The 142161-nt window shown below is 48.5% G+C and overlaps 3 protein-coding genes, 1 long non-coding RNA gene and 1 pseudogene across 15 annotated transcripts in view; 3 read left to right on the top strand and 2 right to left on the bottom strand.

Moving 5' to 3' along the window:
* The first annotated feature begins 11360 nt into the window (after positions 1–11360).
* Positions 11361–72257, top strand: RAI2 (retinoic acid induced 2). Of its 9 annotated transcripts, none has more exons than XM_060182974.1 (4): positions 11361–11531; positions 19324–19452; positions 68168–68244; positions 70196–72257. In XM_060182974.1, exon 4 carries the CDS (start codon positions 70220–70222, stop codon positions 71816–71818), a length of 1599 nt encoding a protein of 532 aa, XP_060038957.1. In that variant the 5' UTR covers positions 11361–11531; positions 19324–19452; positions 68168–68244; positions 70196–70219; the 3' UTR covers positions 71819–72257. The 9 variants fall into 9 exon arrangements, with proteins under 9 accessions (XP_060038957.1, XP_060038956.1, XP_060038958.1 ...); XM_060182970.1 differs by lacking the exon at positions 11361–11531 and adding an exon at positions 11728–12013; XM_060182973.1 differs by lacking the exon at positions 19324–19452 and having other exon boundaries at positions 68165–68244.
* A 22079-nt stretch (positions 72258–94336) lies between these two features.
* SCML1 (Scm polycomb group protein like 1) lies at positions 94337–97490 on the bottom strand. The gene is made up of 3 exons (XM_060182976.1): positions 97256–97490; positions 95463–95614; positions 94337–94554 (listed from the first exon to the last, which is right to left on the bottom strand). Exons 1-3 carry the CDS (start codon positions 97425–97427, stop codon positions 94423–94425), a joined length of 456 nt encoding a protein of 151 aa, XP_060038959.1. The 5' UTR covers positions 97428–97490; the 3' UTR covers positions 94337–94422.
* Positions 97491–107916: 10426 nt separating this feature from the next.
* Positions 107917–142161, top strand: part of LOC132535795 (uncharacterized) — a 96197-nt gene continuing 61952 nt past the window's right edge. The window contains exons 1-3 of one of the 2 annotated variants that reach the window (XR_009547504.1): positions 107950–108014; positions 111081–111134; positions 116856–116985. This is a non-coding gene — a long non-coding RNA (uncharacterized LOC132535795). Of the gene's footprint in view, positions 108015–111080; positions 111135–116855; positions 116986–142161 lie in introns of both variants that reach the window. The other variant, XR_009547505.1, reaches the window with a different exon arrangement.
* Positions 108726–142161, bottom strand: part of NHS (NHS actin remodeling regulator) — a 284885-nt gene continuing 251449 nt past the window's right edge. For 2 of the 3 annotated variants that reach the window (XM_007539121.3, XM_060182978.1), the window contains exons 3-9: positions 142145–142161; positions 125859–125921; positions 123306–123498; positions 120517–120648; positions 116256–119243; positions 115872–115998; positions 108726–112887 (exon numbers count right to left, since the gene is read on the bottom strand). The exon at positions 142145–142161 is cut by the window's right edge and continues 117 nt beyond it. In XM_007539121.3, coding sequence (XP_007539183.2) covers positions 112275–112887; positions 115872–115998; positions 116256–119243; positions 120517–120648; positions 123306–123498; positions 125859–125921; positions 142145–142161 — 4133 coding nt within the window. In that variant the 3' untranslated portion in view covers positions 108726–112274. The remainder of the gene's footprint in view (positions 112888–115871; positions 115999–116255; positions 119244–120516; positions 120649–123305; positions 123499–125858; positions 125922–142144) is intronic. The other variant, XM_060182977.1, reaches the window with a different exon arrangement.
* On the top strand, positions 127735–133280 carry LOC103128138 (calcineurin B homologous protein 1-like; annotated as a pseudogene).

A 142161-nucleotide genomic window follows, 5' to 3' on the forward strand; every position in this document is an offset into this window, starting at 1 on the left:
CCCCACGTAGAATTCTATAAAGCCAAATAGTTTCACTGGTGAATTCTACCAAACATGTAAAGAATAATACCTTTTCTGTAGGATGATGAAGAGGAGAAAAAAAAAAAAAACACCTCAATTTAACTTATGTTATCCTGATACCAAAAGAAGACACATGGTACAAAAAAGAAAACTATACCCTATACCAATATTATTTTTCATGTACTTAGATGCAAAAGTCCTCGTTAAAATAAGACAAATCTAACAATATGTAACATGCTGTGACCAAGAGGATTTTATTCCAGGTATGCAAGACTGGTTCAACATTAAAAATTGCATCAATGCTGATCTTTGACAAAGGACTAAAGACTATACAGTGGAGAGGAGCTTATCTCTTCAACAAATGGTGCTGGAAAGCCTGAATATTCTTATGGATTCTTATGGAGAGATAGAGATAGGGAGATAGAGATAGAGATAGAGATAGAGAGAGAGAGAGAGAGAGAACAGAATGTGGACACAGAGCTTACACCATTCACAAAAACCAACATACTGTGGGTCAAAGACCTAAATGTAAGATGCAAAACTATAACACTCCCAGACGATAACACAGGAGAAACCCTAGATAACTTTGGGTTTGACCTTGGAGATGGCAATGATTTGTTTTAGATACAACATCAAAGGCACAATTCCTGAAAGCAATTCTTGATAAGCTGGACTTAATTAAAACTTAAGTTCTGCTTAGCAAAAAGCAATGCCAAGAGAACTAGAAGACAAACCAGACTGGGAGAAAAGATTTGCAGGAGACATATCTGATAAAAGGCTAATACTCACCTCCCCAACACACACAGAACAATTAAAACTCAACCACAAGAAAACAAAGAAGTCAATTAAAAAATGAATCAAAGACCACAGCAGGTACTTTGCCAACGAGGTATGTAGATGACAAAGAAGCATTATATGAAAAGATGCTCCACATCATAAGTTATGAGGGAAATGCAGTCAGAACAACAGGGAGGGGGCTGGCCGGTTGAGTGCACACATTACAGTGCATAAGGCCATGGGCTCAAACCCCCAGTCCTCACCTGCATGGGGGAAGCTTCAGAACTGGTGAAACAGTGATGCAAGTCTCTCTCTCTTTCTCTCTCTCTCTCTCTCTTTCTCTTCCTCCCTCCCTCCCTCTCTCCCTCTCTCCCCCTCCCTCCTCACCCTGCCTTCTCTCTCAACTTCTATCTTTCTCCAAAATATATTTATAAATATTAAACAATAACAACAATGAGATGCCAATACATTAGGATAGCTAAAATCTGGAACACTGACAACACCAAACGCTGGTGAAGACATGCAACAGCAGAAATCTTTAATGGGAGAGTGTGCTAGCATAATGGTAATACAAAATGACTCTTGTGCCTGAGGCTCTGAGGTTCCAGGTTCAATCCCCCACACCACCTCAAGCCAGAGCTGAGCAGTGCTCTGGTAAACCACACACACATACACACACACACACACACACACACACACACACACACACACACACAACCTTCATACATCGGTGCCAGGAATCCAACATGGTACAGCTATTCTGGAAGAAAGTTTGGTGATTTCTTTTACAAGGCTATGCATTTTTACCATATAACCCAGAAAGTATACTCCTTGGAATATACTCCATGTCCATGAAAAAATACGTACAGCAGTGTTTATAGCAGCTTGACTTATAATTGCCAAAGCTTAGAAGCAACCATGAAGCCATTCAGTAGGTGAGCAGATAATCAGTAAGTCATCCAGACAATGTAATATTTTTCAGCACTAAAATGAAGTGACTCATACAGCCATGGGGAGACACGGAGAAACGTTTAGTACATATTACTCAGCAAAAGAAGCCAATATGAAAAGAGTGCATCTATAATATCCTGAGAAAAAGGGGCAAAGCTGGAGATGTCACACTTCTGATTTCAAAGTATATGACTAAGCTGTAGTAACCAAAAAGTGAATACTACTGACAAAAAAATAGATACAGATATCTAACAGAATAGAGCAATTAGAAATAAGCCTGCACATACCATCAGTTCATCTTTGATAAGGGGGTCAAAATGACGCAATGAGGAGAGAATATGCTTCAATACATGATGCTAGCAAATTGAATATTCACATGCAGAGGAATGAAATGGAATCCTTGTCTTATACTATACCTTCCAATTCAAATTAACTCAAAGATTTACATGCAAGATCTGATACCATAAAACCCCTAGGAGAAAACAGAGAAAAAATATGCCAGGTCACTGATCTTGGAAATGACTTTTTGATATGATGCAAAAAACAAACAAACAAACAAAAACCAGAAGCAATAAAAGTAAAACTAAACAGGAAAAGGAATGAAGCTGCCACTATCTGTAGGTGGTTTGTCTACATAGGAAGTTCCATGAAAATTAAAAAAACAGTTCTAGAACTAATAAGTGTAATAACTGAATTCAAGAACATTGCAGACTATGTATTGAGCATAAATCATCAGTCTTATTTCTTTACATTAACAATGGATATATGGCTAGGGAGGCAGCATAGGAGCTATGCAGCAGTGGACATATGAAAATGAAAATTTCAAGCATGAGACCATTTACAAGGAGTCCAAAGAAGTACCCAGGATTTGCATATATACACAGGATTTGTATGCTAAAACTTGTAAAATGTTAATGCAAGAAATAAAAGACTTTTGTGAATGGAGACGCCCATCATGTTTGCAGATTAATTAGAAGACTCAACACACCACAGGTGTTTTTGTTCCCCCAAATTCTTCTACAAAATTAAAGCAATTTCCACCAAAATCCCAGCATATTTTTGTACACACAGGTACAATTACAATTTATATAAAAAGTTAAAGAAATTAGACTAGGTAAAGTAATCTTGAAAAATAAGAGTACAGGGTGGGGGGTAGATAGCATAATGGTTATGCAAAGAGATTCTCATGCCTGAGGCTCCTGAGCCCCATCTTCACTCCCCGCACCACCATAAGCCAGAACTGAGCAGTGCTCTGATTAAAAAAAAATAAGAATAGGAAAAAGGGAAGTAAGAGTACAGTGGGATAAAATCACTCTACCTCATACTAGTGCATTCTTTACAGCTATAATAGTCAAAATAATGCATTTGGGCAGAAGGATAGACACATAGATCAAGGAAATAGAGTAAAGGACATAGAAATAGACACCCAGGAACATGCCCAGCTGATTTTTAGCAAGGTGCAAAAGCCACTTAGAAGAGGAAGAATAATATCCAGAGCAACTGGGCACCCAAAGTCAAGAAAAGCAAATCAAGTTAAATCACCTGCTCTACTTAAGACCTCTTAGGAGATTGAAAAGACTGAGAGAAAATATCAGCAAAACACTATCTACAAAAAGATTTAGTAGCTGATCCAGCAATTAAAAAAGAAAAAAAAGCCTAAACAACCCAACAAGAAAGCAAACAAAAGATACAAATAGGCATTTAAGGTAAGATGATACCCAGACATCAGGTAAGCATGTGAGAAGATTGCCAACATCATTAGCCATTAGCAAGATGATACGTGAGCCACCCCGAGTGAGAAACTACTGGGTGCATCACCCAGTCCCTTGGTTCTATTTTCTGCAGCTGTTAGAAGGTTGAAAATACAAATATGGCTAACATCCAATACTAGTAAGGAGGTGGAGAAACAGTTTCACTCAACCATTTCTGGCGGGGTTGTAAAAATGTTACAGCGACTCTAAGAATAGCTTGGCAACTTCTTTAAAGACAAGACCTGCAATTACCGTACAACCCAGTAACTGAACTTCAGGGCATTTAAATCTAGAGAAATGAAAATTGATGTTTACAAAACTCAGACACGAATGTTCTGTAATAGCTCCAAATTGAAGACAGCCCAGATGCACTTCAACAGGTGAGTTGTTAAATAAGTCATAGGAGGTACGTCCCATGGAATATTTTCCTCAGCAATGAAAGAGTGTACAATACACACACACACACACACACACACACACACACACACACACACACACACACATATATGGGGGGAGAAATCTGAATAAAACAGGTGGGTTGTATTGATGTCCATGTTCTGCTTATAATCTTGCAAGATGTTACACTGGAGATGCTGAATAGAGGATTCTTAAGAACTTGGTTGTTCTCTATCTATCTATCTATCTATCTCTCTATCTCTCTCTCTTTCTTTCTCCCTCTCTCTCTCCCTCCCTCTCTCTCTCTCTCCCCAACCAGGAGCTACTTGCACAGCTCCATCATTCACAGCAGCCATTTTTTAAAGAGAGTGAGAGACAGAAAGAGATAAAGACACCTGCAGCATGGCTCCACTGCTTGTGAAGCTTCTCCCCTGTATGTAGAGATGGGGGCTTGAACCCAGATCCTTGAGTTTGATAACATGTGTGCTCTACAGGGTGAGCCATCACCCAGTCCCTTGGTTTTATTTCTTTTTTTATTTCTTTATTGGGGAATTAATCTTTTACATTAGACAGTAAATACAACAGTTTGTACATGCATAACATTCCCCAGTTTTCCATATAACAATACAATCCCCACTAGGTCCTCTGTCATCCTTTTTGGACCTGTATTCTCCCCCTACCCACCCACCCTAGAGTCTTTTACTTTGGTTCAATATGCCAATTCCAATTCAGGTTCTACTTGTATTTTCTCTTCTGATCTTATTCTTCAACTTCTGCCTGAGAGTGAGATCATCCCATATTCATCCTTCTGTTTCTAACTTATTTCAATTAACATGAATTTTCCAAGGTTCATCCAAGATCGGATGAAAACGGTGAAGTCACCATTTTTTACAGCTGAGTAGTATTCCATTGTGCCTATAGACCACAACTTGCTCAGCCACTCATCTGTTGTTGGACACCTGGGTTGCTTCCAGGTTTTGGCTATTACAAATTGTGCTTCTAAGAACATGTGTGTACACAGATCTTTTTGAATGGGTGTGTTGGGTTCCTTAGGATATATCCCCAGGAAAGGAACTGCAAGGTCATAGGGTAGGTCCATTTCTAGCCTTCTGAGAGTTCTCTAGACTGTTCTCCACAGAGGTTTGCCCTTGGTTTTATTTCTATGGCTGTTTGTGAATATATAATTCTCTTAAATCAAAAATTTTCGTTAGAAAATAGAGTCAAAGTCACAACACAGAAAACTAAGAGCCCAGAAATAAAAACCAATTAAATATCAGCTTATTATTTGCTTCAAGAGAATTGGTCAGCTACTGTGTGTGTGTGTGTGGGGGGGGGGTGAGCGGTGGTGGGGGCCGTGACTCAGTCAGAGTCTTATAACAAATACCAAAAACACTTCCATTGAAAAAAAGACAAGGAATTGGGGTCAGGTGGTGGTGCACAAGGTTAAGCGTACACATTACAGTGTGCAAAGACCTAGACTCAATCCCCTGCTCCTCACCTGTAGGGGGCAAGCTTCATGAGTGGTGAAGCAGAGCTGAAGGCATTTCTCTGTCTTTCTGTCTCTCCCCTCCCCTCTTAGTTTATCTGTTTCTAGCCAATAAATAAATAAATAAATAAATAAACAAGAGACTTTTAATAAATAAAGAGAAAAAAACTTTAAAAGGAATCCTTTGGGGGAAATTAGTTATTACTCAAAATAGGAAAACATCACAAAAGGGAACATGGATAGATTCCACTTTACAAATAAGTAAAACTTATCTATATAAAACAGTAGCCCAAACTCACAGAACAAATGGGGGGGGTTGTTATTGTCCTGACAAAAATTCATTTTGTATTAGCTAAGGGCATGTTCACTCTAATTGGAAGAAACACTGTCATTTAATAAGTGAGTAAAAGCGATAACCAGCCAGTGGCTTTCTGTGTACAAGGAGAAAGAATGCAAGAAAAAATGGCTCGTTGTTGTCCTAGTGACCACTCAACTACAGCTCAGAGTCAAATGAGATAGATGCCTCAAGCTACGTTGCTATGTGCTCTCAGGCCTCTGATTCCAAGATGTCAGTGGAATATCCTTTTAAAAACTAGGTTGGCAGCATATACATGTTTCTGTGTCTGCCCCCAGAAATATTACAGCTGTGTATTTATTCTGTGAAGGAATTATTAATGGGGCACATTGAAATACACAAGGGTACTAATTGTAGTGTTCTGTACAAGAGTGAAATTTGGAAGTAGCGCACACTTGCAACAGCCTGGAGAGAGCTAACTACGTGGTGATAAATCCAGTTAATAAAATTGTTTATTGAACCATTGAAGATATTAATTGTGATTATGTAGCATTATTAGAGTGGTGTGGAAAATACTTATTAGTTGAAGATATTCACATATCACATGTAGTATTCATTCAGTTGGATAGCTGCAAGGAGAAAGACTTGAAGGGCATGTATAAATCATCAAGAGTGGTTATGATTGGATTTGTATACTGAGCAGAGAGGGGCCTCTTACATGTAGGTTTAATTTTTAATGAGCATCATAATGAAAAACCATTTTTAAAGAACAAATTATGTGTATGCTGCAGTGTATCTACAAGAACTCTGAATAGTTGTGAAAACAATAATGTATTTTTCAAAAGGCTACCTTGATTTGCAAGTAAAATGGTCAGTTTTCAGGAGGAAACTCAACCAGCCACTGTCAGTCTCTAAGGAGGGCCCATCTCATAGAAGAGAGTGATAGAGTTAATCCTGGGGTGTGTACAGAGGGGTGAGGGGGTGGACTGTGTATAGGAGGAGTTTCCACTGGAGAAAGCAGCTTCCTCTCAGCCCCAGCACTGTCCATCTGGCTCAGGAACCCAGCAGGGCAAACTGGGGTGGGGTGAGGTAGGGCAGGGGGATGTGGATGTGGATGGCATCCTAGAATTCAGCTAATGGGCTGGAGTTGGCAGGGATTCCTATAAGGAGCAGGAGAACTCAGGTTCGAGCCCCTGCTACCACATGGGAACACCATACATAGGGGAAGCTTCACGAGCATTAGGCTGGTGCTATGGTCTCTCCCTCTCCCTCTCCCTCTCCCTCTCCCTCTCCCTCTCCCTCTCCCTCTCCCTCTCCCTCTCCCTCTCCCTCTCCCTCTCCCTCTCCCTCTCCCTCTCCCTCTCCCTCTCCCTCTCCCTCTCCGTGTGTGTGTGTGTGTGTGTGTGTGTGTGTGTGTGTGTGTGTGTGTGTGTGTGACTGTCTCTTATTCTTTCCAGAAAAAGATAGAAACTAAATTGCCAGGGGGCAGGAAGTGCTGTACCCCAGTACACTGCACACATTACCTTGTGCAAGGACCAGGGTTCAAGCCCCCCCAGGGGGTGGCAGGGGAAGCTTCATGAATGGTAAAGCAGGCCTGCAGGCATCTCTCTTTTTTACTCTCTGTCTTCCCTTCTCCTCTCAATATCTCTCTGCCCTGTCAAATAAAATAATAAATAAACAAATATTTAAAAGAAAGGGAGAATCTGCTAGAAGTGGTGGAATCATGCAGTTGTGAAGACCCAGGGGAAAAAAATGGAAGCGGGATGGATTCTTGGATATCATTAGGGGTGTCCTTTAAGTCAGTCTTTCATTTGTTTGTTTATTCTTACTTTACTGGGAAGTTAAATGACAGTTGTTGACACATGAGGACAATTTCTTGTGTCCCCATGAAAAGTGTCTGCAAGACAGTCTCATCATCAACTTAGTTCCTTTTCTGCCAGCATGCACCAGGACCCCAAAGCCCCCTCCCCCAAACCCCCTCCCTATCCCCCTTCCTCAGAATTCTTTGCTTTGGTACAAAACACAAAACCCAGTCCAAATTTTATTTTGCATTTTCCCTTTCTGTCCTTTTTTCTTAAGCTCATCTTTTGCTCAAAACATTAATTTTTAAGAGAAGAGTAGCATGAGCACTGAGACTCAGCTTGAGCTGCGGCATGTAGGATGAACCAGGGACTGGACCTGGGTCTCTGGCATGCCAGATCTGCTCCACTACTAAGCCATCTGTCTCCCAGGGCCAAAGACAGGCATCTGTTAGGCAAAAGGATGCCAATGCAGGACGGGCATAAGCTGGGGAGCTGCCCCCCCTCCCCTGGCCTGTCTCGGAGGCCTGACCTCGAGGCCAGGCACTGCAGCCCAGGCCCAGAGCAGGCAGAACAGGCTGGGCCAGCACCAGCAGGGCCCTATGGCTGATGGCTTGACAGAAGGACCAGCCCTGTGACCCACTGGCTGCTATAGTCAGTGAGGGCTTCCTCTGGACTCCAGCGGGCTCTTCAGTTCAGACCAGGGCACAAGCTGCTCACAGGAAGCTTACAACTGAAAACACAGAAACCCAGTATTGACCATGAAGTCTCTCCTCAGTTCAGATCTCCACATCTATGCCCTCACCCTGCCTTACCAGACTGGTGGGCACTGTCCCAGTCAGCATCCTACCTTCCAACCCTTGTCTCAGGAGCTGCTTGTGGGGTCCCTAGTCTCAGGGCATCATACCCACCCAGCCACCCCAAGCCAGAAAGCTGTAGGCACTGGTGATGCCCACTTCCTCCACCCCCAGGTTGAGGACCACCTGCCTCAGCTTCCTGCTCTCATCCATGAAGGTATCACTTTCACCCTGACCTTGACCCTGACCATGGCCCACCTCTACCAAGCTCACCACCCTCTGTCCAGCCACTGTGATGGCTCCCTGGTGATTCAGCAGAGTTGCCTTACAGGACAGGTGAAAGGTCTCAGGTGACACCTCTACTTCACCTCCCCTCCCACGGCTGCTGTTCTTCACAGCCTTACAAAAGCTGTCTGCTGTTCCCTAAGTCCTCAAAGCTCCCACTTAGCTCTGTGCTCAGTACTCTCTGCATGGGCTCTTCTGCCCCCTCCCCATGCCATTCCAGACCCCTTCTTAGCACAGGGCTGGCCCCCTGTGTGTCCTCATGTCACCCAGAGTGTCACCTTTATGCTCTGGCCTGTGAGTTCCCAAGGGACAGCCACCCCTTGCTGAGCATCTCTCTGGTCACAGTCCTGGGCCCAGTGATTGGCATCCAGTGGGTGCTGCTAAGACTGGGAGAAGGTGTGAGTCACTCACCCACTCACTGGCCAAGACACACAAAGAAGATGCCAACGAGGTAACGTGTCCAAGAGATAGGCTGTGGGCTATGGGAACCAGGGTCCCATCTGTGATGGCAGGATGGCTTGAGTCCTGAGTTTTTCTTTCAAACCACACCACATTAGACTTTCAACACCCCCCACACACACACACACACACATACACCATGACCTTGGGGGACAGTTTTGTTCTTCCACGCTGTTTGGTCAGATCCTTTGTCCCTCACCCACCCCATCATTGTCTTAGGCCTCCCTTGAACTCTACGAACACAGAGCTTCCATATCGATGATCAATATACTATTCCTGCCCCGCCCCCAGCCTCACTTGCTCCTGCATGCAGAAGTTCTCTGTATGCGTGTTTCTCTTTGCATAGGTAACCAGGATGGGCAGCGGAGCACCCCTGCACAGTAACAGGGGCCAGGATGTCTGTTTATTAGGCATTAATCTGGATCAATCCAACCCTTCCTGAAAAACAGAAGCACCTCAAAGGGCTGCAAATATGAATCACAACTGCCAGCGAGAATCAAACATTAACCCAGGGCTGCAAGGAGGCCAACAAAAGAAATAGGCTCATAATTGCCTTCCCAGGTCTTTATCCCTACCTTACACACACACACTCACACATACACACACACACACACACACACACACACACACACACACACACACTTTGCGGAGCTTTCATCCATGAACCTGCCCAATTAGAATCACCCAGCTGTGTCTGGAGCTGTATTCAGATGGGTCCTGGCAACCAAGACCTCACATACCTGACCCGGGGACTCCGAGTAGGCAGACGACCTGAGGAAGTCTTTGGTTACTGGCCGGGTTGAAGACACATTCATGGGCCTCACTAATTACTCAGAGCTGATTTAAAATCCCCAGAACCTGACTGGAACAAGGCAGGATGTGAGATGTTATGCTTGCACTCCTTAGCAATTCTCAAACAGGTATTGGGTATGCCCTGCTACCTGGGCTCTGTCAAATACTCTCTTAGCTTCCGGCCTCTTCTTTGCATTGCTCAGGGGCCTGTGATAATTTAGGGGAGCCCCTGGAAATGCTTTGGTTCCATGGAACAGCAGAAGTTAAAGGAAAGCAATCTCTCAGGTGGAAATGTCAGCTTTGCATATCTACATGAATAGGGGTTAGTAATACACTCTCCTTTGCACCCACGTGATTGGAAAAGGCAACTTCTGCTGCTTCTTAGTGTTATTGTGAGTCTCTCAATGCAGGCAGGAAGACACAATGGCCAAAGTGGCCACCAATGTCACCAATGGGAGGCCCTGGACTCCACCACAGTCTGCTCGCCCCACACAGTTAGAATAGAATCTTTCACACACAAGTTGAGGTTCCCATAGTAATTAGACGCCTGCCAGACTGTGCTCTCTGTACTCCGCGCTCTGTGCCGCCACTCCAGAATTTGTAAGAGGGAAGTCATGGTTACTTCTCACAGAGCCGCCACTCGAGGCATGAGACTGCAAAGGACAAGGACCATCAGCCGGCTCTGTGCTCTGCTCTGAATGGACTCATTGCTGCTCCACCATTCTCTCTCAAGTAGTTCTGTCCTGTTTAGATCAAGGATGTGTGTGTGGGGGAGGCGGTCTGTACACCTTTGGGGATTAATTAAACCAGTGGAGCTGCTTCCATCGCTCTCTTAAAACATTTATGGGGTTAAGGTTTTATTTTATTTTATTTTATTTCTAAATGATTGATAGCAGCCATCGCTGATACCCACCGTGCACTGACTGCTTAACAACCCCAAGCGTTCACTGTCTCTGTAACTCAGTTCTCTGTCTCTGGCAAACACTGGGCACATCATAAATGTTAGATTCACCTCTCGGGCTAGCATGTGGGAAAGAGATTCTGTCCCTGAGTGAATTTTGTCTTTAATCAACTCACATTTTGTGAGAAACCTCTTCGACAACGATGTCTACCACAACTGTCTTTCCTCCCCCTGCCCCCTTCTCTTTAGGGTGATCAGATCACTGGGGCCTTCCTGCCGCTCAGGCTTCCATCCCGCCATCCCTTAGGGTCTGCTCTGTCCTGTCTCCATCGCGGGGTCTGCAGGGGTTCCCCCAGCCTTCCGGGAGGCCCCCGCGCCCCCGCCCGCAGCCCCACAGCAGCCCCTCAGCCCCGCGCCCCATCCTCTGGCCGCCCCGCGCCGCCTACTGCCACGCCCTCCCCGTGGGCGAGATCACCTGTCCCTCCTCCTCCGCCGCCTCCTCGGGTACCCTTTCGCCCCCCTTCTGCTCCCCCTCCTCTGCCGCCTCCCCAAGCCCTCCCCTTCCCCGCCTCCTCCCACCCCTCGGTGTATATAGTAAAGGCCAGCGCGCACGCAGACACACACTCGCCCGGACACAGGCGCACACACACGCACGACCGGCGGCGGCGGCGGCGGCGGCAACAGCGGCTCCGTGACAGCGGCGACGGCGGCTCCCCGCGCTGCGCACCCCCTTCAGGCGGCCGGCTGCGAGACCAGACCGCAGAGTCCCCGCACCCGCGCCCTCCCCGCGGCTTCCTGGAGGCGGCGGCAGCAATTGCGAGGTAGTGGCCGCTGCGCCCCCGTGCGGGGCAGGGCGCCCCCAGCCCGCACCCTCCCCGCGCCGACCTGCCACCGGGGCGCAGGGGGCGCGGCGGGTGGGGAGGGGCGGCTCCGGGGGCAGGACAGGCCGAGGCCAGGCCGGCTGGAGGCGGGGGGCGGGGACGCGGGCCGAGGGGACTCGCTCCGCGTCAGGCGCCGCGCACTTGGCCGGCGGGGGCAGGGGACAGGCGGGAGGCGGCGCCGTGCGGCGGGGAGGGACCTCGAAGTGGCTCTCGGGCCGCCCAGGGCGCTGGCAGCGGGCACAGAGGGCGGCGCGGGGACTGTGCGGCCGAGCCCCGCACCGGCCGCTTGGCTGGGCGCTCCAGCCTCCCCGGCAGCTGCTGTCCTTGGCGGCCCCGGCGAGCGGGGTGCAAAGTTGCCTCCGTCTAGATCGCGGGGGGCTGCTCTTTGTGCGGCTGGGCCAGCCCCGCAACGCGGGAGCCGGGTGAGTGTGCGGCGCTCAGCCCGGGGGCACCGGAGCCCCTCTGCCAGGGCAGGCGCGGGCGGCGGCGCGGCGTTGGGGTGCGCGGGGCGCTGCCTCTGGCCGCGGGCGGCCGGGGCTCCAGTGCGGGAGCTGCTGGCGGGGCGCTGGCAGCCCCACCATTGTTCGGGTGGGCTCCGCCCGGGTGGGAAACGGCACCCCACCCCAGTTGCCGGCGAGGCTCGAAATGTTGCCAAACAGCTGCTGCTTTGTGCTTCCCGGTCGGGTCGCCGATGCCCGCTGTGGGCTTGGGGCCCGCGGGCGGAGGACGCGGGGCAGCGGGGGCTCCCCCGGAGCCGCAGACACCCGCCGGGCCGCACTGCGCCTCCCTAGCCGCCTGCCAAACTTTTATGAATATTCCTTTTGTGGCAGCGCAGAGCTGGGCGAAGCCAGCCCGGCTCGGGGCAGAGCAGCAGGGCGGTAACAATGGTGTAAGAACTTAATCAATGACAGGGCGGGGAGAAGGAGGACGAGCGGGAGGAGGGGGAGCAGGAGGAGGCGCCCCGCCAGGTAGGGGCGAGGTGGGCTGGGCAGAGCGCTGGGCGCGGGGTGGCCGCCTGCCTGCGGGGACCTGGGGTGCTCCCACCTGAGCCCGCCACCACCGCTGGGAGACCCCCTCCCCGCCTCCCCAGAACTCGGTCTCAGACCGAGCGGAGCCCAGCCGTGTTTTTGAAGGATGTGTAAATATTTTGCCTAGGATAAGTGACATCAACAGAATGATATTCCGCAGGGCCCGGGTGTGCAGCCATGACACAGATCACTGGCCAAAGTTTGGGTGACCGCAGATGCGCCAGGATGCGGGCTCGCGTGCGGGGGCTATTGTTTTTCTGGGTAGCTGTGAGCCCCATACTTAGCGGGGGACTCTGGGACGCCTCCCTTCTGCACAGAAAGAATGGCAGCCAGCAGAGAGGAAATCTTCTGGAGCCTGGGCTGCATCAAGCAGGGGGTTCTGTCCCTCCCGGGAGCCCTCCTCCCACTTTCTAGAGCTTTCACTCTGGCTCTCACCTTTGGGGTCCTCACAGTCGTTTGTGTATTGACCAGGAGACTTCTGGTAACTTTGCTAATGTGGACTGTTGTGTTTTTGTTAGTGAGGTGTGTGTAGGTGTGTGTGTGTGTGTGTGTGTGTGTGTGTGTTTTCCTGGCTCCCCAGGGTGGCATGAGTCTCCCATCCTGAGGTTTTGTCCTTTGTTTTCTTCTTCTCAAAGGGGAAAGGGGGGGGTCCATTTCCAGAAGTGAGGGGTCAGGAGGCTGGAACGCAAAGAATCACAAGCCCAGCAGCATCCTGCTTTCTCTGCCCCTTAAAAACCCAGAAAAGCCGTGTGCCCACCCCCACGATGTACATGCACGCGCGCACACACACACACACACACACAGAGCACTACTGCCAGCGGCCTGATGCTTCTCATCCTGGCAGATGCCCGCTGCAGGCATCCCCAAAGCAACTCTCAAACCAGGTCACAGTGGAACTTGGGGTCCAGGATGCTCAGGCACCAGCTCGGGGAACCATGACCACCCAAGGCTCCTTCATAGGCAAAGAAGCCCCAGGCCTCCAGTGCTGTGCTTTGTCTCCTGGAAATGCCACCCCTGTCGGGAAAGACCCGTAGTTTTCCAGCTGATGCCAGCTGGAGGGGGTGTGGTTGGTGGGCACAGGGTGAGGACTGCGCAGCCAGAGAATGGGGTCACTGAGCCAAGTCCTCCGAAAAGCCAGAAAGAATCGGGACAGGAGAGAATGAGTGTGGGTCCTGGGAGTGCTGTCGCATCGGGAGTGGAGTGGCACTGTGTACATGTAGGCTCCATGCACAGTAGTGCTGGTACCTGATCCAGGAATAAGCCAGGTTCTTCCTGACTCCAGAGAGGAGGGGAGTCAGGGCAATTAGTGGGGAAATGTTAGTGTTCCTCCTGGCCCCCTGCTTGCCAGACCTAGCATGAGGGGCAACTGCGATGTGAAGGAGGCGTTATTTCACAGATAAGGCACCTGAGACTCTGAGAAATATCCAGTCGCCTATCTCATCACAGACGTTGGTGGTGGTGATTTCGAGAGAGGGTTAGTACAAATTCTTCCACCCTCAACAAGCCCCCCCCAATCTCTTAGGCTTCTCCTGTGGGCCAAGCCCACAGTCTCCACCCACTCATGGAAGCTAACTGGGGGAGCCCTCCAGAGAGGCAGCCTAGTCCCTGGGCTACCTGCTTATGTGCTCAGTAGGGATACCCTCTACCCCCAAAATATTTGGTCCCTGGCTACTTCTGGTGCAAAGAGCTTATCCTTTCATCCTGGAATCCCAACACCCAACTGTTGCTTATCGGCTGAGAGCTGAATGATGAGATGACATTGGTTGCAGGTGGAGGTTGTGAACGGTGGCAGTTGGTGGACAAGGCATCTGTCAGTTACCAGCAAGGAAGGTCCAGGAGGAAGGAATCCAGAGACTTGGGTGCTGGATTGGGGACTCAAAAGTTCCTAGTGTCCCACTCAAGTCCTGCCTCTGATGAGTTCCAAGTGACAAGCCCATGAGGCACGAGTCCTCCATATCATTCTCAGCTTGTAGATGCTGGACGGAGACAGAGGCAGCTTGAGTCACTGATGGTAGGTAGGAGCAAAGGGTGGGGAAGGCATTTCAATTGCTTGGTCATCTCCAACAAATAAACTCTAGCTACAAATGGTGGGTGTGGAGTCTGGGGTCTAGCTGGACAGACACACCATCCAAGAAAGCTGTGTAGCTCCCTTCCAACCTTTGAACTTCATGAAATTCTGGAGCTACTGGGACATCCAGGGTCAGGATCCATATATAGGTTGTTTCTGATTCTGCAGCCTCACCAGTCAGAATTTGAGGGGGTGTGGCCCTTGCATAGCAAAAGACTCTCAGGAAGGGGTAGGGTGGCTAATTGCACCTTCCCCAGTACAAAAGCCTGCGAGAGACTCTGAATGGAGCTTGATTTGGGGATCAGAGTCTCATCTACTCCATGGAGTCCAAGGCTCTTGTCTTTGGAGAATGCTTCTGATTACCACTCCTCCCTTCCACCTGATTGCCTGCCCGTGGCCCATCAGCTCCTTTGCAGGCTTCAGGTGTCCTTTTGTGATGACTTGGGTGACCACCTTAGCACTCCTGGGGGTGTACATGAATCCTCCCACCCACCTCCAGCCAACACCCAGGCACTTGCAGACCCAGGCCCACATAATTTGATAATGTCTGGATCTGCTTTGCCAAATTAGATTGCAAGCCCAGAACTGTTATTGAAGAAACGTCCATGACTTTGGTTATCTGGTGGTTCCAGCCTCAATAGATTAGAAGAGCGAAAATGGAGCAGGGTACCAGAATCCCTTCGGAAGAGATGCCATATATCTATCTCAGTGCGATGGGGCAGGCCCCTTAAAATAGGCATAGACCCTGGGTCTTACATAAACACCCACTTTAAAGTGGCGTCAAGCTATGGCTGGACTTTCTGGAACATTCCAGTCTCCCATTTCCTTATTCCTTTTTCATGTGATTGTTAAAAGTCATTTGTATTGATTTCCCATACTACTGTCACATTGCAGAAGTACAACTTCACACCCCAGTGTGTGTGGAAGACTCATGCGCCATAGTTCTTGTGTCTTCTCAATATCTTCTCATTTCTTCTACTCCTCTTCACCATTTCTTCAGAAAACCACCATAGTTTTCACTGAGTCTGGGTTCTGTTGTGTTCTGCCAGTTCATTTGCTGTGGTTCTTTATGCTCCACATGTGAGTGAGACCACCCGGCCATCGTTGTCTTTCACTTCCTTACTTAATTCACTTGGTGTCATCACTTCCAGTTCCATCCATTTTGTTCTAAAGGGCATGATGTCATCTTTTGTTTTTATCATGGCGTAGTATCCCATTGAGAACCCCACAGCATATTTACTCAGTCATCTATCTGTTGATGGACATTTTAGGTTGAATCCACCTTTTGATTATTATGAAAGATGCTTTGGGCATTACCATTTCTGCAGCAGTAATTCTTCCTTGATCTCACCTATTACTCCTTTTCTTTTCTTTTTTTTTTCCTCCTTCAACATAGACATATTTAACAGAACTTTCTGTGATGATGGAAGTCCCCCACACATGTTTTCTGTGTGCATGCATCTTCTTTATATGTTTTCTGTATGCCTGCTTAGCACATGAGAGGTGGCCAGTCCAAATAAGGTTGGTCATGCTAAAAAAGATAACTGTTGTACCGGGATTCTAAGACCAAAATAGCTCATTGATAATTCTTATACTTATTACAGGGTGAAGTGAGAATATGCTGAATATCTTGGTTAATAAGCTAGACTATAAAAATTAACATCATCACTTTCGGTTATTCCTTTGAATGTGCCTTCTCGAAACTTTAGACTCCCATAATATGTCTCTCTCTCAGACAGCACTGTTCTAGCGCACTCTGACCACCAGCCTTTGGCTTCAGCCTTATAGCACCCCTATATGTTTGGGGGAGGCCAAGGCCTCCATGGCAGTCGAGAGATGGGGGGGGCTGATTCAGTCACCTCAATAACCCAGCATGAGGTGACTTTGAATTTCAGCAGGGAAGGTGCCATTTGGTGGGGATCTCTGAACTCGAACTTGCTCAGTCAAATCCTTGGTCTCTGCAGTGTACTTGGGGTGAGAATGCCAGGTAGGCTGGGCTGGGGCCTGGGCAGGGCCCCCTGCTTTCTTTCCCCCGTGCTGTGCCCAGCAGTGACCTTCTCTACACTTGTTCTCATACTTGAACTTGTTCTAGCCTCCCCAACCTGGGTTCGCTGAGTAGGCCCCAAGCAGACACCCCCAAGACTAGTGCTGAGAGTGGACTGTTTGCGACTTGGGCCCAGCTGAGCAAAGAAAATGAAAACCAGAGTGCACATGCTCAGCTCTTATCGGTTTGGTGGGAACGAGAGCAAGGGAACCAGTACTGTTTCTGCAGGAGAAACAGAAGGAACTGATTCCCCCACCTACCCAGCCTGTGGCAGAGCAGGAAGCCTGGCCAGGGCACAGAGCAGGGACTCTGAGGGAGGGCTCACCACTGTCCCTGCAGGCCGCCCGGGCCCTTGACTCCACATGGGGCACGGCCTGCCCAAATCATGACAAGCAGCGCCGCAGCCCTGAACTTGGGGCCTCAGCGATTTATAGGGCCTGTAGCTCAGCTCTGGCTCCAGCTCCCCAAGGGGCAGCCCCCACGGGGACCCTTGGCTGACCTCATGCAGCTCCTCGGAAGAAGCTGGTTTTGTTTCCCAGGGCAGAGGCAGACTGTTTACTGGAGCACAGGAAGACTCCGACATGCTGGCGAGAAAGGATTCATTAGCAGCCAGGGTCTTCCCAGTTCCCTGGAAAAGCTTCTCCAGCTGCACTGGAGCAACTGTTCTTTCTCAGCAGCCAACACGGGTGGGTGTGCTGTCGTCCTGTCTTTGTGTGTCTGACCACTTGGGCCTCAGAATTCAGAGCCAGGAATGGTGGCCTGGAAGGGTCAAAACAGTGTGGCTGCCAGCTCTTCCTTCCTTCCTGGGGGAAGCCTGGCAAATCCAGGAACACCCGCTTTCTTGACTGACGCTTGCCCCCCAAGCTGGGAAGCATCACAGAGCCATGCAGAATAGTCTAGAACTAAAGGAATTTTAGAGACTCTCACCACCTGCTCCTGGGTCCCTTCTGGAAACAACTGGCTGTGAGCCCACTCTCCCCTCAGCACAGAAAGTCCTGCTGGACAGTACGGGGTGGAATGCTTTGCTCACTATTAACTGGCACGAAGGGACTGAGGTGAGTAATTCATCATCTGCCTGGTGTGAGGGCAGTGCAAGAGCCAGGCAAGCTTAACCCAGAGAATGGACAGTGTTTTGCTCGTGGAAGAATGAGTGCATCCACAGTGACTCAAATGAAATGGCACAGGAAGCTTCTCATGCTCTGGGAAAAACGTCTGCTCTCAAAAATAGAAAGGAAGGAAGGAAGGAAGGAAAAAAAGAAGGAAAAGAAAAAAGTATTGTGCCTTGTTTTGCTGTATTTCATGCTCAGTACATTCCTAGTGAGCAAGAATGGCTTTGCCTTGTTGTAGTTCTCTCTCTCTCTCTCTCTGTCTCTCTCTCTCTCTTATTCTTTCTTCCTTTTACGAAAGCTCCAATTGCAGGTTAAATAAGCTAGAACGCACTGATGTTGGTTTTGCATGGGGCATGCCCAGATCATCCCTTTTTATTAATTTCCACCCATTTAACTGATGAGATGTGCTCACTCCCCTCCCCTATGTGGGCTGAGGTGGTATTTCTCTGATGCTCCTAGATTTCCATGGCGAAGTCAGTGTATTTCTTTGGAAGGGAGCAAGTATGTCCTTAGTGCAGTAGAAAGGTCATATACTCTCAGGCTTTGAAGACAATGGGGTCTGTGCCCTCAGATGGCTGTCACCAAAAAAGAGAAGGTGTTCAAGATCCATGGCATTTGGCTAGATCCGAGCCTGGTTTTTTCACCTCAGCCCCACTGACACTAGAGGCCAACTTGCTCTGGGAGGGTGGGGACTGTCCCGGGCCTGAAAGAGCAGAGCCCCTATCTTCCACCAACTAGCTGCCAATAACTTTCAACCCCCACCCTAGCTGGAACAACCCAAAGTGTCTCCAGACCTTGCCAAGTGGCCCCTCTGGGACCAGATCACTCCCCCACTGAGAACCACTGGTCTAGACCATGAGTGAATCAGTAATTTGTGGTTTGGGGAAAATTCAATTTGAAATAATAAAAGACACCCCCCCGACTTTCGTACATGCAGTGCTCAGGGGATGATTAATTAACAGCTGGAAGCAGGTCACGTGTCCCCTTTTAATTCTATGCTTGGTAGAGGGGCCTGCACCATCATGGGATAGGCTCAGAAGACTCTTGAAGGCTGGCAACCCAGGGAATCATAGGTAATGGGATGGGGGCCCAGGGCTCTAACTTGAAGCTACTCTGCTTCCTACAAAGATACCAGGTTGATGCCTCCTCTTTGATTTCTTTCACACGTGCACCTGACTCCAGGCCTGCAAAGTCACCAGACTCCTCCTCTCTGTCAGCTCTCCCATAGCCTCTTCAGCCTGAGCGGATTAATTTAGCCCTTTAGTGTGCTTGGGAGAGAGCTCTGCACATAGTGCCTGTAATCGACTTGTCTCAGATCCTGGCGGCCCTTTTCCTCACTACTAATTTCTGCACCTTCCAGTTGGGGGGGGGGTGCCAGTGGTGGGTGGACAGAGAAATTTTCAAAATGACTAGATATTGAAATGCAGGTGGTCCCCACCATCCCTCCTGCCCCCCTCTACATACCCTAATTTGTTTCCTCCAGGCTGCTGGAACTATCTTCACCTGTATGCCCTAGCTCCCAAAGAAGCACCTCCACTGTGACATCCCCCTTCACCTTGTTCCTTCTGGTGAACCCTGGGAAAGGCCAGAAGGAGGCTGGGACATTCACAGAGTGGGTGTCATGGGGTGAATCACAGAAAGGGGATGGGGTGGCTTTCTGCACAGAGAAGCTTCCTGGGGTGCACGCTCACCTCCCCCACATGGGGGTGCTTCATTTCACAGCCAGCTGAGCTTTTCCTGAGAGCACCAGAAGTGGTTCAGAGTGGCGTGTGTTTTGGGTGGACAGACGGGGGCCCTCCTCAGCAGACTCTGGGTAGAAAGGAGATGAACATTTGGGGGTTGGTCACACCAGTTCTCCATGTCCCTGGCATATAGTGACCTGGCTGGAACAGGGGGTTTGTCTCTAGCTTTTGGGGGTGGGGAGGATGAAGAGGGGCATGCTGGGTCCAGGCAGACACAGAATTGATTGACGGCATGTGACTCGGGACACAAGGGCCACTGTCAGGAGCTGCTGGAGCAAGCAGGCAGGTCCTCCGAGCGTTCTGTTGGTCCTTACGACGGGGGCAGTGAGAATGGCTGCGAAAAACATTTAGACCCTTGTCATAAAAAATGCAAACACCCCCCCAACTATACGGAGAAGCTAAATAAACTTTGTTGCAGCTGTATTAAGTAGAAACAGATTGGAAAATCGGGTGGGCTTTCTCTTTCCCTGAGACACTTATTTATAGCCGGCCGGGTAGAGTGCTGTCACTATCTTTCGTGACTCCGGAAGCATGTTTTCCAGATGGTCCTCACTGGTTTTCTCCTCATTAAGCTGAGCTGAGCACGGCTTCACTCAAAGGGGTTCAGAAAAACCTGTGTGTGTGTGTGTGTGTGTGTGTGTGTGTGTGTGTGCGCGCGCGCGCGCACGCGCGCGTGAGATTACAATGGTCATTGATGGCTAACAGATCAATGCATGGGGCCGGCTTGAACCTGTGTTTGTGAATTTGCCTGGTGCATCGTAGAAATAAGAAAGATGCCCAGGGAAGCTTTGAATCTGGGGGCTCTGTCACCTGTGTGCAGCAGAGCTGAGAAAACCCAGCGGGACTGTAGCTTAGGGTCTAAAACAATGGCAATTTCACCCTTTCTTCTCTGCTATCCAGATACCTTTTGGCTCTGGCTGCAGCTTCCTCTGATGAAAAGAAAAAGAAATCACGACCTTCTAGAGGGAATGTGAAATGATGGGTTATGAGCATGCAGATATGGGACCGTGTGTGCCCCAAGCCCTTGCCTACATGTCCACCTGCGCCAGGAGTCTCCAGCTTTGTTTCTGTACCTGGGCGGCTGGATATGGGGGCTCTGGGGGTGAACCAACAGCCGAAAGCACAAAGGAAATGATTTCCGACTGGCCTGTAAACCCATGGTCCCTCCCCCCAGGAGCCAGGCTTACTGGGGATGGAACAGCCACCAATTCGTGCAGTAACAGCAGAAAAAGCAAGAATATAGCAAGGCTGAGTTCCAAAAGCCAGACCGGTTTCATTGTCAATGTACAGAAAGGTGGCCTTTCTCATTTTGCTCAGCGTTCAGGGCTCTTCTGTGAATGATTGAGGTGTTGACATTTGGAGTGAGGTTTGAGGATTTTTTTTTTTAATTTTCTTTTTCAGAGTCAGGATCGCAGGACCCTCTTATTTATGTCAGGTTCTTCTTCTTCTTCTTCTGCTTCTTCTTCTTCTTCTTCTTCTTCTTCTTCTTTTTGTTTTTTAAAGATGTGACTCATCCAGAACATTAGAAAGTCTGGGATTCCCCCAGGAGCCCCCAGTAGATGGAGAGGGGGGTGTGTGTTCCAGCCTCCCCAAAAACCAACCAGGGTGAGGGGTGCGGGGCTACAGGTCTGGCCTTGCCCAGAGTCATGGTGGGCATGCAGGAGGGAGGGAGAGCTGGCCACCTGGACACTAGTGTTCGAGCAGGTGGCCTCGGTGCTGGGAGCCTTGACCCTTTCATCTCTAGGTCCTGATGCCAGTCTCAGCCTGGCTCATGGAGATGGGGGAACAATCTCTTCTCTGTGCTGCCTGACTCCTGTCTTTGCTCCCCTAGCTGCTGTTCCCTGCACGTGCATTAACATCCAGTGGCTCCCTGATGCCTTACTAGTTAGACACTGTCAGTAACTCCACATAGGAAGCTGTCTGCCCATGTTCACACCTCTCCTCCCCCCAAGATCGCTGTTCCACATGAAGAGCACCTGCAGCTCATACAACTGTGCTGTGCCACACTGGGATCCCCTTATTTTCTTAGATGGGAGAAGCATCCTTGTGAGAAGGGGCTCTTGGGAATTCTTCTAGATGAAGAAAATGGAAACCTTGGGGGCCAGGTGGTTAAGAGCACATAGTACTATGCTCAAGGACCCTCTCAAGGACCAAGGTTCGAGTCCCCTCTCCCCACCAGCGTAGGGGACGCTTCACAAGCAGTGAAGCAGGTCTGCAGGTGTCTATCTTTCTCCCTCTCTATCCAACCCCCCTCAATATCTCTGTCTTATTGAATAAAAAAAAATTTAAAAAGGAAAAAAGATGACTGCCAGAGCAGTGGATCTGTAGTGCTGGCACCAAGCCCCAGCGATAACCCTGGAGGCAATAAAAGAAAAAGAAGTAAGAAAAGGGACTGTGACAGCGGTGAGGAAGGAAGGAAGGAAGGAGGGCGGGGGAGTTCCCACACAAAAGAAGACTCTGACTTTTAAGAATTCTAATCTTGGCAGTTTGGGGGGTTGCGCAGTGGATAAAACATTGGACTCCCCAGCAAGAAACCCTGGGTTCAATCCCCAGCAGCACATGTGCCAAAGTGATGTTCTTGGTTCTTTCTCTCTTTCCTCTTATCACTCTTATTGATAAATAAATAAATACAATTGAAAAAAAAAGAACTCTTGTCTTACTTACTCCAAGTTTCTTAAGCCCTGCTCCTGGAAGTGAATGCTACCTTTCTGGGTTGCCAGCAAATGGGCCTTGTGTTGGGTGGGCACTGCTATTTGCCCTGCTGAATCCGGAGCTGTTTGTGCATGCTCTGTCCTAGCATCCATCCTAGGAAGGTCAGACTGTCCATCCACTTAAGAAACCCTGAGATGCTGCCTAGAGCGTTGAAATAGCAGCATCCTGGCTACTGCTTCTCAGGTTCCTGCTGCAGAGAGGACAGGGGAGCAGGGGTCTTACTGATATTCTTTTATTTTTGGCTCCACTTCCTAAAGGAAGAACCGGGAGCACAAAGAGGCTTAGTTATCCTCTCATGGTCACCCAGCTCTAGAAGGTGGTTTTCGTAAAGCCTGCTTCAGTAGAACTTTGTGGCAATGGAAATGTCCCTGTTGCCCAGTAAGGAAGCCAGCAACTATTGAACACTAGGCATGTGACCAGCGTGGCTGAGGTCAAAAGCTTGCATTCTGGGGGCCCGTGGTAAGTTGCACGTGCAGTGATTTCTGTCAACTGTGGACTCTGGTGGCATTAAGTGCGCCCATGTTGCAGTTCTGCCCCCAATACTGTTTACCTATGAATCTCATCTCAGCCTCACCTGGAATCTTTGCACCCCTACACTGGTCACTACCATCTCCACCCCCTCCGGAATGACCCAAGCACTGTCCTGCTTTCTCTTCCTTGTCTGTTGGCTCCTCCTTGTTCTCCATGCCCCAACCTCTACACCATGCCACTGTTCTCTGCTACTCCACAGACAGAGAATCATGGGGGTTGTTGTTGTTTTTTTTAAGTTTCATTTGTTTATTTGGTTGCTTCCTTCCTTTCTTTTTTTAAATGTTTTGTCTTTATTGATTTATTTACTGAATAGAGACAGCCAGAAATTGAGGGGGTACGGAGAGATAGAGGAGGAGGGAGACAGAGAGACACCTGAAACACTGCCTCACCACTGACAAAGAACTTCCCCCTGTAGGTGGGGATGTGGGGCTTGAACTGATGTTTTAAGCAGGCACATTATCCAGGTGAGCTGTTTTGCTGGCCCAATATTTATTTATTTATTTTGGGGGAGAGAGGGAAGGAGGGAGAGAGGGAAGGGGGAGAGAGAGACAGAGAGACAGAGAGACAGAGACAGACAGGCACACCTCTAGCTCCTGGTGCAGCCAGAGATTGAATATGGCATCTCTTGGGTCCCAGGCTTGCAAGACTTCCTGGCAGGTGGAAGTGGTGGCCTCAAGTTTGGACATTCCCTTGGCAACTGTTCTAGAAGGCGTTCCTTTGAATTTGCAGCTCCTGAGGGGATGGGAGGTGCTGGAGAAAGAAGAGGTGTGGCCCAGAAGTTGCTTGGCCTTGCTGGTGGGGAGGGCTGGTGCTGTCTTTTCTGTCCCATTCAGTCATGGCAGGAAAGGCAAGTAGGAAAGAAAAACAGTGTCACAAGTAAGGCACAGCTTGATATGGGGTCTTCAGCACCTCTTCTCTCATTTTACCCTAATTGAAGTCTTTGTCTCTTGTGGAGGGCAAAGGGCAGAGCCAGGCAGTATGGTGCTGGGGGGGGGGTGAGGGTGCTGGACTAGCTCCTGGGGCTTGTCATGTTGTCTGTGTTGATGTTTAACCTGGTGTCCATCAGTGTTTTTTTTTTTCTTGTCTAAAAATGTATATATATACACAGGTGGGGCAGAGGAGTAGCTGAGTTGTAGAACACCTGTCATGCATGTGTGAAGGCCCTGAGCTCAAACCCTGGCACCATGTGGGTGCAACTAAGACAAAACTAGGGGAAGTCCATAGACAGTGGAGAGGTGCTTTGATCTCTCCCTCTCTCACACCATGTCTCATAAAAACAAAGTAAATATTGTGCTGGGTGGGGCTGGGTGGTGATGCATCTAGTTTAGTACATAGGTTACCATAGCCAAGGACCTGAGTTCAAGGCTCCGCCCCCTTCTGCATGGGGGAAGCTTCATAAGTAGCAGTGCAGGTATCTGTCTCTCCTTCTCTGTTGTTCTCTCTCTGACTATATATAAAAAAGAAATAATTGTTGCCAGGAACAGCAGGGCCATGTAGGCACTGAGCCCCAGTGATAACGCTGGCGGCAGGAAGGGAGGGTGGGAGGGAGGGGAGGAAGTTGCACCAGGAGGGAGGCTCTGTGATAAGGCACAAACATGAGGCCCTGAGTTCGATCCCTGGCACCCATAAAAATGACAGGTGCAATAGAAGTAGCTTGGGTTATGCAGGAAAGCCTCTAGCAGGCTGCTTATCTTATGAATATTTGTCAAAGCAGAGTGATGTGCATCTTTTTTCTCTGAAGGGTGTGCAAATCTATGCTTTCTCCTGCAGAGACTGCATTGTTTTTCTTTCCTTTCTCTGTTACTCCTCCTTTGGGTTTGTTTGAGAGCAGGGATTGTGTGTGCGTGCGTGCGTGCGTGCGTGCGTGCATGCGTGCGTGCGTGTGTGTGTGTGTGTGTGTCTTAGTCTTGAACCAGAGTCTGTTCTCTTGAGGTGGGCAACACTTCCTAGAGTTGGTGTTCACTACACCCACAGGGGTACAGCGCTCTGGTTTTTGGTGGTGCTTTAGAACACTTAAGTGCTGATACCGCATTTCATGAAAAAGTGCAAGCACAAGCTCCTTCCCCAATTTGTCTGCTTCCAAAAACAAATCTGTAAAAAACATGAACTCAGTGCTTCACTTATGAAAGAAAGAAAAAATGAAAGAAAGAGAAAGGTATTTACTTATTTGTGTGTGTGTCTGTGTATGTGTGTGTGTGTGTGTGTGAGAGAGAGAGAGAGAGAGAGAGAGAGAGAAGAGAGAGAGAGAAGAGGACTGATCCATCATAACAGTTGCTAGGGATTGAACCCAGGGATGGACACACACACACACACACACACACACACACACACACACACACGTCTTGTGCTTTACCAGTGAGCCACCACCCTGACCACATTTCTGTTATCACAAGGATCTGTCTCCATTAGTCAGTAGGGAAATGTCACATTCTGGTGCTTTGAAAAGTCCCATCATCCCACTCAATTTTGTGCCATCTCCTCAGCAGATACTTAACCAATCTGAGCACACAGTGGATGCCACCTCTTCCCCATCCCTCTTGTCTCTACTGCCACCACTCATCAGGGAATGATACCCACCAGACCCCTACCTGCCATGACATGTGCTTCCACTCTCCAGCCAGTGAAGTCTGGAACACCAGGATGCTTACCCACCACCCATGTGATGTGCCTCTTCCTTCCTTGGAGTCTGTTGCAGGACACCTCACTCTGTGATGGCCAGTGTCAAGTGTCCCATCCTTCTTGACCATGCCCATGGATGGGAGTGAAGAACTCCTATTCCTCCCCCGCCCATCCCCCAGTGATGTTTAAACACAGTGACTCTGATTTGCAGACAAGGAAACTTGAAGAGACAGAAAGGCAGCTTCAGGACAAGGAGGAGAAAAGGTGGGCAGGGCCCTGATAAGGAACTTGGACTTGACCCTGAGCAGTTTCAAGGAGACTAATACATGACCCATTTTATGTACCATCCCTACTACCACCACCACCACTGAAAGTGAATGAATGGAGAGCAAGGAGAGTAGGAGAAGATGCCAACACAGACTGTTGCACTAATACAGGATGACTTAGAATGGAAGCAGAGTTCTGGCCAAGTAGTTAGATTCTAGAAGAATCCAAAGGCCAGCTCCATGGGGCTTGGGAGTCAGGTATGGCAACAGCCTGAGTTCTGTCTCTCAGGCTCCTTGAAAGCCAGGAAATCCAGGAACAGGGAGGAAGAAACATCAGACCGGAATGATGGACAGAAAATCTGAATGCAGGCCCATGGAGCCCCCCCAAGCCCCCAAATCTGAAAAGAGCATGAAGAGAAAAATGAATGGGCCAGAAAATGGGGAGAAAATAAAACTTAACAGGCACCAATTGACAAAACCTTCTATTTGATGGTATTGAACATGCTTTGCAAAAATTATTGTACTTTTAAAAATATTTATTTATTGGATAGAGACACACAGAAAGAAATCAATAGGAAGGGGGGTATCAGTAGAGAGGAAGAAAGAGAGACAAGTGCAGCACTGCTTCACCGCACAGGAAGCTTCACTCCACTGCAGGTGGAAACCTGGGGCTCAGACTTGGGCTCCTGTGCCTGGTAACTGACATATGTGCTCTACTGGGTGTGTTACACACAATCCAGGCCCCTAAATTCATGTACTTTTACAAACACAGTGTTTCCTAAAGATTCATCTTTATAAGAGATAGTTTCACAGGAGTTCTAGAGACAGGCCAGAGGGTCCCTTCACCGATGTGGTACCTGGGAGTAAACCGGGAGCTGCAAATATGCAAGACCTGCACTCTGCCAGTTGAGAGCTATTTTCCCAGCTGGGGTGACTTCATCTACTTGTAGTAGCTTGCCAGCAGTGGGGGCTAGGGGCCAGTCCTGCTAGCTCAGGCCTTGTCAGAAGCCAGCGGGTGGGGAAGCTTTGGCTGGTGGCCTGTCACTAGGGTAATCAGATGTCTCTTTTGCCAGGAACCGAGGGGGCTTCTGGGACCTTTAGCCTTGCATCCCAGGCAAACTAGGAAGCGCTGGTCGCCCCACCTGCCAGGGAGCTGTTGCAACACAGACAGCTGCACTTTGGGGCCTGAGCCATGGTGACTCAGTTCAACCGGGGACTCGGAACTGTGATGCCACCAGAGTGGAGAGGGACCCTGGGAGTGGAGAAGTCTAGGACATCTCCTAAACCCTTTCAAAGTCTTGGGATTCCCAGTGAATTGCCTCACTCCAAACCCAAGCATAGGAAGGGAAGCCCATTGTGCTTTGCTGGGAACCAGCCTACGTCCTGTCTTCCTCACAGACCTGACACGCACCTCATTCAGGCATATCAGGGCAGTGGGTGAAGTCTCTGGTCCTTCCAGCATCTGGAACCTGCGAGCTCTGAATGCAGCGTGGGAACCATGTGAAGTGGGGCTAGGGGAGTAGATATGCTCCTTCACACATTGTACTCCTGCTCCCCTACTTCCTGGAGATGGTGCTTAGAAAAAGACGCTTTTTTTCCCAGAACAGCAAAAAGCAGAATAATTTGCAGCAATGGCCTACGAGCCTCGGCACAGCGACCATAGCTCGCCCTTATTCATTGCTCCCTTGGAAGCAAATGACATTGTTTGTGGTTCCCCAAAGCTTCCCTCCCCCATCCCACTCCTCACCATGCCTCTTGCAAAATAAACCTTAAGAAATCAGCAGTAGGAGGCTAAGGAAACAAAGCCTCCCCTGGTGAGGGGCAAGGTGTCACACTCCTGGGACACCAGAGACAAAGGATGACGTCAGAGCCCCTGGTGGGTGGTGGCAGCAGGACCATAGAGGGGATAAAAAAGAAAGGGTTGCCTTAGGAGTTGGTGCAGTGGGTAAAGCTTTGGACTCCCAAGCCTGAGGTCCCAAGTTCAACTTCAACCCTTGGCATTGCATATGCCAGAGTGATGCTCTAGTTCTCTCTCTCTCTCTCTCTCTCTCTCTCTCTCTTCCTTGATCTCCCTCATAAATAAATCCTTTAAGAAGTAGTATGACTAGAATAGGGGACAACTGAAGCCCAGGAATGAGAGGGGCATGAGAAGGGTGTTCCACTTCTGACCACTTGACTATCCAAGTCAGCCTATGGCTGAGGAAGGTCACAAAGGGAATCAGGTTCTTGGAAAGAGACTCCAACAAGCCCATGAGTCCTCAAGGGGACAGGAGGCTGCCCATCTCTGCGCCTTGGCAAATCACTTGGGGAGGAGCGGGCATTAGATTAGAGCAAACATGTTTTTCCCAAGTAGATTCTCTATTGAGCAGAAAGCTTAACTGAGAACCCTATGCGTTTTTAGAAGGGTAGACTTCAAATAGGCCAGAATTGATTGTGTGTGTGTGTGTGTGTGTGTGTGTGTGTGTGTGTGTGTGTGTGTAAAGGGGGTGGGGGATCTGGATTATCCAAGCCAGCACCCTGAATGGGAGAGGTCATGTCTCATGGGTTCTGAGGTTCAGCTTCTGGTCTGAAAGCCCAACATTACCACTACATGCCCATGTCACCAGGACCCAGAGAGAGACAAGAAACCATACTAGTCCCCAGGAAGTTCCCTTCAATAGGAGACACTATCGCCCATCCACAGTGGAGACAGGTTGTAGTGGCTTTAGGTGTGACATCCCCCTCCCATCTTCTTGTCGTTTTTTTTTAAGGGAGTAGGACTGAAGTCCTGTCGTGGTGGCCTTTCTCTGGCTGTCCTGAGTTTGGCCCTCCAAAAGGAAGTTTCTGAGTTGGGCCCCTGTTGGGCTACTTGGGTCTTTGGGTATGCTACCTTCATCCCCTCCTCTTCCTCCTTCACCTCCTCATCCTCCTCCTTCACCTTCACCTCCTCCTCCTTTACCTCCTCTTCCTCCTCCTCTTTCTTTTTTTGCCAATAGGGTTATCACTGGGGCTCAGTGCCTCATGGCAAATGCACTGCTCCCAGTGACCACTTTACCCTTTATTATTTTTTATTTTGATAGGATAGAGAGAAGTTGAGAGGGAAGAAGAAAATAGAGAAGTAGAGATACAGAGAGACACCTGCAGCACTGCTTCACCACCCATGAAGCCTCCTCCCTGCAGGTGGGGAGCAGGGGTTTGAACCTGGGTCCTTGTGCCACCTGGCCCCCATTTCTCTGAGAGTCTGCGTGGGGGAGAGCTGTGCTACTTCCTCCACAGTGCACCTGGAGCTGTATCAGAAAAGGGCTTCCTCACTGGTTCCCCTGGGCAGTGCTGGGCTGAGTGACTGAACACTCGACAAGCCCACAGTTTGGCGCAACAGATTCTCTAACTCCCTCTACCCGGAGCTTTGCTTAGGCTGCTGGGGAAAAAGAAAGAACTTTTAATAGAAAACTCAATGCAAAAACCCAAGATAAGATTTCAGAGTCATTGCTCTCCTCAAACTGGAAGGAAGTAGTGAAGAAAGCAGGGCATGAGGGGCTGGGGGGGTGAACTCTTGAGGAGTGTCATATCTCAGCTCTGGGTTGACCAACTATGGTAATAAAAATATTTAGACCTCCAAGATGCAGAATGCATTTCGATTCCTAGCAAGCTGGCCTGTTTGTATACACAGATGTTTCCTGCACTCCCGCGATCACTGCTTCAGCATTTTCTGAAACAATATTTCTTGCAGGAAACAGAATCTTAAGGACCTAAGCTCCTGGCAGCCCCTGGTAGTCCAAGGGAGGGTCTTTTCATTCCTAGACTTACTACTTGGTGGGGGCAGGGACAGTCATTTTATTATTATTCACAGACACAGAAAATGCTCCCAGTTAAAAAAGTGTGGGGTTGACAGAACAGCTCACTTGAGTAATGTACTGCTTTGCCATGTGCGCAACCCAGGTTTGAGCCCGGCTCCCACCACAGTGAAGGAAAAAGCATCCTCTCTCTCTCTCTCTCTCTCTCTCTTTCTCTCTCTTTTTTTCTGTCTGTCTTTCTCAAACAAAGGGGAGATAGACAGACACACAGACAGAAAGCAGCAGATCTTCTCCAGCAAGACAGTCACTAGACAAGCCTTTCCTTGGCATCTCAGTTTGACCTGGTTGCTCCAGCCAGGCACAAACATCGCTGAAATAATGGAGGGCTTCTCCTTGAAAGCCCTTCTCCTTGTCAGCACTGCCAGGGGTGGGTGGGGGTGGGTGGGGTGGGGAGTGTATGCTCATTCTGTCTCAGGAAGCTTTTGTGCATCCACGGGGTCTTACAGATTCTCCTAAGTGTTGCTCTCAACACCAGAGAAGCATAGCTCCCCAGCCCAGTTCCTGTCCCTGTGAGGGGCATATGGAAACCAATAACAAAGTACCATCTGTGGTCAGTGGGTGATACACTGGGTAGAGTGCACATGTTACCATGCCCAAACACCTGGGTTCAAGCCCCAGTCCCCACCTGCAAGGCTGCAGGAGTGGGGAAAGCAGGACTATAAGCCTCTCCCCCCTCTTTCCCCTCCCTCTCCCTCTCTCTCTCCCCCTTCCCCACTCTCTCCTTCTCCCTCTCCTCTGTCTCTCCATTCTCTCTCAGTTTCTGTCTCTATCCTTACATCAGACAAAGGCTAATAACAAAATACATAAAGAGCTCATCAAACTCAGCAACAACAACAAATGGCCTCATTCTAAAATGGAAAGAGGATATGAACAGAATATTCACCAAAGAAGAGATCTAAAAGGCCAACAGGCATATGAAGAAAAATTCTCCAAGTTATTGATTTTCAGCTAAATGTAAATAAAGACAATAATGAAACACCACTTATCCCCTGTGAGAATGTCACACATAAGAAAGGATAACAACAACAAATGTTGGAGAGGTTGTGGGGACAAAGGGGCCCTCCTGCTCTGCTGGTGGGAATGTAAACTGGTCCAACCCCCATGGAGAGCAGTCTGGAGAACTCTCAGAAGGCTGGACATGGACCTACCCTATGACCCTGCAATTCCTCTCCTGGGGATATATCCTAAGGAACCAAACACAACAATCAGAAAAGATGTATGTACACCTATGTTCACAGTAGCACAATTTGTAAAAGCCCAAACCTGGAAGCAACCCAAATGTCCAACAACAGATGAATAGCTTAGAAAACTGTGGTATACATACACAGTGGAATACTACTCAGCTATTTAAAATGGTGATTTCACTTTCTTCATTTCCTCTTGGATGGAGCTTGAAAAAATCATGTTAAGTGAGATCAGCCAGAAAGAGAAGGATGAAAATGGTATGATCCTACTCACAGGCAGAAGTTGAGAAATAAAAACAAAGGTAAACACAAAGCGGAACTTGGCCTGGGTTTTGGTGTATTGCACCAAAGTAAAAGACTCTGGGGAAGAGGGTGCTTTCAGGTCCTGGTGCACAATGGTGTAGAAAAGCCTGGGCTGAGGGAGAAAGTGTTCTGTAGAAATCAGAAATTTTACACATGCATCAACAATTGCATTTACAGTAAACCATTAGTCCCCAAACAAAAATAAATTTTAAAAATGATGAATTCACTTTTATCACCTCCTCTTGGATGGAGCTTGAAGGAATCATGTTGAGATCATCCAGGAAGAGAAGGATGACTATGGGGTGATCTCATTCATAGAGAGAAGTTGAGAAATCAGAACAGAAGAAGAAACGCAAAACAGAACTTGGACTGGAGCTGGCGTATTACACCAAAGTAAAGGACTCTGGGAGGGGAGGGGGGCTTCAGGTCCTGGTACATGATGGTGCAGGAAGACCTAGGTAGGGAGTTAGAGGGTTTTGCAGAAAACTGGGAAATTTAAATATACATGTACCGACAGCTGTAGTCACTGTTGATTCTAAACCATGAATCCCTCCAGTAAAAAAGAGAGAGCAGGAAAGAAAGGAAGGAAGGGAGAGAGATGGCATGATAACCTCATGAAAACAGAAGCTTCAGGATTCCATCCTTGTTATCTGAGTGTTGAGCATCTGTTTCCTCTGGTGATCACCTGAGGGCGGACTACCAGGTGAGGGTACACTGCCAGGAAAGGAAGCTTGTGGTTCTTGGGGTGGGGGGTTAATCTGGAATGTCTTAGTAAATTTTTCTTTCGCTCTGATTTCTGTAGTGATTCCAGACAGTTCCCAAGTGTAGAAAGGCAAGGAGAGAATAAATGCCACGGCGATCCCGTTTCCCCTTACCCGCACTCCCAGATCTTCACTTTGGGTTCACGTTCTCTCCTCCTTAATTTAATTTATTTAATGAGGGGGGGATTGAGATTGAGATTTCAGAGAGAAAGCCCAAAGCACTGCTCAGCTCTGGCTGATGGTGGCACTGGGAATTGAACTTGGGAACATAAAGCCACAGGCAACATCAAGAATGAGAAAATAACTAATGTGTGTAACGACAACCAAAAAAAGTTTTTCATACGTTCTTCCACCCCCCCCCCCCCCACACACGCACGCACTCCCAGATCTTGTTGCTATCACAACCCCAGAGCCTAGAATACTGCCTGGCACATAGCCATTGCCTAGTAATACCTTTGAGCTGGCGAATGGGTGGCAATGATTTATCCTGAGGTTACTTGCAGGAGGTGAGCTCAGATTTAACCCCAAGGCCAATCTCTTTCACCATCCTTCAACCCAGTGATGCTGCTGTAGTCCCCCTGTTGTCAGGGTCTTCACCCTGAAAAGCCAGCTCAGTTCTTGTTCACATATTGGGCAAAGATTTTTAGGGTGCAAACTCCATCAATGAAACAAGCCAGGTGTATGGTGTTGAAACAATTGGGCAGACAGCTGAGAGTGAGTGTGAGTGACTGTGCGGCCAACTCGGAAACAGAGGCCCTGCATCCAAGTCTGGAGGTCCCGGCTTTTGTGGGCCTCCTCCTCCCCCTTGGTGTAAGTGACCCCCTCACATATGTGCAGGCTGAGCTTCTGTGCTTCCTTGGCTCAGCTCTGATGGGACTGGAGCTGAGGAGGTGGACTCTTGTGTCCGCTGGACACGCTCTGTCTTCCTGGTGAAGACGAAGTGGCCTTTCTTGTCCCCATACTGGCGCTGCTTTCCTTGCACAGTGGGTCCCTCATGCAGCATTGAGGTTTTGTGTCCAAACAGCTGCCCAACCCCTGGATGGTGCCACGCCAGGCATCATGGTGTTCTCAACCTGGGCCCACAGCATTGTAATGGAGGTGCTGGAATTTCTATGGCGAGGGATGCACTGCCCTGTTTGGTCTGTGTGGTGGGAGAGGAAGCTTCTGGTTCTTCGGGGGAGAAGGTAACGGTTCTTGAATGTGTTTAGTAAATTCTGTTTCTTTCTGATTGGAAAAGTAGTCAACAATTATTCTAGAAAATTCACAAACACAAAAAGGGGACAAGAAGAGATACCATTTGTTATCCTGTCACACCCAGAGCATTGCTTGGAATTCATATTCTTAAGCCTTTGTTCTGATTCAATAAATATATTTTGACTGGTTAAATGAATGAATGAATGTATGTCATGTTGTATACATCTTGCTCTTTCTAATATCATAGATAGCTTTCTGGAATCACCTGGATGAAAAAGCTTGTAAACAAAACTAAAATTAAATTTTAATTAATTAATTAATTTTTAGTTAATTTTAATTTTGGAATTAAATCTTTAGCCCCCTGGATCTAGTAAGCATCTAGCCAACTGATGTCTAAGTATTGGCTCTGTGAAGTATTAGTTTAAGGGGAAAATTATCTTTCTTCTTTGTGGCCACCGTTAAGTGACTGCCATGTAAGGCTCCTGGAGAGGAGGGGTGACAGTGTGAGCACAGAAAAGCTCTTGTCTGCAGCTTTAGCATGAGTTATATGTGTGTTGGCATCTCTTTCACAGAATCTGATGAGCTGGCATTTATTTGTGACAGCATCTGAAATCTTGTGCAAGGCAGAGCTGGGGACTGGCATGGTTTTTTTAGTAATATCTCACATGGTGGCAAGACAACCTTGGTAGTAAATAAGAGGGTTTTAAGAAGATGTCTTCTTAGATTCTTCTAGAAAACAAAAAGATCAGCAAAACAAAAAGATTTAAAAAAGAAGAATTTTTGAACTTCCCAGAGCAAAGTCTTCCTAGGGCACTGACTTTTTGCAGAGTGGACACAAATAAACACGTGCAAATCCACTTGTCTTGCAAGGTATGTTGCCTGCTCTGATTCACTGCAGCTGCAATTATTATATTGCAACCCCCTGCCCCCACAGTCCACCACTAACAACAACCTCATCTTCCCCCACACCAAGCTAGACTACATTTCCTAAACTCCCTTGCAGTTTTATATGTGACCATGTGACTGAGTTCTGACCAATAGGCTGTAAGTGAAAAGTCCCCTTCTGGCCCAATCATAAAAGCTTTCCAGGTTCTCCTTCTTGCTTTTTTCTTCCCCTGTATGTCTGGGATGAAGTCAAGCCCCAGGGTAACCTTGGAAGGTGACACAACCTCCTGTTCTTGACGTACATAGACCTGAAGTGCCTCCACCCAAGACCCTTTCATGAACAAGGAATAAGCTTCCATGAGTAGACCATTAGGAATGTGGGACAACTGGTCAGACATCCTACCTGACCCTCAAGAAGTCAGAATCCTTGGATGCATTCAAAAAGGTAACTGGTGGTCCCCAATGGTTTTTATAGGTCAGGAACTAGTCATATTCATAATAATCCTTTTCGTAGCCAGCCGTAGGAAGAAGTAACAACTATAGGTTCAATTCTGGAGGCGGGAGGGAGCAGTTCCCCACCACACTGGCATCCAGAGTCAGTACAGAAGGTGGCATTGAGTGACTTTCAGTGAGGCTGGTGACAATGGTAGAAAGGAAGGCTTGGCAAGATGGCGTCCAGTGCCAGGGCTCACTGCTGAGAAATTCTGACCCACCATTTCCAGGTGCAGTGGCCTCTGAATAGATATGTAACTTACGATAAAGTCAAAAAGCAAGGAGCAGGTGGGAAGCCAGTGGTGGGCCCATAGGACAAGCATTTTCATGTCTTCTTTCTTTCTGACTGTAAAAAGCAACAAATAGTAAAAGATGATGACAGCACAGACATCAGAAACAAAAAAACAGCCCTCTGTGATCTGAACAGAGAAAACTGACCCACACTTGGTTTTACTCAGTGACTTCCTAACACACATACTCTGTCTCTTTCTCTCTCTAACACACCACACACACTTGCACACACACTCAACAAAGTAGTCCACGTTGTGCAGAGACAATCTATAGTCTCTCTTACCACATGACTTTTTTTTCACTCACTTCCTTTTTAAATAATTTCCTTGGACATGTCCACACGAGAATATTCCTATTTGTGTCACCCTTTACAACAGTGGGTGATGGTCTAGGTTTAAACACAATAACCTCTTGTTTGCCATTGAGACTTTTTCCAGTCTTTACAACACCTAAGGAGCTGTAATGAGGGCCAGGTGGTAGCTCACTTTCTAAGGTACACACCTTACTGGGTGTGAGGCACTGAGTTCCAGCCCTGGCACCAGATGGGAGCACCATGGATGACACCAAGAGGGTGCTTACTTCTCCTCTCTCTCTCTCAAAAACATAAAATGGTGGGCCAGGGAGGCCACTTGGTGGTATCACCTATTTAGGAGGTTTTGGGTTTAGAACCCCACATCGCATGAAGAAAAGATCTTTGGGGCTAGGTTGTGGTGTACCTGGTTAAGTGCATGTACTACCATACACAGGGACCTAGGTTCAAGTCCCCAGTTCCCACCTGCTGGGGGAAAGTTTCATGAGTGGTAAAGCAGGACTGCAGGTGTCTCTCTACTTCACTTTCCCTCTCTATTTACCTTTGTTCTATCAAGTAAAATAAATTATAAAGTCTAATATTTTTTCTCAAAAAGAAAAGGGAAAAGATCTGCGATGACCATGCATCTCCCTTTCTCTCTGGAGTGAAATCCTCAGAGGAAATGGTGGGGTAATGCCAAAAGACATTCCTTACCCATCGCTGTAGAAAGTTAAATCACAGCTATTGGTCACCCAACTTGGTGCATTTAGTTCTTTAAGTCAGGAAAACAAGGAACAGTAGCAGAAAGCATTTTTAGAGTTAGAAAGTGGTAACTGTCCTGGCCAGGGTTAAACTTGGATGGGAGCTGGGAGCTGGGAGCTGGGGGATAGGGGGGTTCACCTAGCCCCCACCATGTAAGAAGTGGTGCAGGGCTTCCCTTTGAGAGAAGGTGCCCCTGGCCTGGAGACTAGAGGGAAAGTGGGGGACAGAGGGCAGAGCCACCTGGGCTGCTGGGCTCACATTGAGGGCATCAGTATTGCCTTGTCAGGGGTTGGCAGGACGTAGATGTACCCCAGCAGTTTTGGGGCAAGCAGGCTACTCGTGGCAGATGCTTTTGTCTGTGTGCACAGCTGTGTGTGCTCAGTGGCGACCCCATCCATGAGGGACATTCCTGGAATGGTGGTGATGATGATAATGATGATGATGGTTGAGGCTGGCAGCAGGTGGAGAGAGATGATTATCCAGGCAGAGCTGGAACATGGAGAGGGGTGTGTGTGTGTGTGTGTGTGTGTGTGTGTGTGTGTGTGTGTGTATGAGAGAGAGAGAGGTACAGTGAACAAACTTGTGTATGTGTGTAAATGTGATGTGTGTGTGTGAGAGAGAGAGAGAGAGAGACGTATCTGAGGCCGAGTGACAGATGGGATGCCCATGCTTGTGTGTGTGTGTGTGTGTGTGTGTTGTATACACACTTCAGGGGGCCCTGTGAAAACCACCCCACACACACACACACACAGTCACATGGCCCTACCAGCACCTCCATGCTGCTCCTTTCTTCCCTCCTATCTCCCCTAGTCCCTGGGGCAAAAGTGCCAGTGTCACCCAAAAGAACCTCTGGACCATTGTGTTCCCCTTCTTTTCTTCTAGCATTTGCCCTTCTTCCGTAGCCAGTCAACAGCATCAGGTTGAGCCTGATGTAAAGTTTCGAGACCTCCTTTGAATCTGGAGAGGTGGCAGTCGTTGACTATGTGGGTCATAGTCTGTCTGGAGCCGCAGGGGCAGTTCGGGTCGTCTCTGGCTCCCCAGCGATGGAACATAGCGGCGCACCGGCCATGGCCTGTTCGATAGCGATTGAGGAGGGTCCAATCATAACGTGCTAGGTCAAAGCCGGGTTGATGCTTGCAGGGGTCTGTGATGAGGTGTTTGTTCTTAAGGTGTTCCCCTTAGGAGGTCAAGCTCTTAGGAAATGCATTGCCAACATTCCCCAGAAAGCTCCCGAGAGCTTTCTCCCCTTCACTAGTACCCGGAGGCCATTATGACTCTGACTGGTGTCTCCACAGATAAGCATGCTCTGTTCTAGAATTTCAGGGAAGCCGAGTCAAGCTCTTACAGTCTTTGGCACTGAGCGCAGAGTCTTGGGTCTCTCCTATGGCCTGCAGAGCTTATTGTCCTGTCTGTTTTATTGTGTGTGTGTAGTCCGCTGACTCAAGGTCCCACTGATAGACATCTGGAAGGTTTCCAGTTGGGAACCATTGTAAGTAAAGTCTCTAGGAATGTTCTTGAACATAGCTTTTGGTGACTGTTGAGCTGTCTGCATGTTGCCCATAATAACTTTAACTAAGATAGCTTGCAAAAAAAGAAATAATCACATAGCACCCACAAACCCTGCCCTGTATCCCAACTCCAGCAGGCTCTCAGGGACAATGAAGCAGTGGGCTAATGGCGCCTTGGGGACAGTTGTAAAACAGACCACAGCTCTGGGGGAGTGTCAGTGTTTATGGAGCTGGGTGTCCCTGTGTATAACTCTCCCCTTAGGTAGGCCTGGGGGATGGCTTTGGAAGAGTAGTAGGTGCTGTAATACAGTGGCTTTTGATTTGGCTTTAATTCCAGGACTCCCCCTCCAACCCCTAAGGCTGAATGCAGACAACTTCAATGCCCCCCAAAGTCTTTCCTTTTCTGTGACTCCCCCACATCTCCTCTTTCATGTAACTCCTCTGCTCATGAGTCTTTGTCTCAGGGTCTGCTGTGTGTGTGTGTGGGGGGGGGGGAATCCCGACATCATGTCTCCCCAAGACAAAATAATGATAAATTTGTCTCAGAAATTTGCCAATTTCGAAGACATCTTTTGCATCTTTCGCCCTGGAGTTCCACCCCAGTGCCATCTGCATCCTGGGATGGCAGTGGTGACAATCAAGCCAGACAGCCTCCTCCCAGTGCTCTATGGCGTTGTCACTCCCAATCCCCAGACCATGGATGTGGAGGGCTGTGGACAGATGGGATCCCCTTAACCCCCACAGGGCCTGCGGCCATGGAGCCACCAGCAGTAGCTGAGGGGAGGCTCTGGCATTTAAAGGGGCTTGGTATGGCTCCGTAGCCCTGAGGAGAATGGTTCATGATGAAATCCAGAGACAAAAACACTAATACTGCTGCTGCCGCTGTTGCTACTGATAATAATAATGATCTTTCAACCAACATCAGCAGTTTCCTTAGTGAGAGAGAATTGAGGAGCTTTGATCAGTAAGGCAGAAGCTGAGGGGATTTTTGGTCCCCTCAGATGAAGCTGCAGTGAAAGTACAAACTTTTGCCCCCAAATGCTCTGCAGGTGGAGTGCCCTGAGGCATGAAGCAGTGAGTCCCAATTCTCTGGGGTCTTTTTCCCACTAGACTTAAGAGAGAGAGAGCAAGGAGGAGGGACAAAACTGCATAGATAGAGAGCAGTCAGTGGCAGGAGGTTAGCCGCTCTCTTGTGGGCTGGGGTCAGCATTAGGGAAAGGGGGGTGCCACCCTGCAGGTACAGTGAACATCTGGTCTGGCTAGAGGGCACCGCTGGTGAATGAGTGGTGTTGGGGCAGGTGTGACTTGAAGGCTCCTGGTTCAGGAGGGAGGAGGGCAGCCTTTAGGGGGTTTGTCTGGTGCTACCAGCCGCCTGGTAGACTTCAAAGCACATGAGCTGTTTCAATTACATTCTATTAACCTTTCCCCTGGGGCTTTGTCTGCCTGGCTTGATCCAGCACACACACACACATTTGCTTTTTTTTTTTTTTTTCTTTCACTGATGGTGAAATCAGAAGCCTTCTCCTCCTGGCGGAAGTGGGTCAGGGAAGTCCCCAGCCCTTCTTGGAACATTGGTGAGCACCTCCTGCCCAGGGTCTAGGCCTGAGTTATATCACAGGCTTCAGTCATACCACCAGGTACACTCGGGGGCAGCCTCCCCCCCTCCCAGATTCCATGTGCTGCTGGGCAGTGCTCTCAGCAAGACTGTGTCTCCCCAGGGCTCTATACCCGCTGCTCTCTGCCATCTTCACTCCTTGAGTCCCCATTGCCGACCCTTTGCCTGGAAGTGCCAAGGCACAGTAGTGGCTGGGTGCCCTTCCAGCACCTGCTCATTCACCTTCTAGAAGCTGCCTTGGCATGACTGGCTCCCACCCCTCCATCCCCCGAGCCTCCTTCCTCCACCTGCCTTTCAGTCTCTTCTTATTCAATCCCAATGTCCAGATCCTGTCAGCCACATGAAAACCATGCAAAATGAACTGGCAGCGCCCTATAATAAGACACTCCAGCCTTTAGGTTGCCCCCAGGGGGGAAAAAAGAAGCAGAAGAGAAGTCAGTTGAATTAGATTATTAAGACCTAGATGTTGTCATCCCCGCCAGCTGGGCATGACTGCTGGCAGGCCATTGTTCAGAGAGGGCACAGGGGAGGGGGATTGTTGGCTTGCTCGCCTGGTTCTGATCTTGAATGTGGCCAGTGTTCATTTAGCCCACGTCAGTCTCCTCGCAGCAGACAAGGGCAATCCAAATCGCACCCGGCCCAAACTGCTTGCTTGGTGGTGGTGGGGTTCATATTTCATTTGACAGGAATGACAATGGTCATATCTTTGGGTGTCTCCTTGTACCCAGAACTGCTCATCTAAGAAGCCGGAGCTTCTTGGAGGAGGAGATAGAATAAATCAAGGTAAAATGGTGTAATAAAACCCCCTTTCAATAACAAGCAGGTAGTAAATTAACATACACACGACCTTTGAAACGATCATGTACAGGGGCTCGGGATGCCGCCAACAGCTGGCTGGGTGCCGGCTGTGACTAACAGGCGGAGCCTCCAGCTGCCACCCGGGAGAGACCTGAGAGCCAGGCCTTGATGCTGAATGCTTTCTGTTAGAACCAGTAGGAGAAAAAAAATCCCATCCTTCCAGTGACAGAACCTAATTTCATTGAGATTGACAGCCTTGCCTTTGTCGAGCACACATTTAACAAATGGGATGGAACAACCACCCCACTCAGTTTCTCCTAATTTAATTTGACAAGCAAAGCAGGTAGGTAGAATAATGTACTTACAGAGATGAGAAGAGTGCTTTCATGGTTAAACAATGGGGTTTCTCTTTTCTTCTTGTTTTGTTTATTTTGAAGTACCCCTTTCCTGGATCATGCCGGAAGCAAGTGTCTCCTCCATTGTGGTTGTATCTTGGTTTTTGTTTGTTTGTTTGTTTTAAAAATACGTCATTTATTTATTGGAGAGAGATAGGGAGAAATTGACAGGGGAAGGAGATATAGAGACGGAAAGAGAGAAGGAGGGAGACACCTGCAGCCCTGCTTTCCTGCTCATGAAGATTTCCCCCTGCTTCAGGAGGGAAGGGGACTGGAGACTTGGACCCCAGTCACTGTGCATGGTAACATGCACTCTACAGGGTAGCCCACTATGTAGCCCCCTTGTTGTTTGGGTTTTTAATGGAAGTATCCAGTGCATCAGGCAAGCTCATCTGAGAGGGACAATCAATATGTTTTGGCCAGTGTGTCACTTGTGTGGCCACCATTCCAATCAGAGCACGGAAACTGCCGTCCCTTGGCAAGTTCATCGTGCCCTATAGCCCAGCCCCTGCTCTCAGGTAACCACTGGCAAGATTTCTAAGAAACCTTAAAGCCAGCCACCTGATTTGGAACTTCTTATAAAATATATCAGCCCGCATCTCCTTTTGTGCCTGCTTCCTTTCACTTCATGTGGCTGAGATCTCAGTGAGTCACTGCTTCTGCTCTGGAAGATTCCATTGTGTGGCTACATCACGGCTTTGCAGTACCGATGGGCACTTGGGGTGCTTTGGTTCTCCTCTTGCCTTCACCTTGGATGCAGGCTTCCTCAGCAGTGTGTGGGAGGGTGCTCTAGACAGTAGCCAGACTCACATGCCTGCAGGTGGGTTTATTAAAACTGGGGGAGAAGCCCACTGGCCACACCCTTCGCCTAAGCATGCTGTCCACCTGCTGGATGATGGATGAGGCTGTCTTTGGCCAGCTCCCTCGTTAAGTTAGTTCCATGTTATCACCCCCAGAATCATGGGGTGAGGAGGTTGTTTCCTGGCCCACCTCCTTGGCCCTGAGACAGAGGAGGAAAGTTGACTGAGCAGGCCCTGTGCCAGTCACATCGAGGGGGGACCTGGGTGAACAGATGGAGAGGTGGGCCTTGAGTGGGGGTGAAGGCAGCAGTGTCTCGTCTGGAGTGCTGCCCACCTGGCACCATGCCCACGTTGGGGCACACTCTGGGATGCAGCCTAGTCCTGGGCATCCTTCCTGATCATTCTGATACAGTCCACTTCCAGAATCTGGGGGCTGAAGAGATGACGGCTAGCTACCATCATGAAGCTGGCCAGGCTGGAGGGCTGAAACAGGGCCAAAGGGTGGTCATCTCCCAAGGTCATCTAGGGCACCTGCAGGCTGGGTCTGGTGGCACTGGGAGGGAGCCCGCCTGCCTGCCTGCACCAGTCTCAGGCTGGGCACTCAAAGCCCCAGGTCCTCAGTCTAGGAAGCCTGGTCACCCTGAAGGGGGAAGTCTTGTCACTAACTCACGTATCACTTAGCAGATGGTGCTGCTCTGCTGTTACAGACCACACACCTGGTAATGTGGAGGAGGTGGCCATTCCCAGGACACTTGGGTTCCTGTCCCTTCCAGAGCACTTTTTCCAGGGAACAGCATGGGCTTGACAGAAGCAGTTGTAATCCAGGGCTAAGCTTGCTTCCATAGAAATAATGAGCGGGGGGGGGGGGGAGAGTGGACTTTAATTGGGAAAACAGCAGGAGCTGTGAAAGCAGGAGGGAAGATGAACCATGGCCAGTTCCTTATCCCCTTACCATATCCGCAAAGTTCTATATCTGCTTGGAAAAGCAGTGACAAGGGCCAGGGAGACGGCTCAGTAGCAGAGCACAGGCCTTCATATGTGAAGCCCTGGCTTTTGTCCTCAGCTGATGCTGAGTATGATTGACTGGTCTTATCTATGAGGCGGGGGCAGGGTATGAATGAGAACATGAATCAACTATGCCATTCCACGAGGCTGGGGAGCAAGGCAGGACCAGGGTGATAAGTAAGTAGGTAGATTTCCATTTGATCTCACCGGGTTCATTCTGCTGTTCAGACCACCCTTCCCTCATAGTGTCCCAGCTGCACCTCTTCTGCACTTCTGAAGACACCTGCTGGCCAGTGCGAAGCTGGTGGCCTGGGAGAGCAGAAAATCCTGGCGTTGTCCCTGCCCCTGAATCCGCATGGACAAGCCCACCCAGGCAAAGCCTTCTGCGCCTTACCCACTCCTGTAGAGACAGTGTAGTGGAGGGGAGGCTGCACTGGGATTAATAATGCAGGCTGCTTGTAAACAGGACTCCGGGAGCAAAAAGCTGGAGCCAAACTCTCTGTGTGTTATTACAACAGAACAGCACGTACTTCTAAGTATCTCCAACTAATGGGCATGTGCTCTTGCCTAAGAGGTCCGGTTATTGTTGGTGAAAGAAAAAAGGAGGAAAGAAAGAAAGAAAGAAAGAGGGAAGGATGGAAGGAAGAAAGAAAGAAAGGAAGGAAGAAACTTTTTAATGCAGTAGAAATATATAACAGCTGTTATAAGACCCAGAAGGCCAGTTATAAGTAGACTCCTAGGCTCCTTCATTCACCCATTCACTTATTCATTCCTTTGCTCATTCTACAGCAGTCTGGAGATACCTCTGCCTCAGAAGAGTTGGCTTTCCACTCCACCTCTAGACCAAGCAAGAGGAAAGAGGCCCTCCCCTAGACTAATGCTCTCATCTCTAGGGAGAAGTCCAGGCATTTAGCCTGGCTGGCTCAGACACAGGCCAGCAGAGTGGGGCTGGAATTTTGGAACCTTTTGCTGTCTGCCTCGGTGTAGATGCTGTCAATGGTGTGTCTACAAGGTCTTGCATTTTTATCTCTAGAAAAGGGGGAGTGAACGCTTTTTTCTAAAGAAATATTAGATTTTATTTTAGTTGAGATTTATGAGAGAGAGAGAGAGAGAGAGCACATTACCACTCCAGTCCGTGCAATGATACAATGCTGGGTACTGAACTAGAAAGCTTTTGCATGCAAGTCATCAGATCCATGGGGTGGGGGGTGAGGTAGGGGTGGGGAATCCTCTTTCTTTTCCCTCCTTTGTCTTCGAAAGTACACTTTTGATGTTGCTAGAAGGCCTAGCATAGCTGACCTGCTCCAGATAGAGCCCTTTGGGGGTGGTCAATTATCACATGGCTCTACCCCATGGTGTTAGTGACAGGCCGAGGAAGGACAGAGCCACCTTCCCTGGAATAACCCTCACCAGCTTCCCTTCACCAGCAAGCAATAAGAGAGGCTCAGTCATGAGGAACCAAGTGCCTGGTCCCTGTGCACCCAGCCGGGCCTGCCTCTGTAGCCAGTTCAGCATGCCCCATACTGATTTATGATATTTTTGCCATCTGGTTTATTTCTCTTGTTGTTTTTGTATTGTCTTAAATATGCTCGAGGCCATCTCTGAGTCTTTTCTCTCCAAAACATACAGATGAAAACAAAACATAACAAAAGAGGCAAATCATCTGAGTGTCATTTGAAGGTTAGGGATGAAAGAGAAGTTGAAAGAGGCCTGGGCCCTTCCCTGCAAAGTCCCGGCGCACAAAATAACGTTCTTTTTGCGGTGTTGATTATATAACCGAGCACACGGTCCCTGGATATGAATGCTCTGGAATGTCTCCATCATTCAAAGAACTCTTGTTTGGGTTTTCTTCACTGGAGGTGCAAGCGTTGTATCCAGTAAGTGAACTCACTCAGCTAGATTTTGAGCACCTATTGGGTGTGAGCCAATGCTGTGGGAATACCAGTGACTTTCAGGAGAGGGCCACTTGCTTTTCTGTCGGCTTAACCTCCCTTTTCCTTCTCACAACCCAGGTTAGACTTTCTCGAGAAAGGCCTCTGTGCAGGAAGGGTGTGGAAACCCTGTCCTTCCAGAAGATTAAAGAAATGAGTGGAGCTGGCCAGGGAGGAGGCAGTCTTTGCTTACAAAGGAGAAGCTACTCGGGGTGCTGTGTGCAGTGTTGGGGGGAAACCATGAAATATCAGTGACCTGGATAGCTGTGTTTAAGCTGTGCTCTTATTAAAACCAGCAGTTCTGGCTGTCCCAGACAAAGAAATTCTGCAACAATTTTGGAAGGACATTCACGAGAGTGGAATTCATAAATGGAACGGCACTGTTTAGACAGAAAGTTGGATGCGCAGAGGGGGGAATTTTACTAGGGTGGATTCAGAGCTTCCAGCTCAACTGGCCTCATTGGGAATGGTGATGTAGAGTGTCTTGGCTGGAAGGATGGAAGGGGAGCAACTCTCATATCTCCAACTGCATCACCTAGACTTGAAAGCAAATGCTCTGTCAAACAACACTTGGGGGAAAAGCTCGATGAAAGGTCTTGGAAGCAATTTCTGGATTCTGGGTCAGTGGCTGGCACTTGGGAAATGGCTACATGTTTTTTTGGAGACCTTGCCAGGAGGCTCTTAAATCCAGTCAGCTTGAATGTAGAATCACCTGGGGTGGGGCGATTTCAGGACCTGGACCCTGTGGGAGATACTGAGACAGGTTGTAAGCGGCCAGGCTGAGAACCTCTGCGCTCAGTGCTGTATGGAGGGCAGGAGTGTTGATGGTTGGCCTAGTTTAAGAACTGTAGCCTCTCTACATCTCTACCCATGTCTTTACAGATAAATTGCTTGCTCTACCCATGACCATGACCTGGCAGGTCTGCCAGTGACCCTGGGTTGTATATTTGGCTTGTTAGCCAAAGAAGCCCATTGCGAACACCCATTCAGCTATAGTCATAGCATCCTTGCACCTGACTAGAAATCAAGTCACAGCACTTGCTTCTTTTCTTTTTTAAGATTATTTTAAAGAGAAGGGGAGAGGGAGAGGACGGGAGGGGGGAGGGGGAGGGAGAGCGAGGGATGGGGGAAGGGAAAGGGGGAGGGGAAGGGAGAGGGAGGGATGGGGGAGGGAAAGGGAGAGAGGGGGAGAGGGAGGGGGAGGGAGAGGGGGAGAGAGGGAGAGGGAGAGGGGGAGAGAGAGGGGGAGAGAGGGAGGGGGAGGGAAAGAGGGAGAGAGGGAGAGGGAAGGAGGGAAAGAGGGAGGGAGAGAGGGGAGAGGGAGGGAGGGAAAAGGGAGGGAGAGAGGGAGAGAGGGAGGGGAAGGGAGGGAGAGAGGGAGGGGAGGGGAGGGGGAGGGGGAGGGAGAGGGAGAGGGAGAGGGAGAGGGAGAGGGAGAGGGAGAGGGAGAGGGAGAGGGAGAGGGAGAGGGAGAGGGAGAGGGAGAGGGAGCAAGAAAACCGGAGCACTGATCAGCTCTGGCTTATGGTGGTGCTGAGGATTGAACCTGGGATGTTGGAGCCTAGGGCATGCTCACATGGCGCTCTTACACATTGAGCTGTTTTCCCCTTTGCCCATCAACCATTTCTTAAGGTCTTTTGTTTTTCCTAATTAGTCTTTTTATGCAGAGCTGGGGAAAGAACTCACCAGGTTAATATATTTTTTTTTAATAATTGTTCTTTCTTTTTAAAAAATAATTTTATTTCTATATTTATCTGATAAAACCAAGGGAAACTGAGATGGGGAGGGGTGATAGATGGGGAGAGAGTCAGAGAGAACCTCCTACAGGTTCCAGGTCCTTCACTGCTCATGAAATTTCTCCCCCGCAGGTGGGGAGCGGGGACTTGAACCCAGGGCCTTGCGCATGGTAATGTGCTCACTCAACTAGGTGTGTCACCACCACCTGGCCCCCTAGCTTAACTTTCTGTTCTTTGTTTTACTAAAGGGAGAGAAGGAGAGAGAGGAGACAGTGCAACACCCCTCACCATCCCAGGGGGCTTGAATGTGAGGCAGAAACCACAATCTCACAGGAGTAACACAGGCGCGCCTACCGGGTGAGCTACCTCCTGGCCTGCCTAGGGGGTTCTTCCTGTTTGTCATTCTGTGACCCAGCGCCAGGAACATCTGGCTGCTCCTGGGGTGGTGGGCAAGAGACAGGAATAGCTTATGGCTCCCTCAGGGACAGGGTGGTTCAAGGGGTAAATGGAGAGCAGAGAACAAAAGGCTCCACCCTGGTGGCAAGTCAAGAAAATGCCCACATGGCTCCACTCTCATCCATATGGGGCATCCTCCGATGACCCCTACTGATGGAGATGGGTTGATCCCCCATTCTCCTCCACCCTGGCTCCTTGGCATCTATGGGGAACAGCCTTCATGGTCTTGGGCTCTGCCCTGATGCGGTTTGGGGATTGGGCTGCCCTCCACAGGGTTCTCCAAGGAGCGGCTCAGAGGAGCAGCACATCCCAACTTCAGTTCGGCATGTTCGAGAGCAAGTGCCAGTGAAGCTGTGCCTCAGAACTGTCCCTAGGTGTCCCTTTATAACTAGAGTGTGACTAGGGAGAGAGGGCTCGAGGAACAGCAGAGCACATGCTAACAGCCTGAGGAAGCTGCCAGCGGAAGTGGGTATTAGCAGCCTCTGCTGTGGACCATGTGGTCCCAGGCTGCTGGGAGCTTCTCGGCAGGAGGGAGCAGCTGGGTGCCAGGGGATCAGAGGGAGAGGCAGGGTGAGGGGCAAACTCTGGCCTTCTTCCCTCAGACGTGCTAGAGGGAGGTCCAGGACCCAGGCTGGCATTTCTGGAGCATTCCCAGATGGGCTGTCCCTGGCCAGCCTGCCTCACTCCTGTTTCCATTCATTTCTTGGATGGTGGTGGTCTCTGGACCACCAAGGCTCCCCACCCTCAGCGGGCCTGACATTTGGGACCAGGTCACTCACTATTTGGTGTGGGGGACCCCATCCTGTGCAAGATGTGTAGTGACATCCCCAGCCTTCATCCACCAGATGTCAGTAGCAAGCCCCCCCCCCACCTTGTGACAACAGAAAATATTCCCAGACACTGACACATGTACCCATGTCACCAAGACAGAACTGTGGCAGGCTCTTGCTACCTTGACCCTATAGCAAAGGCAGGGGAGGGACATAGAGTACACTGGCAGTCCCCACCCCCAAAGTCCCTTTTCAGGTGTGCAAAGCATTGTGGAATATCACCACCCAGAAGGGTAGGGAAGGGGAAAGGAGAGGAGGGAAGAGGAAGGGAGGAGAGGGGAGGGGAGATTAGGAATGGTTAAAGCAGGCCCAGATCAAGTAGGGCTCAGCAGGGCTTGGCATTTCATTTCAAGCACACTGGAGAGTTTCCTGTGACTGGGAAAAGTGATCTGACTGGTGGGAAAGAAGCAAGGAGTGGTCACACTCAGAGCACTGCTGGGATGAGCCTGAGCAGCAGGGAGAGTCCGGCAGAGCTGGCCACATGGAGGTCACTGTAACCCCAAACAGTAGCAAGTACAGTGGGGATACGCACGGGAGGCAGCCGTCTCCCGTCTCCCTGAGCTTCAGCTGTCACATTTGCAGAGCTCAGTAATGCATCCGGTTAAGTGCACGTGGTGCAAAGTACAAGGACCGGCATAAGGACCCCGGTTCGAGCCCCCAGCTCCCCGCCTACAGGGGAGTCGCTTCACAGGCAGTGAAGCAGGTCTACAGGTGTCTATCTTTCCCTCCCCCCTCTCTGTCTTCCCCTCCTCTCTCCATTTCTCTCTGTCCTATCCAACAACAATGACAACAATAATATTAGCAACAACAACAATAGACAACAAGTACAACAAAAGGGAAAAGGTGGCCTCCAGGAGCTGTGGATTCGTGGTGCAGGCACTGAGCCCCAGTAATAACCCTGGAGGCAAAAAAACAAAAAAGAGTTCTGATATGGTGACTGTGCTCTGTGTGGCCCATTTCTCACCTTGTCTGACCTTGGGAGTCCCTGAGGATAAGCCCTGGAAGAGGATCTGACAAAGTCCACTTCAGCTTGCCCTTGGTGAAGAGCCACTGTGTCCACCATGGGGGGAAAGTCAGTTGAGCCCTAAGTTAAAGATGGCGGTGCTAGTCCCTCATTCTCTGCAGTGTCCTGACACCCTGACTGATCATTCCTTTTGATTCCCCTTCCTCCACTGCTTTGATTTTGTAACACAAGAAAAATCTTGTTCCTGGACGAAAATCACTTCTAAGTGGTCTTGCCCAGGGAGTGTTTTGAAGTATAGGGACGATTCAATTTTCTCTTCAGTACTGGGAAGCACACACATAGAGAAGCATGCAGTCATGAAGGCCAAACGGGGGTAGAGGTTTTTTTTAATTTTTATTTATTTATTCCCTTTTGTTGTCCTTGTCGTTTTATTGTTGTAATTGTTGTTGTTGATGATGATGTCATTGTCATTGGCTAGGACAGAGAGAAATGGAGAGAGAGGGGGAGAGAAAAATAGACACCTGCAGACCTGCTTCACCGCCTGTGAAGTGACTCCCCTGCAGGTGGGGAGCCTGGAACTCGAACCCGGATCCTTGTGCCAGTCCTTGTGCTTCGCACCACCTGTGCTTATCCCGCTGTGCTACTGCCCGACTTCCGGGGGTAGAGTTTTTAAAGGCACAACGGACAATGGGGTCTTCTTGCCCTTGCCGAATGGTGGAGGGGGTAGGAAGGTGGGTCTTGGGTTCTCCCAGGAGGGACTCAATGGTGATTCCTACCTTACTGTGATTTTTAAAAAGATTTATTTATTTATTTATTTATGAGAAAGAAAGAGGGGAGAGAGAACCAGAGCATCACTCTGGAACATGTGATGCCATAGATAAACTTGGGACCTCACGACCGAGAGCCGAACACTTTAGACACTCTGCTACCTCATGAGAAGAATTACTGTGATTTCTAAAATTTATTTTATTTAGCTTTTAGTTTTTTTGTTTTTTATTGTTGTTGTTATTTATGTCGTTGTTGTTGGATAGGACAGAGAGAAATGGAGAGAGGAGGGGGAGACAGAGAGGGGGAGAGAAAGACAGACACCTGCAGACCTGCTTCACCGCCGGTGAAGTGACTCCCCTGCAGGTGGAGAACTGGGGGCTCAAACCGGGATCCTTATGCCAGTCCTTGTGATTTGCGTCACCTGCGGTTAACCCGCTATGCTACTGCCCGACTCCCTGTTTGTTTGTTTTTAACCAGAGCACTGCTCGTCTCTGGTTTCTGGTGATGTGGAGAATTGAACCTGAGATTTTGGAACCTCGGGCCTGAAAGACTCTTTGCATAACCATTATGCCATTTCCCCTGCCCCCAGTTTTTTATTGTAATAATGATTTTTTTTCACCACTGTGAGTTTTTAAATGAGTTTCCTAACTGTCTGGCAGTTAGGAAACTTCCTGACAGTTCTCTCCTATCTAGAAGTGTCTTTTGTGCTTCTCCCCATGACTCTAGGCTCCCAGCAGAGCTCTTATCTGAAAGCTTATGAGAACCCGGAGCCCTCTGTGAAGAAAAGAAATATTGGCTTCGTCTGAGCATGCCTTTCTTCTGCCTTCCCACAGAAGCGGGGTTGCAAGAGCACGGTCACCCTGAGTGTCCCCTTGTCTGATCCTGTCACCCACAGATTTCCCTTCAAACAGAACTGCAGGCACTTGGGAGGAAAGCCAGCCAGGGCCTGCCCTGCTTTGGGGGTTCCAAGAAGTTGATTCTCTGGGTCAGCAACTATGAAGGCTTTAAAGTGGCCTCCAGAAACTCCCTAGCCAATTTTGCTCTGTGTCAGTAATATCAGTTATGATTGCTATAACCATCTATCCATCCATCCATCCATCCATCCATCCATCCATCCATCCATTTATTCATCTATCCATATATCTATCCATTGATTCAGCACCAAAACTCTATCAAGCATTGTGGTCTCATACAGGAATACATACAATTCCTTGCCCTGGTTTGGATATGGTGGGGCTTTCTCTGTCTCTAGAAAGCTCCTACTGCCTCCTGTGACTGCACTGGGGCACTTCCATCCTCTTTCAGCTGGGCTTGGGGTGCTGAGGGAGGATGCAGCCACGAAGCAACCCACCCACCCACCGCCAGCACTGTGAGGCTTTCACAGTGGCCAAGAGAGGCCCAGGACAGAGACTGAGCCCAGTCCTTCCCAGCTTCCCAACCAGCACCATGAGTCACTCACTCGAGGGGGAGCCCTGGAGCAGGCTGGCCTGGCTTGGTGGAGCCACAGCTAAAGGACATCAGAGCAGAAGGCTCTCGCCTGCACTCAGAGCTGGCAGGCCTCTCTCCTGCACCTTCCCTCACATCTGCGGGCTTGCAGAACTTCCTCAGCACCAAACAGGGTTTGGCCAGCCAACCTTGGCTTTGAAAATCCTCATGGCTGTTCTCTGCCCTGTGGCTGGGAGGAGACAGAGGCTGTGGGGAGGCCATAGAAACAGGCTTTCTGTGGTGGCCAGAGCTCTGCTCGGAGTCTCCTCAGGTGGAGGAGAAGGAAGGAAGGAAGGAAGGAAGGAAGGAAGGAAGGAAGGAAGGAAGGAAGGGGGGGAGGGAGGCTAGGAGGGAGGATGGGAGGATGGGAGGGAGGGAACAGCTGTTCAGAGAGGAAAACAGACAGGGAAATCCAGTTACTCTGAGGTTACAAGGGGCACAGGGAAGGCGGGTGCCTTCAGCCATGGCTTTCTCCCAGGTCTTGTCTCAGGCTCAAATTGGGGCTGCAAGAGAAACAGGGAAGGGTGAGCTTCGAAACTCTGACCACACTATCACTATTTCCGTCAGCATTATGAGGAAGTGGGACTTTTAGTATTTTTTTGTTTGTTTTTGTTTTCGTTTTTGTTTTGGGAGACTGAAGGGTGGCCTTCAAGTATACATCAAATTATTTATCTGCTGCATGTATGCCATTTGTATATATACTTTTGGACTTCTAAGTTGTTGGGGGGAAATTCTAGCATCTATTTATGTAGTTATAACACCCAGCCCAAATGTCAGACTGTCACTGGTGATCCCTTTTGACTTTTTTTTTTTTTTTTTGCTTGGGAATAAGCCTCACATGTGGTAAGAGGATAATTTGGGAATGACCTTAAAGCCACTAAGGAATGTCAGAGTCCTTACCTGGAATAGGGGTTGTGCTAGGTAGCTTTTGTAGGAGAAAAATCAAGGCCACTTATACGACTCTGGGACTTTCTTGCTCCTCTCTTTACATACACACACACACACACACACATGAATGTCTCTCTTTACTCAACTGAGTAAAGTGAATTAACTACTGAGTTTACAGCTGAGTAAAGAGTTGACTACTCTTTAGTCAACTTAGTGCCCACCCTCCCCAAAATGAGCCCTTCCACACCCCACCCCTGTGTCACTTACGCTGATTCACCTTCATTTTGGCACTTAGCCCCAGCAGCGAATAGAAAGCCACACTCCTACTGTGGCAGTGGAGACCGAAGAAGCAGTGCTACAGAAGAGAAGTCCCAGGAAGAGCCGCACGAGCCAGCCAGGTAGCTCACCTGGGGAGTGCGCTCTTTTGCTATTTGAGCCCGTCAGGTTTGACCTGATCCCCTCAATGCACTGGAGGTAGCTTCAGTGCCACAGTATCGCCCCACCCAGCCACCCACCCTCAACTTCTTAAAAATGCAGTCCAGAGTAGTAAAGCCCCAACAATGACAAAAAAAGAAAGAAAGAGAGCTATATGTTGGTGAGTGGGGCCATGGCACCAGGAATGGTTATTTCATTATTTTTTATTTTGTCATATGAAAAATAAAACTGAGTTGAGGGATCATCATAGACTGCTGTGGGGGCACTGCAGGGATGGTGGAACCGTGCTGTGGTGTCGGTCGGTCTCCCTGTCTGGCGGAATGAATGAAGTAAAGAATGAGAAAACTAGAGCTGGGCAGTGGCACACCTGGTAGAGTGCATATATTACTCTGGATAAAGACCTGGGTTCAAGTCCCCAGTCCCCACCTGCAGGGGGAAAATTGCACAAATGGTGGAGCAGCTCTGTATCTATCTATCTCTATCTATCTATCTATCTATCTATCTATCTATCTATCTATCTATCTTCCCTTTTCCTCTCAATTTCTCTCTGTCTTATCAAATATATATTTTTAAAGGGTAAGAAAACTGGGCCTGGGAGGCCACTCTGTGATGGCAGCACACACATACACAAGACCCTGGGTTCATACCAGAGGCGGGGGGCTGAGACCAAAACCAATGTGAAGCATACAACACATACCCCTGTGTCACATAAATAAAGAAGTGAAACCAATTTTAAAATTAAAGCACAAAAAAGCGGGCTGTTCCCAGCCCAGTATCTGGAATGGGTACTGAAGATCATACACAGTTTGTGTATGCGAGAGCCCATTGTCCTAGTGTATGGAGGGCAGGGAGTGAGGGGATCTCCCCTAGTCCAGAGATTGGCACAGCCCCCATGCAGAGACCTCTAGAAAGCCATCTCTGCTTCACCAGTGCTGAGCATTGCTGTGCCCATTTCACAAGCAAGGAGAGTGTGGCTAAGAGAGGCTGAATCACTTCTAGGGTCTGGGTCAGGCCTATCTGGCCAGCTCACGCCTAAGTAAGTGGGTCAGAGGGCCTCGTTTGGCTGTGAGAGGCTGAACACAGCAGGTAAGTGGGATAAGGCTGGTCTCTCCCATAGGCCCGAGAAGATTCAAGAATCTGTGTCCATAAAGAACTTCCAAATTCTGCTCTGGGGAAGTCGGAGGTCTCTGTGGTGGCATTTTGAGGCCCACCAGGCCCCTTGCTTGGGTAACAGTTACAGTCCAAAGAGCGGCACATTTGGGCTCTGGCTTGCCTTACTGCTCCCTCCCCCTTCCCCAAATACAAAACATTGGCATTTCCTGGACAGTGGGTTTGGCTCAAAGCCAGGGAGCTATCCCACACTCTGGGACCAGCCTTCCTTGTGCCTCTCCTTCTCTTTCATCGAGTGCTTCTTGGGGACTGTCATGGCTGCCTTCTTCACTTGTGCTGGAGGAAAAGGTTCGTTGCAGGTGCCTGGAAGCTGCCCACACCCCCTCATCACCATCTCCCCTCCCTCCACTACCTCCAGACTTGGCCAAAATTCACAGTGTGGGCACAGAGAACCACTCTGGTATTTCAGAATGACTATGGGATTTATTGTTCAATTGTTTGATACAGCATTTGCCATAGCTTTTCATCATTTTTAACGGATATTTCTAGGCAATTGTTCATAGATTTTAAACTATTTTGAAGAAGTAGGTCACAGTTAATTATAACAGGTTTCTTTTCATTTTTTAAAAGTTTTTAATACCTTTATTTATTTATTACATAGAGACAACTAGAAGTCAAGAGGAAGCTGGAGACAGAGAGGGAGAGAGATGGAGAGACACCTGCAGCCCTGCTTTACCACTTGTGAAGTTTTCCCCCCTGCAGGTGGGGACTGGGGCTTGAACCCTAGTCCTTGCACACTGTAACATATGCACTCAACCAGGTATGCCACCACCCAGCCCCTCTTTTCATCTTCAAGATTTATTTTACAGAGAGAGAGAGAAAGCAAAGCATCACTCTGGCATATGCAATGCTAAGCACTGGACTTGGCAGTTCATGACTGAAAGTTCAAGGCTTTATCCACATCCCAGGTAGTTGTGGTGTATTTTTAATCAAAAGATTATTAATATCAAATGAATTGATTCTGAAGTGACCAGAGGGGTCAGTTTGGACCATTGTACACACCTGTGTATCCACCCTTTGAAATCTGTCCAAGAGACTCGTCTACACTGCTGGACTCATTGTGTTTTCCTACTAAGCAGCGGCAGCCCACTGAGATCCCGTCTCTGCTGACAGGCATTTGGGTGGTTTCCAGTTTGTGCCTCTCACGATGGGACTTTTCTGAATGCCCATGGCCTCCTCTACTTGAGAGCATCTCTTGGGAGGCTACCTGGGCCAGGGGGTGGGTCACTGTTTAATCTTACCAGAAATTTGCAGACAGTTCTCCAACTTGGCTGGACCATTTCAGCAACAGTGTCTGAGAGTTCCAGTTGCTCCATCTCTTCCCTAGCCCTGGATAGCACACTTTCATGTCAGGTGTGGTAATGGACCTGGCTGTGCATATTCAGACCTGTCCCTGTCCCTGTCCCTGTCCCTGTCCAGCACTGCTGGTTCCAGTTCCTTTTCTGCTTTGCCGGAGGGGGAAGCAGAATATCACAGCTTTATGGACGGACAAAAGGCTTCTGTTGTCACCTCTGCCTCTACAGTGAAGTGTTTCTAGGCCTGAGGGATGCTTGCAGGCTGCCACAGGGCTCGCTCCAAGGCCGAGGCTAGGCAGGAGAGGAAGCAGACAGGGAATCAGAGAGAAGAAGTGAAGACTCCAGGCAGGGAGCCCACAAGGGCCAGTGAGAGCTGCAGGAGCAGTCTGGGGTGAATGAGGCCATGCTCACACAGACCCTGACGTGTTCACCGCAGCTGCTCAGACCAGCGGGTCAGACTGTTCTGGGCAGACCCAAAGCTGGTGCTCTCAGCTGCTGTGACCCTAGGTGATCTGAAGGTGCCACTCAGCCAATTAGGATAGCATTTCTGAGGCCACTTTGGGTGACCTCCTATCACGTATGTAACAGGAAGTCATCCAAACCCAGTTGCCAGGCAAAGGTGGCCAGCCCACAGGAGCCCATGAGATCATTAGGTCTTGCCCTGCCAAGGCAACCAGAGCTCTGCTCATGGCAACATTGGCCACTAGTTTTTCTTCTCCCTTTTCATTAGTGATTTAATAGTGATTTACAAGATTATAAGATACTAGGGGTATAGTTCCACACCACTCCGACCACCAAAGTTCTGTGCCCCCTGGCTTCCCCCCTACCCCCTAACCCAGTGATAAACATCATAGTTCTCCCAAGGTCTTAGAGACAGTTTGGCCATTTTATTTTTTAATGAGCGAAACCATTGGTAGTCACCCTTCACCTCCTTACTTCCTTCACTAAACATAGTCACCTCTAGTTTCATTCATTTTTTATTATTTTTTTAATATTTATTTTATTTATTTATTCCCTTTTGTTGCGCTTGTTGTTTTATTGTTGTAGTTATTATTGTTGTTGTCGTTGTTGGATAGGACAGAGGGAAATGGAGAGAGGAGGGGAAGACAGAGAGGAGGAGAGAAAGATAGACACCTGCAAACCTGCTTCACCGCCTGTGAAGCGACTCCCCTGCAGGTGGGGAGCCGGGGTTCGAACCGGGATTCTTATGCCGATCCTTGTGCTTTGCGCCACCTGCGCTTAACCCGCTGCGCTACAGCCCGACTCCCGTTTCATTCATTTTTGTCCTAAAGGACACAATATCATTTTTTTTATTGCTGAGTATTACTCCATAGAATATATGTCCCATAACTTCTTTTTAAAGGTTTTTTTTCTTTGTGATGAATAGTGGGTGACAAGGTTGTAAGATCCACACCACACCTACCAACAAAGTTCTGTGTTCCCCCCCCACCATAACTGCTTTATCCAGGCGTGTGCCGGTGGGCATTTACGTTGCCTCCGCAGTTGGGCTATTATTAGCCAATACTTTTAAGCTGATAATTTCATATGGGCTGTGAATGATATTGTAAATATCCAAATGGCCCTTGACAGAAAAGAAAAAAAAAAGTTTCCCTACCCCTGGCTTACAGCATCATCATGTTTTAAATGCAGTGTGACATCTACCCAGTGATATGTGATTCATATACTCACACACCACTAAGGTCCCAGTGCTGCCAGCCTCTGCCTCCCCCCCCCTTTGAGCCTCCAAGCCTTTTCATTGAGCCTAGGAGTCAGAGTGACCACTATTAATGCCATTGAAAGGTCATTTGGCGCAGTTAGCGATCGTCCTCATAGGAATGAATTCCCCTGGCAGTTGTCTTTCCATCATTACTTACTGCTCTTCCAAAAAAATAATATATATTTATGGATCATCAAGGAGACAAAGGCTATCTTCGCCCCTATTTTGTCATGGAATCATCATTTTTCAGTGGCCCAGTGGTATTTCATCAGTTTCGATCCTGCAGCTTCTCTAAATGCCATCTGCCAGGGCTATTGGGATGAGTGCTGCTGTGGGCATAGGGGCGAAGATAGCCTTTGTCTCCTTGATGATCCATAAATATATATTATTTTTTTGGTATTTTCCACAAGGGTTATTGCTGGGGCTCAATGCCTGCATGATGAATCCACTGCTCCTGGCGGTCACTTTTTTTTTTTATTATATAGGACAAAGGGAAATTGAGACAGGGGGAGCCAGAAAAAGAGAAAGAGAGACACCTGCAGCCCTGCTTCACTGCTTGTGAAGCCTCCCCCCAGCAAGAGAGGAGACAGGGCTCGAGCCCAAGCCCTTATGCTTGGTGACATGTGCATTCAACCGAGTGCGCCACATACATCTTCAACAGACCTTACCCCACCCATGTCTTGCAGCTCTCCTGCTAGTTCCTAGCCCCCATTTCACCAGCAGCAGCATATTCCTGACACTTCCTGTGCTCTCCAGTTAAGCCTCCTGTTGTGGTAGAGACCAAGAGTTAAGTGAGGTTCTGGCAGCAGTCTCGGGAGACTTTGTGATGAGAACTTGACCCCCCCCCACACACACACACACACAGGGTGATGGTGGAACACTTGTGAAAGAGCCACGTGACTAGGCTAGGGCTTTGTCGAAGTCACAGCCAGGAGCCAGCTCGCTGGAGGAAGCCTCTGTGGTGTCACTCCAGTGTAGTGTTGGCCTGGAGGCTTTGGCTAGATGGGTCTCAGGGAGAGAGATCAGAACGAGGGTGACAATGGTGAACTTGAGGCAAGAGCCTGCTGAGGTGAAATTTCAGTGGTCTGTGTCACCTTCCAGACCATTGAATGGGTGGCCTCTTTCTAGAGCCTCAGTTGAGAACCAAGGGAAAGCCGACCCCAGAGCCTGGAGCCACAGGTGATAAGCTCCCACCCTTAAGGGAAAAAGTTCAGTGCACTGCTTGTGCTGAATCCACTGTGGTTGGCAAAAGGGCAGAACCTGGCCAGCCTGCTCTGCAGACCAGCACAACACAGGGTACAAAGACAGACGGAGCCTCTAGCTTCCCCCAGCTGGTGCCAGGCATGCCAACTTTCTGAGTCTGCTCACCTGTGCTCTGACAGGGCCCTGCTGCTGCTCCTGCCCACACTCACACCAACAGGGACAATCCAAGGCATACTTCCCCTGCCCTGGGGAAGGGCAGCTCCCCTGCTCCTGGCCCTGCCTCTGCCCCACCAGCCCTACCAGTGAGAATGCCCCAGGCTCCTGCACGGGCTGCTTCTGCAGTAACCAGGTGCCACCGAAAGGATTCGTACCAATAAGAATGAACAGCCAGACTACATACCCCAACTGCTCCTCCAACTCTGGTTGTCAGCTAGTGAGGTGCAGAAAGTGTTCAGGGGACACATAAGGGGGGCCCAGGAAAACTGTGACAATCAAGGCACCCACAGGTCCCCAAGCACCCCACTAAGGGGTAGAGGAAGAGATGGGAATTTTCTGAGTGGAAGGCCAGCAGGGGCCAGGCCTGGGAGGGACACACACCTCTTCTACTCAGTCTTCCTTCCAGAACTCGGGAATATGGCCATGCGTATCTGCAAGGGAGGCTGGAAAAGGTAGTCTGGGTGGAAGAGGGTGCCCAGGATGGTGAACCTTCAACCTTTAGCCTTGGGAACAGCCACAGAGGAAAAGCTTCCTGGGAAGGGTAGGAAAGAACACCTTGCCTGGGATTCACCGAGCAGAAGGGAGAGTGAGCTGGGCTTCCAAAGTGAATAGGAGCTCCTGTGTTCTTGGGGGACTAGAACCAGCTGGCTGTGTGTGTGTGTGTGTGTGTGTGTGTGTGTGTGTGTGTGTGTGTGTGTGTGTGTGTGTGTGTTTTGAGGAAGTGAGGTTCAGGACCAGGCCCAGCCCAAGTGCAGAAGCAGGCCAAGGTCAATGGTCAGGTGAATCCCCCCCACACACACTTTCCTGCCCTCCCCACCCACACTGCCTACCCTGTACCCAGGGACATTTGCCCTCTCTGTTCCCTACCTCCTCCGACCCACCTTCCCTGTACTGAGAGCTGTTCACTTTCTGGAAAGTTCTGTCCCTCCCTCCCATGGAAACAACCTGTTCCCTGGGAGTTCACAGCTCAGTTGCCAAGGGGGGTAGGGTGGGGGAAAGCTAATTCATACCCAGGGCTGGTGTGGATCTGCAGGGCTTGCTGAGAAGCAAGGAAGAGAAAATGAATGTAAAATGCCTAGTAGGGTGCCTGCACATAATAAGTGAATGCTTAGTAAATCGTTTATTGTGATCATCCTGCGTGTGCTGGGGAGGGGAGAGGGAGGGCAGAGGATGAAGAGGAGGGGGAGGGTACTAGCAAGCACCCCACATTAATCCTCCAGCCCTCAGGCCCTCTCATGGTCTCATTACCACATCAGTGGTCTCTGCTTTGCCAGAGCCTATGAGGACATCAGAATAGTGACATCACAGGGCTCCACATGAAGGGTCACTTGTACCAGACCGCCCTCTAACATCCCAGCACCCCCACTCATCCCCAGACCACCCCCTAACATCCCAGCACCCCCACTCATCCCCAGTCCCTCCTTGCCAGGCCCCAGACCTTCTCTGTCTTTCTTCCCTGGGATTCCTGACAGCCCCATCCCCATGCTGAAATCCCACCTCTGTGGCGAGGCCTGTGCACATGTCACCTCCTGAGCCGAGGCTGAGTGGGTGGCACCCAGGTGGAGCCACTGGATAAGGAGCTGCAGGAGCCCTGGTTTGAGGCTCAGTCTTAGAAACTGGAGGGCCAATAGGCACCCTGATTCCCCCTTGCTCACCACAGTGTGTGTGTGTGTGTGTGTGTGTGTGTGTGTGTGTGTGTGTGTACAAACTCTACCCTAAATGAAAAGAAGAAACAACACCTATAATCCTCATTGTCTCCCCAGCCACTCTCTGTGTTGCCTGAAATGCCACCAGGACACTGGCTTTAAGAGAAGCAGAATGAGTCTGCTGGCTCTTTTTTTTTTTTAATTTTTATTTATTAGATAGAGACAGAGAAAAATTGAGAAGGGACAGGGAGATAGAAAGGGAAAGAGACAGGAACACCTGCTGCCCTACTTCACTACTCATGAAGCTTTTCCCCCCTGCAGGTGGAGACCAGGAGCTTGAGCACTGTAATGTGTGCACTCAGCCAGGTGCACCACCGACTGCCCCCCCCCCCCCGCACGCCACTGCCCGCTCTTCAGTCATCACTAGTCCTGGGGTTGTGCAGAGTATTGTTGAGCTCGCCTCCAGGCAGGGGGATGCTCCTGGCAGGAGAATTCCAGAAAGCCCAACTCCCTGTTTCAAAGACGGAGTTCTCTGCCCTCTTACTCCTGCACGCAACTGTACACTTCTGGGTCAAGATGCTAGTTGTTATTATTTTTAGGCAGCTTGCAGCTGCTGGAGTAGAGTGCCCTTTGTTTATTTACTGTTGTTTGGTCCTTGCCTTTGGAACACAAGCGTACCAGAGGAGAAACTCCCTTGGTGACTCATCGCAGGGACATCTTGCACTCCAGCCAGCACAAATACGATGAGGAGAACTTTCTCTGGGGCCCCAGTTATATTCTAGCAAGGGAACACATTCACCCAGATGACCAGCTCTGGGTCATTGGGCTTTGGAAAGGGAGCCATCTCTGGCCTCCTGGTAGGGTGGCTCTCCAGGGGTGGAAGAGACACACGTGTGAGCTGACCCTCCAGCTAGTGTCTTCATCACAGGGGTCATAAAAAGTGCCACCCACTGGAGAGGCACCTGGTCGTGGCAGCCAGAATTGGTCACATTTGGGTCTTCACATAATGAACACTAGAACTTTCCAGGGCTTGGCTGGTTGGTACCCTGTTCCCATGTCCCCTCAGACTGGCCATTGTACACCCAAGGCTGCTGACTATAAATATCTGGGAAGTTCCTGAGGGGGGAAAATTGGGTGGGGGCTGCATCTTGTGAGCATACTGTGCCAACATGCTAGAACACCAAGGCATGAATGCACCACTGAAGAGCATTCCTTAGCCGGTGAGGGAGTGAGATTAGCAAACAACCCAATTCTGAGGCATGTGTTTTTCACAGCCTCTCAGTCATCCCCTGCCCCCACGGAACTAAGCCCTAGTGACACACAGTGGTCACTTTCCTCACACATTAGCTTCCTCCTTCTCCCCATCTCACTACTTCACTCCTAGATTGGTGTTTTCTGCAATCTTCTTCTAAATAAATTGACTTCCAGGAGAATCAGTCTGTTGAGGGAGGGACTAAGAGAGTTAGCCTGATTAGCTCAGCAAAAACCAGTAGGCTCCCTGCCCCTCCACCCACACCTATCCCCACCTAAGCTAGCCATTAAGTATCCACTGTGACACTGCCTTCCTGAGCTGTACAGGAGAGTGGGCAACCTTGAGAGTCCCTCCATTCTGCTTGAAAGTGTGCTATGACAGAGACCAGAGTTTCAGAAGGTAGCCAGTTGAGGGACAGGGCTCTATACCCTGAAGTAAGGATAACTTCAGACATAGCTAAATCCTCATCATCCTGAGGTTTCTGCTTCAAGAACATAGTGTGTTGTTGATTGAATCTATAAACAAATGAATGACTGACTCACATTCACTTCCTCTCTTAGCTCTAAGTGCTTGAAGGCTGAGGTCAGGCTCCACTCTCATATTTGACCCTCAAGTACCTTTTAACAGAGCCAGCAAACTGGGGCGGACTTTCAGCTCTTATCTCTCTGGAGAGATTACAAGACAGTTAGGCAGTTGCCTCCCTGTGATTGAGATCTGAACTCCCTTGAGTTGCATTTCTCCATCCATATCACTGACTCAACTGGGCTGAGGATTCCAATAATTTATCAGTCGCCAACCTCAAGTTAGGAACAGTTTATCAGCCTCACACCAGGCAACTCCATTGCCATGGAGGATATTCAATTCTGATGACTTGAGGAGAGTGTCGGGTACAAAGGGAGCCGAGGCACCCAGAGACGCTTGGACCTTTTGTAGGTCCAAGTCATAAGCGAACATGCTCAATGATTTTGAAAGTGTGGGAGAGATTTTCCTCAAATTCGGGTCACCTTCTTTATTGGCCTCTTATTCTGGCCGACAGTACTTCTTCCACCTCCCCCACCCCACACTCTCACTTCATTCTTCGGAGAAACTCTAGTCCATCTCTCCCTCCGCCAATCTCTGAAGTAAGCAAGCTATTATTGTTGGTTGACAGCACCCCTTACGGTTGACTGAGTGACTCTCATGCCATGGTGTTTCTTGTGATTTCCCTCAGTTGCTCTGTTTTGGGTTTTCCAGCAGGACACTCACTTTCTCATTTGGAGCTGAGTCTCAGACAGGTTCTTTTTCAGCTTCTCCCTGCTTCTTCCCTCTTTCTGTCCTTCCTCTCTTGCCCATTTATCTCAGAAAATGCCTTTGCTTTCTCTGTCCCTCTTTTCCTTACTCTCTTCCTCCGCTAGCCCAGCCTTCCACCTCTGTGAGTCTCATTTCCCCAAGAAGCAGGAGAGGAACACTGATTTGGCCCTCAGGATAAGGAAAGGGAAACTGGAAGGTCTGCAGTGAAATGGTGCTCCCTTGTTATTCAGTGGTCACTCTGGGAATTTACCCATGTTTCCCGAGTTTACATTCAAGATACCAAAGTTTATGGCCTCCTCCTTCCTTGACAGCCCCCCACCCAGCCTTTTGGCCCGAATAGAAACGGTTTTGCCTTCATTTCATTATTCTCCCATCATGTCTCATTTCCAGTAGTGCTGTGGTATTACTTGCCATCTTCGCTGCACATGTGCAGTACTTCAGCTATGTTGGGGATCAAATGGGGAACCTCACCGTCAGCGGTAATATTAATTCTGCAGTTAATATTATATGACTTCCTAGTTTCTAACAGCTGAGACTGACTGATTGGTTGGCTGATTGACTGATGGATGTTGCTGGCCCAGGGCCTTACACAAGAACATCACCCAACAATTTCACCACTCTCAGACTGACTTTTTCTTTTTAGTTATTTATTTATTCCCTTTTGTTGCCATTGTTGTTGTAGTTATTATTGTTGTTGTTGTTGTTGGATAGGACAAAGAGAAACGGAGAGAGGAGGGGAAGACAGGGGGAGAGAAAGACAGACACCTGCAGACCTGCTTCACTGCTTGTGAAGTGACTCCCCTGCAGGTGGGGACGGGGGCTTGAACCAGGATCCTTGTGCTTTGTGCCACCTGCGCTTAACCCGCTGCGCTACCGCCTGACTCCCTCAGGCTGACTTTTTCATTCAGGTAGACAGAGAGAGAGAGAAAGAGAGAGAGAGAGAGACATGGTACCAGAACTTGCCTGTGATTCCAGGGCTCAGCCCAGAGCCAACCATCAATAAGCAGGCACCCTACCCAGATGTCAGGCCCACAGAGGGTCCAGTCCCTGGGAGGAGATGGCACTGCTTCCATGCCAGTAGCTGGCAATGGGCTCCTGTGCCCTAGAAGAGGGGAGAGTCTGTCCTCTTTCCTTCCTGAATCTGCACCCTTTCCTTCCAGTGACCCCCCATAGAGGGTCTATTTCTGGCACACTCGTCTCTGGAAAATGTCCTGCTAATGACATGATATTATAAACAGTCTTTTTTCCCAGAACAAAAATGTAACCTTTGTATCTCAATCTAATTTAGAAATATTAGTTCTCTCCCAGAGGCAGGTCACTTGCCCCACCCTTTTGTTCTGTATGTTAAAGGTTTTTTTAGTGCCAGAAGAGTCTCCCCCATACCATGGCCTTTTAAGATGATGGGCTCTGGTCTGAGACCTGAACATGACCTGTGCTCCTGCACAAGATGGCTGTGTGGCCCACCGGATTTGTGTTTGGGTTTCTGTGTGTCTGAAGGAAGCCTGTGGGGCCTTGGGTGAATGTAGGGACAGCCACTCACCAATTCTTCTGTCCACTCTCCAGGTGAGCATCTTTTGCCACCACCACCAGTTCTTTCTTTTCTTTTTTAAATAGAGGCAGAGAAAGGAGAGACCACAGTGCCAAAGCTTCCTTTAAAGCACTGTGATCTGGACTCGAGCCTGGGTTGTGCACATGGCAAAGCAGCACACGGTTCTCTTCTTTTCTTTCTTTCTTTCTTCTTCTTCTTCTTCTTCTTCTTCTTCTTCTTCTTCTTCTTCTTCTTCTTCTTCTTCTTCTTCTTCTTCTTCTTCTTCTCCTTCTTCTTTTTTAGCATAATACTGTTCTTGACTTGCTCCTGTGATTCCGAGGAGTCACTCTCACAGTCTACTAGTATGCACCTGAGGGGAGACACTTGTTTCCTCCTTGTTTCTCTCTCTAGAAAATAACTTCTCTGCTTTACCTCAGAGAGGACTTTTCACTAACCTCCCCTGGCAGTGTTGACAAAGGACTGCTTATACTTTAGATGGCTCTTCCTGTTCCTCTGTAAGAAATGTCCTTTTGGGCTTAGGAGATAGCTCACCTGCACAAGCCCCTGGGTTTGAGCCCCAGAACCACATGGGAGTATTGTAAATGGCTTCATGGATAGTGGAGTCAGGCTGTAGTGTCTCCTCCCTTCTCTCCATTTACTTCCATCTCCCTTCTCTCTAAAATAGATGGGAAAACTGACCATGGAAGGCTGTGTAATGCATGTGAGAACATATGGATAGATGTTGAGCCTGTAAAAGCTTCTTAGGAAGTCAGAGAAAGGGCAAGGAGTCTGCAGCAAAGGTACCAGGGTGGAGGAACAGGACACACATGGCAGGTCCACAGCGGGGGCTCAGAGAGTCTCTGAAATCGTCAACACATGGGGGGCTGTATGGAAGGGAGTCCAGCTCCCTCTTCTAGCCCACTCTCCAGCGGCTGCCATAGCTCCCTCCTGGGCATTCTAGAGGTGATGGGGAGCATGAAGTGAGGTCTTCAATGAAGACACCTGACACTCTCCACTGGGCCAAGAAAGGAGGTAGAGTCTCCAGGGCATCATCCCCAGCTAATCTCCTAGGTCCTTGGGAGACAATCACCCAAGGCCCCCAGCAGAAATGCAGGCCTGTGATGGCTCTGCTTGTGAAGTGTCTCCATTACTGCTCACACTCATCTGGTTTTAGGATTTTTTTCCCCAACCAGTTGCTGACTTGGCAAGGGCCAGCCCCAGCCTGAGACCCTGTGGAGGCCACTGAGTAGACCTGTTTAACACCTGGTGAGTTCTTTGTCCATCAGAAGTGCTGGGATGCCTTCAACCTGAAGATGCCATGTGCCCTGGAAAGTTCCAGCACAAAAGAAACCAGCATGCTGAGTCATCTTCCTTCTCCTTTTGATAGCCTTCTCCTTCCCTGGCCTGGAGTAAAGACAAGCCAGAACTCCTAGACGAACCAGCCTGGTCTTCGGCTTCTCTTATGCCACCATTCCTGGACCTGCCTTCCAAGTTCACAGCCCTCCACCCTAATCTTCCAGGACAGGGGTGCTGGAAGGAAGGGGGAATCTTCTTAGTATTCATGCGAGTGACCCAGAAAGACACCCCCATCCCTGCTCTTCTTCTCCTCGCCCTTTTTGTATATTTTTCTTCCTCCAATTCTGTGGAATTGCCCACACTTCCCCTTCTTTCAAGACTCACAAAAGTTTCTAGAAAGTCAGGTTTGATTCACTCCTTAGCAGAAACAGATTGGTCAAGGGAAGCCACAGTTCACTTTCCACTCCAGTGTGAGAATAGGGAGCATCCATGTTACAGAAGAGGAAACTGAATCCTAGGAACATAACATCACTTCCCCATAGTCACAAAAAGCTACCTCCATCCCTCTCCTCCTCCCCTTTGCATGCACGTGTGTGTGTGTGTACATATCTTGGATATCATCTCTTCTATTTCAATCATCTGTCTATGACAGGTATCAATATTTGTTGCATTTTTTTTCACCAAGATCCTCATCCATCAAAATCTTTTTGGCATATTGATAGTTGATGGTCAAAGCATCCCTCATACGTTAGTGTTTCATGCTGGTTACAGTTGAGATGTACCAAGGGACCCCTTATGCTTAGATGGAATTTAAAACCAAAGCAAGAGATGAGGGACTGTACTTTTGAGGGAGGGAGCACAGTTCTGGGGGTCCACACACCACAGTTTCCAAGCCTCACTCAGCTGTTGGACATCAGCATCCTGCTCTGTGAACCAGGAGGATGCAGGAGGCCAGGGGCCCCAAGACACCTTCAGACAGCAGGGGAAGATTAATGCTAAAAGTCTGGAGGGAGAAAGAGAATGTCATTTCTCTTGATGGAATGTCATCAAAGTATTTAGGTTGTTTTGTATTTAATTTTTTATTGATAGAAGGAAATATTGACAAGACTATAGGATAAGACAGGTACTTTTCCACATACGTCCCACCTCCAGGACTCCATATCCAATTCCCTCCCTTGAAAGCTTTTCTATTCTTTATCCCTCTGAGAGTATGGACCTATCATAGCATCATTATGGGGTATAGAGGGTGGAAGGTCTGGCTTCTATAATTGCTTCCCTGCTGAACATAGGCATTGGCAGGTCGATCCATACTCCCAGTCTGTCTCTCTCTTTCCCTAGTGGGGTAGGGCTCTGGGGAGGTGGGGCTCCAGGACACATTGGTGGGGGGTCGTCTGCCCAGGGAAGTCAGATTAGCATCATGGTAGCATCTGGAACCTGGTGGCTACTCAGAGATGTTCCTTCAATTGTTTCTGTAGAAGTTGTTTCAATATGTAACCTTTTTGAAAATGCATGTTGTTGATATTTTCTTCTTTTCTTGTCTGTAGTTCAATTTCCAGTCCCAAAAGGCTAACTTGAATAAGCCTCAATTAGTAGGCAGAGTAGTGAAACTGAAGGGTCGGCATTCCACACCTGACGTCTCTGGACTCAGGCCTAGGTGGCACAAGTTGCATTACTTAGGTTGGGATCAGCAGATGCAGAATCAGTTGGTATGAGTTGAAAGAAGCTGTAGGAAAGTGAGCCCCACCCTAAAGTTTCCAGGCCTGGGCTTTGTATTTATTATAGATACCATCTAATAGGGAAATGGGATTGGAGTGGGTGGGGAAACGAACATAAAGGAGTTGCATGTTGCTCCAGGGATCGCTAACCCCCTCCCCCAACCTTTCAGGACCCTGGTGTCAGCAAGGGCCCACCTTTCCCATTGTCAGCCCGTCACTCCCCCACCACCATTGCCCAGATTCTCCAAGGTGACAGACACTCAGGTGTAAAGCACGTGGCAGCGTACTGGTGAACTCATTCTCAAGGCCAATCTGGGCCGTCACATTCTCCTAGGGAACTGCTGTGTAGACTTGTGGATGTGAAAGGGGATTGGTCCTCAGGCAGGCAGGAAGGAGATGAAATTGTGCACTCTCTGCATTTTAACTGATTTGGGAAGACTTCGTGAGGCAATTACACGCAAAGCTTCTGTAGAACGGTTCTGTGCTGATGTTTAAAGCTCAGAAAATCTAATCACCGAGGCAAGTAATTGACAATTATTACCCCCTATGGGGAGAGTAAAACCATTTTGCACCCTGCTGGAATAACTTCCTAGATATCCACTGAATCTTGAGTTCAAAGTTGTGGGCCACCCAAGGGAGCTCCCATGTGAGGCAGGTCCCAGACTGACCGCCCAGAAGTTAGGTCCCAGGTTGGCCTCATCACAAATGTAGCTTCTTGGAAGGAAAGTAGCATGCAAGTCTGCTTCACTCTGCTTTCTTGGGTTGTGTCAGAGAAACATGGGAGCCCAAGGATGAGCTCATTCCCGTGGCGGCCCCATTAGACTCTTCACTTCTTCAGTCCTTCAGTCTGTCACCCGCTGGTGAAAGCAGTAGCTGCCATGTTGCCCTCATGGTGCCTGTGGGACCTGGTCCTCTGCTCTTTCGAGAGTGAGTGTGTAGTAAGCACTATAAGAACCAGCCTTGACCAAGTTCCAGTCAGTGTTTTGGGGTCAGTTTCCTCACAAAGGAAGTAAGAGGACAGACACTTTTGACACTCCTTCCAGCCTTGACTCTGTATCTAACCGGACCAGTGACAAGAGGCCGGCATGGCCACACTCAGATACTCCATTTGAAAGTCTTCATAGCCCCAAGAGCCGTCGTGTGGGACCTGGAGAAAATGGACACAGTGCAGCACAACGTCCCAGGCACAGCGTGTGTGTGAATCTATACCAAGATAGTGTTTGTTTTCAAGCCTGTGTTTTCAAGCCAAGTTCACTGTACTGCATTATAAGTCATTGTCTATAGTTACTACGGCAGGATCACCTCCAAAAGCCTCATTTCACCCATCGAACCTCCAGCTGGCCCCCTTCCCCTCTGGTAGCCAATAGTCCTTCCTCTAAGAGTTGGTTTGTCTTTCATTTTATTTATCATCCATGTATGAGCAAAACGGGACACTGTTTGCCTTTCTGCACCTGATGTAGTCCATTAATATGGTACCCTCAGGGTCCCTTCACACTGTTGCAATTTCATCTGTTTTAAGTTGAGGTGGCATTAGTTTATGCCATCACATGGGGTTTAGGGGCACAGATTCATGAGCTAACATCTGTGGATACTACATTCCGCTCACCATCACCATCCCCACTGACCCTTCTTCACTGCTTCACCCACCCTTGTCCCTGCTCCCCTTCTGGGGACCACCATCTTGTTCTGACATTCCGTGGGTTTGGTTTGTCCTATTTGTTCATTTGGTTGCTTCGCTTGCTTATCCAGCACGTATGAGCGGAATCATAGCATGTGTGTTTCTTTGCAACCTATTCACATAGCACACTACTCTCTAGGTCCACCCACGTTGTTGCAAATGCTTTGTGCTGGCATTATGAATCCATGGCTCCTGATGGCCATTGTTTCTTTTTGTTGTTGTTGTTCTATTTGACAGGACAAAGAGAAATTTCCCAGGTTTTAATCATGATGGCCAAATTCAAATACCAGCCTCTGTGTCCCCCTCCCTTAAGCAAGCTAACTGACCACCATGTAGTGTCACTGCCTCACCTATAGGATTGGTATTGCCAGACTAGCTTCGTGGGCGGGAGACAGATGACCAGGGATTCATGGCTGAGCTGGGAAGTAGCATCTCTTTATTCATGCAGAATGCAGCACAATCTAAGCCAAGCTAAGCTAAACTAAAAAAAACTATAATCACAATCCTGTCCTTATATATATATACTAGCCAAGTAGGGTGTAAACAGGATGTGACATAGAGAGGGTGGAGTGAAAAGTGACTGGTGCAAATCAGGGTGTACTATGAGAGGGGGCGGAGCAAAAAGACATCATGAACCATTGGGGATTAAACCAATGCCCTGCAGGCAGGGTAGTGCTTAGTTAACAGTGGTTATGTAAATAGAATACAGTGTTAAGCAGGGAGGATTAAACCAATGAAACAGAAGGGGGTCTTAGAAGCATACCAACAGGTATAATTATAGGGCCACGGAGGTAGGGTTATTCTGAGGACTGAATGAAATAACGCATGTGCCTTCTTCAGCAGGCTTGGCACATCCCAATTCTTCCTGGGAGAAGCAGGGACTTACAGGAGGCACCCTACTCTGGGAGGGCCTCTCTCTGGTATGTCAACAGGAAGGTTCTGGGTGAGTGGAAGGGCTAGAACCAGGCCCAGACTGGGGGAAGAGTGATGCTAAACTGAAAATGTATGTGAGAATCAGGGTACAAGGCATGGAGAATTCTGCTCCCCCATTTTATTTGGGAGTGGGTTTGGAGATTAAAAGAGGCAAAACGGAAGAGAAGCCACCACTGCTAGATGGACCCACAGAACATCTCTTAGGACAAGGTGATCTCTTAGGACATCTTTTAGGATAAAGTAGTTTCACCACTGGATATGCCTAAAGGTGATATAGATTATATGGTGGCTGTGATTTCTCCTGGCAAATTGCCTGACAGGCCATCAGAAGCCACCTCAGATGTGTGGCCTCAGGTGACTTCTCAAACAGTTGCTGTCTTTGTCCTCACCAGGCCCATGCCAGCTTTAGATATCTCTCACCTTCTGAGATTTGTAGCTATTGGGAGGGGCAGAACATACACTTCTGGAAGAGGCCTGAGGTACATAGGGCCTTCAGAGGGTTCTGAGCTATCGACCAACCAAACTGTGGCCTGCTGACGTTGAGGCCTCTCCTGCCAGAAGCTTCCAAATGTCTGTCACCATAAAGGGTTGGGAGGGCATGTGCCCTGGCACCTTACCCAGTAGTACCCCTCCCACCTCAGAGAAACAAACACCTGCTTAGGTGTGTCTGACACATTCCACTGCCTGGAAACCTCATCACTTGCTCATCTGTCAGAGCTGCCTTCCCATAGCAAGGCCTGGTTGGCTTAGTCCAGACACTGAGGATGTGCCTGACACTTCTTGCATCAGAGATGGTACTGGGCCTGCTGTGAGGAGAAGGGGCCAGGCCTCAGTCTAGAGGGTGGCACTGGCAGGTGAAGTGGAGCCTCTCACGGTGCCTGAGGCCTGCCCAGCAAGACTGTGGATTATTGAATTGATATTGAGCCCAACCAAGCTCCGGTGCTGTGGGGCTCCCTGAGTTAGACATGGTGCCTGCCTTCTCCATGGAAACCAGGCTAAATATGGACGCGTTACCATGGAGAGCCATATAGCAGATGCAGTCCTGCTTCCTCCAGGAAGCACCCACCCTGGCTTCCTAGGGCCTCTCCAGAGGTGTCCTGAGGTGGCATCGACATGGAGAAAGCGTGCTCACCTGGAGGGATTTTTGATTCCAACGACAGTGCCTCATCACACACCCTTGCCCCCTCCCCCAATTATTACCGTCCCCTCCTTTTCCAGAGAGCCAGGAGTTAGCAGAGGTCAGCACATGAGCCAATTGGAAAAGGCAATGCTGTAGACAGGCTACTGTCCCCGTTCCTGTGTGGCTGTGAGCACCTCAGATAAGTGTTTCGCCTGCCCGAGTTGAGCACAGCAGACCATGCTATGGCTGGTCTCGAGGGAGCGCAGGAGATGACAGCGACCCTTGTGTGAGTGCCCTGCTCTCCCTCCCACCCCACCTCTGAGGAAGAAGCACTGCTACAAAGCGTTTGCCAACTGCTTTCTATGGTCAGATGCCCCCCTTCCATTTTCATGGAATCTTCCAGTGGGATGGGGTCAGGTGTTTTTCCTTAAAGAAAAGTTAAGTGTTTGCTTAACTCTAGAGTTCGGACAAGTCCAAGCTCTTCCTAGCTTAGTCCTCTGGGACAGGGATGCTGAATGAAAAGTTTATGTTAGTTGAGGGCTAAACATAAAAGCTGTGGTCAGGCTTTAAAAAAAATGTTTAACCTCCCTTGGCTACTTAGTCATTACATCGTCTGTGTTTCTAGCTTGATTGCCTGTTAAATTGGGGCTCTCCACGCACAGCTGATCACGTGGGTGTGGTGGTCTATGTTAGGAAATATCTAGAAGATGCTTGTGCACATAGGCTTAACTAGAAACGTACTGAGAATGGGGAGAGCTCGCCGGGTCACTGGAGAGCGTCTCTCGAGAAAGCCTGACAGTTTGCATTGTGTGTTGCAGGCCGAGAGGCATCTGAACCGAGTGATGGACGAGCTGCAGTCCCAGAACCTGTCCATGGACATGGCCGAGTCCACACCTGCCCTGGCCAGTAATAGGCTGGAGAACGGCATGGCCCAGCTCATCACCACAGAGGCCTGGAACATCAACTCCACTGACCTGGTGAAGAAGGCCCTGGTGGCCGTGCCTGCCCCCTCCATCCTGAACCCCCCAGCCGAGTCCCAGAGCGGCATGGCTCTGAAGGTGGCAGCCACAGTGCTGCAGCCCCTGTGCCTTGGGGAGAGCCCGGTGGTGATGCCCATCCACATGCAGGTGGAGGGTGGCTCGGCACCCGAGCTCAACCCCAGCAGCAACGCCACCTACGTCATGACGGCGCAAGGCCCAGTGCAGCTGCCTGTGGTGCTGGAGCAGCATGTCTTCCAGCACCTCAACTCACCCCTGGTGCTGCCGCAGGAGACCCCGTGCTCCTCGGGCACCATGCACAACAACCTCTTCCAGGGGCCTGAGGACCCAGAGCCCCAGCCTCAGCTCCTGGACCTGCGTATTCCCAGCCAGCCGCAGGAGCCCACGTTGCCCTTTGAAGCCGTGCTCCAGAATCTGTTCCCCTCACAGGGGGCTCTTGCCCCCCCACCGTGCCAGCCTCCTCCTGGGTATGCCACTGCAGCCCCTCAGCCCTTTAACTCACCCTTGTCACCTCTGGTCCCGCCCGCCACCCTCTTGGTGCCCTACCCAGTGATTGTGCCCTTACCTGTGCCGGTGCCCATCCCCATCCCCATTCCAGTGCCTCAGAGCTCAGAGTCCAAGTTCAGCCCCAGCTGCCCCAAGCCCCCCACCTCCTTTGGCCTGCACCCCTTCAAAGGTACCCAGGCCCCTCTGGAGAAGGAACTAAAGCCCTTTGACCTCCTTCAGCCCCGGGAATACTTCCAGCTCAGTCGTCACACAGTCATCAAGATGGGCAGTGAGAACGAGGCCCTGGATCTCTCCATGAAGTCGGTGCCCTGGCTGAAGGCTGGCGAAACCAGCCCCCCACTCTGCCAGGAGGACACAGCTCTGGACCTGTCACTGGCAGCCCATCGGAAACTGGAGCCTCCCCCCCAGGCCCCAGTGGCCAGCCTGGGTCGCACTGGGATGGAGAAACTCCCCAGAGCTGTGGAAACACCCTTTGCCACTGCCACGACCCTTGAGGCCATGGCCACTGCCACAACCACCACCACCACCATGCTTGATGGCCGCACTGTCAACAGTAGCCCTGCTGCAGCCTCTGCCCCCGAGCAGCCCAACCAGCCCTGCAGCGAGCTCAAGGCTGAAAGTTCCACTGAGGCTGTGAGTGAGTCCCAGGCCACCAAGGTGATCGTCTCAGTAGAAGATGCTGTGCCCACCATCTTCTGTGGCAAGATCAAAGGCCTCTCTGGAGTGTCCACCAAAAACTTCTCCTTCAAAAGAGAAGACTCCGTGCTTCAGGGCTATGGTATCAACAGCCAAGGGGAAGAGTCCCTGGGAAGTGTGGAGGCCCTTAGGAAGCCCGTCAAAAACCGGAGCATCAAGTTAAAGAAAGTGAACTCCCAGGAAATCCACATGCTCCCCATCAAAAAACAACGGCTGGCCACCTTTTTCCCCAGAAAGTAACTACACAGCTTTTTAATTAAAAAAAAAAAAGAATTTTATGATTCTGACATGGAGAAAGGTGCATTTGAAATATATATATATATATATATATATATATATATATATATATATATATATATATTCCTTCAAGTGGATTATCTTATTATCTTTGTTAATTATTTGGGAGAGTAGTTGGGAAGTGGAAAGGCGAATTGGCTCGCGTGGTTCTGTAAGCTAGTTTCATTTTCTTTTTTAATTTTTGACTTTTCACAAATGAGTAAATAAGAGCAACCTATTTTTCAAGCAGATTGCACATTTTTTTGCAGCTTTAATGGAATACTGGGTGAATCAGAGGGGGTGAAGAAAAAAAGCTATTTTCATTGCCACAAAGTGCTTTGATGATGTAATACCTAATAAAGGGTAGGATAACTATTTCACAATAAATGTTTGTTTGCACTAATTGCTTACAGGATTCACTCATTCATCCAGATGGCATTCCTTAACAGGCATGGTTGGGGCAAAGCCAGAGCTCTGAAACACTGCCCCTTTGCTAGTGTTTGCAGATTGGGCAAAGGGGTGAGGGGAGTGTGCGACTTTGAGAAGGTCACTTTCCCTTCCAGGCCTCCTGTTTTATTTGGGAGACTGTGGCCAAAGGAGAAGTGGCAAAATAATGGACCTGGATAGTGTACTGTGGTACTGGGTTCAAGCCCAGCCCTCACCACACCAGAGTAGGAGATTGCAGTGCTGTGGTGTCTCTCTCTCTGCCTTTCTCTCTCTCATACTATCTCTGTCTCTGTCTGAAAAAGTCAGGCTGGAACAGGGAAGCCCTGGCAATGACAAAAGAAGATGTGGCCCTCAAAAGAGAGAAGGGGCAGCTCAGTTGCAAATACTGAGGCCTTTTGGTTCACATGGATTTGGGGTGTTTAGAATTCTGAGTCTTCACTATTCATAAAAGCAAACAAACAAAAAGCAGGCACATCCACCTGCATCCTCCCTGACTCTGCCTAGACTCTAGCTGCCAAGGACCTTTGCGGCAGTAGCACTGTTCTGAATAACTGAATCTTCTAAGTCTGAGGCATTGGTGAAGACCACTGAAAAGCAGAGGCGAATCCATTGCTGATGGCTTAGATGTCTCCTCAGTGTTCCTGACCCTGGAAAAAGCTAGGACTGGAGTCAAGGAGGAAAGACAAAAGGCATTCCCTGTTCTTCTTGCTTGGGGGTTCTCAGCTGGGGGTGATGGCAACCCCTCCACCCTAGGGAACTTCTGGCAGACACCTCTGCTTTCCACAGCTGGAGGAGACAGCCCATGGTACACGGGACTGTCTCCATCCCAGCAGTGAAGTCACCCCCTCCCTCAAAGGAGCTGGGAGCACAGTGGCAACAGAGCAAGCAGGTGACACATCCCATGCTTGTGTGTACGTGTGTGGTGGTGCCCAGTGCGTGGGAGCCAGACAGTGGTTACAGTGTGGCTCTTGCTCTCACTTTGTGCAAATTAGCATGGATCCAACAATTTCTGTGAGTGTGGACTGGTGGGAAGCAGTTACTTGTCAAACTGTTCTTCTAGCCCCAGGCTCCCAACCTTAGGGTTACCCATAGAGCCAGTCCTCTGCGCATGCCCAGAGTGCACTTGCATTTCCCTGCAATTTGCCTGCCTGGTCTAGACTGATTTTTCTTTCCTTCCTCCCTCTCTCTCTCCCTCTCTCCCTCCCTTCCTTATTTCCTTATTTGCCTCTCTCTCTCTCTCTCTCTCTCTCTCTCTCTCTTTCTCTCTCCCTCTCTCCCTCCCTTCCTTATTTCCTTATTTGCGTCTCTCTCTCCCCTCTCTCCCTCTCTCCCTCCCTTCCTTATTTCCTTATTTGCCTCTCTCTCTCTTCCCCCCTCCTCTCTCTCTCTCTCTCTCTCTCTCTCTCTCTCTCTCTCTCTCTCCCTAGTGTGACCCTCTGGCTCTGCTAAATTCCCAAATTGCTATTTCTTCTTAGGCTAATGATTCTCTCTCATTCTAGGGCTCTGGCCAGACACCACCCTTCTCACCTCCTGACCGACTGCCTCTTGTCCACGTGTCTTCCCTCCTGGGTTCTGGCCAGGCTCCTAAACATGACTTGGGGACCCGAGTTTCCTATTAAGCCCAGGGACCAGCCATTCCCATTGGCCTGGTGGCTTTTCCCAGGGCAGCTGGGCTGGCTTCTGTTGCCCCTGCCACCTGCAGGGCCCTCTGGCTCGGGGACAGCCTGAGAGAGCTGCTCTGCCAGCACAGAGTGTTCTCAGTGAGCACTTAAAGCCAGGTGGCATCTGGGTGGCTGTAGAGCATGGTGAACCTCTAGCCATGGGTTCCTGGGGTGGGCTGTCACTGAAAATATCCCTTCAGATGGCAGCTCTGATTGGGTGAGCAAGGCTGACTGCCACCCTCAGGTCCAGATGGAGTCAGGGAAAGGCCACCCTGACACCCCCACACTGGGCCGCAACCTTCGCTCTAGGGGTGGGGAGCGCAATGTGATTGAGGACAAGCAGCAGCACTTCCCATGGAGATCTGGGGTTCCCTTTCACCCTCCCTCCACTAAGTACAAAGCCTCAGCCTGGCTCAAGCTCCCAGCACAAAGGCTGTGGTCCCCACACAGATCACAGGGGAGGTGACTGGGGAACTCCTAAGCCCACCACAGATGATCCAGACTCAGCCATCCATGGTCTCCCTTCTGTCCCTACCCTCACGCAGCTCTCCAGCTAACCTGCTCTCAGGTTCCTGACACCCCGGAGTCCCATCAGGCTCTTGATCTCCTGACAGTTTTATAATTTGACTTTCTTAACTCATTTGCTTCTTCAGGTCATGCGGGATTTCATGGTTCCAAGGCAGATTTTTCATGTAACTAGAGAATCAGAGAGACAGAGACAGGGAGAGACACTGCAGCACCTGAGCCTGCCATGTGGTATCAGGGCTCGAATCTGGGATGCACACATGGCAAGGTACAGCTCCAACCGTCTCATGACTTCATTTCTCATCGGCTAAAATAATGTTTCTAGCCTATAATCTAGCCTTCATCACCCTTTAGAAAATATGATTTGTCTCCAGGAATGCTGGTCTTTGCTTGGACTTGTCTAGAAGACTTCAGTTTAGAAGTGATAAAAAATTTGGGACAAGTTATAAAGATCCCATATTTGGGGGTATTGGTCTTCCTGGTGGAGTAAAAATGAGTATATCTAGAAGGAAGGGGGGGGATTCAAAGACAAGATAGTGACCATCCTAATCAAGGAAGTCTTTGATGGGGAGTTGAAAATTCTTAAGTGTTCAGATTCTGAGCCAAAACTCTGACACCTTAAGCATTAGCAGCAATGTCAGCAATAGTACAAACTCCAGACAGAAGGAAAGAAAAAGGGAGGGAGAAAGGAAGGGAAAAGGGAGGGAGAGGGAGGATGGAAGCAAGGAAGGAAGGAAGGAAGGAAGGAAGGAAGGAAGAAGGGAGGCGAGGGAATTGGGGAAGACAGGAAGAAAATGTAATCAGTCACCAAGAGGCTATGTCACTATAATAATTATTTTTATGACAGCATAATTAATAAAAACCAGGGCAGAGAAAGATTTAGATCCTGCTTTGCAAGTGAGAAAATTAAGGCTCCAGAGTGTTTTCTGTGAAAGCAAGATTTTTTGTTTTTAAAGCATCAACAACTCAAAACTACATACTGTGCAATGGTTCTTTAAACATTGGGTTTCAAGCCCAATGAACCCACAGGAATTTGGATCCTTTGGGGTAGGGGACAAAAGCCAATCTGAATTAGTGAAGGATCTGACTCACAGAGTTTTTCCCCAATTATTTTAGAGACCATTCCATTTCACTGGAACGCCTGGAGCCCTTGGCACAGCGGCGAGAGAGATTTCAAGCTCAAGGGTGGGGACACCAAGCCTCAAACTGCCACAGATGAGAGCTTCTCAGCTGAATACTTCAGTGGCAGAGGGAGGCCCATCCGAGAGGCCCTCCTGGTGGCCTTCCTCTTCCTTACATCAAAAAAGAAATTGCCTTTTTGACATCCAGAACAGCTTAGTACCAGCAGGTCAGATCTCCCAACTCCCACGCCAGCAAAGCACAAGAGGGAGCTACTGGGGCCCGAGGGGTCCATGCCAGTCTGGTGACAGGTCCTGCGCACTCACACGCTGGTTGACCTGATACTAAGTTGTCTATGTGAGTGCTGGAAAGTTCTGCCAGGAATCCATCTGTTAATAGACCTAGGGGCCGCTAGGTGAGATGAAGGCTGAGGTGTGCCCGGCTGGGATGACAAATGCCTCTGAAATCAAGGTGACAGACTGGTGAGAGTTTTCACGTGACCAAGCTGTAGGCCATCTCGTGCCCAACTGGGTTCCCTTGGGAGACCTACCTCAAAGTGGGAGAGCTAAGAAGGCCATATGACGCTGTCTCCTGGACCCCCTGCCTGCTCACGGATTTGTGTGACTGGAGGCTGGACAGGCCAGGCTGAGCAGTCATTGGGAGATAGATGCACTATTGACGTTAGGGACACCACACTGGCGGCCACACCTGCTGTTGGTATGTTGGCTTCCATTCTGATTGCTTCAAATAAGGAGCTCCAAGAGTTGTTTCCAGTGCAGGAAGTGTTGCTCGGACACAGTTCCAGAGCCACAGTGATGGGCCATACCACATTAATAACCAGCAGGGACTGAATGGCACTTTTTAAATTTTATTTATTTTTTATTTTAAATATTTCCTTTATTTTTATTTATTTATTTGCATTATCCGATAGAGACAGAAATTGAGAAGGGAGAGGGAGATAGAGAGGGAAAGAGACAGAGAGATACCTGCAGCCCTGCTTTACTGCTCATGAAGCTAACCCCCTGCAGGTGGGGACCAGGGGCTTGAACCTGGATCCTTGCGCACTGTCATGTGAGCACTTAACCAGGTGCACCTCCACCTGGCCCCCCCAATGGCATTCCTTAATCTCCAAGATATGCCACCACAATATGGCTGACAGATTTGGGAGTGGACGACTCTCTTGTGGGGGGCATTTTACTGTATCTCTGGCCTCCACCCACAAGATGGCAGGAATGTGCTCCCACTTCTCCATTGTGACATCAAAATGTATGGAGAAGTTGTCAAGAGGCCCTGGCAGTGGGGGGTGGGAGTGGCAGTGGGGGTGGCGGTGGCAAAATTATCTGGTTGAGAACCTCTGCTTTCTTTATCTCCAGGGTCTGTCTTACTCCTGGCTCACAGCAAGAGCTCAACCTTTCTTTGAGAAATGAATTTAATCCAGAAGCAATCAGAGAGATGTGTGGCTGTAGCCTCTGCTCATATTTCCTGCTTTAGCACCAGGAGGCAGATGTGACTAGAAAACTGCTATTTGGACCACCCCCCACCCCTGTTCATCCATCCAGAAGGCCATCATTTATCCAGCGTAGCGGGCCTTCTAGAAGTTTCTTTCTAGTAAATGGGTTGCAGCAGGACAGCTCCACCTCAGCCACTCCGCCAGTTCTGACAGGCTGCTTCACATCACTTCTCCCACTGGCATCTTAAGCTGGAGGCTTCCAGTATTCAAAAGGCAGCCCATTATGATTGTCCGTGAGACCCCAAGGGCTGTAGAACCTAGGAATTCCCAAATACTGCCAGAAAGCTGGGTTTTGTTGTTTTGTTTTGTTTTCCCCCTTATGTTTCACCTAAACCCTTCTTGCTATAACAGAGTCCAGCTTTGTTTGTTTGTTTATCCTGAAGGAAAGAAAGACCAAGCCTCCTTCTGGAAACACCCGATTGCCCTACCATCTCCTCCTGTCGGACACGAGCCCCATGTCCTCTCACACTCTCTGAGCTCCTTCTTGTCATTTCAGATGCTCTTGCCCCAATTTCTCCACCCACTTAGTAGAGTCAAGCACTCCAGGTAGGTGGCAGGCATGAAAACATCCTAGAGGGGGCCAGACCATGGCGCACCTGCTAAGTGCTCACATTACAGTGCGCAAGGACCTAGGTTCAAGTCCCTGGCTCCCACCTGCAGGGGGAAAGCTCACGTGTGGCGAAGCAGGGCTGCAGGTGTTTCTCTGTCTCTTTCCCTCTCTATCTCCCCTTCCCCCTCTCAATCTCTCTCTTCTCTATTCAATAATAAGTAAAACTAAATTTAAGAAAACATTCTAGAACTGGTTGTGGTGGTGTGAGTATGCTTGGGAATGCCATAGCATACACTTTGCATGGGTGTGTTGTGTGGTATGTAAAGTATATCTCAATAAAGTTGTTGTGGTTGTTGATGGAGAGCCCAGCTGAAGCTCGTGTACCTCACACATAGAGGAAGTCAAACCGAGAAGCCCTAGTGTTTGGGAAGAGCAGGAGAAGAAGAGGAGAGGAGGGAGGAGAGGAGAAAGGAGGGGAGGGGAGGGGAGGGGAGGGGAGGGGAGGGGAGGGCGAGGGGAAGGGAGGGGAAGGGAAGGGAAATTGGTTAAGAAATGGCCATATGAGAAAGGGAGCTCAAAGTCTCTAGCATCTGTCCTTCATGGGAGGCTGAGGCAAGGTTGTTATCAGGTCAGGGAGTAAGGAGGAGCTCCAGGAAGGAAGACATAGGAATCAGAGTCACCTGTCCTCATCAGGCTTTTATGTCAGCCGCAGTCTGGGCTGGGCTGGAAGTTGTTATGTAACTTTGACCAGGAAAATACAATGCCTTTGCTTACATCCAACTATAAAGAAAGGAGGAAATGAAAACTTCCGGGACTTGGCTGTTATTATCTTTAAAAACTAATAATATTGCCTGACGTCTCAGGACACAGTCTGAAGTGCAGCATGCTGAGGTACTCATTGCATTGATTAGGGTGGGATCAGAGGATGCAATATCATTTGGTATGAATTGAGAGAAGCATGCAGGAAAGTGAGCCCCACCCTAGAGGCTCCAGGACTGGGGGAAATATAGGCTCTAGAGGAAGCGGGAGGTTCCTGCTATCTTAGGGTTTAAGAAGACAATAGATTAGGGGTCAGGCGGTAGTGCAGAGGGTTAATTACAAGTGGCTTGAAGCGCAAGGACAGGCATAAGGATCCCGGTTCGAGCCCCTGGCTCCCTACCTGTAGGGGAGTTGCTTCACAGGCGGTGAAGCAGGACTGCAGGTGTCTCTCTTTCTCTCCCCCTCTCTGTCTTTCCCTCCTCTCTCCATTTCTCTCTGTCCTATACAACAACAATGGAAGACAATAGATAGTTATTGCTATAATCACATTATTTGGCAATTGGGTTAACTTTGAAATATCCCTTTGTTAGGATTTGCTGTATCACACACAACATCACCATAATTTATGTCCTTAGACATTATTTGTATATAGCTGTGCCACTGGTTACTTCTGTTCTCCCTAGTCTAAGCTTTTAAGAGAGTCAACATATCAAAGACTCAGCCTATGTATTAAAAAGACTCGGTCTGTGCTTTAAAAAGTTTGAGACATTCAATCAATTTTCCCCTCTCAAATTAATTAGTGATTTATATGACTACAAATTAATAGGAGTGGACATAAACACCATTCCCACCACCAAAAGACTGTGTCCCATCCCCTCCCCCCTCCCGCCCCATGAAGCTGAACATCCACCCTCACCCTCAACCCAGGGTTTTCACTTTGGTGCCCTACTCCAAATTTAGTCAAACCCTGCTTTTAGTTTTCCTTTCTGTTATTCTTTCTCAACTTCTGTTTATGAGTGGAATCATCCCATACTCGTCTTTATCTTTCTGACTTAGCTCCCTTAACATAATTCCTTCTAGCTCCATCCAAGATGGGTCAGAGAAGGTGGGTTCATTGTTCTTGATAGCTGTGTAGTAGTCCATTGTGTATATATGCCACAGCTTTCTCAACCACTCATCTGTTGTTGGGCATCTGGGCTGCTTCTGGAGCTCCACTTCCCCAGAGCTCTTCCCCACTAGGGAAAGAGAGAGACAGGCTGGGAGTATGGATCGACCTGTCAACGCCCATGTTCAGCAGGGAAGCAATTACAGAAGCCAGACCTTCCACCTTTTGCATCCCACAATGACCTTGGGTCCATACTCCCAGAGGGTTAAAGAATAGGAAAGCTATCAGGGGAGGGGGTGCAATACAGAGTTCTGGTGGTGGGAATTGTGTGGAGTTGTACCTCTCTTATGCTATGGTTTAGTCAATATTTCCTTTTTATAAATAAAAAGTTTTAAAAAACAACTCTCCATTTCTCTCTGTCCTATCTAATAATGACATCAACAACAATAACTACAATAATAATAAAAAACAACAAGGGCAACACAAGGGAAAATAAATAAACAATAAAAACTAATAATATTAATGTATTTATTATTTTTGACTAGAGCACTTCTTAGCTCTGGCTTTAGGTAGAGCAGAGGATTGAAACTGGAACCTCTGACCCTCAAGCGTACAAGTCATTTGCATAACCATTATGCTATCTCCCCAGCCTCCCAAATGACAATAATAAAACCACCTCGAGGGGGCAGTTCCTACTACCCATCTGCAGGGGTCAGGGGAAGCTTCACCATCCATAAAACAGGTCTGCAGGTGTCTCTGTCTCTCTTCTTCTCTATCTCCCCCTCCCTTTTCAACTTCTCTGTGTCCTAATTAAAAAAAAAAGACAAGAAAAATAAGAACCCCAGAAAAATAGTGGAACTTGGGTGAGTTGTGACTTCCCACCTTTGATCACTGATACTGCTGGTGTAACATACCTCCACTTCTCCTTGGACACCGCCATCTTTGCTTGGCTCTGGGCCTGTGATCCCCTCCTTCCTTCCCTCCCAACCCCATCTGCCTGTTTCTCCCAGGGCTCTCATTACCATCAGAACCTGGCTGGGAACACCACCCCTACATCTCATTTCTGGAATCTGGGATGTCTTCCTCCAAGTGGTTTGTTGACCCTGAACAGTCCTCCCCAGGTCTTCAACTCGGTCCTCCATTTCCATTTCCTGGAAGAGTACAGGCTATCTTGACTCACCCCAAACCCCATGAAGAAACTCCCATTGCACAAATAGCACAGGACAGCAGCTGCTTTGTGCTCGGCTTGGAGGCCCTGTGGCATCTACATGCATGCGTGGTAGAGCGAGGCTGCCTCACCATGGTGGCACCCTCAGGGCCTTCTCCAGCGGGAACTCGGGTGGCCTGGTTGATATGTCCATCTAGGATTTTGTCCTCCATCTTCTCCAGAAGGAAAGGGGACACTCAGGCCACATGTGGCTTCATGCCCTCTGAGCTCAGCCTGGTTCCAGACCACCATCCCCTTCTTGTGGAAGGCAGCTTAGGACCCAGATCACTGCCCCCCCCCAGACAAAGAGTTGCCCCCTGCTCATGGGATGTCGTCTCCAGGTGCCCTTCCCTATGGTAGCCACACTGGTGCTGGGGACAATGAAACAAGCTTGGGAATCTTGGGAACTGGGGCTTTTGGTCTTCCAGGTGGCTGCTGAGCTGAGGGCTTGGTTTTGGTTTTGTGGGGTAACAAATGCTGTTTTCACAATGCGACTTTTGAATCTCAAGTGCTGTCCTAGTGGGATGGGCTTCCAAGGTCCTGCTTGGCAGGAAGGAATCCTTGGGCTGGTTGTGTTAACACCAGACAACAGCATTTGTAAAGAGGTCTCAACTATTTGCCAGTGAATGGGTGCTCCTGAGTGAGGCCCTCGAGGGTGGAGGAGAGGGGCCATTGGCTTTGTGCATCTGGGCACGCCAGGCAGCCAGCAGGCCCAGGGTTCGCGACAGGCTCCTTCTCTGAGACCTTTCATTGTGAGTATTTTTCAACAGGGATCTTTTCAGTCTTTTTCAAAGTGCTTCAAGCATCTGGGCCAAGAAACCCTTTCCTGGGCTTGATGGCTCCCACCCCCATGAGGTGCTGGCGCTCAGCTCACATCCTCAGCATTTCACTCCACTCAGGAGGGCTCGCTTCCTTTGTGGAAACTCTCTTCCCATCATGCCTCTTCTCCTCGGCTTCTATGGCAGCCAGCAAGAGCTGGGCCTCTGATGCCAGCCAAGAGGCTTGTACCTACACATGTACACTCACTCCCACCCCATGTCTCCACAAGGCTGGGCCGAGTGCCACAGCCTCCGCCAGCTCTGAGAGGGTGTTGGGGAGTGACCCCAGGGAACATAGGGAAGGCTTGTCCCTTCATATTGGGTGAATCTGGGTCTTTAGGTTGTAAGTCTGCAGGGACAGGCCTCTGGAGGTACAAGTGATCTGGGGGTATACTCCCCCTCCACCATGCCGCAGTGTCAGTTATCTTCCTCACCTCCACGTTCCTCACTTCCGGGTCTTGCTACCATCATGCCCTTCTGCTTCGGCCTGTTCCAGATCTGGTCAAAGCAATCCGAGCAAACAGCAGGTGAAGGGCACACATTGTGTAGACAGTTCACTTACGCACACCAGGCCCACCGCCTGAGCCGCGCCTCTCACACCAGCCCCGGAAGCCGATACAGTGCAGCTTTGAGCATGGGCCTCAACACACAGTGCCCACCCATGACGCTGCAGTTCACTTCATAATGGAACTCCCCTCTCTCTCCTCCCTCCCTCCATCCCTCCATCCCTCCATCCATCCAACTCTCCTCCTCCCTTTCTTTCCTTTTCTTTTCCAAACTCCCAGAAATTCTGCTTCTGTTTCATTTCACAAGTGACAATTGTTTCCCAGGGAGCCCTGCTGCCTCTGGGCAATGCTGGTGCCCTTTCCTCCTTAGCCGTCCTTGATCCCACTGTCTGCTGTCTCCCCCCCCACACACATGCCCTGCTGAGTGCCCCCACCACTGCAGACTGCCCTAAGTCCCCAGTTCCCTGGTGCACATGCTTGCTTACTATACTTTCTCTCTCTCTTACTCTCTCCACAGCTCCTTCTTCCGGCTGCCCCAAGAAAGTGCCCAGGGGCTTCTGTGGCTTCTCATTTGCCTTCACTCCAGACTCCCAGCCCCTCTGACCAGACTCCTGGCTGCATTGCGCCCTCACTCCATGCTTACTATTTTTATTACCTTTATTTATTGGATAGAGACAGTCACACATCAAGAGGGGAGGGGGATATAGAGGAGAGAGACAGAGACACTTGCAGCCCCGCTTTACCAATTGCAAAGCTTTCCCCTGCACATAGGCACTCAAGCAGGTGCACCACCACCCAGTCCCCATGCTTACTATTTTTCATTTTGAAAGATATATCTATTTATGAGAGAGAGAGAGAGAGAGAGAGAGAGAGAGAGAGAGAGAGAAGGGCTGGGCAGTGGCCCCTAGTTAAGCACACATAGTACTATGTACAAAGATCTAAGCAAGGACCCGGGTTTGAGCCCTCGCTCCCCATCTGCAGGGGGGACACTTCACGAGTGGTGAAGCAGCCCTGCAGGTGACTCTCTTTCTCTCCTCCTATTGCTTTTCCTCTCTTAATTTCTCTCAGTCCTATCAAATGACAAAAAAGGAAAAAAATGCCACCAGGAGTGGTGGATTCATAGTTCTGTCACCAAGCCCCAGGATACCACTCAGCTCTGGTACATGTGAGGCTGATGGAAGCTGGGGCCTCAGACCCTGAAGCCTTGTGCTCTACTACTGAGCCATCACCTCAGCCTTCACACTTCCGGTCTCTGACCCAGCCCACCCTGTCCTTTACCCAACTAGCATGGCCCCAACACTGGCTCTGTCTCCACCCCCAGTCTCCTGGGGTCTGTACTTCTCCCGGGGGAGTTTTGGTAAGAGACAGCTCTCACCACACCACTCAGCTGGCTGAAGGCTCTTGGGGCTGGGAGGCTACCTTGTCCCCCAGAGGCCTCCCAGGCTGGGTCTGCTAAAATGGGATCACAGGGCATCGCTATGGGTAAAGCATCTCCACATCTCCACCTCCCCAACCCCCAGCACCTGGCAACTTATGTCAAAAACATGAAGAAAACAGAGGTCTAGTGAGTGCCAGGGGGAACTCTTGAGTACCCTCCACCTAGCATTCCCTGTCCACCTGCTTTGGCTAGTCTTTTAAGGTTAACCTTGAAAAACCACCTCCAGGACCAGGCAGCAGCACACTTAGTAGAGCAGACGTGTTATAATGTGCAAAGACCTGGGTTCAAGCCCCTGGTCTCCACCTGCAGGGGGAAAGCTTCACAAAGGGTGAAGCAGTGCTGCAGTTGTCTCTCTTTCCCTCTCCATTGATATCTCCTCTGTCCTTCTCAATTTCTCTCCATCTCTATCCAATAAATTAAAAAAATTAAGTTTTTTAAAATCTTTTTTATTTTTTAATTTTTGTATTATCTTCATTTATTTGATAGAGACAGCCAAATATCAAGAGAGAAGGGGAGATAGATAGGAAGAGACAGAGAGACACTTGCAGACCAGGTCACCACTTATAAGTAAGCTTTCCCCTTACAGGTGGGGACCGGGGGGGGGGTTTGAACCCGGCTCCTTGAGCATTGTAACACATGCGCTCAACCAGGTGCGCCACTACCCAGTCCCTAAATAAAATATTTTTTTAAAAAGCACCTTCTCCAGAAAGCTTTCCGTGACTGCACCGGCAGCCTTCTCTAGCCCTCCCATAGGACTGGTGCAGACCTACACCATCTTGTCTGCCACATTCAACTGAAAACACATCTCTGTCCACCCCACTACACCATGACATCCTCTGAGGCAAGGGCAAGAGCAAAGACATGCCTAGCATGGTGCCTGGAATTTAGGGGCCCTTTGACGAGTGTGTGTGGACTGGACAGCAGCCACGGGGAAAGCACAAGTGTGGGTGGCCTAGCCAGACTGACACAGCATGCAGAAATGCAGACATACAAGAAAGAAATCACCACAGACTATAATTCACTGGTTTTGTTTGCTTGTTTGCTTACCTGCTTGCTTGTTTTTGCCTTCAGGGTTATCGCTGGGGCTCGGTGCTGGCACTACGAATCTACTGCTCCTGGTTGCCATTGTTTTTCTACTTTATTGGACAGGACAGAGAGAAATTGAGAGAGGAGGGTGAGACAGAGGAGAGAGACAGTCACCTGCAGACCTGCTTCACCGCTTGTGAAGCAACCCCCCTGCAGGTGGGGAGTTGGGGGGCTCGAACCCAGGTCCTTGAGCTTTGTACTATGTGCACTTAACCAGGTGCACCACTGCCCAGCCCCCAATTCACTCCGCAAGACAAGACATACTCCTCTATGGTCGCCCGCACTTCAAAGCAAGTCAGCTTCTTCAGGAGGGTTTGTGCTCTCTCCTGGTAAGAGGCTCAGCACAGAAAGAAGCCCCTAGTCCAGCTTTCAGCGGCCACGTGCCAAGGAAAGGTCACAGCCGACACCTCCTCAGAAATAGTGGGTTTATGTTTGCTCACGTGCATGGACAGGAAGTACCAAGGTTATAAACTGGGCACAGAGACCACAGCTCAGGAAGAATGAACTGCTAGAAAGATACTCAAAGTTTTTTTTTCCTTTTTTTTTTATTTGAGGGGCCAGTGGTGGCGGACCTGGCTAAGGGCACATAGTACTAAGTGCAATGACCCAGGTTTGAGGCCCCAGCTTCCCACCTGTAGGGGGATGCGTCACAAGCAGCGAATCAGGTCTGCAGCTGTCTCTCTTTCTCTTTTCCTCTTTCCTTCTCTCTCCTCTCTCAATTTCTCTCTGTCCTATCCAATAAAAATGGACAAAGTGGCCACCAGAAGCAGGGGATTTGTAGTGCCTGCACCAAGCCCCAGCAATAACCCTGGAGGAAAAGCAAATCTGATAGGACAGAAAGAAACTGAGAGGCGAGAGGGAGATAGGGAGAAAGACAGAGAGACACTTGCAACTCTGTTTTGCCACTTTGGAAGATTCTGTCCTGCAGGTGGGGAACGTGGGTCTGAATCCGGGGCACAATAATGTGTGCCTCCAACCAGGTTTACCACTGCTGCCAAGCGATTCAATAGTTTCTTTTGTCCCTTCCTCCCGTCCTTCCTTCCTGCTTCCCTCCCTCCCTCACTTCTTTTCTTTCTTTTTAGAAACTTTCTTTTCCCAAATATTTATTTACTTATTACTGGATTGAGAAAGAGAGAAATTTATAGGGGAGAAAGAGAGATAGAGAGAAACCTGCAACCCTGCTTCACCACTCGTGAAGCTTTCCCCCCTGCAGGTGGAGACCAGGGGCTTGAACCCTGGTCCTTGTGCATTGTGACATGTGCGCTCAACCAGGTGTGCCACCGCCTGGCCCCCTTCAAGATTTTCTTTCTGCGCCCCAAACTCATCAGCTTATATGAGAAACTCAACCTTTTAGAGGGCAAAAAGAGAATCACACTCCCTACACATCCAGATGACCTTGTGTCTGTTTATAAAGATTTACTGAGAGAGAGAGAGATACCAGAGCACCACCCCAGTACATGCAACCTCAGGGCTGTTCCTGGAGTCTCAGGTAGGTAAATCCAAGGTTCTACCAGCAGAGCCATTTCCCTAGCCTCCTTTGTGTTAAAATGTGGACAGTGCCCCCAGCTCAATCTGTTTCGGCATCAATACTTACGGACAGTTTAAGTCACTACATCTGAGCAAAGGGGGTGAGTGAGGACACTAGGCAGAACTTAGAGCGACAGTTTGGACTGAGTCCTGCACTCTGACACAGGGCCCTTCCCTGGTCGGAAAAATGCATCTCTTTCTTTCTTAAAAAAAAAAAAAAAAGGAAGTGTGTGTGTGTGTGTGTGTGTGTGTGTGTGTGTGTATTTGTGTGTGTGCATGTGTGTGTTAACAGAGGGAGAGATTCCAGGTGCAGGGGATTGAGCTTGGGACTTTGAAGCCTCAAGCATTATAATCTGTTTCCATAACCACTATGCTATCAGTCTCCCCCATCCTCTCTCTTTTTAAGATTTTTATTTTATTTTATTTTATTTTGCCACCTGAGTTATTGCTGGGGATCAGTGTCTGAATGAGTTTACTGCTCCTGGCAGATATATATATATAAAACCTCTGGGTCCAGTCCCTGAGGTTGCATGTACTGGAGTGGTGCTCTGGTTTCCCTCTCTCCCTGCCCCCTCCCTCTCTGAATCTTTATAAACAGACACAAGGTCATCTGGATCTGTATGGTTGAGTTTCTCTCTCAGAGACACCTGCAACACTGCTCCATCACTTGTGAAACTGCCCTCCTGCAGGTGGGAACTGTTTATTTATTTTACCTTTGTGTGAGAAAAGACAGAGCACCACTCAGATCTGGCTCACAGGGTGGTAGGGATCAAAGCTGGGTCTCTGGTGCCCCTGACATGAGTTCCCATTCTACAGCAAGCTTTCTGATTTCACTCCACCCTGGGCCCTGCGGCTGAGAAGCCATGCCCAGGGGCCCTCTGCCTGGAGGCCGCCTACTGGTCTCATACTTGCTCACAGCACAGGCCTCGGGGGCAGCACTGGCTCTCAAGCGGCCCAGAGAAGGGCCCCAACCTAGGCTCCACCCATCTACACAGCCTGTACAGCCCTAGGCCCAAAGTGATAGCTCTGCAGGGCAAGGGACCTCACAATTTCCCGACACCCAGGGCCGGAGTTAGAGAACTGCACGCCCTTCCTCCAGAACCTTCCATCTGCATAGCTGTTGCCTTGGTACAGAGACATCTTTATTTAAATCAAAAATTTGCTAAGAGCAGTCTCCTTTCTCCAGTGACAGCGCTGTCCTGACTGCCCTTGAAATGAGAGGTCTAGTAGGTGGGCAGGAGCTCAGCAGCACAGCTGCTGGGGATTTGTTGGGGGAGGGGTGGGGGGTGCACCGGGCTTTGAAACCACCACAGGAAAGAGTTTATGAAGTGAGGATAGCAGAGGAATCCCTTGCTCACCCCCAGCAAGAGCCTCTGGCCTGTTCGCCACAGAAAGAAGGGCCCTGGAGGCAGAGGAATGTTCTCAGGAGGCTTGCTGGAAGCATGAACAGCGCCCTCTGCTGGCATCCTCAGGGATAACCTCTGTGCGCGGCCCTCCTAGTAGTCGGGCTTTGATCCCCTGATCCTCTGAGGAGGCTGATTTGGGAGCCTCTCAGGGGAAGGATCCTCCAGGACCCGCTTAACCTTGAGTGCTGACAAGCTGTGTTCTGGCAGGGCCAGGAGAGATGGAGGGGGGTGCGTGAATAGAAACCCAGGGCTTGAGTGTAACAGCTCATCTCACCATGTCTAGGAAGGAGACAAGCCACAGGGAAGGGGGTGGGAGTCCTGGAATGGAAAGTCAGGAGGGCAGCTGGGGCTATGGCTCAGTAGGGAGAGCACAGGACTTGCCTCCCCAAAGAGTTCCTGCACAAAGCAGGGGGGCCTCTCTCTCCTCTCTCCCTTTCTCATAGAAAAGAACCCATTAAAGCGAGCTGGGAGGTGGCACACCCGGTTAAGTGCACATAGTACTAAGTGCAAGGACCTGCTCAAGGATCTGGGTTTGAGCCCTGGCTCCCCAGCGGCAGGGAGAGTCGCTCTACAAGCGGTGAAACAGGTCTGCAGGTGTCTGTCTTTCTCTCTTCCTCTCTATCTCCCCCTCTTCTCTCCATTTCTCTCTGTCCCATCCAATAACATGGAGCAAACCCCAACCTGTCACCTCTTGGCCCTTGTCACCCCTCTAGACGGCTGTCTGCTCTCAATCCCAGCTGTGCCACCATTCCCACAGGAGCTGGGAAAACTCTGGGGAGTGAACATGGGAGGTCTAGGTCTGGCTGTGGAGGGCCACAGTTCACTGGGCATAACAGCAGGGTGCTGGAAGGCTGGTTATCCCTGGGGTTGCTGGCAGCAGGATGCAGGGCTCCCTCATCCTCCATGGTCCTTCTCAGGTCCCAGCAAGAGAGGCCACAGTGCACCGACTGCTAACCCACCAGCCCCAAAACTCAGAAAGAGACTGACACTGTCACAGAAGAGCTCTTTCTGAGTGCAGCACAATCTGACCATTGTTCTGGCTTCCAGTACAACCACCTCCAGCCCTCTGCGAGGCACCGGGCATGGTCCACCATCACTAGTGGATGGGAGGTGACAACAGAACCCAGCTGTGAAACACACACTTGACTGACACCCACATTCTGCCCCACCCCCACCGTAGCCCACCAGGGTCACTCCAAAGGGTTTGAGAAACTTCTCAGCTGGGAGCAGACAGGGGATGGGGGGGTTGCCTGGGGAGGGGGTGGGATCCCTGGGGGCAGCTTCAGTGGGGATGAGGAGAATAGCTGCTTAGCATAGCTGTGATGGGCTTGTGGCGCGCAGTGAGGTGAGCGGAGAGAAGATGGAGGGGTAAAGAGGACTGAACGAGGTGAGGCCAGGGTGTGGGGAGAACTGCAGTAGCATTCCAAAGGGGGCGATTTTGCATCTGTATTCAGTTCCATAAAAAATCCTTAGATTCATGACACATAACAGCATCCTGGTGATAATAGGAATTATTATTCATGAGCACAGACCACCAGTGTCCACAAAACCATGCAGCCTGGGATGGATGGACGGATGGAATCAGCTTTGTCCTGTGGGAGGTGTGTGTGTGTGTGTGTGTGTGTGTGTGTGTGTGTGTGTGTGTGTGTGTGTGTGTGTGTGATGGATGGATGGATGGATGGATGGATGGAATCAGCTGTGTCCTGTGGGAGGGTGGGGCTGTGTGTGTGTGTGTGTGTGTGAGAGAGAGAGAGAGAGAGAGAGAGAGAGAGAGACCTACTTTATGCTGTATATAGACATTTCCCGGGGTCAAGGATAAATCAGTAAGTATCACCCGTTTCCCTTGTTCTAAATTCTGAGAAATAAGACAAAAAATGAAGGATGAGGGCTAATGTAACTTCTTTCTCTGACCAGAACTAACTGGGAGGATCCAGCTTAGTTAGGGAACCCAGGGAGCCAGCAGGTGGCTTCCAGTATGGGTTAAAGTCACCCGCCCGGAAATGCCACCCTCAGCACTCTTGCCCTGAGGCAAAGTACACAGAACATGAGCACTTCTCCTTCCTAGTGCACTGATGGCAAATGCCCCCCGCCTCCGGGCTGGAATGAACAAAACGGGAACAGAAGGAAACATTCAGCTGTCTGCATGGTCGGGAAGCAGTGTGAGCCCTGGTCCAGGGCACAGTATGAACCCTAGCCAGACCCAGGTTCACAGAGAGGGGACATACATACACACACTCACACTCACATGGAGGAGGGGGAGAGAAAGGGGGAAAGGGAGAGGGAGGGGGAGGGGGAGGGGAGGGGGAGAGAAAGGGGGAGAGGGAGAGGGAGGGGGAGAGGGAGGGGGAGAGAAAGGGGGAGAGGGAGAGGGAGAGAAAGGGGAGAGGGAGAGTGAGGGGGAGAGGGAGGGGGAGAGAAAGGGGGAGAGGGAGAGGGAGAGGGAGAGAAAGGGGGAGAGGGAGAGGGAGAGAAAGGGGGAGAGGGAGAGGGAGAGAAAGGGGGAGAGGGAGAGGGAGAGAAAGGGGGAGAGGGAGAGAAAGGGGGAGAGGGAGAGGGAGAGAAAGGGGGAGAGGGAGAGGGCGAGAAAGGGGGAGAGGGAGAGGGAGAGGGAGAGAAAGGGGGAGAGGGAGAGGGAGAGAAAGGGGGAGAGGGAGAGAAAGGGGGAGAGGGAGAGGGAGAGAAAGGGGAGAGGGAGAGGGAGAGAAAGGGGGAGAGGGAGAGGGAGAGGGAGAGAAAGGGGGAGAGGGAGAGGGAGAGAAAGGGGGAAAGGGAGAGTGAGGGGGAGAGGGAGGGGGAGAGAAAGGGGGAGAGGGAGAGTGAGGGGGAGAGGGAGGGGGAGAGAAAGGGGGAGAGGGAGAGGGAGAGAAAGGGGGAGAGGGAGAGAAAGGGGGAGAGGGAGAGGGAGAGAAAGGGGGAGAGGGAGAGGGAGAGAAAGGGGGAGAGGGAGAGGGAGAGAAAGGGGGAGAGGGAGAGGGAGAGAAAGGGGGAGAGGGAGAGGGAGAGAAAGGGGGAGAGGGAGAGGGAGAGAAAGGGGGAGAGGGAGAGGGAGAGAAAGGGGGAGAGGGAGAGGGACTATCTAGGGTGCACCCACCAGTTCTAAGATGTGTTTGAAGAACCCACTTGGAGTCTTTAATATCTGAGCCATATGGTCGGTTTTGGGGGGCCTAAGGATAATTGAGCACATTCTTGGGTCCATTTTTTTTTTCTTTTTTGCCACCAGGATTATTGCTGGGGTTAGGTGCCTGAACTATGAATCCACTGCTCCAGGAGGCTTTTTTTCCCCCTTTTGTTGCCCTTGTTTTGTCATTGTTGTGGTTATTGTTGTTGTTAGATAAGACAGAAAGAAATGGAGAGAGGAAAGGAAGACAGAGGGGGAGAAAAAGATACCTGCAGACCTGCTTCACCACTTGTGAACTGACCCCCCCCCTTGCAGGTGGGGAGCCGGGGGCTCAAATTGGGATCCTTACGTTGGTCCTTGTGCTTTACACCATGTTTGCTTAACCCATGGACTACCACCCGACCCCCTCTTGGATGCGTTTTTATACCACTTTTGGATGTGTGGTCACAAGACCTCAGAGCCTCAGGCATGAGAGATTTTTGCATAACCAATATCTTGTCTCTCCAGCCCAGTCTCTTGTTTTTGAGCTTTGTTAACGGGACAAAAAATGAGGAATCAAGTGACTAGTTTGAACTCGTGCTTGACTAAATGCTAGGTAAGTCTGTGTTTGTCCTTTCTTTAAGTCTGTGTCTTTAAGGGTTTCATTTATGAAGATGGTCTTTTGTGTTTGGGACGAATTGGACTGTTCATCTGGGTGTATAGATCCACCTGCCAACATCCTTGTCCAGTGCAGAAGCAATTACAGAAGCCAGAACCCCCATATTCTGAACCCAAAAGGAATTTTGGTCCATGCTCCCAGAGGGAGAGATATGTTAGGGAGATGACAAGAGGGCTCTGAACTTCATCCAATTTCATCAGGACCCAGAGAGAGAAGAGGAAAAAGGAAGGACATTCAAAGTGTGTTTGACTTAGAAAGGGAGAAAAGACAGGACCATAAAAAAAAGAGCATGTATATAATTTATAGAAGTAACTGTCAACCCGTATCTGTGACCTTGGGAGAACTGCTGCAGTTTCCAATGCAGGGAATGGGGACACAGAACTCTGGTGGTGGGAACGGTGTGAAATTAATACCCTTTATCTTAATTGTTTTGTAAATCAATATTAAATCACAAATTTAAAAAAGGCATTGGATTGCTCAATGAACAGCACCATAAAAATTGCTTAATGGTGAGGAGAAAAGACAAGTGTTTTTTGAAAATGTATTTGTGACATGTCATTCTAGAAGACATCCCAAGGGTGAAGACGTGAAGACTAAAGCAACTTCTTTCTGTGCTGAGGGGTTAGCCCAAGTGGCATGGTTCCACCCGCCCCGGAAAGCAGAGAGGAAAGATCATGACACACACCTGGGGAGCCCCAAGTCGTTTAATGTGGCACCACAGTCTCTGGACTGAATATGTGTGAACCAACAGTGGGAAAACAGTGGTGCGGAGGCAGCCAGGTCTGAGCTGCTCTGCCTCAGAAGCCGGCTTGGCAGTGAGCCACGGGGCCCAAGCTCTGACTCCAGGGCAGGGCAGGGCCGGGGCCTGGACCTGGGGGGTGAGTGCTGATACTGAAGGCCTTGGGCCACAAGTCTGAGTCTCCAAGCCTTCTTCAGTATAGGGGGTCTGTCAGGGGAGCCTGAGGCAGAGAAGTGGTGAGGCTTCAGGACCTGGTGGCAACAGAGCAGCCAGAATTCCAGCAGGGGGCGATGGCATGCTCCCCAACACTGCCAGTAAGTGCAGGTTTTGAGCACAGCTAATGCTCATTGATCGGGCTTCTTGTGACTTGCTCTTTGCTCCCAGGAAATCTATTCACCCACAGGACGAGGTCAAGTTAACTCAAATACGCAGACATGTCACACTATCGTCTTAACTAGAGTGTTTTGTTTCCAAATGTAACAAACTCACACATTAATGTACAGGGGTGGGGGGAGTGAAAGCAAGTCTAGAGGAAGCTCAGGTTTTGACATCAACTTTATTTTTTTAATATTTTATCTTTAGATGTGGGGAGGATATTACTGTACTAATGAGGGCTGTTTGGCTAGGCACAGCATCTTTACACAAACAACTGGAGGGATGTTGGTCTGCTTCTAAATTCTGCTTCTAAGACCCCTTCTGCTTCACTGGTTTAATCCCCCCTGCTTAACACTGTATTCTATTTACATAACCACTGTTAACTAAGCACCGCCCTGCCTCCAGGGCATTGGTTTAATCCTCACTGTTTTGCACACTTTTTCCTTCTCCCCACCCCCTATCCTACATACATCCTCTTCGGAACTGACTCTTCCGCCTCAGGATATATAAGGACAAGATTGTGATTAGAGATAGCTTAGATTGCGCTGCATTCCACATGAATAAAGACTGAACTGCGTACCACTCAGCCATGAGTCCCTGGTCGTCTCTCTCTCCCACTCATGAAGATAGCCTGACAGAGAGAAAACCCCGGTCAAATGAGAATCTTGCCTTCAGGTGCAAAAGAAGATAGCATACATGAAATCAATTTTTAAGTTATACATGCGCAGTAAAAATAGTTGCATTTGTTTAAAACAGTACACTTGGCTTTCTAAAAATCAGATGTACATTCTTGCCGCTGGGGGCATGTTTTTGGCATTTATAACACAGTGGGTAATACAAGTAGGGTCAATGCTCACCTAACAACTGTAGATGATAAAGTTATGATGACCACACTTCACTTGCAAGTTCTTGCTTTTAAAATAAAGTTCAAGACAACTGATTAGAATTAATATACCCTCTAACATTTAGCAGAATGGTTGGTTAATGGCTCAGAAAGCAAATTACCTAAAATATGGCAAGTGACAGAGACCCTCCCTGTGTGGAGACTGTGAGGAGGGACCTGGGAGGCACCTATTATGCATGTGCTCTTCACAAAATAAAAACTTGTCACTGAGCAGAGTGTATCTTTACCTCCTTGGAAGTAGAAGAGAGATAGTGAATTAAAGAAAAAAAAAGATTCACTTCTGTGAATGTTTCCGATATAAATGCAATGGAAACATGAAATAATATCATATAAGAGATATAAACAGACAATAAAGTAGGTGTCTTTTTTTTTAAGTGTCTTTCAAGCATTTGGACAAAAGGTTGAATCAATGTCCAAGCTCCGGCAAAAGATGGAAGCTTTTATTAGTGGGTGTTTAAACTGAAAAGGAAAGGTAGCAGGTATAAGACAATACCCTTGAAGAATTGTGTCTCTTGCGGAAAAAAACAAAAAGTACTATCTTAACACTATCTTGCCTATAATGATCAGTAAAAATTGCTAAGAACACTTTGTGGAAACTTGTGCTAGTGCTTTTTTTTTGTTCTTTAAGTATGAGGTATAACATCCAGGGGACTAACAATGGAAAGGAAAATCATTTCTGTGGCCACTCCCTTTTGGGGAACAGTTGCCCGGTGCAGGTACCGCCTTCTGTTTTGTCTGAAAGAAAACATCCTGGAGAGGTTGGTAACGTTTGTTAATCCCTGCCATTTTTCTCTTAAGAGGATTTCTCTAGATACAGTGCCTCAAGGTTTTCTGCACTAAGCAAATGTGGAAACTATCACAGTATATAATGAAAATAACTAAAAGCCATCAGGAACAAAGTACGCAGGTGACAAGTAATGCTCATTTTGACTACTTATCGGTCTGGCTAGACTAAAGAAGCAGATTGGACTATAATGGACTTCCGGTGGGCAGAACGGGTTTTGAAAACACTGGACAGGACAACTTCTAGAGGCAGAGAAATGCTTTTCTACCAGGATGACAGTGGTAGTCTCAGAACAGAGTCCAGCCTACAGCCAAGTGGATCATCTCTCAGTTGAAGCGTTTTTCTTCTTTGAGGCGCTCAATGTAGCAGCAGAGCTTCAGGGCCATTCCAAGATTTAGGCCCATGTGCTTCATCATCACACCGCTCTTTAGGAGGATGACAGCCTTTCCGTCAATGGCCTACCCAGAGAGGAGAGACGCTGTGAGGAGCAAGGCTCCACAGTTTCATACAATGGCCCCCATGCCTGCAGCTAAAAGGACACGCAGTGGCAGGCAGAGAGCAGCCTACTGCACAAGTGTGTACTGCATGCACCTGCTTTTTGAGAACATGATCTGTGCAGGGGCGCATCATTTCTTCACTTGGACCTCTACTGAATGTGTCAAGAAAAACGATCTTGGCTTGATATTTGAAAGTGTCTTAGGTGGCAAATGGCCAATATGTTGGGTGAACTGTGAAAGTGCTATACTGTGGTGGCGTCTGGATGGCAACTCTGGGTCAAAGAGCAAGTCCAGCCTGTTAGAGCACTAGCTTCCTGACCTGAGGCCCCAGAGGCCCCAGAGGCCACAGGTTCAGTCCCCAGCACCACCTGCTACCAGAATTGAGGTCCTCTCTCTCCCTTCTCTCTCATAATAAATAAATATTTTTTAAGTTAAACTGTTGTTTGAAGCTAAATGGGTACTAAAAATTATTGAGATTCTTACTCTGCTGAATATGCCCTATCAGCTCCATGCTTAGGAAACACTTTACCAGTTTTACTTGATAATCAATGATGGCCACATTCTCCTGAAGGCGATTACACTGATTGACCCAAGATGATGCTGGAATGTATCATTTGGCTTCCAGGGGTTTCTCTATGGAGATAACTGTGGACTGGATCACCTCTCACTGTCTAAAAGGCCTTTATTTCCATGTACGCTTACACCACTGAGGTCAAACTAGGAATGAAAGGGTACTAGAACCTAGACAGAAAAGCAGGTGGAAAGGCTCCCCCCACCACCCACGCTGATCAGCATACAGCTCAAGGGCCTGCACTGCTCAGGGGTCCAAGGCAGGAAGGCAAGGAAACCCAGATCAAGAGCTACATTACATGCTCTTTGAAGAGGCCAGCCAGAGGTGAGAACATCTGAGGTTCAGTACCTTTGAGAAACAGGATCACATCATCCACAGACCAAGTTGCAGGATCACCGGGCAGGCCTGGCTTCAAGAGACTTGGCTCATTAGTAATCGGTGAGCTGGTAGCTGTGGTGGGGGGGGGGTGGGTGGAAAAAGACAAATCTCAGTTTTGCTTAGTGCCCCAGCGAGGCCCCGGGGCCATGAAAGTCTAGCTAAAGAAGACAGGAGCATGGCTGCCCAGGAGAGTCCAACCTGCCTCCTCCCAGATTAGCCAAAGCAGCTTGAGATGCTCACGCTGCCTACACTGTAAAGCAGACAGAGCGGTGCGGCAAATACAGCAAGCGGTGTCTGTTCTTTGGGTTAAATTAGAGTCACCTACACCGACTCATCATTCTCTACCGGAAGTCTTTCAGTGAATTTCTCTCTGTCGCTCTCTGCTCAGTCTCTCTGCATCAGGTTTGTTTTACTCGCTAATTACAGTGGAAACTCGCAAATTGATAGTTTTTATGATTGCTTGAATTTTTTATTCATTGTAATCAATGAACTTCAGTAACCCCATTATCTTTGAGAACCAAATTAGCTTGTTTCCCATGTACTCCATATGGATCACTTTGGCGCCACTTTATTCTTTAAATTTCTCTCAAGGCTTGAATGCTTTCAGGCCTTTAAAGGAAACAAGATTATTTTCTACTTAGCTAGGTCAGAAGTAGCTTGAACATTCTCGTGAATACCTCTTTCGAGCTTGATTGCTTAGCAATAGATATTTTGCTTGATGGCTTGTGTGTTTTTAAAAATAATTGGAAAGAGGGACAGACAGAGGAAGACCCAGTGCTATGGAGTCTCTATCTCTTGGTCTCGACTTCTCTGAAGTGCAAGAAAGTGACCCAGAGAGGTGAAGTTGTGTATATGTGTGAGGCCCTGACTCTTCTAAATAAATAAGTGAAAGTTAGGGAGGCAGCTCAACTGGCAGAGTGGCTAGCTTGCAGACCTGGGGATTAATTCCAGGCACTGCATATGCCAGAGCTAAGTTAAGCTCTGGCCTAGGTGGTGGCACACCTAGTAGAACATCTATTTACATTATTATTATATATGTGCAAAGGACAGGGTTCAACCCCCCCAGGACCCAGCTGTAGGGGGGAGGGGTACTACAGGTGATCATCTCTCTCTCTCTCTCTCCCTCTTTCTCTCTCCTTCACTCTACCTCCCTCTGGCTCTGCCAGTCAGAGTAAAAAACAACCACTTTCACAAACAGTTTTCTGATGAGACATTAAACAACTGAAGTGTTCATGTCTCACAACATTTAGCTGTGCTGCTTGCTAGGTCTTGTGTGTCCCGACAAGTCTTCATTGATTTAACCAACCATAACAGGCTGTTCCTTCAAGTTTGTGTGTGATCACAGAAGAAGGTCCTACGATTTTCTGGGAAGATATATTTAACCAAAGGTGCGTGCGTGCGTGCGTGCGTGCGTGCGTGCGTGCGTGTGTGTGTGTGTGTGTGTGTGTGTGTGTATGCGTGCACATGTGCTAACGGTGCACCTTTCTTGGTCTATCACCTGGGCTCTGGCTTCTTAGAAGCATCCAGAGACAGGGCAGAAGGCGAGCAAGCCACAGGGGGATGACTGAGCAGCAGCAGACACAGGCAACACACCTCAGCAGCCATAATGTCGCGCTAGCACCCAGAACCAGCCTGCAAACCCCCAGCCAACAGCTTCCACCGCTGGCATCAGCGTGTCAGCACCTCTCATGAGCGGTATCCCTGGGCACTCACCAAAGTTCACTGGAGAGCAGAAAGTGAGCACAGCCCGCTGGCCAAGGCCCCTGTTCTTCACCAGAGCTGGGTACATCAGCATTTCAGGGGGAGGCATGGGGCTTGGTTCTCCCTGGGCCAGGATGGGGGTCACCATGGGGGCGAGGGTGGAGTAGAGGCCATTGTTGTGCATCCTGGGGTGGGTGAAGCACGCCACAGCAGGGTAGCCCTGCTCAACAGCAGTAAAACATGGTTGGAAGGCATGTGCTGAATACGAGGCACTCATCGGTGGGCTCACAACCGCGCCTGGCTGATGGTCTGGCTTGGGCTCAGGATCAGGGTCTGGGTCGGGCTCGGGCTCGGGCTCGGGATCTGGCTCGGGCACCGGCACAGGCACAGGCACAGGCACAGGCACAGGCTCAGGCTCCGGCTCCGGCTCCGGCTCCGGCTCCGGCTCTGGCTCTGGCTCCGGCTCCGGCTCCGGGATGATACACTTTGCCTCCCTATTCAGGGACTCCTCTGACTGAAACATAGCCATGCTGGTCGTTGTCTGGAAGTCATTCTCTGGCTTTTCTACCGGCATGACCGGGCTATCACTTCCCTGATAAGAGGAATTTACAGAGGTCTCCTTCTTCTTCAGGTGGTGGCATTTGAACTTTTTAGAAATCACATGATCACCATTTACATGGCCAAGTAGCTTCTGAAATGACAAAAATACGCAGCATAAGTGAAGATGGGATGGAACCAGTAGCACCGCCATCACAGACTCACTGTGGTGTGTGGCCTGCACCGTTTAGCCCCCAGCTCACCATTTCTCCCACATCTTCTACATGTACGGCTATATCCCGACAAATGCCCAGTGTCACTTGTTTCTGGAGCCTACAGGCTGTTGGATAGTATACCAGCTCCCCCTGGCTTCTGCTTAACCATATGCCTATATAGGGATAGATTTAATCCCATTCAAAGCTTTGGTCTATTTACATAAATCACTTTTACATTTACATAAAGCACTCCAGGGCATTGGTGGTTCAGTGATAGGATTCTCGCCTGCTCTGCCCCCTCCTTGTCACACTCTGATTTTCACCAGTCACTTTTCTCTCCACCCTCTCTATGTCACATCCTGTTTCCACCCTACTTGGCAAGTATATATAAAGACAGCATTGTGAGTTTTAGCGTACTTGAGTTTAGCTTAGTTCGTCTTAGATTGTGCTGCGTCCTGCATGAATAAAGAGATACTGCCTACAGCTCAACCATGAGTCCCTGGTCGTCAGTTACCCGCCCGTGAAGCCAGCCCGGCGAAAACAACATAACCCGCGCAAAACAACAACAGGCCTCACTGCTGTCTGGGCAGCCTGGGTCTCCAGCAGCCTCCGCCTAGAGCACCCAAGCTCTTTCACCACTGGCTGACTGGCCTCAATCAGAACCACATGTTCACCTTAGCTGGAAATGTTTTTCGAGTACTTACTCTGTTTTGCCATGGTGTCTTGGGACGCAGATATTGTATTTCTGACAGCTTTGCATGGATGATGTCACACTTCTTATCCAGGCTCATAATTATGTCATAGATAGCCTAGTGCAAGAGAAGCTATTAGTAGTAGGGTGCTTTTCTAGAGGCAGGGGGCATGACAACACTAACAGGCCAATTTTAACTGCTGAGAACAAAGGAAGTTCTCAAACCATAGGAGCTTTCTTGTCTCCTATCTGAGGATCGCTGTTGGTGGCAGAGCCCAGCTGGCTAAGCCAAGGAGCTCCATCCAACCTCCTACTCAAACAGGCCAGTCACACAGGTACTAAAGGACCTTTAATCCTGGAAAGTAAGGAACCGTGATTCCTATAAGCAGTCACATTCATGACGGAGGCATTTGACATCAAGGAAGGTGCTATTTTAGGAAAGAACTTTTCCAATCTGCCGTAAAGCCAAAGAGCCTCTAGAGTTCCATATAATTGACAGTAGGGGCCAACAGGCAGAGTGCACTCTGGAAAAAACAGCGAGCCAAGGATCACAGATGTGACTTCTGTCTTCTAAATAGTTCCAAAGCCTGCACTTGATCACCAGCCAGATAAGATCTGTGAAGACACATCCCTTCTATGCCAACTGGGTCTGTGACTTGTAAAACCTGGGGATTCTTGAAAGGCACAGAACTTTCATTTGGGGGAAAAAAAAACACACTCAAATAAGAGGCTAGAAGTATTCCTTCCTTCTCTCCTTCCTTCCTTCCTTCCTTCCTTCCTTCCTTCATTCCTTCCTTCCTTCCTTCCTGCACTTAGTGTTTATTCCTTCAGAGAAACAGTGACTGGGGGCCCTCCACCTGTCAGAACTACTTTGCTACATTCCAGGAAGGTGGACATCAAACAGACAGACAGCTCCCACCCAAAGGGACTCCCATTCTAGACACGGGGTGGGGGGGCAGAGAAAGTCCAAGACAAGAGGACAGGGCGAGAAAAGCCTAGACCCTCTGGGGAGGGAAGGCACTGCCCAGAGCAGAGTGCCAGTGCCTCAGGAGAGAAGGGAGAGAGGCTTCCCGGGCCATTTCAGGCTGTGGTTCTGGAACCCAGAAGTTTCTGAGGGGAGAGGCGAGGGCCCACCACATCCTGCGCAGAGGCTCGGGGGCTCTGGCCGAACTACACCAACCTAGGTCACCACAGATGCTTATGGGAGGAGGCCCAGGACAGCCCTGCCCTGCTGCAGAGACCCTGCCATCCCCACATCTCTCCCTCTGCCCATCCTCCCCTGGAAGACACACGAGCACCTTGGAATCATTCCGCCTCTTCCTCAACAATGACAATGACAAGATCCACAGAAAGCCCTGCCACTTTTCAAGGCCTGTTTTAGTCAAGAAAAACTCTTATGTCAGGAAATACTCATTTTACGTTGACATTCATTATCTCTGGGGTATGCAATTTAACAAAACAGCTAGTAACCTCATAATCTATCAATCTCTACAGCATGGTGATTTTTACAAAATTCCCTCAAAACCATGTAAAATATATTCTTTAGTGGTGAGGGGCTGGGAAGCTGCTCATTTTGCCAGAGCACCGACTCACATTCCTGAGGTCACAGGTTCAAGCTTGGCACTACTTGACTCCAAAGCTGAGCAGTGCCCTGGGTCTCTCTCTCTTTCTCTCTCTCTCTTTTCCCTCTCTCTCTCTCTCTCTCTCTCTCTCTCTCTCTCTTATCTCCCTCCTTCCCTCCCTCTCTCTCTCATAACAAATAAACACACTAAACACATCTTTGAAAATAAATTGGGTGGGGCAGACAGCATAGTGGTTCTGCAAAAGACTTTCATGCCTGAGGCTTTCAGGTCCCAGGTTCCTTCCTCAGCACCACGATAAGCCAAAGCTGAGCAGTGCACTGGTTAAAAGTGAATAAAGAGATAAATTAAAATAAGGAGTAGGGGAGTGCCATTTCATTTCAACTAGGATATCTCCCCATGCAGACAGACACAGGCCAAGTCTCATCCAAAGTAGCTAGGCTTCTTTCAAGATTGAGCAGTCTAAGTGCGAAAGAGACCCGAGCATCTCTGCTCTGCTAAGGCCTCTGGTGGGTGGGGAGGGCTCCACAGTCTCCAGACTAATTCAGAAATGGCTCTAAACTCTTAGCAGAAACCGGTGACAGGTGCCATAGCAGGGAGCCCATGGGATGTCACCGGGCACAACAGACCTCTGATTGACCAGACAGGGCGTTTGTACCTTGCAATGATTGAGGACGTCCAAGACTGTTTTTTGTTGTTCTTCATTGTACAATGTATCAGAGAGAGCACTTTCCTGCTAATATTTTAAAATTCATTAATACTTTCTTTACTTTGGTCTAAGGGCCAAACTGAACTAGAGGGAAAAGAGAATAACACTTTACATTTACTCACTTCATCGGCTTTGGTTTTGACTGTCCACCAGCTCTTCAGAGTTTCAGAAAGCAGAGGCAAAACAGGATAAAAATGGATTAGTATGAAAAAGGGAGAGTTTAGTACACAGGAAGGTGCTAGGTTTGGGTTCCTGGGTGAAGGCTGTTCTGAAATTCACACCACACTGGAGACAGGAGGTGAGGAACAGGATATGCTCAAGTGCTGTCTACTGAAGGCCTGCCTGCAGTTTGGAGGGATTCTATGGCGGAGGAAGAACTCCAGTCTATTTTCAATGGTCAGTGCTAATACACTTGGGAAATAGCAGCTGATCACTACTACACCACTGATACGTGCAATGGTATTGGGCCCTTAAAGGAGAGCACGACCATCGTCATGAGCAGGTGTTCTTATCTAAGGCAGATTTGTCAACAAATAGAAAAATGAAAGCAAACTCGAGGAGTTCAAGTTCCCTGTCAAGAAGTTCCCAAAGCCTATCTGTAATTTCAGAGGAGCTTTGCTGTAGAGACTAGCATTACTCAGACAGACAGAAGTCCAACCCTGCATTCTCATGAACCCTGTTACTCTGAAGGCATCGTTTCCTATGGACATAAACTTCCCATGTGCTTTGGGGTAAAAAGGCTAATACCAAAACCGCTTTAAAAGTGAAGGCTTGTTAACTACAAAGGATTGGGCCGGCATGGCTTTTGATTTTTAAGGAATACCACAGTGCCACTCTGTGGGCAAAACAGGAAAATACTTAGGCACTTGTTTTTTTTTTTGAAGGGTGGGGGATAAGACACAGGGACCGTAAGCAAGAGTAAGAGGGCATTCTGTTCCACTGAACAAGTCTTTATCAAACAATTAATTATGAACGGCAGGAATAATTTCAAAAACAAACACTTAGAAGCTATATATATGTCTTTGTTTCAAAAGACCTCATAAGATATTAGATAACCAAAATAATATGAAACTGGACTACAGATTAATACGTATGAAAATAAGCTTCCTGGGGGGCTGGAAGATGGCTCACCCAGTAGAGTGCACAATTTACTATGCACAAGGACAAGAGTTTGAGCCCCTGGCCACCATACAGAAACAGCACAAGCAGTGAAGGGGTGCTGTGGTGTTCCTCTCTTCCTGTCTTTCACCCTCTGTCTAAAAAACTGTCTTCCAGGAGGGGTGGAATCATGTAGATGTGATACCCCTGCTGGGTGTATGTGTGTGGGGGGGAGGGGGGCTAAGAAGGCTCTCCAAAAGTGAGAACCACTGGGGGTTGATACCAGCTAAGAGAACTGACTATACCATTTAGGTGATATTAATACTCATACCTTTATATGAGTAAGGGAATGTATTTTCTGTTAAGTCAGATTGTCTACAATCTTAATAATCTGTTTTCAACTCCAAGATTCTCACCAAGTTATAAAAGTTATTGTCTGAGGGCCAGATGGTGGCACACCTGGTTGAGTGCACACACCGCCATACTCATGGACCCAGGATCAACCCTGTCCCCTCCCCCCTGCCCCCACCTACAGGGAGGAAGCTTCACAAGCAGTGAAGCAGGTCGCCAGGTGTCTTTCTATCTCTCCCTCTCTACCTCCCCCTCCCTTCTCAATTTCTATCTAGCCTATCAAATAAAATAGAAAGGGGATAATAAGAAAGAAAAAAATGTCCACCTGGAGGGGTAGATTTGTTGTGCAGGCACTGGGCCCCAGAGTTAAGCCTGGTAGCTATCAGTCAGTCAGTCAAGTTACCCTCTGACCTAGCAATTCATACCAGTGGAACCTGAGCTGGTATGTACACTTATGGCCTATGTGTTTCACTGTATTATGACCATCAGAATAACAGTTAAGAAAGAAAAGTCACAGTGAAAAGGAATTTGAAATACAGACCAAGCTGATTTCACTGGAGCTGCTAGGCATCATGAAGGGGCCAACAGGAACAGCTCCACTTCCTCTGCGTTTGGACCTAATTATTCCTAAACTTGCTGGAGGGTTTATTTGTGAAACTGTTTAGTCACCTAGAACCGGTAAACCTCTACTTCGGAAAGGCAATTCACAGAAAAGTTACTTTGCCAGTCCCCGTTCAGGTGCCATTTGCCGGGCTAGCTTCATGGGTGGGAGACAGAGGACCAGGGACTCATGGCTGAGCTGGGAACACAGTTCAATCTTTATTGATGAGCAGGGATACAGTTCAACAATCTAATATCTTCTAATCTAATCTTCCGTCATTTGAAAGCCCTGTCTTTTATGTCTCCTGAGGCGGAAGTGTCAGGAAGAGGAAGTACGTAGGATAGGGGGTGGGAGAAGGAAAAAGCGTGTGAACCAGTGGGGATTAAACCAATGAAAACAGTGATTATGTGAATAGACCACAGCCTCAAGCAATGCAACAGAAGGGGTCTTAGAAGCAGAATTTAGAAGCAGACCAACATTACTTCACACACTCACCACCTTCACAGAGTCTTATAAGAGATGTTCTAGCTGAACGCCTGCTTCATACTGAAACAGGCAAGCTAATGAGAGAACTGATTCCTTCAGTCCACTCCTGAGCCAGGTCCATGCGGAGAGGCCGAGCGAAGGGGGAATGGCCTCTCCATTTAGGGCAGTGTAGGCTGGCACAGAGGACCTGCACCCCAGTTCCCAAACTCCTTGGGTCGGAGCTGTAGCTTCAGTCACATCTCATGGGCGACTCTGCAACTTTTCTGCTGAGAAGACTAGCAGGAGCCGCGAGAAATGGGACTGGGCTGCTTTTGACCAAGTAAGACGATAGAACAAGGTGGAAAGAGCAAACACAAACACCCAGCACCAGGAACCTGCCTCTTGCAGCCCAGACACTGGGTGGAAGGCAGGCTCAAGGCGGGAGAGCATGCACAATTCAACAGACCCCCAGACCCCGGGGAGAGGTCTTTCTAAAACTGTACTCTGAGCAAAGCACAGCCATTGTAACAACCTGGACATTCAGGCAACATGTTAGCAGCTTTCTCACAAAGAGCATGGTCTGGCATCCCAGCCAGACCCAAGTACAATGAGGCTGTATTCTCCAGCAGTGTGTATGTCTAATTATCTTTCTGCCTGTCAATCAGTTTTGTCTTAGAAATAGCACCCAGCCTTTATGGCTTCTGCTCAGTCAGGAGCCAGTCTGGAACACACCTGGAGGTACACGTGTTAACAGTCCACACAGTGAATGGCTTACTCTGCCCGCGAAGTGCCAAACATGGACAGGTGGTTATGCATGTGGCATTCCCAGCATCTTGGCAGGCAGGCTCTGTCACTTATTGGCCCTATTTTTCTTATGGGAAACTGAGGCAGACAGAGATGTGCTCTGGTCTTAGGCTTTAAGTCTGGATCCTGCTATGCAGGCCCCCTGTGCTCTCTCCACCTAGGAGTACCGAGTCACCTTTAAGGGTTCATTCAAGCTGCCCCACAAATCAAAGCCCTGTGTCATCCCCTCTGGAAATGACACTGCTTTCTCTGAATCCCCAGGATACCCCCACATTAATGTTCTTAATGCCACACACTAGCTGGTCACATGAGGGGCAATATCAAGTTACATGAAGACCTTAGATCCAGGCCAGAAATCCTAGGACTGGACCACAGCCTTGCAATTTACTAGCTGTGTACCTTCTCTGGGCCTTTTTTTTTAATGGGGCTAATAGTACAAACCTCATAGTTCTGAGGATCACATGAATTTATACACATCAAGTGTGTGGACCAATGACTGGCATAGCAAGGTCATCCACTGTGGACTGCTTTTATTTATCTATTTTGAATGGATATTCACCAGTAGCAGAGCTATCTGTCATGGAGTATACCGACAACCTTTCAGAGTCAGAACAGGTGAACTGCATTCATGTGGCGCCGATACACTGAAGATTTAATAGACATTTCTTGCAAACAAATTGAAAGTACCAGATACAGTGCAAAGAGCGGGGCTTTAAGAAGCAAGAGAATTCCAATTCCAAATGGCAGGACTTGTAGTTTGTTTTTGGTAGGTACTGAACCTCTCTCTCTCTCTCTTAACATTATTTTATTTGGTAGCACAGAAAGAAATTGAGAGGGGAAGGGGAGATAGAGAGGACAAGAGAAATGGAGACACCTTCAGCACTGGAGAACAGCCCCCCCCCGCCCCGCAGGAGGGGACCAAGGACTTAAACCCGGATCTTTGTGCATGGTAAAGTGTGTGTTCAACCAAGTGCTCCACTACCTGGCCCCTGTGCCTCTATTTCTTAACCTGTGAAGTTAATCTGTGCACTTCACAGGATTGCGGGAGATTGAGGGCCAATTCTTGGCTTCCTTACATTCCTTCCCACAAGGAAAATAGATTCTCTCACATTTTCTTAAAGCCCAGCCATGCTTACAGTATGCAAAGTTAAATGGTAATAGCTCAATCCATTGAATTCAAAATCTGGTGAAACACTTATACTTAAAGCGAAGTTCATTTATAGTTTAGGCTGGAAATGCCAGACATAAGAATAAAAAGCTTTTTACTGATGAGTGTAAACCATAATTCCCGATAAAGAAATTTTTAAAGATCCATGTTATCTTTTAAACATCTTTTTTTAAATTTCAGAACCCATTGTCTAAAGTCTGTTTGAAGATTTTGCTCCTAAGCAGCAGGGCACTCACTTGTTATCAACTTAGAGCAAAGGTGGGGGGGGGGGGCGGCCATGAGAAAAACATTTCATTAGAAAATAATTTTAAGGCATGCATTGCAAAACAGGGTAGATTACCTGCTAGACCATTTCAAATTTAGAAACAAAACACCAAAGCCCGCATGTCGATATAGGTCAATATGCTGAATGCATCAGATTTCTCAAAAGCAGCCATTCACAGTCCACACCACTCCAGATACTTAAAAGTCAGCCAGACTGAATAAAGTTGCTACAGCTACCCCATCACCCACCTATCACTTGCTGCAGGCTGGCTGGAAAATGATGAAGGCCACTCTCTGACTACTTTGTAAAGCACGGGTAAAAGCCACGACCTGGAAACAGCAAACTAACTGTAAAAATGTGAGAAGCCAGGTAGAGGAGGGAGGGAGCAAAGCGTTCAAACCACCACCTGCAACCTTCAATTTTATTAACTTTCCTATTTAGATACAAGCTGCACTGCGTCTGATAACCGCAGTTTCCAAAGTCTCAAAATCACCGTTTTATTAAAATAAAAAATAAAACTTTTACAACAATCCAAACCACTAGTCAATTCTTTAAACTCAGAAGTCTGTATATAAAGTCAGAAAGTCCTGGTCGGTCCCTTGCATCAGCAACACACCTCAGCCTCCCATTCCTCAGCCGTTAAGGAAAGGGACGGGGCTTATCCATCAACTCATTCCAGAAATTCAGCACTAAAAACTTAATTAGCCGGCAAATCTCAAAGCCTCGTGGGCGCTGGCATCGCTGAAGAGGCCACCAGAGCCGCAAGGAATCACTGGAAACATCTCAACGGATCTCCTCTCCTCCAAATCATGCCCAACCACCTGCCCCCAAACTATACCGAATCTCCTCAAAGGGCACCACCAAACACTTCCACAACGACTTAAACCACTAAGTCAATTCTTTAAATTCAAATCTCTATAGAAAGTCAGACAGTCTTGGTCGGCCCCTTACACCACTGCCAACCCCCAGCCCCAATTCCTTGGCGGCTAAGGTAAGGAAACGGTCTTATCAACTCATTCCAGAAAGTCGGCACCCAAAACTTAATTAGCCGGCAAATCTCAAAAGCGCGCTCGAAGCCCAAGAGCCCACCCGGGTCGCGGCAAAATCACCCGAACGAACCATCTCGCAAACCCCATCCGAAATCTCATTCCACTAGCTCAAATCCTCCACCACCCTCAACCACCCTCCAAATCATGCTCAACCAGCCACCCCAAAACCATCCCGAATCGCCTCAAAGGACACCACCAGAGTGCTGCAGAAATGATAAGAGCAGCTTTGCTTTTTCTGCAAAGCAAACACGCTCTTTTCCTGCAAGGCAAATCCTCCCCAACCCTAGCTTCCCAGTCTAAGTTAAGCAGCATTGGATCGACCTTCTCGTGGTGCATCCCGTGAGTACCCATTTATTGGGGAAACTGACGATCCTTCCTAGCCGACTGAATCCACATGGATCCCAGTCACTTTCAAAGCCAGCAGCAAGCAGACATCAGGCTCAACCTGACGCTGTTGACTGGCTACGGAAGAAGGGCAAACGCTAGAAGAAGAAGTTAAGCAGCTCCTCGGAGGCTTCAAGCTCACACCCAAGACAAGTTCAAAGGTAAGATGCCCCAGGACAGACCTTATCTTGCGCCAGAGCCGGCCCCACCTTCGCGAGGAAGGGGCAGGGAACCGGCTAACCCTGCTTCACCTCGGAAACCGCCTGGACCAAGATGGTTAAACCCTCGATAAGTTAATAAACGGCCTTTCGCCAGAAATGAAAGGGAGGGGGCTCGTGGCAACCCCCTCGCGAGCCCCACAGAACTCAAGAGCTTGACACTGACCATGTCCCCCCCCACACCAGTCCAGGCGAGCATCCCTGGGCAAAGCTAGGGCCGGACTACAGCCCCGACGACCAATCAGCGGTCGTTGCTAGGCACGCTTGGAGTGCGATGAACTGACCAATCCACGGTCATCTTAGCGGCCTAGAGGCTGAAGGCCGTTGCTAAGGAGAGAGTCGAGGGGCGGGGCTTTGCTTCCTCCTGCGCAGCCGCAGTACCCTCCTGCGAACCTCAGCGGCTCAGCGTGCGAGCTCATTTGTCGCTAAGGCTGGTGGGATTGGACCCCAACGCCCCACCATAGGCACTAGCCTCTTTCCTTGCCCCGCCCCGCCCCGCCCGGCGGAGGGAAGTTTCTGCGGCTGCGCAGTAGGGTCTGCGCTCACCCCAGCCGCTCTTCCGGGGGCGGTAGCGACTTCCAGACTGCTTCTGATGGAGGAAAGGCAGTCTGGCGCGTGGACTCACGGCTGCCCTTGGTTGGTTCTTTGAATTTTTTTTCTGTTACTCCACCCCCTCCCCTCCCCTCCCCTCCCCCGCCTATGACGCCACAGATGTCGACTGTGTTGGGCGTCATCGTCTGTGAGCCACAGTGATGGCGTTTAAAGGGAGAGATCCGGCGAAGTCTTATCCCTCCTGATGGGGTACAAACTGGAGAAAAAGTGATGCTAAAAAGTGGTCCAGACCCCGGAGCCAGATATATTGGCTTTGACTCCTACCCCTAACACATGATCGCTTGATGGCTTCAGCCTCGGGCCCTCTGTAAAAGGGACACGCCCCTGGGGTACACCCCAAGCTGAGCGCTCAGGACTGACAGCACTTCAGTCTGTCCTGTGACAAAGGGTACGTGACGCTCCTTTAGTGACGCTTTGCCTCACACCCACCAGGCTGCCCAGTTTGGGAGGGAGGTATAGCCTGCATGAGTCTCAGGAGCCAAGAAACTGACTCCTACAAAGTGAAGCTTGTCTTTTCCTGGTCCACAGAGGAGCTGTCAGGAAAATACATTAGATACTCACAATGCACTCTTCCTCCTCCAAGACAGAGCTGTTAGCCCAGAACAGAGACATGATTATGCTTATAATTATGACTTTTATATTTTGTTCATAGTTTTGCCATGTCAGTCGCCCCCTTAAAACACACTGACATCCCCACCCCATGCAATCATGTAACAAAGAACAGGGACCACGCTCTTTAATTGCAGTCACGTTTATTTGCAGTTTCTATACACACTTTCTAGGTAATCAAACTTATCTGGTACATCTTTTTTTTTTTTTGAGAGGGGTTCACAATGAAACTGTCACCATTTTTACTAAAAATAAATACAAGACTTAAAAGTGTTGCACAGCTCTAAAATATACAAAGGCTTGGATTGAATGTAAACGTTGAAAACATCTTACAAAAGAAATCATTTTTGCAACTATTTTAAAAAGTTCATATTTACAAATATTACAAAAATACAAAAAAAAAAATGAATGCAAGTCCATAAACCATTGTCTTTTCGGCCAGCATGAACTGGTTCTAGTACCCAAGAGTTATGCTCTAACCTCCAGGTTTTTTTTTTAACTTGTCGAGATGTTCCAATCCTCTAAACCTGCACCACGCAGCAAATATACTCACTCACTGAGCTTTGGCAAGAGCAAACGAGTGTTTTGTTTGCTAAGACTAGTCCATGTCCTTTACTTAGCCAAAAAAAAAAAAAAAAAAAAAAAACAAGTAAGGAAAAGAAAAATTTCCCCACACTACAAACATATTATCTAAACACTAAAGAAGGAAAATGTAGCATCAGTGCAAACAACAGAAGAAAAGTTTGGATCGATGTTTTTTACTATACCTAATGTGTGTACCCTGCTTCCAGAAGGCAGTGATGTTAAGGACAGCCTCTAAATCTTGGTCTTATGTGCTATGTGATAAAGCCATATAGAATATTCCTACTTACTAAGGAATTTCTTGATTTTTTTTTCTAACTTGAGCTTGTTACTCAGTGCTCTTTTTTCCACAGTGAATTTTAAATCCATCTTTAAATTTATTTGGGATTTTTTTTAAATCTATGCAATATAAAATAGAGAAACTCTGCTATAGATTTTGAGTAAACAAAATAAGTAAAACTATATTATAAGGGTTAATTCTGTGATCATTACATATAGAAGGTATCTTATTGCCTCATAATTCAAGTCAATATGTACTTGAAAATATATATGGTACCATTACTTAAAATAATAATAAAGTGGTGACATTTTTATTAAAGCCAATTCATGTGTTTTTCTATTCAAGATTTAGAATCACTTTTAAAGCCTACATACCTTTCTTTACACTTTAAAAACTCCTAACTACACAAAAGCCATACTGCAAACGAACTGCTTTTATGAAAATTACAAAAGATCTCCTACTGTTACTGGAAATGACAGTTTCTTATCGCATTTCTCTAAAAACCTTAGTTTTAAAATTTTGCCAAGTGTACTTTTCAAAGCATGAGAAAAAGGTCATTCATGTTCCCATGTGAAGTCAAACCATGCTGGTTTTCTTGACGAACGGGTTTCAATGAGAAATGATGGTCCTTTTTTTTTTTTTCAACCCCCCAAACATTTTTTTTTCTTTTGATCAAAAGTATAACACGTTGTAAATGTTCAAATGTACCCTTTCCCAAGTACCTTATCTATCCCAGCACAAGCACTCACCCCCACACACACCACACATACACATATTCCCCCTCCTCTACCCCAGCACCCCAGCACCCATTTTACATACACGAATGACAAGAAATGAAGAAACACAATTTGATAGTCAACACAAATAGTAGAAACCAGATTTTTTTTTTGTTCTTTGTTTCTTTCCCAACAAACAGACCCCAACAGCAATCAGATTCTCTACTTCTTAGTCAGAAACATCTTAGAATGTGTTTTCTAGTGAAAGACAGCATCTTCTTAGATCATGCTTTCTCCTCCAGACTGCATGAGAAAACTCAAAACCACAAACCCCCTCTCACACATCCTGCTCTCCCGAGTGTCACTTGCATAAGCTTAAAGCCGACTGCTCTTCAATGTCTTGGTAACTCTGGCGTGCTCTGTCATTCTCGTGACTCTTCTTTATTCTTGCTACTCGCTACCTCCTCCCATTCAAAACATAGTCTAAGTATATAGCTGCTTATTTTTTGGACATATCATTTCAAACATCAGTATCAGTTCATGTTAAAATCAGAGGTGTAAAGGCCATTTGCAGATTTCAACTTGTAACTACATTTGTCGTCATCTTCTTCTTCTTCTTCAGTTTTTAGACAAGAAAATTCAAGTAATTTCAAGTAATTCAGCTTGTTTCCCTGCCTTCATGTTGTCAGAGCGCCTGCCCTGAGGGTTCCTTGCCCACCCACCACCCCTCCCCCTTTGCCATCAAGCAGATATAGTAAAATCAGACAAAAACTCGGTTGTATGTAGCATCGTGAACCAGAGCTGTTCCCCATTCCCAGTTTACAAGTGAATATAAATAATGCATATACACATACCTACTTGCCAACTACATTGTTCACAGTGTCATTTCTGTTAATTGTTTAGGTAGCATGAATCTTATCAGCACAGAGAGAAAACGGCACTGAAAACTCATTGCAGGTACTTACTGAGGAATCAACAGCTCTGTGGCATGCTTGCGTTTCATTGTTTGTAAGTTCAAGAACCTGGAGCTAATTGCTAAACTGTTTTAAGGAGTTTAAAGATTAGAGTCATTCGATTATGACTAGTTGTATGTCCTCAGTAGCCTAACATAAACATAACCTAAAATTAACTACTGTGTCCCCTTCTCATTCTCTTTAAAGCAATCCGCTGAAAAATGAAAATCCATAGGACACTGTTAAATGGTGCCGTTCAGGGCTTGAGAATGGTGATTTCTCTTGTTGAGAGAAAAAAAAAATTGCCGCATGCTTTTCATTCTCTCCAAATTGCCACATGCTATTATTATTAGCTTGTTGGTTGCTGCAATTTGTCACACACACACACACACACAAAAAGGTTAGGTCTGCAGTCATTGTTTTAAAATTTAGCATGTTTCAGTATATGACCTCAAGATTTCCTTTTTTTCACCAGTTGAAAATTCATATTTGAGATTTGTTACTCAGAAATCATATTTGGTGGACATTTAAATATGGTATTTGATATGAAAATGGTATTCACAGAATACAGTTATTACACTTTGATTTGCGTGTTCTATAAACAGTCGGTGTGCGGTAGATAATGGGCCACATGTCCACTCGTCATCGATAAATCTATTTACACATTCTTATCAAAAATATGGTATTTACATGTGTGTAATTCATTCTTCTAAATTTTGCTTTAGTGCATTGTAATGTAAAAAAATACCAAACCTCCGGCATAATTTTGTCTTCTTAAGAATCGTGACAGTGAGGGCTTAGTTTACTGAATAGGCAGCTCTGGGAAAACCTTTTCTAGGTTTTATGAAAAGCAGGCTTTTTTTTTTTAATTCTATATTATCAAAAGGAATGAGGTTGAGTAAACCAAAACTAAGCTAAAGAAAAATATGAAAGACAGTGCAGCTATTTAAAAACCATGGGAAATAATCAAGAGGGAGCAAACCCACCTTCTGTTCCCCAGCAAATAGCACGGAACTAATTGGTAAGCAGTGATGGTACCTGGCACCGTGTTGACTCCTCCCTGGGCCTCTCTCTGTCCCCTTCAGCCACCCACACACAACTAAGGGCTTGCTGGGCCCTCTGGCAGCCAGCCTGGCTCCGGCCCCTATGTTGAGCTCTGGGAGGATCGGTCGTCATGGGGGCTTCCATCAGAATTCTCAGTCTCACCCTCAGAGATGGCCTGCATCGGCGCGTTGTACAGCCGGCAGCGGACACTGTAGCGGCTGCTGCTGGCCACAGGGGGCGCCCGGGAGCGGCCCACCCTGGCAGCTGCTGAGGTGGCAAAGGTCTTTGAGGAGAACCCTTCGGCATTGACTCGCGGTGGGCAGGGAGAGAGTGGGGACAGGATCTCCGGCCCAGGCATCCCCTGATGGGCCTCGTGACTGCTTTGGGGGGACTCGGCTGGGAGCTCCCCAGGAGGCTTGGGCAGAATGGGACTCTTGAGGATCTCCGTGGCAGACAGGCGGTAACTGGAGTCTGAGCGGCTGCCCTTCTTCAGGAGCAAGAGCTTAAACTCCTCGTTGGATGTGTTGGACTTTCTGGCATTCCGGTAGATGAGGCCAGGAGACCTCTGGCTGTTAGACGTTGTCGCATTGCTGCTGGGTGAAGTGACAGAACCAGCATTGCTGCTGCCACCACTACTGCCAGCAGCTGCTCTTGATTTGCTTCGGACGGACATGTCCCCAGAATCCTTTCTTCCCAGTACTTTCCTCTTGGACCTTTTAAGCAAAAGGAAATGGGGGGGGGGCAGAAATCTCAATCTATGTAATATACACACACATTTCTTTTTCTTAAAAAAAAAAAAACAACTACTTTATTTACTTTAATGAGAGAGAAAGAGACCAGAGCCCTGCTCAGCTCTGGCTGATGGTGGTGCTGGGGATTGAACCTGGGACCTCAGAGCCTCAAGAGTGAAAGTCCTTTGTGTAACCTTTATGTTGTCTTCCCAGCCGGCCCCCAGATACATTTTTCTTTTTATGAAACAAAAAGTGTCAAGTCTCAACAACGTGCCTCTTCCAAGAGCATGCCCACATCCTCCTCTGGTGAGGTTCCAAGCTTGGGGCTGTGGAGACAGGGAATAAGATGGAGTCCTGGCCTATGGAGCACTCACAGCCTGAAGGCAGTTCGTTCCCCCAATGGCCAGTGGCCCTACCTTTGGTTCTGGAGTTGACCATTTCAGAGTCACTAGTGTGGAGGCTGGAGGCTCTGTCTGCTGAAGGGCTTGGTGGGGCGGTGTACAAGAGTCTCTCTGTCTCCCGGGCAGTGAGGGAGTGTAGCTTTCTCTTAACTGTGTCTCTGCAGAACTGAGCCAGTGCTCTCACTAACTACATAGTACAGGTGGCGCAGGGTTTGCCAGGCCTGATGTTGGCAGGCTCAGGGTGTGTGTGTGTGTGTGTGTGTGTTCATGATATTACATTATACTATTCTACTTCTTCAATTCCTCCATCTGTTTTTTTTACATTCTATTAAAATCATTCCAAACAATTTCTGCCTACAAATATCATTTTCCACAGCTATCTCGAAGCATCAGGAGTGGATTAATTGTGAGCTAGCCTTCTGAGAGGCGCTGGAAACTTAGGCCACCTCTGGTGCTCTTAGAGCTATGTACACCGTAAACTTTAAGAAAACAGAACCCAGGGCTGGCAAGTTAGCTCAGCTAGGAGGGTGTCTGCTTTGAAGCATGGGACCAAGGTTCAATCCTGACCCCCACTGCAGTGGGGCAAGCTGTGGTGTTATCCTCTCTCTCTGAAAAAGTCAGCCCAGAGTGTTAAAGCCCCAGCATTCACAACAACAACAACAACCACAGAAATGAAGTCTTATCACCTTGATGTAAATAACTCTGTGTATCTTGTATAAGTGTGCATAGCAGCTGACCCTCAGCAAGCCTATGAAACCTCGGGGCCTGTCATCATGCAATTTCTTTTGAGAGGCAGAATCTCCAGTGTGATTCAGTTCTTGCTAAGTCCTGCCCACATACAGTCTTTCCAATCTCAAAATCCACAGGAAAGAGAGAGCGTCAGCTTCACAGTTGGAGGCTAGCCTGACATGGGTTCACGGAAACCTTTCTGGTTGTTATCTTGTATATACCAATTTCTGGCAGTCTTAATGGGTAGAACTTTCCAAGTAAGATAGGCTTTTAACAGCTACCATGTTCTAAATACTAAAATCTTATCACTGAAATTGAGTATGTGAAGGGGCTGGGCAGTGGTGCACCTCATTAAGCACATGTGTTACAATGAACAAGGACCCAGGTTCAAGCCTCAGGCCCCCACCTGCAGGGGGAAAGCTTCGCAAGTGGTGTAGCTGGGTTGCAGGTTTCTCTCTGTCTCTCTTCCTCTCTATCTCCCCTTCCCTCTCGATTTCCGTCCCTATCCAATAAATAAATAAACAAACATAATTTAAAAATTAGGTGTGTGAGCTAAAGGTATCCCCTTCTGTGGTAAGGAATTAGGTATGGAGGCTTTTAACTGATTCCAGAAAGGCACTGGAGTCGTGAGACTAGGTTTAACACGCCAGGCCTTTCTGACTTCACTACTAAGGTTCTGTCTACTAGTCCAGCCACTATAGCATTGGTTCTTTGGGGTAAGAACATGGCTCTCTCACTTATATAGCATTTGAATAATTTTTCCCAGGGCTGCGATCCATCAAGTGAAGTGAGAGAGAGAGACAACCAGATCTCAGACCGACACAAGAGGCCAATGGGAAAGACTAAGGGTTCTTCGCTGCTGAGTGCAGAACTGTGCTCACTGAGGTAGACACCACACAGGACCTGATTGGAGCTGCTTCTTTTTAGGAAAGCTGTCCCAGAGCAGTGCTCCTTCCTTCATGACAGAGCCACCTCGACAGAAAATACAAGTGCCATTGAAAAGTTGCCACAAACACACACACACACACACACACACACACACACACACACACGGGGGAAATGGAGTTAGGCTGCTCGCAAAGAATTTGCTTCAACAAGTATCACTTCATGAGGGAAGGTGGGAGGGAGAAGCCAGTCTCCACGTTTTTTTCCCTAAGGAATCATCGTGGGGCTCGAGGCCTGGTGGACAAAGGGCAGTCACGTCTCTGAACAGGCCAGCTGCCCTGGGCTACACAGCTCTGTCCCCAAGAGCTGACTTTGTCTCGGCTCTCCAGTGACAGGCCGCAAACACCACTCCTACTCGTGGAATGTGAATGAGGCATTCCTTTCAGAGAAGGTCAGAGCCATTTTAAGACATATTTGGTTTTTGTTTCATGACCGAGAGCAGAGTACCATTCACCCCTGGCATATGCGCCGCCTGGGACTGAACCTTAGACTGCTGAGTTCTTTTCCCTGCCAAAGGCTAGTGTTATGAATGACACTGAAATTTTAGGAAGGGGGGGATGGGGAGCAGTGAGCAGTTTTTACTGAGCTGTGTAATGGGCTTGTCTTAAACTTGGGACCCTGACAGTTTTCCTGGCCTGGGGGGGGGCAGGGAAGGGGGGAATGATACCACCTCCCTACAGCGGGGCTTAGGAAGGCCTCTCAGAGCTGCTCAAACTCCATAGGAAAACTCGCCATTTCCCCACCGACTGTAAGGCAGTTCCCTTTGGTCTGGAAGGATAGTTTGCTCCTGGCCTTTGCTTTTGCTGAATGCATGAGAAGCACGCCAAGCTGCCCCATGTTTGCATGGGGTGAGATGTCCTGCCAAAGCCTAGGCTGCCAAAGTCGCCTCACCTGTGAATGACAGCAAACAGGTCCTCTGTCGTTCGAGGTTTGTTTGGAGACACAAACACGCCTTCCGTTTCGGCCTGAGAGTCCTCACTGAGCGGTGAAATCAGAGAGTCATCACTCGGGGATGATTCTGAAATGAAGAACAGAAGCATCATTCAGGAGGAAGCTACCCAGCATGCTGCTGGGCTCCTAGGGGACAAAGAAACAGCAGTCACTTCAGGGTCCTGCGGCTCTTCACAGGGCGCCATGCTCGGCTCTGTCCCTCCACAGTGAACGCTCTTCTGTTTTAATAAGGGCCCGTGCCCTGTTATAGGGAAGGCAAGGAAGGAAAAGCCCAGAAAGCACCCATGAGATAGTCCCACACGGTGGCAGAGGAGCGCAACTGACCTTTCAGTGAAGCCTCATCCACGGGGCCTTGGGTCTCCTCTGCTCTGCTGGTATCAGAGGCACTTTTGGCGGAAATACCTGAAGCGCTGTTTCCCTGCTCTGAATATCTTTCAGGGCATGAGTGAATGGTTGATAGCTCTGCTGCGTAGCTGAGGGCCCCAGGCACTTTGTCATGGTGGTGGTTCGTTCCGAGTTGCTGCTTCCACTGACTGCTTCTGTCCACAGCTCCCGTGGGTGAGTGGGAGTGAAAGGCAGGCGGGGCCACAGACTCGGGGTGGGCACCTTCCTCCTGGTCCCCAGGCGATGCCTTCTGGGTGGCTGCCCGGGCTTCGTCCACACCAGCTCCATGGTAGAGGGACCTACTGTCCACGACTTGCGGGCGGGTGACCGTGACCCTCTGGAAGCCTTCTGGGGGGAAGTCACAGTCTCTGCTCGGTGCGCTTTCTGGAGCAGGCCCACTTTCCATCCGCATTTGTTCTCTTGTGATACCTGAATCCAGAAGGTTGCTGTTGGCCACGCTCCCCGCTTCTGGGTCACAATGGTTCTTCACATCAACAGAATGGGGTTTCTCTAACTGCAGCTTATCTGCTCCCATCTCAGTTGCAGAGGGGTCGAAGAAGGACAGCAAGCCATCTTCGGTGGAGAACTGGCGGGAAATGAATTTCTTGGCCCCGTGTGGCCTGGCCTTCCCTGGAGACAGCCCAGCCACGGCGAGCGCACTCTCCTCCAAGTAGGGCACATTTGGACTGCTGCCTTCTTTCTGCTTGACTTCCTCGGACTTCCCAATGGAGCGAAGGTTCACAGATTTCAGGACTGTAGGAGTGATCGCAAGGGAGGGTGGAGGGTCTGACCTCAGGGTTTCTCCTCCCAGGTTCTGCTTACTATGACCAAAGACATGCAGCGGGTGAGGGTGACGGTGGTGGAATGGTTTATTCAAGACGCTATGAAGGGCACTTAGGTCAAGATGGGTTGGAGGTATTATTGGCAGTTCAAAGTCTTTGCTCAGTGTTAGAGCGCCATCTTTTAAGGAGGGCTGCTGGAGTGACGACTTCCTTTCTGGAACTTTCGGTTTTCTTTTGCTACCTCCAGGAGACAAGGGGCCAGAGAAGAAAGCTGTGGGGAAAGAGGAAGTGGGCGTTTCAGACTGGCTCGAGTAGCCACTTGACGGAGAGGCCAAACCAGCCAGCTTTTCGGGAGAAGCCAGTTTGAACTCATTGTCAACAGAAGGAAGGGATGGGGTGGTGGCTCTTGATTCGGACTGGGATGTTTGGGATTCTGAGCTCTCTGGAGATTTGATGCACTCAATAACTGTGGTACCTGTAGCCGTGCTGGAATTTGACAAAGATCTGTAAGGATCATTCGTTTTCAAGTCATTTAGAAGCCAGAGGTCTGCATAGTGAGTTGATTCAGCACCTTCGTCTTTAAATGGCAGAATATCTGAAGTGTCTAACTGGGGCTCCTTGCCCCCGTGTTCACTCTGGTTTATCCAAGAAGACTCCTGCTCAGCAGGAAGAGTGGCATTTTCCATTTGAGAAGGCGTGTTGGAGAAATCAAGAGGCAGCTTCATCTCCCTGGAACTGTGAGGCAGGAGCTGACCGCTGCCTATCTTTGGTTCTTTCTTCTCAGAAACGTCTCCGTTTCCCTCGGACTTCCTCAGTGATGAGCTCCGTTTGGGTGGGGTGGGCTTGGCCTTTGGTTTCCTGAAGGAGATGCTTGGTCTCCCCTGCCTCCTGTGGTCTAAGTAGTCCTGCCAGGCACAGTCAGGGAGACTGGGAGGAGCCCCTGCCCCCTGGCCGTTGTCCGGGCCCAGGGCTGAGTAGTGACACACATAGCCCTTGTTGCCTTTGAGGCCACAGTCAAAATGCATGGAGGTGTAGTAGCCCTCCGTGTCCACAGAAAAGTGGGAGCTAGTGTCAGCCTTGTCAGAGGGCGACTTCTCCAGGAAGCTGTCATACGTGGCCATGCTTGTGAAGCTCGGGCAGCCCAGGCTGTCTGCCTTGGGGCGCTCAGGACTGAAATCCTGGCGGCAGGAGGCATCGTGATGGTGGTGCAGGTAATTCCACTCACTGTCACTGGCGTTGCTGTTGTTGGCATCATCCAGCAGGTCGGCCACAGTGGAGGTAAAGGAGTTGGCCCGGTGGCCTCTGACTTTATCCAGGTGGTCACTGTACTGCTCAGCCACAAAGACACTGGAGTCCTCATTGGCATGAGGGGCCGTGTTGAGTGACAGCTCCGAGTCACAGTGCGAGGAGCCTGTGAGGGGTGGAGAAGCGGCGGGAGGGATTGTCTCCGAGGTCTGGGATGGGCAGGTGGAGCTGCTCCCGCTCCAGTTGCCACTGGACGACTGGTGGTCATCCTTTTGGTCCATATGGCTGCTGAGGAGGACACCCGCCGTGGAGATGGAGTGGATGGGGCTCCCAAATGTGTCTGAATTAGAGGAGATGTCACAGCTGCCTGAGTCGGCCGCCATCCGGGATAGCCTCGACCTCCCTCGCTCGCTTAACTTGTGCTGGGGGCTGTGGAACTGTTGCGAGCAGGCCAGACCCAAAGCAGGCTGGCATTCTGGTGCGCAGGGGCTGCTTGGGGCTTCGCTGCCATCCTTAGGGGTTCTCTCTCGGTCGCCCGCAAAAGGCTCCCCTTCTTCATATGTTGAGGATTTAGCACCAACTTTCGGCTCCGCATCACCACCTCGATTGCCCTCCCGGGGAAGGCTCCGGGATCTTGTGCGGCTGCTCACTGGCGTAGTAAACATGGTGTCGCCTTTGTCTGCCAAGGCAGAGATGTTGCCAGCAGAATGAGAAAGGGAAGCTGCAATGCTCTGGCCCCTGTGAGCTCTGATCCGCCTCCGGGATGGAGCAGCGACCAGGATGTCCTCGGTCTGGCACTCCGAGTCCCGTGTTCCAGACCTCCTGTTGACAGTGTTGGAAGGGTCTGGATTTGTGTGTACGATCACATTCCTTTCCCTGGCCACTGGCGACTCATCAGAATCTAGGGCGCATGGAAAGCAGAGTGAGACATTTGACAGTCAGCAGACTACCAGACATCCTGAGATACCCACACTCTGTATGCTGCCATAGCGGGGCTCTCTAGTACAGGAAAACAAACAAACAAACAAAAAACAAACAAACAAACAACAAAAATAAAAACCCCTCAACATATAAAATTAGGAGCAAGCTAAAATGCTTTAAGGAATTCCTATGTATTGATACATAGACCCACACATGGTTTTAGCTCTATTGTGGCTACTCTATGCTATCAGATCACTTTGCGTCAATCACTAATGTGTTGTTTCTTTCTAACTAACGTACTTTTTTTTTTCTCCCTTGGTGACCACTATTCATTTTTATTTTGTAACATAAACTGAACAGAATCAAATTCATAGAAATCCTTAAAAGAAATTAGAAGCTACTGGCAGGAGATGCTACAACAATCAAAGTGACAACGCTGAGAAAGCAAAGGAAGATGTATTCCCAACACGACGAACAGCAAATGCTCCAAAGCTTTTACCCAGAGCATATTATCATATTTAGTCCATTTTAATCGAGTATGCTGGAAATTTCTTTCAAGATACTGCCAGAGGGAGTCGGGCGGTAGCGCAGTGGGTTAAGCGCACGTGGCGCAAAGCCAAGGACCGGCTTATGGATCCTGGTTTGAGCCCCCCAGCTCCCTACCTGCAGGGGAGTCACTTCACAGGTGGTGAAGCAGGTCTGCAGGTGTCTTTCTCTCCCCCCTCTGTATTCCCCTCTCCTCTCTCCATTTCTCTCTGTCCTATCCAACAACGACGACATCAATAGCAACAATAATAACTGCAACAAGAATAAAAACAACAAGGGCAGCAAAAGGGAATAAATAAATATTTTTTTTTAAAAAGACAATGCCATGAAAAAAAAAGTCAGTAGAGTTTTCTAAAATAACCTTTGGTTGAATTCTGCTACTTGTACCCCCCCAATAGCTTCCGCTTTAATAAGACTTACTTACTTACTACTCCTTACTTACTTACTTACTTACTCCTGCATTTCAGTCATAATGTCTGAGTATGCCCATTCCTGCATCATTCAAGTCAGACTTTCATCACCGGGAACAGAGATTTCAAAAGCAATGCCTCTTGGCTTGCTGCACAGACAGCAAGCATATTCACTTCGAAACCACTACAGGTCACTATATAGACTCTTTTTCAGGACTCTGGCTAAAGGTCAGTTCTATCCCACCCCCTTGTAATCATCCCGACAGAATGGGAGCCATGAATTGTTGTATACCGCACCTATTTCCTGTTGGACTCTTCTGGGGATCCCCGAGATTGTCTTCCTCCTCCTCAGTTTTCGTCTCCGCTGAAGCACGGATTGTGAATGAACAAGAGAGCAGCGGATACTGGCCTCTCTGTCAAAGCCAACGCCTGCAAGCCACAAACAGGTCTCATTAGTCCTTAGAAGTGGCAAGCAGATGCTGGTCTGCTTGGAATGAAGTGCTTGCTATTTAGGGACTGGGAGTGAAGGGAGAGTTTGGCTTGAGCTTGTGAACCAATCTAAGGGAGCCCTTATTCCGCTCTTCTGGAAACCTTGCTGCAGGACATTAAACTTTACTTCCAAGTGTAGCTCTCCACAGCAACGCACACACTGCCAAAAGTAGCAAGAGGGAAAACCAAGTCAAAGCGGCAAGAGAAATAACATCAAAGACTTACTCTCCCACAGAAATGGCTCCTTGAGGACTGGCAGCCTTTAGTCACTACTATTTGCTGGGCCATTCCCAGGCTCTCCAAGGCTAACTTTACATAGGCGACCCACAGCCAAGAAGTTAACCTGAATTGATTCAGCTAACATATCCTGACCCATTTCTCCACTGGAAGCATCTTTGTGAGGGCTTTTCTTATTTTCTTCCGCCCACACTGTCTAACTGCCCTTCCCACCGCCACAAACACACATTCACTTACATGCTTGTTGTGAGGAAACAACAGCCTAGAGAGTTGTTGTTCTTGTTTTTGAATCACCACAGAACTCTGTCTACTTGCATCTGCCACTTAGCACCAATATGCTGTCAGTGTAGAAGAAAGATAGGAGGCAGCCCACAGCTCTGTACGTAAATGAATCTCCCTTCTGGACCAACTCTAAGTAAAGCCCCCCCCCCCCGGCCTTTATGGTGTATTTGGTGAATACAGAGACCAGCCACGATGCTCGTTAGTCTCTCTCTCTCTCTATCACCATGCTATCAACGCTACATGCAGCCCTGTCACAGTGACAGCGCTGAGGGAGGAGGTCAGGGACTGGGTTTTTGGAGTGAACTCTGCCTCAAAAAACCATGATGTCCAACGTGCTTTGGAATCGGGTTGCTCCACTGTTTATGTCACGTGTCCTGGCTGTTAAGCCTTGGTTCAGGGACATCACGAAGCCTCTTGAGTTCTGCTCAGCATCATAGCAACTCTACTTCCAACCACACTCTAAACAATCCGGGTGTGAGAGCACGTGATGAGCGATCACAATATTTTCGGAAACTCTGTGCTGATGGAATTGACTGTATTTAGTTTCGGCCCAAAATGAAATTCTGTCACTGTAATCAGAAGCAGCATAGCGCACACGCGGCACAGCCACAGGCACAGACACTTTGTGCTCTGTGGACACAGTCATCACTTTCTCATCAAAGCTCTCTAAGTCAGCACACACAGCTGAGATTTTTGCCTCAGAATGCCTGGAATAAAGCAGAAGGAAAGGCCTTCTCTCTTTCTGGATCTCGAGACCCCAGATCCCAGAGCGAAAAGTGAGAGCAAGACTCTGACTTACAGTGCTATCAAGGAAGCAGGTGCTGCTAATAATCGAATGTTCTCAGGGTGGGGGCCAGGCAGTGGTGCACCTAATTGAGGGCACACATTACAGTGCGCAAGGACCCAGGTTCGAGCCCCTGGTCCCCACCTGCAGGGGGAAAGCTTCACGAGTGGTGAAGTAGGGCTGCAAGTCTCTCTCTCTCTCTCTCTCTCTCTCTCTCTCTCTCTCTTTCTCTCTCTTTCTCTCTCCCCCAACCCTCTCAATTTCCCTTAGTCTCTATCCAATAATAAATAAATAAAAACATTTCTTTAAAAAGAGACAGCTTAAGAGGGCTGAGTCATTTTGACAGCCACACTCCCCCAATCCATCCCATTAAGATTCTGTAGAGTAGCTAAGCGCCTCTCCTTAGAATCATTCATCGTAGAAGCTGAATCGGGAAAATTAACTCGCAGTTTACAACTAGCCATTCAAATAGGACTCCTTTGTAATTTTTAGAGGAAGGAAATCAATAGATCGCCCAGATCCCTGGCTCTGATTTGCTCCCCACTTGGTGGTCAAGAACTTTGAGTGAGCTCAGTCATAGCTACCTTCAAACTGCTCCTCCAGCCACACGCAGCCTGGTGCCAGGATGGGAAAATCAGGCCTGATCTGGCCGTTTTGAACTTGTCAAGTTACAAGTCAATTTCATTCTTTAAATCACCAGGCATGTTCAAGGACGCTCTTGTGGCCAGGCCAGTTAAGTTCAACCTTTGAAAGTATGACAGGCAGGGGAGAGCACAGAGCCAAGCTTGCTGTGTTCACTGGTAGAAAATCCGCCTTCATCTATGCAGCCACAGACTTTTAGGTCAAAGATCCCCAGAATTGATGCAGACATCGAAATGATCTTTCCACCAGGCCCATTTTGCTCACAGAAAGCAAGAAAACAGATCATCTAGGTGGTCCACAGGATCATTACTCGCCGCTGCAGAAATCTGAGGTCTGCTGGGCTGTTTCTCTTGTAGCGCCAGGCATCATTATTGTATGATTAATCACTGACGCTCTTGCCACAACTACAGTCAGCAACGGCCAAATTCCCATTTGCTGACTTTTTTTTTTCTCCAAAGAGAAACCGTCTGTCATTTCCATAACAAGCAGCCAAGCAGAACACAGGCAAAGTGATGTTTGGAACCTGACAAAAAGGGAGATGGGACAGCTTCTGGGTTGCGTTCCATTTGGGACGCCCAGCCATGTACGGTGTGAACAGGTTTGGAACACAAAGGACTGTGCCCTGAAGAAAAGAACAGAAGCAGAACAATACCAGTGACGTTGATGGGAATAATGCAGGAAGAGATGACTTGGGCATCCTGCTTCATCTTCTCCTCCGGTGTCGGGAGAGGTAGTGCTTTGCTCCAGTTGGTCTGCTTGTCCAGTGTTGAGGGGATATTGTGGACTGGGTTTTTTGGCCTCTGACCTAACATGACATCTGTATCTTCATCCTCCGGGGGATGGGACTGCAAAGGAAGCACATTCAGACTTGGCCTTTGTGGGTTACACAGACGCACACACGCACGCACGCCAGAAATGGCCAAGGTGCATTAAGAAAGATCAGGTGAGCGGAATAAGCTTTTAGATCACAAGGAAAATCTCCCAGAAACAGTCAGTGAGCACAACTAATTAGAAGTTAGAAATTCAGTCAGGCGATACAGAAAGGGGGGAAAAGGGGTGTGTGTGTGTGTAGATAAACATGCTTTTCAAGTCAAATGAAATGAAAAGGAAAGACGAGGAAGCCAGAAACCCCCAAACTTCAAACAGAAGGAAAGCAGATCTCTAAGCCAGAGAGAGGTAGATTCACTTTCTGAGTAGCCTCCGCTGCCATAAATTGCTCTGACAGTCTTGAGAACTCTGGAGGGCTAGTTTCAGAGGGAGATGATTTAGATGTCCACGAAAGGGTGGCAAGAATGCGCCAGAAGGCCTGGAGTTCAGAGCCCCTCACCTGCCAGACAAGCTGGTCTAATCTGAAAGGCTAGAGGCAAGCCCACAGACCCACTGTCCCTGTAGAGCTGGCGTCTGCAGGCGCCACAGTTTCATCTACAAAAATGAAGGCTCTTTCCCCACCAGCTCACAGAGGAAAATACCAGGTGGAATTCCTTTTCAGATCCCTCAGAGCAAAACCAGTCCTGCCCAATTTGCTTTTTAAGCTCTATAGTTGTGGACGGTTTAGCTGCCAACTGTATAACCAGAGGCCAGGACTTCTGTGTGACATTTGAAAATACTCCACCCAGACCTTAGAGAGACATGAATACTGTCTCGTTTTGTGTCAGAGCTGGGCTGTAGCCCAGATTATTAAAAAGTATCCGTCTCAGTGTCGACTTCAGGATTGGGTCTCGAAATTGGATTATGCAGATAGACAATGTCCACCATGGAACCTAGTTTTCTTCCTTTTCTACGATTTGGAAGAGGATAGATATACAATTAAAACTTCCGATTATTAGTCTAGTTAGGTTTTAATCAGGCCCAGTGACAGGAGGGATTCCATATATTGTCCAAGGAAGCCTCTCAAGACCCGTAAAGAGAAGTTTCCAGAGCTGCCTGTGCTTACTTTGTCAGCAGGATCTGCAAAGCCCCGAATATACCCAAGAGGATCAGATCCACACACCCCCCACCTTGAGAAAAACATGTTTGCCATGAACACTTTCTAGTAAAACACTGCAACCTTCTTACTCTCTTCAGCTTTTATGCAGACTCCCAGTGAAGCGAATAGCTCAAATAAAGTTGAAGCACAAAAGACTTTGTTTCCTAGGTAACTTCCAAAAAGGAAAAAAAAAAAAAAAGTTTGGTGCATGCAAAAAGAGAGACAGAAAGCAAGGGAGAGAGAGAGCCAGAGCCAGAGAAAGCCCACCACCACCAGAAGCCAGTTCCAGGCAATTCCTTCCTTGAATAACAATGGACCAGGGAACAAAGACAGAATAGTGACTTACAGCAGCCACCAAAAGCACATTTTATTTCATGGTGACTGGGACAATTAGCTGCCCAGATTCTCCTCTCGTCTCCTCTCCTCTCCTCTCCTCTCCTCTCCTCTCCTCTCCTCTCCTCTCCTCTCCTCTCCTCTCCTCTCCTTTCCTCCCTCTCCCCTCCCCTCCTTTCTCCTCTCCTCTCCTCTCCTCTCCTCTCCTCTCCTCTTCTCTCCTCTCCTCTCCTCCTTCTCCCTTCCCCTCCTTTCTCCTCTCCTCTCCTCCTTCTCCCTTCCCCTCCTTTCTCCTCTCCTCTTCTCTCCTCTCTCCTCCTTTGCTCCTTTCTCCTCTCCTCTCCTCCCTCTCCCCTCCCCTCCCTCTCCCCTCCCCTCCTTTCTCCTCTCCTCTCCTCTCCCCTCCCCTCTCCTCCCCTCCTTTCCTCCCCTCTCCTCCCCTCTCCTTCCCTCCCCTCCCCCTTCTCTCTCTCCTTTCTCTTTCTTGGGAGAAGCTGAACCTTTACAACTTTTCTCCCTCCTCTTTTCCCCTCTCTCTGTCCCCTTCTATTTCTTTCTCTTTTTGTGAAAAGCTGAATCTTTACAGAGCTGATCAATAGAGAACAACTTGGGTTTTCTTTCCTACAAACTCTGAAGTCCAAGAACTGCGTCTCAAACCCAGTCTTCATGGCAACCTGGGGGGGGGGGGGAGTTGCTGGTGGGAGTGAATACTCACTGGGAGAGAAAGGCAGTGGCAACGCTGTCACAGCTGTATTCCACTTAATTCAAGATAGGAAAACCCACTCCTTAGACGGATTAGAAAGAAACTCTGTTAGTCGGAAGCGAGAAAGTTTTGCATCAAGCTAAAGAAGAAAGTGAAAGTGTCTGGAGAGAGTGGGAGAGAGCTGTAGTACTCAGAACCAGTACCTTTCTACTCCACGGGGTCATGTGGCAACACTCAGTGGGGGAGGGCGAACGCGTGCTGTTAAACTATGAACATGAAATGCAAAAAAAAAAATTAAAAACATGCACACAACACACCAACTTATTTAATATGTGCCCAAGGGTCAACTGCTTAACCTCTAACCTGATCTGTAAGACCGTGAAATAACTGTTTGTATTACATAGAATGAAGTAAGTCCTTATTTCATTATACCCTTCCATAGAGTAGATTAGAAATTAGGAAAAGCCTGGCATGCAATTAAGCTTTATACAATAATGTCAGCTACTCCCATTAGAACTGCTACTATTACTATACTTACCTGGTAACTGTGAAATATCTGTGAAACTTATCTTTGCAAAGCCCAGTTTTTCGCTCTTTTAGATTCATGTGCTTTAGAGTGATTTCATTTATCCTATAAACCGCTCAGAAGTTCTCCTCTTTGTGATTTCTCTCTCTGGCTTTCAAGAGGCCTCAGGAGTTGACACAATTAGCATAACGGTGTTGCACAAAGATTGTCCTGCCTGAGGCTCTGAGGTCCCAGGTTCAATCCTGAGTACCAGCATAAGCCAGAGCTGAGCAGTGCTGTGGGCTCCCTCTGTCTGTCTGTCTGTCTGTCTGTCTGTCTCTCTCTCTCTCTCTCTCTCTCTCTCTGTGTGTCTTGGAATCTCTCTCATTAAAATAAATAAGTAAAATAGTTTTTTTAAAAAGAGGTCACAGATTCCAAGCTGTACCAATTAAGAGCCAGCCACCAGCAGCCATGCCCATCTTGTCTCTCACAGAAGATGCTTCCTGGGTGCTTTCACCTCTGGCACTGCTGGACCCACGCATCCCACTGCCAGTCCTCTCCATAGTTTCCCAGAAAAGCCCCCAATGAAGACTAGCCTCAGACTGGTGTTCAGAGCAAGACATCACAGGCCTTATACTCCAAAGCAGTCAGAGAAATTGCTTTGACTAATGAAAGAATATTCCCCATCCCCCCATCTTTCTTGTGGTCTGTATGTGAAGAAAATTCATTTTTTCCACTTTTGTGGCTACGAACAAGCAAGAGCTGGAGATTCCCCAGCCTTCCTTTCACTGCCAAAAGGAAAACAAAACAAACAAACAAAAATCCCCACTCCTTCCACATTTTACTCTCCTTTCGGTTTCGTTTCCTATGCTGACGGGGACTTCTTTTGCTTCAAAACCTTTCCAGAGGACATCTGTTAAAATGCTGTGGGCATTCCAGCAGGAAGTGTCTGGAGAAATTGGCTTTGGTTTGTGATTTAAGCAAGACCACATGACATGTACAGCGGTTGACTTTCAGAGCGATTTAGTGCCATCATGCTGTCTTACACAGCAGAAAGATTCACTTGACCGTGGATGTGGTGCTCTGTTTGAAGACAGCAATTAAACTTAGAGGTGAGGTGGGCTGAGAGCTTACTCCCACTCTGTCCTGTGGCTTGTGCCCTGGGACCATGTCCCTTAATTTCTGCACATGTCATGGCCTGTCTGTGGGACAGCAGGGGCTCTGCCTCATAGTTTTCTTCACCAGGTTGTGTATTGGTGTGCTGTGCATAATGACAGAGTGCTGCCATCTTTTTGGAAGGCCTCAAGGAATCTGACAATGCCTCCTTCACTTATCCCTCTGACTGCTACAGTCCCATAGCGTTTTGTTCCCAGAGTCTCCCAGTGGCGGGCAAGGGGCCTTGCTCCTGTAACTAAAGACTACAGGGAAACAAAATCTGGGGTGAGTGACGTTTGGGACACACCCCACACTTTCTTTTTTTAAAAAAAAAAAATCTTCAGTACTCAGGCCTGGGAACATAGTCTAATCACCAAGGTGTCTGCACTCCCAAATTATACTTTGACTTCTTTTCCCTGATGCGTATTGCCACCACCACTTCCCGAACTTTCCTGAGCAGTACGTTGCAGATGAAAACCACGGTGATCACTTCCACCTACTAGAGGGCTTAAAAGCCAAAGGATCAATAATGTCAAGTGTTGGCAGGGACTCCAAGCAAGTAGAAGTCTCGGGAATTGCTGGTAAGTGTAGAGTTAAGTAGCCATTCTGAAATCTAACAGTGTCTGATCAGCTTAAACATTTGCCTGCCTTTTAGTTCCCTCTTAGGTATAAGGAAAGAAGAAAAAATGAGTATCTCTTCAAAAACTACTGCATGAAATACCGGGGGTGGGGTGGGGAACAAGCCCACAATGATAAGGCAAGCAAATCTACTCACAGAATGAACAAACCGTGCTGTTCTCCACACAGTGGAAGACGACACAGTCATAAAAAATAACACATTGTGGATACCTATAACACTGACCTCATGTGGAACAAAAGAAACCAGACAAGAGTTTGCCTTTGTGCACTCATTGCATTTCGTCTTGCTGGTAAGAGCAATACTTTGGGTACTTTGGGTGTGAGATCTTCCCCTAGTGAGCAGTTCACCCAGAGAGAGGCTTATTGAAAGAGGGCACGTAGCCACAAAGAACCTCTCCAACTCATCTCAGCCGGGGCCAAACGCTAAGTGGAAGTGCCATGTTCTGTTAGTGAAGCGCTGTGAGTCATGCTGCCAGAGTCAGGTATCAGTGCATTCCCATGCCTTCCCAAGTCCCAGGTCTTTCCCTCTGTGGTCGCAGCCTCCTTCTGGCCACCACTCAGGGCTCCCCCATCACTGCGCCCTGGAATCTCTGCAAACCTCATCATATGAATGGACTCCTGCCCTCTGAGAGCGGCTGCTTTCATTCAGCACCAGGCCTTAGAGGTCCACGCAGGGGTTATGTAGCTCAATGGCTTCTTCCCCTGGGAGTAGCATTCCACAGTGACAGCGGCTCAGGGAAGTGCCTGGGTGCCAGCCGGATGCTCTTCTGTCACCATGTGTGAAGATCACAGGTGTCTGACCTGCTGTCCCCACCCAGGTGAGCTGCAATCCACAGCCCAGGACTTACTTTTTGTCTCAGCAGATTTACTGTAAAACAGACTCTGGCTGATGCTCACCAGCTACTGCCTATCTCTGCTCTGAACCTGTCGCTTCCCACTCGACCATGTGACAGCGGGACTGGACGCTGCAGGTGTCACTTCTTCCTCCCCTGGTAGGCTCTGCCCTGTGAGGGTTAGCTTCTTTCTGCAGTCAGCATCTCTGTATTACCTTGGCACCCCATGTGCCATGCCAGCTGCGTAACAGCTTCCGTATATTACATCCTCTCTGGCAAAAGACCTGGTGTGCTTAGTTTCCCTGGCTGGACCCTAACAATGAAATATGTGATTCCGGGCTCCCCCACCCCCTGGTTTGCTTGTGGCAGAGGACATCTAAGTGCCGTCTACTCCCGGTTCTCCACTCCCCTCTGGAAAGGAGGAACCAGTGTGACAAAGAATGCCAAAGCTTCCTCTGTGGGCCAGGAAGATAACAAAGCAGTCTATGCAATGGACCCTCCTGCCTGAGGTTCTGAAGCCCCACGTTCAATCCCAGCCACCACCATAAGCCAGAGCTGAGCAGTGCTCTGGTTAAACAAAAAATATGAAAAGCATTTGCAGGGATCAATCACTGTGTCATTTCACATGCTAAGTGCCTTGTTGATCTGATCCTCGGGGGAAAGAGAAAACAAACAAACAAACAACCACATATCTGCTACAGTTAAATTCCCGTTCTGCCTATAGCTACTCTCCAAGACCCAGTTGCCTTGTGTGGAGACCAGCCCGGTAAGTACCCTGGGGAGGTGAGTGGTCTTGACACTTCTGGGAGTTGCTGAGACTGGTGACAGGCTCTTCTCTCCCTTCTCAACCAAGCTGGGGCCTCTAGAACTCGAGACATCAGGACTGTACACACCCCACCTGGCATCGCCATTATGCCCTACTTTTTCAGTGAGAGCATATGGTTTCTGTGCTCAAACCCCTTTAATCATTTCCTTTGCCTGTGGGACTCCCTAACTTTTTCCTCCTGACATGCGAGATCAGGTATATTGGAACACCGCCGCTAAGCCAACGCGTCGCGATGCTTGCGCATGCGTCCGTTTTCTCCTGCCTTTGGACTTGTCCTTTCCCCTGCCTGCAGCCCTCTTCTTTCCAGCGTTCACTTCACAATCCTCCCCCGTCCTTCTAGGTGCTCGCTCTCCAGCACTATCTGTCCCTCTCTCCTCAGGGGGACTTCTACCACACACCACTTCCCAGTGAGGTGTTAAAACCTTATATCCAGGGGCAGGACAGTGGCACACCTGATTAAGCATACACATTACCATGATCAAGGACACAAGTTCAAGGCTTTGCACCCCGTCTGCGGGGGGGGGGGCTTCATAAGCAGTGAAGCAGTGCTACAGGTGTCTTCCTGTCTCTCTCCCTCTATCCCCCTCCCATCTAAATGTCTCTCTGTCCTATCACATTAAGTAAAGTTCAAAAAACTCTTTTAAAAAAAACTGCCACTTAAGGGCTTGGGAGACAGCATAATTATTATGCAAAGAGATTCTGAAGTCGGAAACTTCAAAGTCCCAGGTCCAATCCCCGCACCACCAGAAACCAGAGAACCAGAGGTAAGCAGTGTTCTGGATTTTTTTTTTTAAAGTGCCATTTAAAACAAAACCAAAAACCTTATAACCATATAAATGCCTCTAGTAGCGATGCACTCTGGGCAGGGATTCTGTTTCACTCCCTCTCGAGTCCCTCCCTATAGTAGTGTAGAAATCAGAATACTCATTTTCCCTCCCAATTTCTCTCTGTCTCTAGCCAATTAAATTTAAAAAAGTAATATTTTTTAAAAGGGGAAAAAAACCTTACTTACAGAGCGGTTACAGTAATGAAGTCCCCACAAACTCAGCTCACTTATCCTAATCATGGTTTGTTTATTAAAGCCAGAAAATTGACATGACTAGTTCCCGTGACCGAACCTATCAACCTTACTTGGATTTGGCTGGTTTTCCCAGTTGATTTTTTTTTTCTGGCCCAGGATCCCACCTTGTAATCCGTTGTCCAGCCATGTTAGTCTCTGTCAGTGTGTGCTAATCCTCTGATCTCTGTCTCCCACGACCTCGTCATGTCTTCAAGCACTGTTCAGCAATTTGCTACAACTGTCTTTCAATTTGGGCTTGTCTGTTTCCTCATGATTAGATTGCAGTCACACACCGTTGGCGACAACTCCACAGAAGTGCCATCATCGTGGAGCTCTGCAGCCGGTTCTCACACAGGTGTGCCCTATCACCTATGGGCGATGTTAGCTTTGCTCTTCTGGGTAAGACGGTGTCTAGCATTGCTGCTAACATTGAAACTGTTTTCTCTGTGTTACTCAAGTTCTTTTCTGGGGGCTCCCCAGCTTCATGCTACCCGGATGAGTTTCACATCCACTGATGACTATTATCTGCAAACGTGATCAGATCGCTGCCCTCTTTGGCCCTTGGTGGTTTTGTAAATTTCCAGAAACACTTCTATATTGGTCAGTTAAAAATTCTTCCAGGAGGGGAACAAGGCAGTGGTGCACCTGGTTAAGCACACACATTACAGTGCACAAGGACCCAGGTTCAAATCCCCAGTCCCCACCTGCAGGGGGAAAGCTTCACAAGTGGCGAAGCAGGGCTGCAGGTGTCTGTCTCTTTCCCTCTCTATCTCCCCTTCTCAATTTCTGTCTCTATACAATAATAAATAAAAAATAAAAATTAAAAAAATTCTTCCAGGAGGAAGAGCTACCCTACCCTCATGCCGTTATTTCCTTATCCCAATTGACTTATATCATTATAGACTCGGCAACATTTACTTTATTCTAAGAGTTATAATAATCCTGTGTTACCAGTATTTATTTTATTGTTCAAAGTAGCCTCGCTTTGCCCACTGGATACTCCTTTGAGCTGGCTCCTGGGTATTTTTGATATGCCGTTATTATTTCCTGGGTGCTTTTGTGCTCCCTGTACCTCAGCTATTCCAGAACATTCTTACATTTCCCCCGACTCAACCCTAGAATAAATAATTTCTCCAAGAAACCCTGACTCCTTTTATTAGAGCACTGATACTAGGAAGCACAATCTGGGCACTGCATATATTCCATATTACCAGTGCCATTGTTTCGAGAACCTTCTCAGACAACAAAGCTAGGGAATGTGTGTATGTCTGTGTGTGTGTGTGTATTTCCCACCTATGTCCAAGTGTGCATTTCTGTGTGAATTCATACCAGTGTTTTAACTTCAGACCTAGCCCCACAAGAGTTGTTCTAGACCTCCCTTTCGTTATCTGTAACTCTTCTCAAACAGTGAGAACCCCAACTCACGGTACCCTCAGTGTGTTCTTTCTTTACTTACCCCTAGCACACACATAAAGTGGTTTCTAGAATTTCTTGAATTCATTCTCTTGTGAAGAGGTGATTGGCGGGGCAGAGTCTGGTAGCTGTGTGTGATTCTTTTCGCCTCTAGGTCTTTGCTGTAGCTTCTGCAGAGATTGCTTCCAGGACGCCTCTCAGCTTGGAGATGGGAGTTCCGGCTTCCATGTTGCTGCTGCCAGAGGTGCTGGCAGAGATCAAGAAGGCTTTTCCTACAGTCAGATCAGCCACCTCTACGGCCGCTTGGACACCAAGTCACCAGCTTGGACACAAGTGGCAATGGGACTCAGCAGGGAAGACTTCGAGTGAATTCCAGAACTTGTCATGAACCCCCTGGGGGAGCGGATCATCAGTGCCTTCTTTTCTGAGGACGAGGACCAGGTAGACTTCCGCAGATTCACCAGAACCTTGGCTCATTTCCGACCCACCAATGACACTGAAACCAGCTTCGATGAGAATGAAGTAGAACCACTCAAAGGCCGAAGCAACAAGCTATATGCTTTGCTTTCCTCATCTACGATTTGAATAAAGACAACAAGATCTCCCAAGAAGAACTCCTAAATATGCTGCGTGTGATGGTGGCACTGAACATCGCCAGTGGACAGCTGGACAGTATCACAGATGTGACCCTCCAAGACGTCGATCAGGATGGGGAACCGCACCGTATCCTTCCCAGAGTTTGCGCAGGCGTCGGAGAAGGTGGACATCGAACAGAAGATGAGCGTCCGGTTTTTTGACTGAGCTCGAACTGTTCCTTGCTCTTTGGGGATTGAAGGAATGGAGCCCGAGAGCCCTCCCATCCAGCAGTGCCCCCACCCCCTCTTTCCCACAGCACCCCACTGTTGTCGTATGGAAGTACTGCGCATGCTCTGTAGGCCACTAGCCTGAGTGCAATACATGGGCCATTACAGAATGGCATGCCGGTCCGTCTCTCTTTTCCGCTGTCCGTTTACAGATGTCTTCCCTGGTTCTGCTGCTGGAGGTCACATGTCCGGTGACCTAAGAGCCCTCTTGCTTCATGTGGGCTAGAGCCATATTGCCTTTCCTGTGTGCCCCTCCAGCTTTTACCACAGGCCCTGTGCCTTGTTTGTGGTATCTGGAGATGCAAACGCCATAATGTTTAGTTTTATCCAGCTTTTCTTCTATTTTTCTCTTTTCAAAAATATATTTTAAAGGGCCTGCTGGTGGCGCACCAAGTTGAGCGCACAAGCTCCTGGTCCCCATCTGCAGGGGGGGAAGCTTCCCCAATGGTAAAGCAGGGCTGCAAGGATCTCTCTCTTTCTCTATCTCCCCCTTCCCTCTTGATTTCTGGCTATCTCTATCCAATAAATAAATAAAGGTAATATATTTATTTGCTTATTTTGGATAGAGACAGAAGTTGAGAGAGAGAGAGACAGAGAAACAGACATCTGCAGCACTGTTTCACATCTCATGAAATTCCCCCCGTAGGTGAGGAGTGGGGCTCGAACCTGGATCCTTGCGCTTAGTACTATGTGCGCTTAGCCAGGTGCACCACAGCCTCCCCATGCTATTTTCTTCGAGTCCTTGCGTGGTTTCATCTGTTATGTTTAGGTCCCTGACACATTTGGGGCTTAGTCTTGTGGATGGTTTGAAGTATAGGTGTGATTAAGTGGTCCTCATTCGGGAACTTTGCCCCTTAGAGACGTTTGGCAGTGGCCAGAGAAAGTTGGGGCTGTCACACTGTGTGTGTGTGTGTGTGTGTGTGTGTGTGTGTGTGCGCGCGCGCGCGCGCACACACACACACACGTGCATGCACGCGCGCGCTCCTGGCATCACGGGTGGAGGCTGAGGATGCTGCTAATTACTTCATAGTGTTCATGACCCACCCAGAATACCACAAGCGGCAAAGCTGAGAAATGGTGAGGAAGCCTTTTACCAAAAAGTGTCCACCCACTTGTTCCAGAATCACTTAAAAAAATGTCCAGGATTTGGGATGCCCTCGTTATCAGACATTACCTCTGCATACACTCAGATCCATCTCTGGAGACTTGGTGTTCAATTTTACTGGTGTACATGACCATTCAAGTGATAACAGCTCGCCGTTGAAAGTATGCAAACCTAAAGCTATAATCATGTCTGATAGCGTTAGTACCCCTGAGTTTTCCTTTTGCAGTGTGTTCCTGGCTGTTCTTTTATGTTTACTTCTCCACGGAACTGTAGTATCACTGAGCCTGACTCTGTTTTTAAAAATTACTGGTATTTTTATTGGGGTTATGGTAAATATATAAATGACCTTAGAATCGGCTTCCTTCTGATATTGAGTCGTTTTTATCCAACAACAAGGAATGGTCTCCCATTTAAGCTGGTCTAATTTTGAGTCTTGCGTTTCAAAATCCTTCTTTTCTTTCTTTTTAAACCAGAGCACTGCTCGGCTCTGGTTTATAGTCATGTGGGGGACTGAACCTGGAACTTTGGGGCATCAGGTATGAAAATCTTTTTTCAGGACCATTATGCTAACTCCTCCACCCTAAAGTCTCTCTTTTCATGCAGGTCTTGCCTGCACATGGTCATTTAGCACCGAAGTACTAATCTCATGTGTTGCTGTAATTGGAGAGTTCTTCACCCCTGGGTCCCCTCTTGGCTGTCATTTCATTTGCAAATGTGAGTGAAAGGTACTTTCTCTTGAGTTTATACCCCTTTACCTCACCAAATTCTTTATTATTATTATTATTATTATTATTATTATTATTATTATTGAGTTGGCTTTATCGGTGCTTCTCCAAGATTGTCCAGATAGTTTCATGTCATCTGTAAATAGATAAGTTAACCTCTTTACCTAACAATTTGTTATTGTTTCCATTTTCCTTGGAAAAATGCTGTGCTACAAGACAATTGTCTCAGACTTCTCTCCCAATTCTTAGGCCGCCAATTGATTCCTGTTCTCTAATTGCATTCATGAATCCCTGCTGAATAGTGGCAGAGCTATTAAGCATCCTTGCTTGACTCCCGATTTTAGTGAAATTACCTCCAGCGATTTCCCCATTAAATTAGATGCTGGCTTATTTAGGACTAATATATATATGTGTGATAGCACTCAATTGCTATTCTATTGAGCCTTTTGATAGAGAAATGGTATTAGGTTTTATTTCATACTTTTCTGGAATCTGTGGAGATAAAGATGTTTAACGCCATCACTTTACTCTGTGCTTTGGGATCCTAATAGATGTTCTCCTATTGAACCAAGCTCTGATACGCGGGATAAACCCCATTTAGTCATGGAATATTAATTTCTTAATGTGGTATTGTGTTGTTCGCTACTATTCAACCGAGTATTTTGCATCGATTATCATGGTACGTGAGGCTGACAGGTGGCTCCCTCCCTCCCTACCTCCCTCCCTCCCTCCCTCCCTCACTTCCTCAAGTGTCTTTCACCATCTTTATCAAATTTAGCTATCAGACCTTCATCAATCTCAGAAAGGAGATGGGGGAATTTTCTTTAAAAAAAAAAAACCCTGCATTTTCAATGCTCTGAAACAATTCAGAGAATGTGGGGTTGTCTGAACTGGGAAGCTTCAGTAGGATTCCTTTGAGAAACCTGCTGGGTCTGCTATTGAAATTTCTCAGTGGCTTGGCTCCTTAACCACTTTCTCTGTTTTGGTTTTTCTCCCCTACGGAAAGCAGTCTACATCAGCTGACTACTTCTACTGGGGTCAGTTTAGATCATTGATTTTTTTTTTTTTTTTTGGTCTCCAGGGTCATCACTGGGGCTCAGTGCCTGCACTACCATGAATCCTCTGCCTCTAGAGGCCATCTTTTTTTCCCATTGTTGTTGTTGCTGTTATTGTTGTTATTGCTGCTGTTGTCGTTGGATAGGACAGAAATGGAGAGAGGAGGGGAAGTCAGAGAGGTGGAGAGAGAGACACCCGCAGACCTGCTTCACCGCTTGTGAAGTGCCCCTGAAGATGGGGAGCCGGGGCTCAAACCGGGATCCTCTTGGTTCGCACTATGTGCACTTAATCTGGTGCACTACCACCCAGCCCCCTCATGCAGGTCTTGAAATGATCTTTCATAAAGGTCTGCAAAGTAGTCACGGATATGTTTGGACTTTCTTTTGTTTCAGTAGTATTCCTTCCCTTTTCAAAAATCACTTTACTGGTGGGTCGGGGGAGACCTAGTGGTTTACAGAACAGTTGCTAACACGTGGCCACCATGCTTTTTAAAACTAGGGTTTTGATCTATTACTTAGACCCACTGCTTGTAAGTATGTGCAGTTTGTTATGTTTTTCTATTCGCTGTGTTTCCTTTGCTCTTTAACTTTATAAGAACCTTTTAAAACTATTTTACTTTAATGAGATAGAGTGATACCAAGAAACACACAGAGAAAGCCCAGAGCACTGCTAAGCTCTGGCTTATGAAGATGCTGGGGATTGAACCTGAGATATTGATGCCTCAAGCATGAAAGTCTTTCGCAGAACCATTATGCTGTCTCCCCAGGCCAGAAAAACCTTTGCTAGTTAGGAAACATTGCATTCTTTCTAGTAGTTGTCCTTGTATTTATACTGCTTTAAAGTCCTAGCCCCGTTTCATGCTTTCGGGTTTTAGTCTCAGATTTTTCCCTTCTTGGTATTGTGGTATTCTTAATACCTTCTTATTACCCACATAAGCTCCAAGCTTCTTTTCTTCTTCTCTTTTCTCCCCCACTGTTTTAGCTGCGTCATTATCTGCGGTGTCACACTTAACATCTGGACACTAGTTTTGTACCTTCAGCCCTTCTGTGGTTTCAGTGGCAGAACTCTATTTACATTTACTGAAAAACATTTCTGGCCTTCTCCTCATCATCCATTCACTGGGTGAGAGGGTTGTCTTCTGGGGAATTCTTTAGCCAAGGTCCAAGGGTGCAACGCACCCCCCCCCAAATTCTTTTATGTTGAGAACTACTGTTTTATAGGCTTGAGACTTGAAGAATAGCCCAAGTTTACTATAGAGTCCCTGGCCCGTGCATACATTCTTTTGTTCTGTTGCTTTGTAGTCACTGCATGCATAGGGGAGAAGAACCAGGAAAAAAAAAAAAAAAAACACAAACAACCAGGAAAAAATGGCCGCCAGGAGCGATGGATTTATAGTGCTGGCACTGAGCCCCAGCAATAACCCTGGAGGCAAAAAGAAAAAAAACCATAATAAATAAATAAATACTTCCTACCAACAAAGAGCAAAATTGTGCGGTATGACTTGTAGAGAACAGCCTTCCGGTTCTCGCTCAGGCAAAGGCACCGAATCTGGATATAAACTTCCTCGACTGACCACAGCGTACACAAGGAAGAAAAGTGTCCCAGGAATTCTACCTGGAAGCCAGTAAGTTTCAGTAACTGTGATTTTCTTTTCTATACACACATACCCCACTGGCATCCTTTTCTTTCCTGAATAACGAACTATCCTGCCATCTAACTAGTTCATTTGAAGCCAAGAGTTATACTCACATGGATGGAAGTTGAGTCCCAGGCAGGCAGGGTGCTTTTCTTTCTCACGTGGCCCTAGGGCACAGTATTTTGTACTCTAGGTTATTCTGACATTTGGTTCCCAGCTAAGCCCGAGCATCTCTTTAGGTTCTCTGCTAGTTTAAGCTGTCTTTTCTCAGGTGGCTTAAAGAAAAGGTGAAGAAGATACTGTGATGTGGCTGATCTGGGAAAGTCTGCCCCAGTCTCTTCTCCAGAGCCCAGGTCCACAGTAGGCTAACGTCCCAAAGAAACTATCTAAAAACGTCTACAGGGTAAATAGCTAGTAAGGCTTATCTGTCTTCTAGTAGGAAGCCAATGCAGTCTCCAGCTTTAAAATTTCTGAATTTGGGGGCAGTATGGGATGGTAACTGTCCTTTATGGGTGCAGGGGGACTTTTCCCAAAGTTCTCTCTTTTGGTACCTCTAATAAGGGAGGCTTCCCAGAGGAGCTTTAACTAGGAGCCTTTTATTTTATTTTATTTTATTTTATTTGTTATTGGACAGAGACAGAGAGAAATTGAGGGGGGGAGAGATAGAAAGGGAAAGAGACAGAGAGACACCTGCAGCTCTGCAGGTGGGGACCAGGGATTGAACCTGGGTGGGTTACTGTGCATGATAATGGGAGCTCTTAATCAAGTGCGCCACCAACTGGCCGTTTTTCTTTTGCTTTTTAAAAAAAAAATTTTTAAGACTATTTATTTATTTATTTTCCCTTTTGTTGCCCTTGTTGTTTAACATTGTTGTGGTTATTATTGTTATTGTTATTGATGTCGTTGGATAGGACAGAGAGAAATGAGAAATGGAGACGGGAGGGGAAGACAGAGAGGGGGAGAGAAAGACAGACACCTACAGACCTGTTTCACCACTTGTGAAGCGACTCTCCTGCAGGTGGGAAGCTGGGGGCTCGAACCGGGATCCTTAAGCTGGTTCTTGCACTTTGTGCCATGTGCGCTTAACCCGCTGCACTACCGCCCGACTCCCTTTTATTTTTTTTTTTAAAGCAGAACACTGCTCAGCCCTGGTGTATGGTCGTTCTCCAAATTGAGCCTGGATCCTTTGGAGTCTCAGGCACAAAAGTCTTTTTGCATAAGCTGATGCTATCTGCCCAGCCCTAGAAGACTGACAAGATGTCAGGCTAAATGGTCTGGTGGGTTTCCCTTGGAGAACTTTTGACATGAGGCAAATGTTAAGAAACCAAGCTTGTTCCCCTGGTACAAGCTATGAGAAGGCTACCTGGGAGCCATTGTTAGATGGTACCAATCAGATGACACCACATCCTGTCTGAAAATGTAAAAAATCTCCCAGTGCAGCCTATGAATTCACTACATGCCCTCAGCACCCCATGGGAACCGGCTGTGCAACTTTCCTGTCACTCTCCCTATATGCATGCATCTTTACACACACACACACACACACACACACACACACACACACACACACACACACACACACACACATTTTCTGTGATGATCATACCACACGCAAATTTGCACAGTTTTTTAAATTAAAAAAAATCCCTGAGTGAGGAATCCTCGACATTTGCCACGTCATTATTCTACCGCTGTGTTCATCCATTGACGGTGTCAGAATTCGTTAAACGAAGTCCCCGGTATTGGAGAGCAAAGCTACTTGAAATGGTTTTTCCAGTTGCAAACAGTGCTTTGAGAAACAGCCTAGTGGATAAGTCTGTGAAGGCATACACTCACAGATCAATTCCTAGAGGTGACATTACTGGATGAAAGGGTATTGGTATTGGAGGGTGTTGATAAAGATTGGCGGATTCCCTTGTACCAAGACTGTGACAAGTGGTACTTCTTTCAGTCTTATATCTGAATAGACATGACAGACCTTTTACTTGCTGGCCATTCTAAATGATGGTAAGAACAGATTCAGCTAGTCCTGCATTTTGGGTGCTGTGCTGGATATAATATACACATGTGAACACCACTGAATCATATTCACGTAACATCGGCTTAAGTTTTCGCATTATTTTTTTCACCATCCCCGCTGACTTTCTTTCTTTCTTTTTCTCTAGAACAGAGAGAAATTGAGAGAGGAAGAGTGATGGGGAGAGAAAGACATGTCTGTAGCCCTATTTCACTGCTCGAGAAGCCACCCCCCACACACACACACGCAGGTGGGAACGGGGGCTTGAACCCCAGTCCTTGCTCATGGCAATATGTGCACTTAACCAGCTATGCCACCACCTAGCCCCCTGAGTTCTTTCACAACAGCTTTATGACATGGATACTATCCCCATTTTCCAGATAAAGAAACTGAGCCTCAGAAAAGTATCATGGCGTTTTTCAAGTCATACAACCAAAAAGGCGTTGAGCTGCGACTGAACGCTAGTTAGAGGCATGATCCTCTCACAACCTCACTCTTCTTTGGGGACAGGATTGGCTGTCGTGGCTGCTGGTGTTTAATACAGGCTGAGAGTTCTGGACCCATCCATCACTGTCCACATATCTTAACCAGGTGTGTAAACCTATGCTGTACCATTCTGCTATTATCCAGGGCACCGAGGTGATTCACTTGCCCAGGGCCACACAGCTAGTAAAATTCAGGCAGTATGATTTCACTGTTCAGGTCACTAACATTCAAAACATAGTATGGCCCTTGGCAGAGCTCTGGAAGATCGTGCCTCAGAATCTCATTCTGAATGTTTTTGAATGGGAGCAAAAACAATGACTTTGCGGCATCTGGCGTCAAAAGGAGTGTGTTGGGCTAAGGCCGTCTGCTCACTTCCTGTCTCCATACCTGTGGCGCTTTCTCTGCCAGCAACACACAGCTCTCACATGCTACGCTCGCTGTGCTCCATGCTGAGGAGCCATGTTGCCCAAATGGAAAATCTTCTGAGGTGCATGGTGACCCAAACTCAGCCGAGCAAATAAGACAGTTAAAAGTCGCCCAGATTACATGGACGATTTCATTATCAACTGGGACGGGCACATCTTCCTAAGTAGCCATAAGTCTGATCTAGATTCTTCTCTTGTGGATGTGTGCTGGGGAAATGAAGCTTCTTGTTGCTATTCACTATACTAAACCTTTTCCTCAAGTCTTACTTAGATATTTAGACATTATTACTAATTATGCAGATCATGACAAAGGGTAATATTTTTATGTCATTTCTGGAAAAGCTCAATATTCTTCTCTCCCACCTCCCTCCCCTCTGCACCCTCCCTGCCCAAGAAAACCAACCTAATGAGCCACAAAACATGTTATAATGAAGTGGGAAATATTTTTAGCATTTTTGTATGCAGAAAATGCCTCATTAAAAGCAAAATGCTTCAGCAAGCAGATTTGAGCTTAATAAGAACTTTTTGTCAAGCAGGGGCTCATGTGACAAATTACCAGCATGTGTGACTGCTCTCTCTACAGGCCTAGCAAGCTCTGGGTGGTGTTCCCTGCTTCCCTTGCCTCCAGGCTGTGTGGCAGCTAAGGCCTGGACAAAAGGGGCACTCAGTGGACACGTGCTGGGCCGGAGGGACTCGCAGCCTGCTGTCCACCCCAAGCGGGACGGGCTCTGTGTGTTGTCCCACATCTCCACTGTCGTGTCTGGACTGTGCTAGCACGCGGACTCATTTAGCTGGATGCCTGGCAGCCCGTGACCCTAGTGTCTTGGATCTCTCATGCTCATGCCCCAAGTCCTAAGGGGGCAGGGTGCATAGCCAGAGATACAAACTGGATTTCAAATCCAAGCCTCGACTTGTACCTAGTGTTTCGACTTCTCCCGACTTTGGGCTGCCAGCCAGGAGGACAAGAAATGAGGGTTCCAGCCATTTGGGCTGGGCTGGTCACAGAAACCACGGCCCCTCACCTCCAGGGATGTCCTACTCAGGAAGTAGCACAAGGTCTCACCCATCTCCGTCTGCGCCAAGGTCTGAGGAGGCATCTGTGGGCCGGGGCTGCCCGCAGTTTTTCTGAGCAGACCCAGCTTCCTTACTCGGGCGCCATCTTTGGAGGCTTGAGCTGAGCAATGGTCACAACCAGCCAGCCAGGGTTAGACTCACTGGAGGTGACCCTAGACACAGGCCCCCATTGGGGCATTGATATGGTGGCTTTCTCCCTAGTGAGGGTCTTTTGCAGCAGCTCCCCCAGAGTCAGTCATGCTACAACTTAGTGTTCACAGTGGTGCTTGTGGTGGCCAGCGTGCATGGCGTCTCAGCACTGCAGGGCCTGCTCTAAGCTCTCCCCACACCAGATGCCCTGTCACCCTGATCCCCTTGCCCTAAACACCAGGTCCTGGAGGGACTTGTTGCTAAGGACAGAGAAGGTCAGTAGCTTGCGTGCTGTAAGGAGAAGCACAACCATTCAAATCAATTTCTCTGGACTTTGAGAGTCCTTAGCTGCAACTGTGCACTGCATTGCCTGCTGACTCAGAGCCCACCTCTGTAGCCCCCTCTCTCTTTCTGGCACCTGAGGGGGAAATTCAGGAGGCTCTCGAGTGCCTGGGAGTAGCTCCTGCAGTAGATGAGGGCAGTAACCCCCAGGCCCACTCCCGCCGCTCTCCTGGACAATGCCAGGGCTGTGGCCCACTCACCGTTAAAAAGTGTCGCT

The sequence above is a fragment of the Erinaceus europaeus genome, chromosome X (assembly GCF_950295315.1).
Source record: "Erinaceus europaeus chromosome X, mEriEur2.1, whole genome shotgun sequence".
NCBI classification, from domain to species: Eukaryota; Metazoa; Chordata; class Mammalia; order Eulipotyphla; family Erinaceidae; genus Erinaceus; species Erinaceus europaeus.

Bases quoted from the DNA above. Each gene is read 5' to 3' on its own strand.
- RAI2 (XM_060182974.1), top strand. From the start codon at position 70,220: ATGGACGAGCTGCAGTCCCAGAACCTGTCCATGGACATGGCCGAGTCC.
- SCML1 (XM_060182976.1), bottom strand. From the start codon at position 97,427: ATGCACAACAATGGCCTCTACTCCACCCTCGCCCCCATGGTGACCCCC. The intron at 95,615-97,255 runs GTGAGTGCCCAG...CCCCCACCACAG, and splicing joins CTGCTCTCCAGTGAACTTTG to CTACCAGCTCACCGATTACT. The intron at 94,555-95,462 runs GTAATGTAGCTC...CTCTCTGGGTAG, and splicing joins CTGGCCTCTTCAAAGAGCAT to GCCATTGACGGAAAGGCTGT.